Here is a 130,550-nt window from a genome sequence, read left to right on the forward strand (position 1 = left end):
TCAGAGTCATCAGCCTTCTTCACCGGCTTTGCAATTTTGTCGAAATTTCGAATTTCAAATCTATTCACGCAATACATGTACTTTATTCATTAATCGTATTCCATTAGGTATATGTGCGCATTTACTCATTTATTCATCTCATTGATCTTTTAATTTATTTCCTTAGCAATCTGATTATCAACATATTGATGATATAATCTTCACCTGACATTTCCCGCTAAATGGCATCATGTTTGATGCCCAACATCAGGCTTCGGCCAGTTCTCTTCAGGGCTTTTTACACTTGCAAATCTTTGCTTAGTCCGGCCCGTACCAACGGTGGGGCTAGGGGGGGGGGGGGGGGGGGGGGGGCTTAGCCCACTTTTTGTTTACACTTGTTTTTGCCAAAGTGGGCTAGCCCCACCGATAAGCCCTGCAAAATAGCAAGGTTAGCACCGCGATTGCGGTGCCAAGCAAGCGAGTGTAAACAGAACGAAAAAATAATCCGGGGCTAAGCGACTGAGACGAAGTTCGACCCCCACTGACCAATCAGAAACGAGGTAATTAAGTGCTGCCGGTGCGTGCGTGTACTTGTACAGTGCACAGCGTAATCATGAATATTCATGTAGTTTGGAAAGTACGGGGCTAAGAAATATGAGTGTAAAAAGGTCAGTTTTCTCCTTAGCCCAGGACAAGAGCTTAGTACGGGATTTATTGGCAAGTGTAAAAAGCTGAAAAATTGGTACGGGACTAACGATAGTCCTGGGTCAGAGAAAGTACGGGGTTAAGAAACACAAGTGTAAAAAGGGCTTTCGATGCCATTCTCCTAAATGCTATCTGTTGATTATCGACCTATACACTATGCATGGCGGCGGCTCTCTGTCGGCACAGAGTCACACACACTCCCGTGTTATCAGAGGAATAGGACGTGCTAAAACCTGTCATCTGTTTCTGAGAAAGTAATTGAACTTCAGGCGAAGTTCAGAGCATCGTAGCGTGGTGCGTCAAAAGGGCCTAGTTATACCCGCAAGCAAGCGATTATGTATATTGCATGATTATTATCTATCCAAGCTCTGCCCTCTGATCACCCGGAGGTCAATGATGATAACTCGTCCTGAGGTATTTAGTAAGATCGCTCTGCGGATTCAACATGCCCTTCTTCACGACGGTTCGATGTCCACTTATAGTCCTATAGGTTTCAATGATGTCTTGGTGTTCTGAGCAACATATATATCATACTTATCCGACCCTTTTATTCACGTAAATTACAGTTTTGTCAACTGTCTATCACCATGTCATCGGATTTGCAATGTTTATATCATAATCAAACAATACAAAGGGTGAAGATTTGGTCTTTTATTGCTCTCATTTTTGCATTTCTCATCAGGATCTTTTTTTTTCTTCCGAAGCTCAATAGACAGTAATCAATAAAGTATGAACAAAGCGACGAACAGATCGACAATCAACTGTATGAAAACTGTTGAAGACAATAGGCCTATATATCAAATTGAAATCAGCGTTCATTTAAACTTCTGTAATGAAAGGGTGTAATGTAAATGTATGGGCATAACTTCACTCATTGAATACATGACACTATAAAGATTACTTCTAAATTCCCGTAATAATAACAATAATAATGATAATGATTATAATGATAACAATAATAATGATGATGATGATGATGATATATATATATATATATATATATATATATATATATATATATAATCATCTGATGAAGTTGCCTGATGATTGCACCTCACGGAGGTTGCATGAAACTCAGAGTTGCAATAAATACGGATGAACCTGCAGTCAACCGCGTGAACTTGTTCCAATACTTATATATATATATATATATATATATATATATATATATATAATTTTGTTTTTGATACGGCTGCAGATATCGTTAGTTATCATCATCCCTTTGATGATTGTTATAGGTCAACTTTTTGCAGTTTTTAATCTTAATCCCCCGTGAGTCCAGGGTGATGACTCATGAGGAAAGATAATAAACAATTTGCGGTGCCGCTTATTATAGGCCAGACAACATATCGAATGTGATGCGAAGTTATAGATGTGGTATTGATTAGCCTGTTTATGTTATTAGATCCAACATACAGTCGTGTATACACATTGAGAAACGCCATCCCATGACATGAAACGTAACATAGAAACGCTTTCAATCGACTTATATATTTTGTGTATAAAGCAACTCCAGTTATTACACGAAAGTGTGCGCGTGTGTGCATACAATATTGTTGTGTTGAGTGTGTGTATGTGAAAAAGGGGTATACCTGTTGATGTTCAGAGATAGAGAGAATGTTTGTATGCTTTCAGAATAATGTGTGTTTTTTCGGTATTTGCATAATTTATTCATTACCGATATTTCACATGCGCCTGAATATTTTTTTTTCTGAAATGAGGTTACTATTTTTGCTTAGAATATAATATTTTTTTCATTTATTGGAAATCTATATCTTATTCTATTCATTAAACACTTTCACATCTGCATTATAGATGAAGATGACAATGATGATGATGATGAAACATCATTTATTTGGCGTCATTAATCTGCAAAAACAAACAAACAAACAAACAAACAAACAAACAGGACAAACTAAGAAATCAAAAAGCGACCGACTTCCACAACACTATGTCACGATGAACATGAATTCACAAAGTTGTGGAAAAGACATGCAGGTTTTTAGTTCAGATTTGAAGATTGTATACCATATCAACGTTGGTACATACACAAAAAGGATATGACATTATCGGAAATCTTTTAACTTTTCTTTATTACACAAAAAAAAGACAAATAAAAAGAAGAAGAAAATTGATCTCTATAAATTAAAGACATTGGCAATTAAACATGAAAACAATGACTGACATCCAAAGATTATATATATATATATATATATATATATATATATATATACATATATATATATATATACATACATATATATATGTATATATATATATATACATATATATATATATACATACACACATATATATATATATATATATCTTTTTTTCTCTCACACACACACAACACACATACACACACACAATACAGCGACAATGCTGTCCTTACAATACAAACGTATGGCCGGACTGAAACACAGAAAAATCCAACTGATGAAATAAGATTAAAATGAATGTGTGCCGAAAATGGAACACATACACACACACACACACACACACACACACACACACACACACATTTCACTAAACTCATTGCACTTGTACAGCATTTTTGAGGCATATGATACTTGATGCTAAATTTGCTTATAGATTTTCAACCCTCTGACTTCTATAAACACCAAATTTAGGAAGTTTGTTGCTGATGCAGGGAGGTGAGACGTTTTTGTCTCGCCTCCCTGGCTGATGGCACACTGATGTGTAAGAATCAAATATCATCCCCAACGAATCGTTTCTCAGATGTGGACTTGTATGTATAAATTCATTCATTTATCTTCCATCTCAACAAAATATATAAATACGATTTTTGTTTTACCAGAAGATACGTGCATTACATTGTATAGGGGGAGAGGGGGAGAGCACGCTCATCTCCTCAATGGCCCTATCACCTTCCGCTCGAATAGACCCATACTCCGATCCGTACGACTGATCAATTTTGATATGACCACGCCTGATTACCCGACGGATAGACAATTCCGATGTTACCATCCTTTCTTTCCACCTGTCTTACTTTTTGAATTTCTATATAACTTTTTTTCCCTATATGTTTTCTCTTTTCGATTTTGTGTGGTACACCCCACCCATCCTCCTTTTTTCCCCTTCTTTTCTTGTCTACTTTCTCTCTTCTCCTATTTGAATCGAACGTTATCAAAATTCAGTCGAACGGTAATCTAAATCTTCTCCTTCTTACAATATGACAGCGCGTGTTAATGAAGTCGGGCGAAGTGTGAGATGTGAGCTATATAAAATGTATCGCAGTCACGCTGTAGTGAATATATCCACTTTCCTAGCATGTCTATGATACATTCTGACTCCTTTTTCTTTTCTGTTTTTGAAGACGATTCGCCGGTGGAGAAAAAAAAAAACTTACTCTGAGGGAGGATACCCTGTGACAGAACGTTTTAACAAACATGACATTTAGCTATAAAGGTCTCGTACAAATAGAAGTGAAGGTTTAGAGACAGTAAGAGCGATAAGAACAGCGGATATAATGCTCCAAATACATTTCCCCTTTGGAATGATTGTAAAATCAATATCATTATGTAATTTTGAAGAAAAAAGTCGAGCGTATGCAGTGTGACTACCGCTTTAAAAGCTTGGATCTATCGAAAGGAACCATTAATATCCCTTCCTGTGCCAATGACTCAACTGTGCACAAATTTCGCACACAAACAAATGTTGATGTAGTTAATCTGACATGCAGAGGGTTTAAGAAAAGTCGTGACTTGGGCACCTCAACCGACGAAATGTTATAGTACATTACAATTCGGTTGGTGCATAGGCGATGCTTCATATTTTTTATCTTTTTTTAAAACATGGTTTTTAGTCATGCTGTAAAACCATTGCACAACGCCTCATGAAGCGGAAAGAAAAATGGAAAATGACAAGTCATTACATATATGACAAGTAAGACAAAAAAGATGTTCATCTCCTTTCGCCTACGTCTAACTAATGAGTGGTTTACAATGAATGATTTTTATGGCCTTGTTGAAGTAAACCACACTCTATTAATTACCCGTGAAAACCGGTCGTTGTCAGCCACGCTTTTATGACCAAACAGATTCTACCATGGGAAAACACAAACTCGAGCATAAAATACAATGATGAGTCCCACCAATTGGAAGCTCAGATAAGCAGAACAATTTTGGTCTTTTTTTTAAACGTATAGGTAGTTCCTTTCGGATGGCATAATGTCATAAGTATCCTGTTTTGCGGTGTTTCGGGGTGGGGGTTAGAAATGTATATGTCATTCCGAATGAGACGTGGTAATTACTTTTAATTAGTTTCGATTGAAGGTAGTTCTGTCAACTTTGACTCCGTGACAGTTGGAATTAACACATTGTGGTGTGATTTGTGGGAAATTGGGAGCAGGTGTAAAACCTGTGAGCTTATAATGTGATATGATAAAATGAATACCAAGATAATGCCACGTTTTTGAGCAAATATTATGTCTGGTCATCACTTCAATTGTTGGTTGCACATTTTTAAGATTATTTATTTGTCATTTATTTATTTATTTATTTATTTATTTATTTGTTTGTTTATTTATTCATTTATTTATCTTTTATTCAATCATTAATTCATCAATTAATCTATCCATCAATCTATTTATTTATCTTATTTATCCATCTGTCCATGTAACTATCTATCTATTTATTTGTGATTTTGGCTCATTACAGATTCCAGCATATTTTCGTGAAATCTTACGGCAGCCAAAAAATTGGCAACATTTCATTGTGCCATCTTATAAAGGATTTCTTCAACACTGATCTGAATTTGTCTTGAAGAGTATTTTTTCCATTGCAAAGCTATATTTCAGGGACTGCCTTTAATTTGATATGAATAATCGATTTTTCAATACGTATGAATTTCCATATGAGACTAGAATACAAGGGAACCAAAGAAAATACAAAAATAATTTGCTGTTCAAGCTACTAACATGGCTTGAGAATGTCAGACTACGTATATATATATCACGTATATATATATATATATATATATATATATATATATATATAAATCTATAAAATATATACATATGTCTATCTATTGAAAATATATGTGTATATATCATTCAAACCCGACAAGAATTAATTTGGTAATCCACAAATAGTGACCATTGCATAGACTTAGTATTATAAAATCGTAATATTCCAATTTCGTCTATTGTCTGACAGTGAACTTTAATAGACACAACTATTTTGTCGATTTGTCTCCTTTTTTTAAAAGTCGTAATGGCACTGGCATAGAGCCCAATAGAATCGTTGTTTATCCGTAAATTATCACGAGCGAAGCAGCGAGCATGGAAGCACCGCTTTTCAAAAGCTCTTAATTAATTCATTCTCATCCATCATAACCAGTCACCAAAGCCATATTTCTAACGATGAGAGTTAAAAGGCTCGGCGGAGAGTCATTTTCAGGAGAGAAAAAAAAAATAAAGTTTTTCAATACTGCCACGCCAAACCATTTCCTCATTGTCATCAGCTCCATCTATGAAATGCGCTTCTTCGCAACCCACCACCGACCCCCATCCCCACCCCACCCTACACCTCAATCCAGACAACTTAACGTTGAGCATAACAGCACTTAACAAGTTGCACGCACACACCACTTTCACTTAACTCTTATCTCGAACTATATTGATAAATTTTCTCTGAAGAGCTAATTATTTTTCATAATAGCCCCACTCTCATAAGATTCATAATCGAAGAGCCATACCAGTTTTGGCGCACGGTTACTATTAATGCTATTTGTTAAGTTCCAGAAGCCTGATGAGAAATATGCGAGCAGTATTTTTTTTTTCACACACACATAGAAACGGATACAAACTCCGATATGCATTTTTTGCCAAGCTTTTAGTTCAAATTCGGGGCATTTTACCGGGATTCCACTAATTGACCCCCGGGCTCTCGGGGCGCACAAGCCACCGATTGCGCTCGGATCCGCCGCTGCTTCTCTACATTCTTTTTGACGACGGCAATTAAAGTAGAGAGGGTGAAACTGGAGAAAATAACTGGATATGGTATTTGTGTGATCCATTGGGGCCATTATCAGCGCTGCTTCATTGTGCGCGGTTAATATTCATCATAATTGCGCGATTTTTTTTTTCCTTTTTGAGTGATGGTGCGGATAAATGGCCGCGAAAATTGGGATGACAGGTCAGGCTAGGAACATCAAACCTCTTCTCATGGGTAACAAAGAATCGACGAAAGTTGGTCTTATGATGTTCAAATGTTAAGCTCTCTTATGTCTTAAAAGGTTGATACCTACAGTTACACACGTCCGGTATAAAGTGGTGGTGGGGGGTGGGGGGGGGGGTAGGTTAACCTTTGGCAACGGGGATGCAACTGCAGTGAAATAATACCCGGGATCTTTGTTTTACCACATTTGATTTCCTTTTCCAGAATGATCCACGTTCAAGCTCACCAGGGTAATCAATAAATTCACCGATGGATTTTAAAAAGTTATTTTTAAACACACTGGCCAAGTTGCTGAAAGAGTTTATCTTTCACAATGAGGAAAAGACAAGAAAATGATATCATGAGGTTATTCATCATCATTTCGCCCAAATATGTATAATGATATGTCTCCCTTTTCAAGTTACGCTCCTACCTTTAAATGCACACATTGTAAATGCACTGAATAGGAGATTCCCTCGCTGTCAGTATTTTATTTCATAGAATTTTAATTTGTACACAACAATGAGAGGTTGCAATTTTATTCTCAAATCAATGATTGTCCCACAACATAATTCTTTTCGGGGTTTTTTTAAGGTGAGAAAATTAAGATCTTAAATTCTTGTAAAAGACAAGCCCTGAACATCAACCTCCCTTTCAAGAAAATCGTTGGAACTGTAAAGTTTAAGATTACTTGTTTTGTGGGTGCAATATAGAACTAACAGCGACGATGAAGATAAAGATGATGATATTGAAGAAGATATATAAAGATAGAAATGGTGGTCATGATGTGACAGCCCGTATAAAAATAATGATAATAGAAACATTGAGCACAATGCTAATAAAAATAACGACAATGATAAGAATAATAATGATATTTCTTGTTCAGATACAGTAGCGTGTTTTTTTTTATCAGATGATGGTGCTCGAATGACTCAAGGCATATTTTATCATCACACTGAGCATCGCCATTAATATATCTTAAAAGAGGGTTTATCAACATAGAGAGCATATACATCCACACATAACAGACATTGATTTTGATTTTGATTGATTTAGATTGACTAATTCAGAAATGGAGAATGGAAGATGATAAACCAAGCCTTCCTTGCCTCATTCGAACAGTTTTTTTAATAAAGCATTATATATTAATGTATATGATCATTGACCACGACTGGACGTTATGATTTATTTCTTCTCGATCCCTTCAATAGATCTGAAAAAATTTTTTTAATCCATTAAACATGCTAACCTTTTGTGTGCACTGAGTGCCGATTGATACAGAAAACCCCACAGAGCTATACACACTGACCATGCAAAGTCCATGGCGCTCAAAGGGTTAAGCCATGTACAAATCCGATATCTCTAACCGAAACTCCTTCGGAAGCTTCACGAACTCGAAACTTCTACGCGATAGCTTGGGACAGTCTGTACTCTCCGAGCATCACGTGCGATATGTTTATGGATTATCAAAGTTTATAAGTTGATCAATGCTGTATCCGGAAATAGCTGCAATATTATCTATAGCATGTTGCACACAGGATTTATAAGAGAGTAAGAAACGCCAGAGCATTAAAGGTAAAATGGGAAAAGCGAGAAGAAGAAGAAGAAGAAGAAGAAGAAGAAGAAGAAAAGAAGAAGAAGAAGAAAAGAAGAAGAAGAAGAAAAAGAAAAAGAAGAAGAAGGAGGAGGAGGAGGAGGAGAGGAAGAAGAAGAAGGAAAAGAAAAAGGAGAAGGTGATAGCAAGAACGAGGAAAAGAAAAAGGAAAAAGCAGTAGAAAGAGAATAAGATGGAAAAGGGGGAGAAAAGGAATGCCAGAACGAGAGAGAAAAGGAGGGTAAGCGCACACATTGACACTTTTTGGCAGTTGCGTGAGAAATCGGAGAGATAATTCAACCTTCGGTGACGCGGAAGCAAATCGATGAAAATATTGGAAATAGACGAGAAGAAGAAAAACAGATTTGCACTTTTGGTGCTCCCCGCTCGATGAAAATCTTAACACTACACGGCACCCACCCTTTGGCGATAGGGGGTTTGAGGAGATGAGAGGGGAGAAGGGAGAGAGAGATGGGGACACAGAGAGATAAACCAGAAACTTTGCACAGAGCTATTCATGCAATAATCTTATGTCTGTTAATATATTGGACATGGTGGATAGAAAGAGAAGAAAAAAATACAAGGGAAGAGACAAACAGAGAAAGAGAAAAAAAAATAGAAGGGCTAGGATGAAGAAATGTGCCAGAGGGAGAACGAAATGAAGGGGAGACAGTCTCTCATGGTGCACTTGTCTCAGCGTTCTCCTGTCTTGCGCTTATTATGCAAACTAGCTGATAACGTTTGGTTGAGCAAATTTATATGAATATGCCTCATTACCCCGCCGACAGACAGATATTCACGATACTACCATTTTATGCCTTTCTTCTTTCCCCGTTTGTCGTTATCTTTTTTTTTAAACATACGAATACTTTCTTCGATGCTGTCTGAATCCGAAATCAGACGTCACTAATTTCATGTCATTCATATATCTCTTTTCAATGGCGTGTCATCCTTTTTATAGTCATCTTGCCGTGTGCATTTTCGTGGGTTTTTTTGTTTGTTAAGGTTCTGCCCTCTCATTATTTTTTTTTGTCGAAATAAAGTATTTCAAATCATCAGGAAACGCTCTTCCTATCTCACTTATATCTATCTATTTATCTATCTTTCCTTCCATCTATCTGTCTGTCTGTCGATCTAACATGATTGCTTTTAGATAGCAAGCGTTTTTGATACAGAAGTATAGCATTGAATGAAATTGTGATGGTTTTGCAAATTTTGTACTCTATACTGTCAAATGATATCATATAAAAAGAAATGCATTGTGTGTTACCATTTTATAACATTAATTGTGATATGCGGCAAATCTTATTACAGTATCGTTAACAGTATTCGTTCATACTCTTAGAAGGTTTGACGTAGTTAATAAGAATTTATTTGACTCTCTTTGCTGTTTTGTTGCTATTATAGCTACAATCTTGAGATGTTGTTTTAGTCTTAATATCAAACGCAGACGTGACCATTATCGTACCCTCTTACACAGAGCGAAAAAAAAGCAAGTTCAATGTTAATGCGTACTGTGACACATGGGATAAAATCATGAAAGTAATAGACAGGCGGCATAGAGATTAGGGAGGGCTGAAAGGCTTATGAATAAGATTTAGGCAAATCAGCATCTAACAACTTTTAATCATGTTGATTGTTTAACAAAAGTCACACGATCCTTTTTAAAGTAAAGACTATGTTAAGAGCAAGATTGGTATCTCCAAACTTCGATACTTCTGCTGCACCGCCTCCCATCTATCCTAGCACGTGGTATCGGACAAGACAACAGGGAGGGGCGTTGGAAGTGCAGGCGAACCCACGGCACCGATAGTTTGTTGCTTGGAAGCCACTCCGTAGTAATTGGCGCCTGCCAAATCCAGCTTCTCCGCCTTGGGCGCGATTATGCCGTACCACTCGAGCGCTCATCTTGTGATTTTGGCGTGTGCATCTCGTATAAGACGCGCCCTGCTCATTACATCACTGTCGGATGAGCGCATTCTCATACAATGTTTCACAATTTGATCGCGCCTCCCTGGCTTCGAATGCAATACTTTTCTCATTTCTTTTTTCTTTTAGCCTAAAACATTTTTTTTTCTCTCTTTCTCTACTACGAAGAAAAGGAGGAAATGATGGAATGTGCATTAATCTAGTAGTAGTGTTTTAATCTGCACACTCATCAGTGATTAGCCAAGAAAGTTTAGCGGTTGCAATATAATCCTGCAGACGGTTGACTTGTTTCAAGATGGCAACGAGAGGAGGTGCCTCTTTGCGCGCACTTACACATCCGCCCAAGGGTATGACCTTTAGTCAGTCACATCTTTGTATCTCTCTTACTTATTCTTCGAGATGCTATCCTTGTCCTTAGAAAATCAGAAGGTTCATCTGACAGAAAGAGCAAACCAGGGAAATATACAACTCCAACGAGAGGACTGTTGTTAAAACAAAACAAAACAAAACAAAACAAAACAAAACAAAACAAAACAAAACAAAACAAAACAGAAACAGAAACAAAAGACAGGGAGAAAGAAAAGGAGAGAAGTGCGAAAAACTTGTTGAAGCAAAAAGAATCCGAGAAACTGGATGTTGAATTAGATGCTATAAAGCAATAATGTTTGAAAAAGTCTGGATAAAGTGCACCTTCATTAAAAATAGTACATCTGCTACAAGCCTATGAATGTATAGTTAAATTCAAGAAGAAGAAGGAAATGAAAAATACGATGAAGAAGAAGGAGAAGAAGATGAAATGAAGGAAGAAAGGAGAGGAATATGTCATAGAAAGGATGATTGATAAAGAAAGTTTTGGAATGAGAGTGTACAGAAAGTAATGGACGCATGGATTTTCTACTAAATGCATAAAGCTGATGGTTGGAAACAGAATGATACTTATGAAATATAGAACCACTGACAATATAGGCGCTGAGTTTGAAATGATGAATATAACTGAAAAGACAATAAACTATGGGTCTGCTTTATCTCTGCTCGTTGACAGACGCGGTTTAACTCACCTTTTCGGAACTCGTAGTCATGTCATTGGGAACGTTCTCCTTCTACTTTCATTTTGTTTTCCAAGAAGGACGGATACGCTTCATTTGATTGGCTAAAAGTTTTATCGTTGCTAGGCTTCAATGTCACGCAGACGAATCGCGATGCGGACGGAAAGTGCGCACTGACGTCGTGGTTTAAACGTGGACGTTGTGCTTATGCGTGGGCATGTGTATGTTCTCTTGCGCTTAATATATCATGTTGCTTACTTGCATTCATGAACGATATTACCCTCTGTTACATAAAAAAGGACACAAATTGCATGCTTTAGACGGATTTTGTGGAACAACAAATGAATGACTTCGCGATATAGTTTACATTTATGTTTGGCGTTCTCGAGTGTGGTGTAATTCTAGTGTGACCTCCCCATCTAACGGGTGTATTTGTGTTTCAAAAGCTTCATGCTTTGTAAGTTTGCTTTCTTTCACGTTTACATGGTACACAAAATTTTTTTTTTGGAGGAATCTATATTCAAAAATATCTCTCCAAGACCATCATGTATTCAATTAGATTGCCGCCATTTCTTATAGGAATTTTATGAAAAAAAAGAGATTAGCGATGATCAGCGTGATTCCGAAGCCTGCTTTCGTGTTGGTACCTTCCTATGTAAGCAAACATACTTCACTATGCTTTTTCCCTGTCATCTGCATTTTTGTCCACACGATCACACCAAATACCGACAGGTTTTCCTAAAACGATTGCTTGTTTTCACAATGAATATGAGGAAAATCGAGCAGCACGTAAGTCACATATCCCCTTTAATTTGACGACACAAAAGAAAACGATAAACCGATATCAAAAACATCAAAATGTGCCCCATTGATTGTGCTTAACAAATGGAAGTTTTCATCAAAATCTTGTGATTGCATGACAATTGTGTGTTCTTGTGCGCCTGATATACGCCATGTTATTCTTTGCAGTCCTGATTTATATTAACCTCTCAACATGAAATGATAATCGATGATAAGAGTTTGTTAGTTAGGTATCATGATACATGAACCAAAATATTTGATAACCAATATTGCTTTTATATTCGGCCAATAGGCAATTTACAGAAGTTATATTTCATACATAAGATGAAAGGAAGTCTTTTTCACAAACATTTCATATGGATTCATTTTCGTCGTTATGAACGTTACAGTTACAAAACTGATGAACTTTTTTGTTTTTGTTGTTTTTAGATTAAATAAGCAGACGTCTTCAGTAACCGAATATCATGTTCATTGCAACTTATATTGTAACAGTATTAGGTAAAAGGTGAAAACATCTGAACTGAATTAGTTTGTGGCGTATGATAAATCATTGAATAAAGTAGCTCTGTATGAGGATGAAAATCATCTACAACATGTAGAATTACCTTACAATCACACGTAATCTCACCTTTCGAGGATGCTACTGTTATGATTATGACCCCATAAGTATTGATTAAAAATAAGCCAGTTTGGAGTCAGCTCATGGGCACATTGGTTCAAATGACCTTTCTTTTTTTCCCCAGTCGGTTAGGGGCACTTCACTCGTTTTCAGAGCGACATAATACAGAAGCTTTACGTAACAAGTTATGGGATTCATCAATCCTGTTTTAACAAAGAATGAACTTCCTTAGAACAGTTGATCAGAATGATCCGTAGATTAAAACTTGGGAGAGCATCCATTGCATTATTTTGCATTGAATGTATTAACAATCTCTTTCTATTGCTAGTGCCAAATACCACTTTTGCTGTCAAGTGGATGTGCTGGCAAGCAGCATATATAAGGATTACATGAATAATCATTACATCAAAGATGCTTATCCCAGTGAATTTAAAAACCAACATGCCTGTTGGTACGGATGGTTCTTTTTCTGCTCATGCGCAAAGTGGAACTACGAACTGGTTTATTAAAGCTAAGACATTGCAGGGTATAACTATAATAACACAATTTGCTTTCAATCTTGAGCAACTGATATATGAAGGGAGATAGAGAGAGGGAACATAGGTGGCTTAATGAGCGGCCATTGGCAGGAAGAGAAGGAGAAGAGAGAGAAAAATATCGAAAATGGTGGATAGTTGAGATATCTTGATTAGATCTGAAACAAGCAGAGTTGGAAGGCAATGCAGAAAAAAAAATAAAGAAAACAGAAATATCTAGGAAGAAGATGAGAAGAATCAGAATTATCATAATATAACGAATAAAACGAAAAAAAAAGCTGAAGATGTAATAGTGGTAGTAGTAGCAGTAGTAGTAGTAGTAGTATAGTAGTAGTAGTAGTGGTAGTAGTGGTAGTGGTGGTGGAAGTAGTAGTAGTAGTAGCAGTAATACTAATAGAAGTAATAGTAGTAGTAGTAGTTATAGTAGTAGAAGTAATAGTAGTAGTAGTAGTAGTAGTAGTAGTAGTAGTATAGCAGTAATAGCAATAGTAGTATAGTAGTAGTAGTAGTAGTAGTAGTAGTAGTAGTAGTAGTAGTAGTAGTAGAAGTGTAGTAGTATAAAGTAGTGGTATTAGTAGTAAAAGTCGTCGTCGTCCTCCTCCTCGCCGTCGTCGTAGTAGTAGTACCTGTTATGTATATAGTACTCATAGTAGGTGTAGCAGATATTGTAGTACATGTGATATTGATATAATATTGGTAGTATGGTGACGGTGAGCAGTTATAATATGAATAGATGAAGTTGCTTTGGTAGCACTCGTAATCATTTGACTTTCGGGAAACTGAGTTGACTGAGAAAAAAAAAGTTTGGTGACATATAAGAAAGGGGCAATCGATGAGAGAGAGAGAGAGAGAGAGAGAGAGAGAAGACGAGAGGAAGAGAATATGTATAGCTGATCTCAACACACACAGCATCTCACAGTGTTTAGCAATGTCAAGTTTATTGGCACACTCAATTTATCGTACGCGAATGTTTTAATTATACTCTCCGAGGCGAGTCCTTTGCGCGGCTCGGCGAAAAGGGTAAAAAAAAATCATAAATGCATTTTCCTCATGTTTGTTCTTGGCAATAAAATAGACAGACGTTGTCCAACATAAAATGTGTTTGTTCAAATATGATGAAAGAGAATTATTTCCCTGAATTTTACCCCTCCATTTTTAATTGACACAACTCGCTCAAACTCGCTTTCTCTCAACAAGTATGACGGATGGTTCAATTCGGAATGACAGTCGGAAAATCGAGATTTAATTTGCCCGCACAAAATGCAAGCACGCCCAAACCACACGTGTACGTCACACGCACGTCGACAGTAATTAGCGATAGTGCGAGCTGGGTGCGTACTGCCGCTATAATGCAGGGTGTGTGCTTCTATAATAAGAGGCAATAATGCGACCGTGTGCCTTAACACATGTCTTCTTCTTCTTCTTTTCTTTCTTTCTCCTCAGTCTGTAGTGGCTCATGTTGATACATTTACAGTTGGTGGCTGATTTCCGAAGTTACCTTTGCTATTTTCCCCCTAGAACGTCATTCTACTCACTCAGAAAATATATGAAGAAGAAGGAAAAGCCTTCTTTATCTCCGTGGGGGTGACGTGAATTGTACAATTTCAGTTCATTCAACTTAAGTGCAAAGAGTTCCTCAAAAAGTTAAAAAAAAAAGAAAAGAAAAGGAAATCAGACCCTCAAGGGAGTCAGGCCGTTTTATATTGCCTGACAAAAAAAAGAAACGCCAAACAGCAACTCATAGGTGTTCCATCGTTTCAATCCCATCTTAATTATGGATCAGATGAGTCCTCAGTAGCTAAGATCGACTTCACTTGTTTTAAGACACTCGATCTTCAAGATTGTGGAACTCTCCTCGGTTGTGTAATGGTGTTGCATGAAGAAACTCCAGTATACAAGAGATCTTGTATATGCTGTCATTATCGAGATACAATTTTATTCAAAAACATCATCACGCTCATTTCAAATCACCTCTGATAGGCTTCATCTCATACTAGACCTTATACTGTTTATGGGGTAAATTGAGAGTGGTGTATCCGGTCACTCAAAGCCTTGTCCCTTTTTGAAGCGCTTTACGGTTATTTTGACCGCAGTTTGTTTGTTTTTTCAACAATAATTTATACGCTGAATTTTCACACATAGATACGATTTGCTTTTTTAAAATGTTCTGAGTTTTCTTACACTTTTTTACCCTTATCTTTACACACCTTCTTGAATTGAGTGCGTTTGGAGAAGGGACGTCGTGTTTCTCACTTTCCTTTTACAGAAATAAGGGTTTTGTGTAAATTAGCTGTATTAATCAGCAACGAGAAAGGGTTGTATTATTGTACTTAGAAAATAATGTAATGTTTTTCCTTCCCCGACAAGCAAAAGCATCTTCAATCATGACCGCATGATATCCTGTATTTATAACATACTGACGGAATTGTATAGCATGTTTAACCGTAACTCTGCAGGAATTAGACTCATGTCTATCTTACAATATCACTGAGACTGGTGAATGGATTATCCGACAGTGATGGCAATTAGCACCAGAACTATAATCGACTTTGTTTCATTGGAAGGTTGGAGTCTTGTGTTTGAAAGGTTTCATCGTTAATTTGGTTTCGTTTTTCTCACTGCTCATTTTGTTGTCATATTACCGTCACCTCCACCGGTAATGTCATCTCTATCACAACTATCACTTTTACTTGTATCATTGTGTCATTTATGGAAGACACATCTTTTTGGGGATTATTGATTTTATGTAATTTGTAATGTAATATGTCATTCTTTCTATCTCTCTTTTATGACCTCCTTTCTCAACCGCTTAGACGCTTTTGCAATTTGTGTTGTAGAAAATATCATTATTATCGTTGTTATTTGCACTTTACAACCATCGTCCACGACAACAAATTTACTGCCACCACCACCACCACCATCGCCCTTATCTCCACTGTCCTCGCTATAGACTTCATCCTCATCAACAACTTCTCTATCTATCTAACTTCTATATCTAACATGTCTATTCTCATTGCTGTATGTGTCTTGGTTGGCGTAAAATGTGAATCAGTTAGTAAGTAACACTGTCTTCTTCATAATCTATTTATGTATCTGCATCTATCTATCCGTCTATCCATCCATCCATCTATCTATCTATCTATCTATCTATCTATCTATCTATCTATCTATCTATCTATCTATCTATCTTTCTATATCTATCTATCTATCTATCTATCTATCTATCTATCTATCTATCTATCTATCTATCTACCTACCTACCTACCTACCTACCTGTCTGTCTATCTATCTATCTATGGTATCCAACTATCTGCCTGTCTGTCTACCTACCTATGTATCTGCCTGTCAATCTGCCTATATATTTCTATCTATCTACCTATTTTTCCTCTTCAAATCATTGATTGCTCAATTGTGTATATTTTTTATTTTCCATTTGTTATTTTCCCTACCTCCTTAATGTAAGTTTGATATTACTATTTTGTGAAACGCTGTTTAAGTACCTACATTGTATTGTATTGTATTGCATTGTATTGCATTGTATCTATCTATATCTATATCTACATATACATATATCTATGTATATATACATATATATATATATATATATATATATATATATATATATATATATATACATATATATGTATAGATACATACATACACACACACATATGTATGTAATTTTACATCACCATCTGAAATCACCATCACAATCATCGCGTCTTTTGTTGTGTTGTTGTCATTTCTTTTCGTGATGACGCCCTCAAATCGACTCATTCACTCTTTCTACCCAACTCTCACATTCTCCGCCAAGTTAACGTTTTACAGCTTCGTCACATAAGTCCCATTGTATCGAAGAAGTGTGTATGATGTAATGCCTCGTCACGTGTTAGTTTGTCTCGTGTCAATGAGATGAATGATCGTTAAGTTTACAAGAAATCTTGAAAATAAGCTACTTTATTGACTTTATCGCAAAAGCTAGGCTCAAAATATCATATGCTGCCTGCTCTCTACATTTGCAGCCAAACGTTCTCTTTTCAATGCTTTGTAGTTCTTTTAGATCACATAGTGTTCTTCTGCTGTCTTTGTCTTTGTCCTTACGTTCCCGACAATCAGCGACATCAACGCTTCAACTCCACTCATCACCTCGTCTATCATCGTCGTTGTCACTTTCGTCATCGTCACCGTCATCATCCAGATTATAGTCGTCGCCATCGCCATCATAATCAAACACATCCCTATGACAAGCTTGGTGTTTCTGAAAATTTTTTTTTCTCTTTTTTTTCATTCCGTTTCTCTCATCGTAACCTTAATAACCGTGGCTGTTCACATGGGCTTCCTTGCCGATTTCCCCTAAATCTATCCTATGGTGCCTTCGCCCTCCACGAGACTGGAGGATGATGATGATGTTGATAGTAGGAGCAGTGATAACGGAGGATGACGGATGGCCGCTTTTGCCGAGGCGATGGCGAGAAAGCCATGAAACCGAACACACGGAGGTTGTACATTAATTTCCTGCTCGCAGATGATGCATGGGCGAACCGTTAATGTCCTTAGTCCCATACATCATCATCCCTGTCCTGTCCCCTCTCTCCTTCTCTCCGTTACTTCCCCTTCTCTCACGCGCTCTCTTTCGCCCGCTCCTCTTGTTTTACGGCTTCATATCATACAAATAACAACCTGTCATTGCATTATACAAATAGATGCATAAGAAGATGCATGTATGCATTGTTTATGCGTAACTTATTGAACAAACGCGTGTTTGGTATAATGTCACATGTGGGTTTCGAGATGACGAATCGCGCGTTTGGGGAGAATCTCTTCACCATGGTCTCTTCCAGAGGATACGTCGATAGAACGACTGGGAAGGAATCTACGCCTGCACCTTCCAAGACTCTTGGTGATCATTAAACAGGAATACGCGCTATACATAAGAACAATTGTATGCTATGTGCGACTCTTTCAAACTAAGTGTGATGAGCTTAATTAACGAGTTCTTCAGTGTATGTGCCACTATGAAAGATAACAACAACTAATGTTCGTCTTGCGTTCTTTAAGACGGCGTTAAAAAGGAGATATCGTGACATTTTGCGATCTGGTGTGTCGCTGCTGTTCTTTCTACCTTTATGGAGAACTCAGCAAATTATTTTCATAACGTGTCATAACTCGGGAAATTCTTGAGCAGAAATTGGCTGAAACGTGACAATGTGATCCATTTCTCCGACGCTTCGTGAGGAATTGTGAAGCGGCAGACGTTGTAAAATATTGGCACAGACAAGAAAGAAAATGCTGACATAACCATTAAGGGGAAAACATCCAAAGCGCCACAGGAAATGGTTCTTTTAAAGAGTTTTCTGTGAGAATACTGTGAAATGGAGATGTTCCTCTATCCATTAAAAAAAATCATAAACCATGTCGTATTTTCAACTGAAATGGTAACTTAACCCTTTCTGGGCTAGTGAGTCAAATGTGCACAAATTTAACATACACAAACCTATATGGACATGAAGTAAATGTGGCGCGCCGAGGGTTAAAGTAATGCGCAAAGAGTATGAGAGAACACAAAACAACAGACGGGTGGGGGCAGAAAAGAGTGATACAACGATATACTATACTAGGTTACACAGTCAGAATGTAACAGACAACTAGACAGCAAAGACGCGAAGTTATAGACAGTAGGAATAGTTCGGAGACAAGGGAATAGGGAGCATATTAAAGGAAGACAAAAATCTCAACGAAAACAGAGAGAGATAGAGAGGGGGAAAGGTAAGAGTGAGCGTGTATGTATGATACAGTGGTTTATGACAGAAAAACGCACGAGAACGTACGAACTGGGTTGATGGATCGCGCGGTGTATTGCAGACATGGCTGATCGATGCACAAATAAATGGAACATCGCAAGAACGAAAAACCGCGGGGAAAAATGATGGATCGTCCCTTAAATTGGAAGCACAGAAATTACGAGATATAAAACTGAGATACACGGGTTTATTTTTTCAGTCGTTGAGTCTGTACTCTTAAAGGGGGTAGACCTCATTTGTAAATCAACTCTGGAGGGTCTCAAAAGGTGCTTGAGTCATTACAACTTTAACTGACAATCCATACCTCAAAAGTCTTTCAGTATTTACGTCAGTGTCATAATACAAAACGACTTACATTGACACTGATGTGGTAAACTCTTAATTGGGTGTTTGGAGCACTTCTTCATCAGGGAAATAAAACTTAACAAACAGAGAAATAAGATTATCAAACAGAGAATTAAAATGATTTAAAGAAGTACGTGTATCATTTTCTCACTGCTGAATGAGCGTGCAATTCAATAACCTTGGTTATGACGCGTACATTTGTTGTTGTTGTTGAATGCTTGCCAAGTTCAAAAAGAGAAAACAGTTTCCTTCACTCAAGTAGAATTAGGCGACTACGACAAAGTCCCACCTGATGTGCATTAACCCTATACGTGCCACATAGCAGGCAATTTTGGACGATGTGTACAAAACGCCATAATCATGAGCTTTCCTGTGCAAATCGGTACTCAAGGCACACAAAATTGGGTTTATCCAGGGAGGTGAGACAATAATGTCTCACCTCCCTGGTTTATCGTAACGAATTCAACCGTTACCACTGATGTCAGGAAACACTATCTTTATTCCGATTTTAATAAGATTTCCTCTGTTCTGTATATTTGATATTACTTTTATAAGTGCAGCCAGGCGTTTCTAATCAGAGACTCTTTCTAAAGCCCAATTTGAGGCCATGTTCAAATTGGAATGGTGTTCAACTCAACGGCTTTCGTGGCGTGGAATTGTACTTTGACAATGTGCAAGTTTCAAAAATGCTGCCAACCCATTTAAATCACTACTTTAAAACCCTCATTTGCCAACAGCCTGGATATAATGTAGGTGAAACATATGTTTCTGGCAATGATTGAGTTAAATAAGTCAGTGCTTGTCAGTCACATTCAGTGACGAATATCAAAAGACAAACTACTTGATAGTGAAAGATTTGGTATCTTATAGAACTTCATCTTCTATATGCTTATCACAGTGATGATCTATAGAAAAGAAATGTGTGTTGAGTTAAATCTCCGACAAACGTCAATTCTACTTCATACTAAGGAGTTAGCTTCTTCATAATTACGTCGGTAAGTGTATCTCTATAGCAAGGCTCTTTGAATACATTTGCACTGTCAGAAAGGAAAAAAATACAAAAGCGGCGAAGTGATCTCCGAAAGATCAGATGTTTGCAAATATCTCAGGCATTGCGTGCCCAGATTGGGCCATGATTCGGTATGCAAGCCTATACTATTCCGAGCCTAAAGTTTAATACACCGTCTTGACTTGGGTAACGTGGCAGATACCTGATTCTAACCGTGTCTGAAAGTCTTGAAGAGAGCTGGAAATAGAAATCAGACGTGAATTGAAGTTGATAGTTAATTCGACTAAACTATGCACGGTCCACATTAATAAGATATTCTTCGCTTCTTATCTTCCGTATGAAGCAAAATATCATTAGTACAGTCAATAAACAGACAGTCGTAAATTGAATAGTAATGTTTTTTTTTTCTTAAGCTAGTATTGATTGGTTCACTCTTTGTACTTTTTTTTCTATTGTTCCTCGTTATCCAAGCCGTCCAGTTACGTTCCAAAGCAATAGAAGACATATAAAAAGTTTCTATGTATTTAAATCTTTCCTCAATCGTGTTTATCTACAGAAAGAGAATGAGTGCAATTAAAAACAAAATAACGACAGCTTCCCTCGTAAATGGCTTTTTCATATCATATATGGAAAAGGTCTACGACCCTGTTGATCTCATATCGTATTAATCGCTCTAATTGGACCATAGTTCGTAGTTCATGGAACGCAACGGACTATAATCCTGACAGACGTTTGTCTTGCCGGCTGCGAAAAATAGAACGATGCTAAGTATACCTTTGCGGAAAGCACTCTCTATTTTCCTCCGTTTTACCAGAGGTCGTCGAAGATTGGTTGTTCTTGTTCTTGTTTTACCAACGATTCTTTAGCTATTTTATAACCTTTTTTTTTCAGTTTGCGAGTGTGCGTCGTCATCCTAAGTGGTCCGCACTGGTGGGCAGTGGGGTGCAGAGGGGGGTGACCAAGCGCAAAAGTGAGTTACGATGATAATGGTATTAGACCAGTGGACGTGTAAATACGTGGTTTTGAAATACAGATTGTATAAGTCAAGTCATACAGGGTTATACTGTTCAGCACACACCAAACATTAAAATGACCAAGAATGTGCGACACATTACCTATACAAGTTCTGTTAGATGTAGGGATATAATTGTGTCGTCAGTATAACAAACATGCCAAGGTGTAGCCACAACTTATTGTTGAATTATAAATGTATTTGATTGCCCGACAAGGACATGAAATGTGTTATTTTTCTCTCTTTTTTGTCAGCGTTAATGACCTATTTACACATGAAAAGGATGAAAAGCACAAGTGAGTGTGAGATAAAAGATGAGAAAGAAAGAAATGAAGAGAAGTCAAAACGGAGGAAAAAAGTATTAAAGTGCAATTACTTGCTTTCCAAGTCAAAGTGAAATCAGGCACCGTACAGATTGTCATAGAAACCCGAATGTCAAGTTCCCGGGCCGGATTCGAACGTGAATTATTGTGTCTGGACAAATATGGCATAGAAATCCTTGCCATTTAGCACGCAAATTGTTTCCACTGGTCTTGCACCGACGTTATATATTCCAAATATTTGCACGGCTGTCGAGTAAGAACACAAAGTGCTGTTGACACTATTCGAATGACGAGAGGTTGACAGAGTCAATGAGTAGAAAGACGTATAGATTTAAGGAGAGAGAGAAAAAAACACATGATAATCATATTTCTTTCCATCAAACGGGTATATTTGTATTTCAATGATACTTTTTTTTTTCTTTCTGAAGCACGCGCTCAGAGAGTAAATTTGTGCTCAACGCAGCTTAATCGTTTTCCCTCTAAAGTCCTAGAAAGTCTGTGTTATCAAACACTTAAGATGAAACGTGATCCCACGATTGTCAATAATATGATTTTCCTCCTCTTGGTGGTCGTACATGACAGGCACACGAAGGCGGAAACGTATTTGACATGCCAGACAAAAATGGTATTTGCTAGACAGGGGGGACGAAGTGCATGCTGCGATGTACACACAGACATCGGGGCCGTTGGATATGATATCATTGGGAAAGTGTATCGAATGAGATACTTACGAGCGCTGACTCTTGTAATTTGCACATTTTATCGGTTTTCTTTTTGCAACTCAGCTTTCCATATTCCGTTTCGTTATGTAACAGTAACTACTGATCATGTTGAGCTGCAGCTCGAGTTAATAAATTGACGATATCATAATTGCGATTACAGAAACGTATGTCGAGAAGACATGCTTTATATAATGTCCTGAATTATCACCTCTGAAGAAAATAAGATGTCCCTGTTTTTACCTTACTCCTTACGAGATATGTGAAAAAGCAAATCAAGCAAATCTACAGAAAAAGAAAATCCTAAAGACTTTGATCTTTTACAGTTAGGGCCTATGAACGAAATTAATTTTAATTACATTTTTAAAGTCAATAATGAAGCGACTCTTGCCGAACGTTTGAATGAAATTTCACTTCATGTCCAACTTCACTTATAGATGAATAAATTGAAATAAAACTCTCTTGACGAAAACGTTTTATTATTTTTGATTTGGACATTACAGAATAACAACGGTGTAATATTTTGAACGTTGTTATCATTGTGATATCGACAGCAATCACGTGATATAAATCATGTGAGAGGATGATGTAATCTCTTCACCGTTCTCCCACTCCCCCCCCCCCCCAAAAAAAAAGGACGAATCTACACAAATTATGTTTAACATCAATTTGTATCGCAGCTGCTATAGCGGTCATCATTGCTGATATATCACAAGTACGTTGTATGCAATTTTATGCGGAGGACGCAATTAATGCAATGTTGTTGTTGTTTTTTATATCGATGCAATAAAAGAAACAAAGGAATGATATCTTTTTCTAAAAATTCAGTTAAGGGGATAATGTGACGGTGATGAATGTCAATAATATGTTGCGCTAAACATTAAAAACTTTAAACGACCGCGACAATTTTTCATATTCTATCACTGATTTTATTGAAACGTCAACCATTTTGATCGGTTGAACAAAATCCTATCGACCGAAGTCAGCTTGAACAAGGGCGTGACATTTTATTTATGGTATAATAACACTTTGCTGTATAGTTCCCTGCTGTTTCCGGTTGTCCATGCGTTAGGAAGAATAAATGCACATGCGCGATGGATCAAACCACTCATTAATATGCATGAGTTCCTTCGCGGCGCACGTGGTGAGGTTAAATATACCACATATATACGTGGGAGAGAGTTTCAAGAGAAACCCGGATAAAAAAGCAAGCAACAGGTAACATGTGCTCTACTTTTCAAGCATTCTGTGGCTCAGTCTATATGTGTAGCATTCTACGAGATGTCTATAATAATGGGTGTTTTACAGCTGGGTTTATCCCCCCCCCCCCCCCTTCGCAGTACACGTACGATATAAAGCGAAGTATATCTTTGCTCTTGAACAAAATGCCATCCTATAGTTTTGCCAATTATTTTGTAATCTTAAAAGGAAGGTTTTAAATTGTATTGCTAAAGCTGTTTATCGCGACCTCTGATGACGAGAGTATGAAATATGCACCAAAGATATTCTTATTTCTCTTTGTTTATGCATTTTAAAGAGTGTGTTTCAATTGTGTCTGATATTGTTCTACTAAATTCCCACTCTTCCTGACATAACCTGGATTGTTTCTCTCCTCGACGAACAAATCACAGGTCACTCACATTAATCAGAGTCAAACCATTCTGAGCGTATGTAGATCTCAAACAAAACTGTAAAAGATATTCGGACGCCATTAAAGAAAAATCTATCGCGAAGAGACAGTTTTTTTTTTTCGAATACATATAAAGACCGGCATAATTGTAGAATTAGTTAGTAATTATAGAGTGTCACCTCTGGGCGTTCTTGTGGTATGGAAACTTTGCAGCAAGATTAAGTTGGCCTTAATTGATAGATAGATTGACTATGGCGCAAGATTATAAATTGAAAGCAGAAAATCGAAATCGGCAAATGGTTATGGAAAATTAATCAGATTTACTTTTTTTTTGTTTCACGAAATAGTGATATTGGTCACAATTGCACAATTTATTATCAATCAGTTTTACATTATTTTTGTTCCACGAAATAGTGATATCGGTCACGATTGCACAAATTATTATTAGAATCTAGATGAGGTGTATAGTGAAAACTCCTCTCAGAAAGAGGACATTTGGTATCCTTTGCATCAAATAATTCAAGAGAATACTGATCTATGATGTTGACTTTAATGACGATGAGATTAGTGTTTCAAAGTTATTGTTACGCAATAACTTGTCGACCTAATAGCTATTTTCTAATTTGCGTATGCGATTGTGACCATCAATAGAAACGCGAAAATGTAACTTCTCATAACATTCTAACTTTTCTTATTCGATTTAAATGTATTTCCGCCGTTTCGCTAGTTTGACTTTGTTTTAATCAAGAAAGTCGATGAGGGGTCTTCTGCTTTGATGATTCATTTGCTTCTAGTCGAATTTATGAAAATTTCTTAAAGGTGCTTTTTCAACATAACCATAACAGATGAAAGGTTAAAGATCCATCCGACAGATGCCATTCCATTAATGTTTTGAAAAGTTTACTAATCAGTAAGCAAATGGAATTTGAAATTCACATTCCAATTTTATGCATGTGGACCACTAACACTTAAGCTCGAAACTGTAAATGCAGTTACTATTTTATCGTGTGTTTTATGGGTTAGGTTTGAGTCAATTTATATTGGATGATTAAAGTATTTCATTATCAAATACTACATATCTACTCTTAAAATTACTGTAACAGGAAAATAAGAGAAATTTTGTAAATATGTCTTCTACTGCTTTATACGTCCATATTGTGCATCGTATCCACGTAAATGTATTATGTACAGGTGTGATGATCTTGGGAAGATAATTGAAAGAGGTCACAGTGTTCCACCAAAATAATATTCATTATATGATTTACAGGTCAAATCATGTAATTTTATCATTCGGCATTCCAGCTGGACGAAAATATCAAGATTATATCCACTCTCTGTGTGTAAGATGTTAGCAGATTGCGTACCAGAGAGAGACGTGAAAATTATGAACCGCGAACAATTTGTGAATATTATTTTCCTCTATATTCTAAATTCGATGTGAAAGGTAACAAGGAGAAGGGATGACTGAAAAGGAGGAGAAAGAGAAGGAGAGGGAGGGAGATGGAGAATGAGAGAGAGAGAGAGAGAGACGCACAGAGAGAAAGAGAAGGAGAGGGGGAGAGGGAGGGAGAAAGATGGGGAGAGAGATAGACAGACAAAGAGGGAGAATTTAGACAGAGACGGATGCTGATACGGCAGGAGTTTGCCCTCAGATGGTCTTTTGGAGGTGGCGTACTACCGATACGAGCCACACGGACATCGCGATGAAGAGGCAGTCATGCTGGGGGATATTGCGCTGAACCGTAGTAATGGGACAAACGGGCCGAGCCATCGCAAGCACGGGGGTTGCGTGAGAGGGCCAAGCAGACGACCGACCAGCTGAAGACGAGTCTCGGCGATCAAGCGCGCGCGCGGGAAAAATCGCCTGAACTCCGGCGCAGATAGTAGTTGTGGAGGAGCGTCCCTCCACTCCTCCGGTCACTCGAGCCCGCAATTATTTGGCAGGTCGCCATCGCAGTGTCATTCATCCGACATAAGACGAGGAAAAACCGACACAGGATATCGGAAAGAAAAGATTCCACAACTTGGGGAATTTTACCCTGCTCGTGTGTACACGAGGACGTGTTCGAGTCCCTTTGATGTAATTTCGAGGTGTGGGGTTGCGCTTCAAGAGAGCGCCGATGCGGGGCTTCTACTTTCCACTGCCATGATTTCAGAATCATATTCCGTGAAAACCTAAACGCACGGTGTATATCATTTTATGCCGTCTCCAAATTGATTAATATGATCGAGGCTGTAATTTCTGCTATCGGATATAGGGGATGGGCGTGTGGTCCTTTCCCAATTAGAATGCTAATCCCATCACGATTTTGTTGGGGAAAAGTTGAAACAAAATATCAATAAACTAATATCATTCGAATTCGTAAGATCTGTATGGGATATTTTGGTTACACGTAATACATGACCTCAAGTACAGTGCAGGTGAGAAAATGTTCCTCGTGAAAGGTTGTGAAGAGGGCAACATTCTGCCTGCAGGGCAATATCACTCAGTGTGTATCGTATATAGGGGAAATATAAGTTGCCTCTGTTTGCATCATGACAAAAAATAGCAAGAAACTATTGACTGTATCTAAGCAGGTCAAGTGATGCCTGTCTCTCTTCAGTAACCGTGTCATTGTTAACTGTTTTTTTTTTTTCAAGAATTTTAAGATGCGTCTAAGTTATCACATAACACCGGAAGAAAATATCATCTATAATATGGTCTAAACACCTCTCCTATAGTAAACCCCAATCATCTCTGGAGCGAAGGCTGGCATATCAACTAAAATAAGCTTTGTCGATATTTGACTTCAATATATCCTGCATCATGGAGTACTGACAGATAAGGCAGCTCACAAGATGATCATTCACACTAGACTTTATCAGCAGAACATTACCTTCCCTTATCAAGAAGTTCATGTTTTCGCTTGCACGTTGGCACAACACTCCAACAGGGGATGTCGTATGGCGATGCGTTTTCACCTTCAACAACCCAATTTCTATCTTCTACTTGACACAATCTGAACCATTACGTCAAAGGAGGAGTTTCATACATTAGAAGCGAAAGAGGAAAAATTAAGGAAATGAATAATGACTACACTTGACTGCGGGCACCGATTCATGTTGCCCGTTCCCACACTGTCCATACAAACCCGCGCCATGTTCTACAAGTTTTAGATGGTCAAGGAACTGAACGCATTGTCGCCCAGCACAACCCAACGTAGATTGTGTATACACGCTCAATGAAATGTGTGGATCCACGGTATTATATTACCCACACAATATACTCCAATTACTGCGTGGAATGGCGATATGCATGTATACTTTTGTTACGTAACGATGAATATGCCTGTTTGAGCAATCTTATTGGTGATCAGATTATGGTCCATGTCAAAAGAAATCATTAAACGAATTTAAATGTGGCCCCTCCGGTCAATAAAAAAAAGACCTTAATTCTGGCGGACAATGGAACTTGTTTCTTCACTCCGTCTTCCAAGTGGACACGGGCAAACAAACAATGCAACGCGAAATGACAATAAACGCGATGAAAAGAAGGGTTATGTGCACACAGGGCCTATATGTGTGTGATTATACTGCATGGCTTGTGGTATTCTGAAGAATTGTATACAGGGAAGACTCTCGGGCGTCTCCGAATAAGCACAGCTGGTGGCTATCGTAAACAGTGTTGCCATTTCGATATGAGAATGTGGGTTTTGAAATCAACCGATCAGTCCATTATATTTCATTTAAAAAAAAAAAAGATATTGCAATTGGCGATAATTCTTGAACAGTGACTTAACATAATAATGAGCAAGGATGGTCTTTTCATTTAGGCTTTGGTCCCTTTGTTATAACTATGTTCTTTTTTAAGCAATGACTTGTTCGTTGAAATATGCGCAGAAAATCGATCCATACACGATTTTTTTTTCGTTCCAGTGTTTATGTAAGACATGAAGTAACACGTTTAAAGCTTTTATTACATAAACCATGACAAGAGGGCAAAAAAAAAGTACAAACGGGACTGACATCACAGGAAGGATCCATAACATTTTCAATAATGATTTATGATCACGTTGGTTCTTAAATTTCATTGCCAAACAAAATTATATCTAAATCATGATTTTTTAACAGTCTTTGGGTATGTAATATCAGTTCTTTGCAACCTGCAAAGTGATATGTCATTATCTCCTTACTCGTAACCATGTTAAAGGAGAGATAGAGATAGAGATAGAGATAGAGATAGAGATAGAGATAGAGATAGAGATAGAGATAGAGATAGAGATTTACAGATAATTATTGATACGACGAAGGAGCTACTCTAAATCACGAGCCATATGGAAGCAGTCAAATATGATATCATCAATGATTAAAATCAGGAGGAAATAAGACAAGGCTGACAATTCTCACCAAAATGAATGACGTGATGTCAGCTACCTTTCTTATCTTCCGTGGTTTTGTACATGAAATGCAATCTATTTTACAAGTCCTCGACAGAAACAATTTTCTCTTTGGCTGTGCCCAATATCTTATAGTCATATTGTTATACTCTGTGTATATCCTTTATCTAAGTGAAACATATCGCCTTGCCATATCCCCCTCTCCCTCTAGTTAAAAGAAAATCATAAAAAATACAGTACGCAGAAAATATCAAAATTATATTACCAAAGCAACGGACATTTTAAACACTGTGTCAGATGATTAAACTGACAGTGAAAATGTCATAGTTTGTCTTTCAATAATTTATGTTTCATTTCTTGCGGATATTTACTGAGATGATGTGGACCTGTCGGAGAACTTTCGAAAATTAACATGGAAAATGGACTGAGAGACATTGTATATACATATATATATATATATATATATATATATATATATATATATATATATATTATTATTATTATTATTATTATTATTATTATCACTATTACTATTATTCTGATTATTATTATTTTCATTATATCATACAGAAGAAAAAAGACAAGAAGAATACGGACAAGCACAGAAAGAATCAGAAATAGATCGCTAGATGAATAAAAGATTGTAATGACACCGAGAGGCACAGAGATAGACAGTACAAAAAGAGAGACGGATTGAAAGAAAAAAAAATGAATGATAATGACTTATAAAAAAGAAAGACAACATGTTTCCTTGGCGGATGTGTGTTTGTAACAAAATGGCAGCGTTGGCAGCATGCCCTTCTTCGAGCGAATGCGATCATCAGAACGAATGTTGTAATGCTATATACCTTCACTTCAGTAAATTGTCTCTATACGATATATGGGGTCAGAATGCTATTATGGCTTACAACCATTGGGGTGGTGTTATGTATTTTTTTTTTTTGAAAGGGGGGGGGGGGTAGAAAGATTATATTCTGCCAGAAAATCTTGGTGAAAGAAAACACCTGAGTCACGGCGCTATGGTAAATTCCAAATGAATAGAGTGGCAATCATTAGAGATTACGCCGATTATCTGGAGGCGTCTTTTATGGCTGATAGGACAGACTAGCAAGTTCAGCATAAAGCAATGGAAACTGGCCGTCTCATTCGGGTTATGATTCTGCGCTCGCAATGATCACTCATGCGTGTAAGGCAGGAATAATACGTATTACGTAATAGTTTAGAGCAAAGATAGTCCTTACAAGTATTTGAATACAAGAGCTATGGCATTTACTCGCTTTGATAAGATTTATTGACTTCTATGCCACGAATATGGGGTTGGTAGGGTGAATAAAAACCTTCAGATGCAGCCTACTGAAGCGCACCGATCCATTCACCATCACTGCGCACACATAATATTGCGTATACATGGCCCGCCCGTTGCGTATATGTTACGTGGAATAAGTATAACCGAAATCGTGCACATTCCTTGTCAATGACCACTCACACCTCTTGTCGGAACTGTGCACAGATTATCATAATTATATGGTCATTCCCAACTAGATGATTACCTACGCGATCACACACCGAAAGTGGGTTACAGAGTCGAAAATGTATTGCCCCCCCCCCCATCCCGAAAATTGCATGTACAGTGAACGTACAATGTGACACCTTGAACTACTTCCTTCCAAGAACTCAAAAGTCAAACGTTAGGAATACATTACGTGCCAATGAAAATGGAAGCAAAGTCAGAGAGTGAAAAGAGAGGGAGGCAGGCAGGCAGATTGAAAAGACCCCACTACTAAACATACGGGAGATCTACTTACTGACACCAGCATATAATACAGCAGTCAATTATATCTCTACGAAACCAAACTGGTTGATGCAACGCTAACTTGTGTATGATCAACGAACACAAACACAGACATATACACACGAACACACACACATACACACTCACAATTACAAACACAAACGCACCCACATCCATCCACCTCCACACAAAAACAAATAACACAACCGAATAAGAATCTGCTTCACTTGTCGGGAGGAAAGTGATGTGATGACAAAATGCTCTTTAGTACACGATAATCAGAACCCTTCATATTATCAGGGTAGACATGTGGAATAACACCTTGCAGAATTCATTTCCCGACTGCCAAGTTAACCAGGGTACGTTGATTGCCAGCGTGAATTTGCAAAAGAAGAAGAAGAAGAAGAAGAAGAAGGGGAAGATAAGAAATAATGATAATAACCGCCCATCTTATCTGTTTCTCAAAACGACAATTAAATCTTCTTCCTGTTTAGAGCGCACCCTGTCACTGCATTTTGTTATCTGCGAAAAGATAATAAAAATTGCAAATTGAGATTGATGGTCAAAGGTTATACCCGTCTTATCTTTTATGAGCGTGTGGTTACGCAACGCTTCAATATTTTAATATGATCACATGTACGTATGCTTATCGGCGGTACATTATCTGTGGCCAAAGCAAGACAGCCATTTGCAAAAGAAGACCGGTTATCGTCGTTGTGACCGCTGCATTCCTCGCGTAAAGCGGCGTATAATTTTGGCCTTTAATTTGGATGACGGCAGAAGATGAATAGAAAACATTCCCCCAACAGAAAGCTGCACTGGACGTTGACGTGTGAGTGGTCAGCGAAGCATGCTTGGCCCTGAATATGGCAGATAATAGCACATGCACACACAAACCCGCGCGAAAGGAGTTTTGTTAAACTTTTTGACACCTAATTAGTAATCCCACCAATGAGCGTTGACCAATTCATAGCCAGCAACAAGCTCTATTGCATAAATCATAAATTGGTGTACATGCGCACACATGTAGGCGGTTCTTCCAACACCGAGTGTGTGTGTGTGTGTGTGTATACGTTCGCCGCATACACACACCCGCGCTATGTGTATGAATATGCGGCAATACTCGCCGCTATATATGAGATTTTACGTTTAGTATGTGATTGAATGCACCTAAGTAATCGAGCGCATTTAGGATACGAGGAACCCCAGTCAGGACTTTTTTCTCGAAGATCGCGGATTTTGACAGAAAAACCTGGTTTCACCTTGGACGCCGCTTTTTCCCGTCCATGATGTCGCGGCGAAAGCAGGCGAAACCTCAGCACATCGGAAGCGAGAGGAACCCCCTAACTTCCATAGAAAACGGTAGGTAGAATAACTTTATCTGTTGTGTCAGGTAGTTCGTAGTAGCCACTTTGTGGCCCCGTGGTGTCTGTTTGTGTTTCTTACGGATTTCGGAGGGACATCCATGCCGCATCCTCCGGCGGGAAACATCCGCTCGAGCTCGGTAGTTCGGCCACGCTACATCACTCATCCTCTTTCAGTCCGTGTTTGAATTGTTTGTCCGCTCTTTTTCTCCATCTCATGTTTGAGTGAACTCACATATTTCACCTGTTCTGGTTTCTGTTCTGGACATTTAGCGAATGATAAAGATAAATTGTTACTGCCCATCTACATCGACATTTGGGACTTAATGATTCAGCGAAATATTTTCCTTTGGCCAAAACGTCCATCAAGGGAGAATTAAGTGGCTGTGTGTTGCGAGCGGTGGTCGGACTGCAGCCCAGCACACTCGGCAACTCATGAACTCACCCTTCCGCACTCTCACTAGTCACTACAATTGTTATCGTCGAATGCGATTGAGATTCTCTATTTATCACAGCCACTGTCGTGCGAATGATTTCAGAGGCATCAAATCAAAGAAAGTTGTTTTCTCTAATCTCAATAACTACAAAAGTGAATTTAGGGGTTTCGTCACTTTCGTGGAGTTTTGTCTCTCTGGACACGAGCTGTCACAGTTTCACGTTTCAATATGCGATCAGTGAACACGAGTGCATCGCAGATTCGCATGTTGATGTAATGTTGTCTCGCTGTCAAACCGCCTTCCGGATGCCCGCACTTTGCAAGGGCTTTCACCCGGTGCATAGATGTAAGGAAACCGCTTGTAGCTTTATATTTCCCTTACTGCATGTGAACAAACATCAGAGAGTTAAAAAATAAAAAAAAACCGGGGCAAGATATTTCTGCCACAAATGCATTTCACAGATGTTTCAGTTTAACAATTGGCCTGGTGGCAACAGATTATGACAATATTTTGACAAAGGAAGTTCAGTTCATTTTCACATGACCGTTTTGTTTTTCAGTCTTCCTCAAACAGTTGTCTGTTAATCTAGGTAAGAGAAGGAAAGGAGTGGGATAGATAGGAAAACATGGGTAGACTTGAAAGAGATATGATTTTGCTATTGTGTGGTAATGCTTCAGTAGTTAAGACCCAAATGAGACACAATTTGTATGTTGAGTTATTATTCTGCTATGAAAGGGTGAGGCCAGTTGAGAGTGAGTCAAGTCAAGTCAAGTCAAGTCAAGTCAAGTCAAGAGAAGAGTGAGCAGCACTGATATAGAGCATATATCACCTCAAATTTATTGGCTCTAAATACAGTTTTTTAATGTTTGTATGACTTCCCCCCCCCCCCAAGGAAGATTGCTATTACTTTCACTGTAGTTTTACAAGTTCAAATGATGTAGTTAGTACAAACTGTATCAAGAGAAGGAGGCGTGGAATACTGCTTGTGTGACGAAGACTGATGTATGTAGGCATAACAGGAGAAGCAAAGAAATTATATTTCCACTTTCTTATTGTTTGGATTGTTCTCTGCAATGAAAATTGGATGAAATTGTATCATGGACCGTGATTGTTAGGCACTTGAATTCGCTGCTTATTGCTGGTAGTATCCAAAAACTCATGTCCAGTTGTGCAATTACATATAGCTGTACCTGTATGCAAAAATATCAAGTCATTAATGAACTCAAAAAATTGTGTGTCCTACACATTGTAGGTTATCTTGTTCTGATTTTAGAGGTTGGTTAGGTGTTTTCACAATAGATGATGCTAAATATTTTAAGGACAATCAGTGACAAGATGGATAAAGCTATCGGTTAAAATGTCAAACACAGAGAATTGATAAGTGCTCTGTTAAAACACGTGATCAAAAGTTTAATTTTTGTACTGCATTGGATGGTTGCAACTGTGCGAAACATTTGTCAGTGCTGTAAGGTTTTGGCAGCTGGCTAACCTTTATTGCTGAATTACTTCAAATTCACAGATTTTTTAAAATCTTTTTAGACCTTCCATTATATTTGGATTTGCATGTACCTGATTACAGGTGTTGATATGTGTTCACTTCTTACTATTGCTACAGAAAAATTAAATGTAGATCTAAATGTTCAGCAACAAGCTCAACAGAGAGAGGGTTACATGTCTTAATGGGAAATGTCTATCTGATATATGTAATGATTTATTGCAACAGTAGAATTATGTTAGAATGTAGTACTTTAGAAAGGCAAACTTTTAGAACTGGATTGGTTTTCCTTTTTTAAAAGAAAAAAATTACAATAAAATTTGGTTTTCTGCTCATCGGGTGTTTTTCAGATGTAAAATGCTGTAATTCTTTCGATGAACTAGAAATTTGCATTGAACGTATTCTTGTTTGTGTATTACTAAATTCACTTGATAAGAACTTGTATAATCAGTTTTCGTGTAGTGCCATTTAGGTGTGCAGGTTTGTATACAAGTCCAGATAGAGGCAGCAATGGAAATATGATTGGTCAAAGCAAATTGTTCAACACTGAGCATTTCTTAATCATTTTTAAAAGAAGTTTGAGGAAAATGAGAGAAGAAATACAAGATTTCTCTATTTTAGATAAGAAAAGATTGAGATAGCATCTACAGTACATGCATACAGTATGTATCAGTTCCAGTGCAGCAGAATTTGTAAGAACATACACGATAGATCCCATCCTTTTTTTTTTCTTTCCCTCAATCTTATGAGCTCAAAAAACATGCTTCTTCCCCTCTTTCCCCTGTTTTTGCCTGTTTATAGATTTCATTTTTGCTTTGTACTTTGCACAAAATGCTGTGCTGTTGCCAATTTTTTTTTGGTGCATTACAATGAATGGCCTTGTCATTTCTGCCTGTTTCAGTCTACTTAGAGGGAAAGTAGTACCTCCGATGAAGCACTTGCTTTTGATGATAGCCTACCTGTTGTGCTGTAGTTCAAGTTCAGATGTCAGATTGACTCCTATCTGATGTGATACAAAGACAGGTGCATAGACAGTGTGCTAATCTTTCTAAAAGAGAGGCAATGCAGTGATTTGTTTTCTTTGTCTTTGTTATATCTAGTTAATCCTGTGCTGTTATTTTAGTCTGAAAGAATGTTGCATTCTTTGAGGTGAAAAAAAAATTGAGAAAACAAACAAACAAGCAGTTGTATGTGTGAGAGCCAAGATATTGAAGCTGCAAATTGATCACAATAGTCAGAAGTTATAACCATTTGAATTTTGGTGCATTTAACCTAAATTGGTGTTTTGTTGACTTCAAAATAATGGCTTGAAATAAATAATTCTTAGTCATTTAATCATTAACCCCACTGAGATGTTTATACTTTAAAGATTCATAACTCCTTGGTGTTGGTAGTACAGATATTTTCTTTGTACAACATTCTTTGTATAAGGATAACACTCTTTAAATTGCTATATGCTGGAGGAATTATGAATCCTGCTTTTAGAAACAATTATTGTGTCATCATAGCAGGTCTATTGTTGCATTAGGGCAGTACATGCCATTACTGTCATTAGCTAACAGACAGTGAGGTACATGTAATCAGGAAAATTCCCAATATTTTGACTAATCTTTTTCTGTTTTAAAAAATGTTTTAGATCCTTGAAGTTATTCTACTGTTTTCTTTTCAGTTCATCATTTCATGGAATTTTGGGAAGTACAAATCTGTAGAGCCAAAGATTTTAAGAATTTGCCCAATGAGTGAAAATCAATGAAATTATAAATTGTGCAATATATATGAAGCATTAAAAAATTGATGTATTTATCGTACCTTTCTGCTTTTTCTTTCCCCTGAAAAGTGTTAATATGCAATAAATTTTCAAGGTGTGACAAGACATATATTGATCTGTAAAGTGATAACTTTTTTTACAAATGGTTTTTGTGCCAGGTCAATTTTAGATCACTTTAATGTGTGTAATTTTGCAGATGAAAGCATGTTTTTCAATAAGAATATATGTCTTTTCAATAAGAATGCCTTTCCCTAAAAAAAAAATCAACAACATATGCTCTAGTTTTTTATCATTCTAGTTCAGTGTAGAGTGAACTTCACACACTTTAAAAGATACCTCTGTGTAATCATTCTTTATAGTATGGTCATGCAAGATTGGGGCGATGGGTAAATGGCCAATAACAAACAAATTGCCCTGGCATTCTGTACTACCAGTACTTGCCTTTGTGTGAGTTTTTGGTTGCCCCAGACTTGTTCTCAAGTAGATTTGTCATGCTGTAGGCCTTCGTGCAAGATTTATTGGGAAATTAACTCCAGGTTTTAAGAACTGCAGCTTTAAAGGTTAAGTCTAACATAGTCTTGTACATATACTCTACATGTACAATACATGTAAGTGCAAGCCCCATGTTTTTGGTCCATGTTATGGACCTAGACATTGACTTCTTAACTGAACATAGTTCTTATATTCCTGCAGAACTGTTAATTATTGCTCCAAAATGTGCACATATGCATAGGAAATGTGTGAAATAAGGCTGTAATAACATTATTTCAGTCGCGTAAAGACAAAAATGTAAAGTAATCTTGAATAGCCAAAAAGGTTCGCTGGAAGTCCGCAATCCCTGAGCTTACCTTAATCTGGTTGCTATGTAATTGTTCATAATCGATTATCAATAATCCATCCACAAATCGAACTTGGCAATATCCATCGATTTTCCGCGCTAGAGTGAATCGCATGCAGCTCGTTGGAAAATATGATTGCAAGGGCATGATCGATCATCATGCAGAATCCAATCTTCCTACAGTGTTAAATGGGAAGGCTCGTCTGGAATTAAAGTTGTGTACCATAATCAAAATTATTCTACTCTTCCAATCTCAAAATACTCCAAAACAACTCATTATCCTGGCAAATCTTGTCAGCCTGACAAGTTTCCAAATGGTGGAAGATGATTTTGGATGTTATGGACTATGGATGCTCAATTTTTCCCATATTGTTTTGTGTTAAATTTTTTTTTTGTTGTTTTGTTTTGTTTTCATAGGTTAACCCAGCATGTTTTAGTAATATTACCTTGCTTGGCAAGTGTTTTTACTTTTCATTTGCTCAAAGATAATATTTGTAATTTGGAGTCTGCAGATTGAACTATGATATTATCACCCTCAGAAGTTTAAAGAAAAATTCCATGTGCATGTAAATTATTTTCAGTGCCACTGTCTTTACATTTGATCACTCAAGTGAAATACTCTAGGATTTTTTTAATTAAAGCTCTTCGAAACTATTCCCTATAATATATATTTTTTAGATTAATGCCATTGTATTGGGAGTTTCTTCTCTGTCTGCTAAATATGTAATTCTTTGGAGTGGCCATCATGTTCTTTTTTAATTGTAACAGAGTCTCTGAGTTTATGTCCCCGCAACCTTTCATTATGCCATGCACAGAACAAAATTCTAGCTCTTTGATGATAGAGAGTTACGGTAGCTTGATGCGATCTCATTTGAATTAAAGATTGATGAAATAGTTCAACAATACAGCACACAAATTGATACAAATCTGTAGCTTCCACCTGTGCACAATCAAAGTTGAAGCACAGGCACAACTTGGCTGTTATTATCTTTTGTCCACCTATCTCCTACACAGATATCAATTTTCAGTGTTTTCGATGCTAATAAAACAGCATCAAATAGTGCAAAATCTCAGCGGGAGACCTCTTGTGTATTATGGGTGATGCGTCATGTATGAATTTTTAAACAGTAAATATGTGCTCTTCATGTGTGTGAGCAATTCCTCCAATAACTTGAGCTGAGAAGCAAGTCAGTTTTTATCAAGGATGAATTGTATTCAATATTTATTATTATTGCTCATCCCACCTTGCACAATGCATCCTAAACAGGCTGAATAATTAATGCAATACTTAATTTTTCAGGGGATGAATACGTAATTTGACAGGGTTGCTATTTCAGTTTTAAAATTGATGACAATCGTGTGCACGCCAAGGATAGAGATTCATTGCACTCCAGCAATGCATTGAGCTTTGAAAATCATTATGGGAAAGATCCAGAAGATACTCTGCATAATTTATAAATGCCAGAAATTAATATTTCAATTTCAGATGTATGAAACCATTTTGTCTGCTGGAGGAAAGAATGGATGCTTGCACACTTGCACCAAGGCTAAAATTCAATTATCAACAAAATTCATATCGGGAGATGAGTTGGACATTGAGGGATGGCCTCATTTGGGACGGGAGCGCCGATGCTGAATTTGTAAAATCCATTTTCTTTCGGGCTTGCAAATGATAAATCTTTCCGTCTGGGACAGGTGTGGAAACCGAATTCATTGTTGACACCTCCTAATTTCATTTCAATTCATTTCTTTTGATTTTCCGAGGGGGTTGGGGAGGGGGAGGTTAAGGAAGGATGGAGGTTGCCTTGCAGGCCATTTGCCAGAGAAGAGGACTTTGTGCTATTTAACTTGGGTACAGGTGTTAAGCCCACTTTTTCTGTTTTACTTTTTTTTTTTCCATTCAAGTAATCAGCTGAAAGATACTATCTTCTCAGTAAAGAAAGGAAAGAAAAACTTCATCATCGCTGTGTATCTGCGATAAGAATTTCCATGGCTGTCATCCTTTGAAATGTCGTAAGATGAAATGAGCAGGGAGGCAGCCTTTCGGGGCTCTCCTCCGAGGCAGACGGGCAAAATCAGTGTGGCGTGAATCTCGTAGAGTAAACCGTGGAAACGCTATATCGACATTGTTTGTGATACGAGTATCATATTCATAATCAAATATCTACAAGCCATCTCTATGCTTGGGTTGTGGGACGGTATGCACAAATGATTTAGTAACACAATTCACACAATTATACGGCAGGAAAGGGAGAAGGAAAAGAAAGAAGAAAAGTGAGGAAAAAATAGCCTTAAAATATCATTGGTGGTAAGGTATAGATGCTCTTTTTTTGCTCTCCTCCTCTCTCTCGTCTAGTAGTCAAATTACCTAGTAGAGCACAGCTGCTCACTAGCTATTTACATTGGAGGGAGGGCTCACACAGTTGCGCCCGTGTCGCATTCCCGGGCTTGATAAACACAGAGATTGAAGCTTGATACGAATTCATAATCATTGCGCCAACTTTGTATTGTGTGGGTCCTTTGTGTCTGCGAAGTCAAAAGGTCTACCAAGGTGAAATATGAGATAACGGTAATGTAACTTAAGTCTTTCTTCTCCTCAAAACCATTTTGAGAAACTCTTGCATTTTGAATAAACAAGAAATTTTCTCCCTGCGATTTGATGACATATCCAGCTAGGCCATGAGATTTTTGCGCCAAATGTTGTTAGTACTCCACCTCTTGAAAGGTGAAGACAATATACCATGTAGTGTAGACTGCTAGAAATGGTTAAGTGAAAATACATTGGGGCTCATGTGAAGGGTTGACTGTGTTACAGTTTACATCTGGTTCTTCATTTGCAAGATGGTAGGCAGACATACAGTAATAAGAATCGGTGGCATGATCAGATAGAGCTTCAGCAGCTGACGGAATTTGGTTAAAATATTGTGTGCATAAAAATCTGAATTAGTGGCATGAATTCTGCAAACCTGTCAATTGTAACAGTCTGTGGCACTTTCACCGGTAGGTAGGTGCTAATTATGTGTCAGTGTGCATGTATTGAACATGTTGGCCATGGACACGTTCACATTGCGAGAATGGTTTAACCTCACCACACCTTCCAGTGACTCTACTTTTTTTCCCTATCCTGCATATTGCGACACCATTAATTCATCTGACATTAATTGACTACACTTACTGTGGCGGTTGCCTAGGTATGACACAAAATCCTTCATGCCAGTTATCAATGACCCGGCTGTAAAATGACTGGGTTCCCCCCTTCCCTCTCCCCTGGCTCCATCTGCCGCCTTTATATGTCGAGATGGTGCCATAAAACTCATCTTGTGCCTATTCTCAAACAAAGATGATGCATCTATGGCCATTTGTAGCAAGTGAGGAGTAAACAGCTCGGATATTCCCATTAAAGTGAGAAACCGGCCAAGGGAGAGGCGTAGAAGACCGGAGGTAAGCACCGAATGAGGAAGAGTACTCACAAATAAGAAACAGAGCTGAAATTTTCTAGCGTCATAAAAGACTGGACACACTTCTCGTGTGTGCCACAAAATCCATCACTGACAACGTACAAATCAAAATATCAAACAAGTGCATTTCTTTCTGATGAGACCAAGATTTAGGGGAGCATGACTTTCCCCCTTTTTTCCTACTTTTCTCTTTTTTTTGTTGTTGTTTTCTCTCCGTCCATCTCCCTCCCTCTCCATCTCTCTCCCTCTCTCTTGTCTCTTTCCTTCCCAGCTCTCTCAGATTCTGTTGAACTTTTACGAGCCGATCTCCTCGGCTGGCTAGCTGGTGGGCATCACCCTCTGATTGCCACGTGCGTAACGCCGATCATGAACGCCCATTAAAACTGGAGGGAAGAGAGGTATAGAGACAGACACAGGGAGAGAAAAGAGGAGAGAGATACATGGATAGGGGAGAGGGACACGGGGAAGAAGCGGACCAATATTCAGCGGCATACATCATGTCTTATCGTCGCCGGTGCACTCCCCTGTTTGTTCAGATTGAAGGGCTGAATCTGTGCAGCCCCCCTTCACCCCCCCCCCCTCTCTCTTTGCTAAGGGCCCAAAGATTGATAAGATAGATTTTAAAAAAAAAAGAATAAGGGGATGCTCTTAAACCGTCTGGACACTCTGCTGTTTGATCTGCCCATATTTCTCCCTCTTTCTCCTTATGAACTATCTGACCCATTTGGATCATTACTTCAGGAGAGCCCTGGTACATTGCATGATTGATTCCGTTCTCAAGTGTACTTGTAGAACAAGCAATATCTCCAATCTCCTCATCAGCCTCAGTTTCATTTAATCTTGTTAATGTGTCTTCAAATTAAGTCATTATTTAAATGCCAATATTCTGATTCAAAAGAGTGTAATTGGGGTTTTTGCATATTTTTTTTGTCATGAATTTACCTAAAAAGCTCAGAAATACATGTTAAAAAAACAACAACAACTAGTCATTGCACTGAGAAATTATGCACGTTTTTATGTTTAGAGTGCATTTACTAACGTGGAATGATAAAGTGTAAAAAGAACAGGAGATATTTTGGTCTCTCACCTTTATCAGCTCAATAAATTCATAAAAACAATAATAAAAAATGAGAGTCAAGAATGATTTAATCGGTACTTGATGTATCTTTTGCAAATGAGCATAAAGCATCTTTCTCACGATAACTGAAGAGTATTTGATATTAATGAAGAAACTCACTCACTACAATTCAATATATTCTGGTATTCCCTACAAACTACAGTATGATTTGTAGTTTTTAATCATAAGGCATGTCCTGATGAATGTTGAATGCACCAAGAAAAAAAAAACCCTCAGTGTTTTCAGCATCCAAAAAATGAATAGCAGGAGATGCAAATTTGCTATTGCTTCTTTTCCCTTTGCCTTGAAGCAGTCAGCCTAAACAAAAATGAGAATGGAGGGTAGACCAAGATACCTTTTTTTCGGCTGAGAGGTAAAATGTAACCACACCTGTAATGATTGTCATCATGCCTCTGAAGTATTCAAGTTCCTGCTCACAGAGAATTTATCGAGTAAAACCTTTCAGGAGGTCATTTTGGCCGAAGCAACCCTCAAAATTTCCATTTAAAACTTTCATGCGAGGGTGATGATGAGCAAAATACAACGTCATTGTGAGGACCGTAGTGCATCCTAAGTCTATATTTCCATACAAGGCAAGGAACAATTTGCTGGAACTTCAGCTTGTCTGAATATATCTTCAGAATTAGGAAACCTCAAGATGCCATTGTTACAAATATTATTCTTATTTCAAGGTGATTTTACAACAAGGTTTATATAATGAAAATTTATGTCAACATGTTGCAATGTCTGTACATTTGTCGTGATTATTTCAGAGCTTGCCATTCTAGTAGTTAATTTCATGTGGATTAGGTTGCTCTTGTTTTGACAAGTTTCCTCCTGTGTCCTGTGTTGCTACTACCCACAATCCTTTGCAGGCGAGGTCTGTGACCAGGAAGTTGTTAGATTCATGAAGTGTTTTGTGCTTGGGGGACAAAAAATGTTCCTATCACTATCTCTCTATGCCCTTTAGACTCTCCTCCTCCTCCTCCTCCTCCCCTCCCCTCTTTGACATTCTGTGGAACTGAATAACTGTCAAGAAGTAACTGATGAGAAGTGGAAAAAGTGAGAGTGAAGGAGAAAAAGAGAAAGAATTGTTGAAAAGGGAGGGGGTAAGGAGTATTTTGAAGATAAGAGTTGGACAGGGGGGATAGCTAGAAAGCTTTTGTGATCTGGGTGTGGAATATTTTTCGTATCACTCCCCAAGAATCCGGCAAGATTGGCAGGCCTGTTGCCGTGCAAATCTCTCATAACAACCACCGATTACTGCCCTTGCCTATCACCACAAGTCGAGAATTCCGAAGAAAAATAAAATCTACTCTGCGCGGATCAGGGCAGTGTATCTGTCAAATGAAAATTGCCCCGTGGGGGCTTCATATTCGATATTTTGGCAAGAATTTAACTTTAATTTTGGGAGATATTTCAACACAACAAAGGAAAACAAACATGTGTATTGTGAGAGCAAATCTAGAAATTCCATCCATCTCCAGCAAAGTGCAGATCAATGCAGCTGCATTTGTCGAAAAATGGAGGCATTGTCCCGCTTGTTGTCCATAATCAAAATTCCTGATAAATCGGCGTAATGTCCCTCAGCCGTCATTAAGTGGCCAGAGCAAGATTTGTTGTGCCAGTGATGTCGTGTGGACTTTGCAAGATTTCCAGCTTTTGTTATCATTCCCCTGATTAATCTTTCTACGGTTGCTGTGTTTTTTTCCCCCCAGTATACATTGAACCTGCTCAACTAGAATTTCTAACTGCTCTCCTTCTACTACTCATGCAAAACATGGACAGTGAACACTTTTATGTACCAACTACTCCTCCCCTCTTAACCGTGTCAGTCCTATGGACAGTGTATTTATGTACAATGTCAAGAGCGTTTTATGATAATGGACCTTGAAGGGTTAATTAAGTAGGCCTACCTGTATTTTAATTCTACTACTTTGGCAAGAAGTAAAATACCAAGCTCTCTATACACACCCCATGAAAATGATTTTAAGGATTTGTAATAATCTAACAGAATTGCTGCTAATGCAAAGATAACTAAATGCACAATGATTTGTTATCACTAGTTGTTTGGAGGTAGATGTGATCTACCTCCTTTTTACATTTTTGTTAAAAATACCTGTAGCACATTTGATTCATGTGAATATTTGACATCTTGATGTACAAATGTAAGTGCAAATTAATGTGACTTGAAACATGCTTGCTCCGTCTACTTATTGCTTTCATTTTTATGCAACTTTAGTAGCAGTATAAGTGTATGTTTTCTTGTTACACCAACATACTGGCCATTGAATATTCACAGTGTGTGCTGTTCTTGAATAACATTTGTGTAAGGTCCAAATTATAATACAATGTAATTGTAGCATGTTGAAGAACTTTAAAAAAATATGAAGGCACTATCCTTTGTGAACACATTGTACACACTCGAAATGAAGATGTTGATTATTTAGAATTCAGACTGTACATAATGAAACAGAAAAAGAAATACTTAGTGTTGACGAAATCTCTCCCCTTCCCCCACTAATAAATCTTGCTCACAATCTGATTATTATGAACAAATCCATTATCGAATGTCGTTGTATTCTTTGGTGTTTCTCTCAGCCCACCCTAAGATTGGAGAATAACGTAAACCGTGCAATGCTAACATTGCTCAGTCCAAACCTTACACAGAATAGCATGGTTGGGATTAGGGGGCTTAGGGCCCACTTAAATCCCAGATAATTGTATGGATTTTATGACACAGTTTTTGAATTGTAATTGACATGCGCCAGAGCCAGTTGCGGCTGTAGCTTTCACACCTGTTGCTACTGTCAGCGCCTTCCCGCCTCGGCAGAATCCGAATTAAAATCCCATTTGTCATCCCTTGGTTTCTTTGGAGGAGGAAGGGAAAATTTGCTGTTGTCAAAACAGCCATCCCCTCCAGTGTGTATACAGAAATCATGAGTATTTGGCAAGAAATATGCCCAGCAGGATAAAATGCCAGGTAAAATTTTCCTCCCCTGGAATTATTCTTTGTTCCCATCTAGCACTGTGTATTATTTCTACTTTTCTGTTGCACTAGCACCATGCTCTACTTACTGTGAGTATAAACACTAGAAAGATTGTATTGTAAGCTGCACTTGTAGTTAATGCTTAAAAGCATTGCATCACTTTATCTGCACTAATTGGTGCTAAAATCATCACTCGTAATGATGCTGATGCTTGCTTCTGTGCAGCTTGGAAGTGACTCACTGATATTTCACCATTTTACGTGGTTTAGAGGAAATGATGGTTGGCAATTAATGCTTTTTCATTCATTTGCTAGACTGCTCCTCATCTATGCATGTAGGGTCCTATGCTCTGCTAATTAGGTCATCAACAGTTTTTAATGAATTCCATTTTGGTAAAGTTTCTTGGACAAATTTCACTTCAAAATGAAAATAATTTGCTCTTGTGTTAAATTGATTTGGTGGTCACTTGTGCAGTGTTAAAGTACTATGAGATGTCCCTGAATTTATCAGTTGCTGGTTACGGTACTGTAATTCACTAAGTAGAGGTACATGTACAGCAAAGATGCCCGCATTTGATATTACCCGTAAATGAGCTACAGAACTCCTTGGCTTTGATGAACTAAAACTACCAAGAATTTTGACACAGATGTATGTTGATGGTATGTATGCATTATATGTATTTAAACATTGTTTTACAGTATGATGTGTTCATGTTTGCTGTCATTTTGTAAATTGTCTTTTTCTTGGTGATCATGATATGTTCCTTGCACAGAACTACATAGGATGGTGTGATATCCAGTATATTATGTCAAATCTGGTTTTTAAGTTGTTATCACTTCTTACTCTTGACTTTGCTGCAACTATCTAAGAGTCTCATGCAGATAGTGTACAGACAGGATGACAGGTTCTACTTTATTTTGTCCACTTAAACAGCCCCGGTTAGGTTCTCTTTAGAAATGTCATAATGGTTGTTTTGCTCGTGTAAGCACATGTTGGATAGTGCAAAGAAGGATCATACTTAATGACAGTTGAGTCTGTTTCTCATATTCCGTCGGGGCGAAACTGCTACGCCACACTTGCCTAAGCGATCTTAATTGAATCAACATCCCCATTCACTTCATATTTCCCCGTGTTTGCATCATTTTTTCTGTCGTGGGTAATTTGTCACTGCGAGCGCCAACCCTGGCAATAAGAAAGGGGCAAATTACAGTCGGAGCGCCTCGCATTCCTCTGCGATCTTGACCAGGAGTAAAGGACTAGTTGGAGAATTGTAATTAACTTCTAATCAAATGCGATTCAGCTCGGCTACCATAAAATAATTCAAATAACCCTGAATCCAGATGATTACATAATCATCCATCATCAGTATTACTTCATATTTGATGATATTGTCATATTGTGTGTTGAAAACACGAGGGGGGGGGGGCGAGGTGTAGGTTTACGGCGAGGGGAGTAATTGAAATTGCTCCTCACCCCGGTATACAACTGTCAAAATGGAGTTTGATTAATCTGGCTGTCAAAGGTCAAAAGGTCATGGGTAATATTTCCAGCAGTAGAGTACATTCGTTTTGCTCTGCCCAACATCTGCTGCACTTGTTTCATTACAAATTAGAGAAGTGCAGTTTTTTTTTTCTAAAGTAAGTGAACTCACAGATGTGTGTGCAACATCCTCTCTGTTTCATGACGTCATATTTTGTTTGAGGATCATACGTCTTCTGCGTCTCCAGGCCGACATATCTATTGATCAGATATGTATGATATTGTCGTAATGCATGCTGAATTATGATTTGCAATGAAAAGAAATGGTGACTAGGCTGTTAACGCTGTTGTTAACATATTCTCAGCAAAATTATACAGGGCCTCTTGATAGAGCAGTTAGTTAACTATTAAAAAGGGCTACCCTGTTGAAATAAAATGGAAATAAATAGAATTGATGTTACGGAATTGTATGTGATATGATAGTGGAGCCACACTGGACATTTTTATGAATTCTGCATCACCACTCAATAGGACATCAAAAATGTGGAGGATGAGAAATTTTTTTTCTTTCAGACATTGTCACATTTTTGTACAGCAGAGAGGGAATTTTGCTACAAATTGTGAATTCTTGTGTCAAAGTGTACACATCATATCTATAGGGAGAAAATTCACAATGAATTTTGAATTTTAACATCAGTGGAAAACTAAAGTAAATTATTGTTGATTACTTTGTATTTCGTCCAACAGATTTGCGTGAATAGAGTGAAACAAGGTGTACAAAAAGAGAAAGAGTGTGTGTAAAGGAAAGGAAAAGAGTGAATACATATTTTTAAAAAAAAAATCAGAAGATATTTCAGTAAATCTTGTAGGGTCAAGGGGATACGACAGAGAAGACTGGGTTCCCTTCCCTTTTTAATTCTGCACCCATAAAAAGGGAAGTACATCTGTGGAATAGCACAGCATGGATGAGCCAAATAGATCCAGTTGCTTTTAGTTGCTGTAGTTATTCATGTGGAACCCCACTCGGCTCTTTTAACAACCCCAACTGGTACTGCAGGATAGTTTGGCAATTTTTGGGACAGTGCAAACGAGCACCTCAGACTTCAGGAAGAGTGCGTAACTGTATCTGCGACAGCCTGTTCTAGCTGTTAAACGGAGGAAACATATTTAGTGCTCCAGATATTATTGAGTATTTCGACATGCAGATGAAATTGATAAGGCATGATATGCTTCCTAATTAGGTTAAAGATGTAATTGGAGAGGAGAGATCAGTGCATGCACTTCGTGGGGTTTAGCCAGCGCAGGGGAACACTTCTTAATCAGTGGCCGCCCAACTCTCAAGTTTCCACGAGCCCGTTAATTAATCGTTGGAAAATCTGAACCCTGTAATTGAATGCTCTAGCACCACAGCAAGAAATGGGTATGCAGCATAAAGCTTGTTACGTGTTCAGTTCGGGTTTGGAATGTGAGCACGGATGGATGTCAGATTATTTCGTCTATTTCTTTCCATCACACACATGTTGGCTGTCATATTTGCTCACCTGTTGAATCATTTTCCTGAAGATTGCATATGAGATTATTCACCATCAACTGTTGCAACTTATATGTGTCAACTAACTCGTTTAGCTTAATAGTGTGATTTTCTTCCTCAAATTCTTCTAACAATAGAATTGCAGCTTTCATTTATGATATGTAGAAAAAAAAGTATTTTGTTTTCCTGTTGTATTCAAATGAATCTGTAATACACATATTCCTATGCAGTATTTGAACATCATTAAAAGTTTCTGGCAACAAATAAAACATCACCCTATCCCTCAAACTGAAAGCATGCAAACTGGCCATCATCGAATCACTAATAAAGGGCTCCTAGAACAGTTGTTTTAATTAATCTCAGCAATCATTATATAACGAGAACCCCCCTTTGTTTGCGAAAAACTACCCGGTAGTCTCTACTGTATACTACCATACATTGTACATGTGAGCAGTACGTGCAAGTGTATGGCCACATTACTCTTTAAAATAATTTTTTTTTTTCATTTTGAGTGGGCTCAGCGATACCAGCTGTTAGCATCTTGTTTGGGCAATGCTGAAAGATAGAAAATGATATTGCTTAGGCAGATGTCTTTCCTCATAGTGCAGTGTGTAGGCCCGCTTCCTGGGCCCATATGATGCTTGTCCTATCAACTGAGTGAAACTGTCTGTTTTTTTTACGAGGGAGGGAGTGAGGAGCGATTGACGCCGTTCGATCACCAAATTTGTGATGCGACTTGGCAAGATAATGCATTATGAATTTCAATCCTCCGCTCTTTCACTCAGCCCCCCCCCCCCCCCCAACACCCCCGACCCAAACATCGATTGGATCGCTTCCGTTCCCATATCGTCTTCATTTCTGGGATGTTGCTTGTGATCTTGTTGGCCTGATGTTAATAATGCCCCTTGTCGACTTGGTGCACAAGTTTGTGCAGAATGTAGCAAGGGAAAGTGGCAGGATCTGTGGTGTCATTGTGGATGTCACAACACTAGCTGTGAAAAGAGCGCCAGTGCAGTTGCAGATTATCGGAGACTTTTTTTTTTTGTTCCTGTTTAAGTCCATATGTCATGTATGCAGTAACTTGAACTTGCACTACATGTACACGTTCTTGTACATGTAGGTTAACTTGCTACCCTCTACATAACATACATCACTTGGTGTGTATTAGCTCTGCGTGGCCCTATATTGAAGTAAAAACTTGATGGATGTTCAAGTTGTCCGTGACAAGTAGAATCAAACAAATAGACTGGTTACATTTTCATTGAAGTCTGACAAGAAACAGGAAAGTTGTGTATTTCTAAATGTTTTAATGTTTTGCCAGAAAAGTGATATTCATCAGTCACCAGAAATACAAATTTTTAGATGAGGTGATGATGCCAAATCTGTTTCCCTCATAAATTCAAGAAGAGATTGTTGACATATCTGTGATATATAAATTAATCTGAAAGATTGAACAATTTAGTGTAACAATTACTGTGCAGAGGGGAATTTGATTGTGTGTTTTAGGTGAATCATCAGAATAATTCCAAAGAATGATTGTTTGATATCTTAGAATACAAACGATGTGGTTAATCATGTGACATCATTGCCTTTGCGTAAGTTGTATTGTAATTGTGACCAATTCGACTATCATTTATACATGTTCTAAGCTTCCAAATTCCATTTGTTTTGTTGTTGTCTGATTGTATTAAGCAAACTTTCACTATTATGTTTCTTTGGCTTAATTTTTTTAAATAATTAAAGTAAGTTTATACGTAATACAATATTTAAATCAAATTTAGTTTAAACATAAAGCATTTTTAAAAATCCAAGTCAGTTTAAACGAAGCAGAGTTTCCCTTGAAGATGTTTCGTTCAAGGTTGGCAGTCACCTTTAAAAGTGGTCAGGATCTGTGATTTTGTTTTTTTCATGTGTGTCAGCACATGGGACTTAATTTGATGTCTTAGCATTGGAGAGAAAACAATTGACAGGAGACATGCTATGAAGTTTTCTCTGTCTTTAATCTTGGTAAGACTAATGCAGTACAGCTCTCGACTGACACTGAGAAAGATTGGCAAGGTAGAAGCAGCGACTGAAAAGCCATTATGACTAATATGAAACATGCAAGAACAAATCTTGCGAGGTATGCACAATGTTGGCTCTGGACTGAAAAACGTCAAGATTTAGAAATTTACAACTATGTGTCATCTTTTTTTTTTCTCTCAGTTTTTTTTTTTCTAGCTATTGTGTAACAACACAAATGGGGAGGCAGTTGTCATTATGGCATGGAAGAGATGGGTGGGATAGAAGAAAGATGGCTCATAATCCATTCACGGCGGATCAAAGGGTGAAGATGCCGGACCTTCAATTTGACGTCAGACAATGGAGATTCTGCAGAAGACTGTCATTCCTGGCGGCCATCTTTCCTTTCAGACTGTCCAGAGGGTCATTTTGTTCCATTGATCTGCTGCTCTGACCACTGCCGGTTGATCACCCTTGGTCACTTGTTTATGAAGTGTCCATTTCTGTCTTTGACCCTACTCCTTTCTTCCTTCATGTTGTGCATCACTGACCACATGTGGGTGTGAATGCAGGATTTATTTAAAAAAACATCAGTGTTGAGTATTTTTTTTGGTGTGTGTGTTAGAGGGTGTGTGTAATATGAATATTTGTTATGTATGTCATGATTAAAGAGTGACTCTTAACTACAAGGAAATTATATGAGTTGTTCCACAAAGAATGATGTGATATCATTTCCATAAGAATTTGACCACACCAAGGAAGCAAGATTTTTCGTGGTAAAAGTCGGTCATGGTCTTTCTTTCCACTCAGTGATGCCAAGTAAAAGAATCAAGTGCCTTGTCTTTCCAAATGACTGGCTTCAAGTTTTGCTGAACAATCTGAAAAATTTGTTGCCAATTCTCATGACAATATGAATATAGTCTGTTGATAGATGGAGATACATTGTGCAGCCATATATTTGAATGTGAGTAACATATGTCTATACTGCAAATCATATTCATAAGTTGTTTTCATGGACATTTTTGTATCTTGTCGATCACCATTTAGCATACTGCAAATGTATGCACTCAAAAGTACTTGATTTTATTTGAAACTCATGACTAGAGAGTAGAATGGTTAATCAATTTTCTTCATATACATCATGTTCCTTAGCAAACATGAAAATGTACAGGGATCTCCTGTAGGAAAAAGAGAGGGGGAAAAATCATGTTACGTGCCAACGTCACATGATAACTGGCTTCATTTTTTCGCTATCTTTTTCTTCATCTTTTTATTGTTGGGCAGCCAAGATGTTTGTGTGTTATCTTTGAGCCTAGTTGCAAGATGCATGATAACTACTCCCTGAATAGCCTTGATCAAGCCATCCATACTTGGCTAAGATATCAGTATGATAAAATGGCCGGCTGTATTGTTGTGATCTGCCTAGTAACAAGTAGAACCTTGGAGGTACCTCCCTTTTGTCTGCAAAATAATACCCCCCCCCCCCCTTTTCTCTCAGATCGGTGGTGCCTGACAAAGGATATACAGTGAGATTGGTCAATTATATATTGACATTTATAAGCCGCACAAGCACACCCAGAGATATCCTCACCACGGGCCAGAATTTCTCTGCCTTAATGCTTGCTCAGTCAAGGGTGGCCACTATATTGGTCAGTATCATAATGGAAGAACCCAGAGGAAATACTTGAGTAAAACCCTAAAACTTTTGCGCTGACATCCGTTGTCATGCAGGTGCATGAATTAACATTATGTGCTTACATGGATTTCTCTTCTTTTTTTTTTGGGGGGGGGGGGTTGAGGAGGGAGAGGGAAGGGGAGTAAAGGAGGTGCAGGGGGTGGGGGAGAAGGGAAGGAGAGGGAGGGGGAGGGATTTAAGAGTGTGAGTCAGAATTGTCAAGAAATGCACAAGACAGTATGATCCTGCTAAACAGCAATATGCTTGCCAATACACATACCGTAGATGCAGCGATCTTGTGGACAATGAATGACTGGCTGAGACAAAGGTAAATGACTCCATGGGAGTGGCTGGTCAGATCAATTCATATACTCCTTTCTGTATTCACTAATCTCTCATCTTCTCCATCCTCCCCCCCCCCTTCCCCAACTTAACCAGTCTTGACCTTTTGTTACCTTCTATCCTGGCTTTTTTAAGGATAAGAAATGAGGATTACACCATCTGCATTTTGGTGGAAATACCATAAGTTAATAACCACCCTTTCATTGGCTCTCTTTTATTAATGGGGGGGGGGGGGGGACTGGAGAGTAATCACATAGTTGATTTCATTGAATTTACATACAAAAAGATTCCTTTGGAATCTAAGGTTTGCCGGGGGGGGGGGGGGGGGGGGGAGGAGTGATAGTCAATGCCTTGGACTCTACCAAGTTGTGGTCACTTCCTTTGTGTTTTGCCAATGTAAGAATGCCAAGAATTAGAGATTAAGGTTTTAGAACGTTCAAGCCATTTTGATGGGAACTGTGTAAAATGCATCAGAAAAAAAGAAAAAAGCTAAAAAGGCAAACAGGTGCTGGTTAGTTAATGGCAAAATAATTGTGTTATGCAACCAGATTTTGTAATATTGGTGAAAAGCAAAACAGAAAGAAAAAACACTGACGTTTCACCAGTATAGAAACATATCAAAGGGGAGATGGGATCTGATAAAAAGAAGAAGGAAGAATTATAAGATACTTTAACCGATACTTAGTCTTTAGGCTCAAGTGAAGAATGCTATAAGATGTACAAATGACTGTATTTTGTTGGATAAGCTGCCTTTTGCAAACCCTCAAATTCCTTTCAACAACACATTTCTGAAAATGAGATGGAAATTGCATGTGTCATCTATGCAGCTTTTATGGCAGTTGTTTGCAGTTATGAGTGGAGAATGATATTAATCTTCAGCTTTCTTCGCATGCTTGATGCATCGTTCACTCAACAAAGCTGGAAGAACAACAACACTTTGATGTTTCACCAGTATACGCCAATGAATCATGTTGTATGTCAACTGCTTAAGTTGTATTTCTAAGCCATAATTAGCCTCATTGTCAACCTGAGAGGACATTAAATGTCCCCTCTCCCTCCCCCCTCCCCTGCTCCTAAATGGCTTAAAACATTGCATTAGATACCACTGTAATGAAGCATATTTCTGTTGGTTTTGTTTTTGTTATGAGTTCAAGCTGATGCATTATGTTTTCTAAGAACGATAAAATTGATTTACACTTCAAGGAAATCAAATCACGTCTCCTGCTAATGATGAACAAAGTATCCTTATATGTACGACGTTATGCAACTGCTGTAAATATATACATATATTTCCCCCCCCCCCCAAAAAAAAAAAAAAAAAAGAAAAAAAAACTGTTGATACAGCAAGATAGAGGGTTTAGTGGTCATTAGATGACAGAGAAAACAAATAGATGGTCGACAGATGGGCTATACAGTCATATATTGAAAAATTCATGCTGGACATGGGATATTGTGGAGAGGGCAGTTACTGGACATAGAGGGACAAAGAAACTGGATCGGTCATAAACTACTCCTGTGCCTAGCAACCCACACAGTTGGTCAACATTTATTTTGCCAAATGACAATCTTACATAACTTTATGGCAGCTAAAGCATACACACGGCCTTGGGCATATGTTTTATCACTGTTCAAGTCCTTTATTGGCATATGTGCATGGCATCCCTTGAGGGAAGGTTGTGATATTGTTTATTGGTAGTAGAGAATGCCAAATAATATCCTTCCCACCCTCTTTCCTTTTAATCCCATATCTGTGCCAAGCAGACCTGTGACTTTGTGAGGAACTAACTACTGATATTGTGTTACTAGAGAAAAGAACACAGTTGTTTTAAGACTATGAAAATATGAATTGGCAGACTTCTGAACACTGCTGCTGTTCCAATAGTCCCATGCATTCATTTTAGTGCATTGTAAAATGATGTGGGGGGAATTGGTGCAGTGTTCCAGACTTAAGTATATGTGCAGGCCTTTGGTAAACTCTCTCACAACAGTTCCCCGAAATTTCCCATTAGTATTTGATTTAACCCTTTCTGTTCACTCACACAATCATGTTCACACACATTCAGGTTTCAGGAATATCATCTTGACTTTAAGGCTTGTGAGTTAAATGGCTGTCATTTTTTTGCATACTTATTACTCTTTTGCATCCTTGGCTAATTCTTTGAATAGCTTGCAAGCAGAAAGGTAGGCCTATATGATCTACTCATTCTCTACACCATTATTGTTGCACTGTGGTATTAAAAAGTACAAGTATGTGAATGAATCTCCAGTTACACCATTCTTTTTTTTTGTATCGAATACCTTCTCACTCATATTCTCTTCTCTTTATTTGTGTGTTTATGAAGGAAAATGAGTTAAAGTCCAGGTGAATGAGGAGTTTTGTAGATGTGCAGTTACAGAAGAGGAATGTGTCATGGGGAGGCAGCATCAATTGATTACGAACTGAAATATCCTTGTTTATTCCATTGAGCTGCAAATTGCATCAAATGTAGCAGTCAATTTGAAACGTTGCCCCAGGGTGCGAAATGTATGTATAATTTTGCCAGTATGATTCAGAATCCAGGGATAGAGTGGGAGAGATAGGGAGGCATGTGAGGCAAGAGTGGAGCGAGGGGGAAAAAAAAGGAGGATCGGTTATTCCGCCCTGGAGCCAAACATGCTCATTGAGTTAAGAGCTTATTGGGACCAGCCTGTAGAATCAATTTCATACATAATCATCGTTGAAATCTGATTTCAGCCGAATTGGTAGTTACGATTTGTCAAGTGCTAGCATCCTCTCCCCCTCCCCCACCTGCCTTTTTTCCTTCCTAATCTGCATCTTCTTTTTTTTAAAATTTTCTGGCAAGATCTGCTTGCCCTGTCAATTATATCTGCAGGAGAATATAGATAAGACTGCAGTGGAAGATGATGGGCAGTGAGAAAATTGAACATCGGCAGATCCTTTGCATAATCACTTCATCATCTTTCAGGACTGTATGAGCAATCATTACCATTTCTTTATAATATCTAAAGGCAATATATAGCGGCAATGAAGGGCATTGTGGCCAAGAGTGTATATTTTATGCGTACCCCCTCCACAAAGGTTGATGCTGACAATATGGAGAAGTGCATTGTATTTGAAATGCACACCTCATTTTGGCAGGCCCTGTTAGTCCAGTGTTATTTAGATAGATATAATAGCTCTTACGGATCAACGTAAAATTCACATCTTCTTTTTTTTATACCTTCTCCCATACAAATGTGCACAAATTTTAATCTTCTACCAAAGACACAAATGCAACTTGTGTGATGTCTAAATCTGTATGCACTTAGCATCCTTGGTCTGTCGTTATCCATTTTTTTTTTTTTTTGGGGGGGGGGGGGAGGCTAAGATGTGTCCATTGCAAAAGACTGCTGTTGGCATGGAAACAAGTTACAAAGTGATGCAGAAGTGGGAAGGAGGAGGAGCAGTTGACAGCATCTGGCAAGAAGACGAGGTGATTGGGAAGAAGACATTTTTTTGTCAATACTTCTGCCTCCTGGTCATTTACATTGGACAGATCGATGACGTAGAGATGATCAAGCAAGCTTAAAAGAATTGTTAGTATGGCACAGAAGTTCATTGATTCCTCCCTCCCTCCCTCTCTCTGTCCTTTTATGGCTTCCCTCTGCTTCGTGCACTTCCCCCTCGCCTGTCCCCTTCCCTGCGCCCGGCCCGAGTGAACCATTCCGAGCATGAAAATGAGTGCCACTCATCTTAATAGAAGTGCAGCGATATGCTTGTTTTGTTTCCTCTCATTTGCCCAGCACCTTTACCTCATATCGAATCTATACCACCGCCTGGAAATGATAACCAGTAAGGTGTCTTGCCTTAAAAAAAAAAGAGCAAAAGTGCAGGGTAAGTTCACCTCACTTGCGTCTTCTACCTGAGCAATTCTTTGACCCCCCCCCCTCTTCCCCTCTACCAACCCTTGTTGAATCCCCTTCTTCAAGTATACTCCAATTCTTCGTCAATCTGTTACCAACCTCCAATATTTGCCGCACTCTCAGCTTGAATGCAGGTGTGCCAGATATTATCTCTCGCACTTGAGATATGATGCCTCAGTTTCGTTGGTTTTTCTTCCCCCTTCCAAGCTAGATGTAAGGTGGGGTCTTGTCCCTCTTCTTTCCTTCTGTCATTCATTTTTCTGATCTCTCTCTCACTCTCATTCTTTCTTCCATAGCTGTCTCTCGTTTCCTGACTTCAAGACTTCCTAGACTTGTGCGGTCAAGACATTGCTATGTCTGACACAGAAATGGCATTGTGCTTTAAGTAATATCCTGGCCTATTTCTTTAATGTTTTATCTGACTTTTCTTTCTTTTTTTTTTCTGCTATTCTCTTTTTCTCTGGGCTTATTATACTGTCCTCTCAGTTGGGGCTTCCTCTTTCTTCAAAGCTTCATCAGTTATGTACATCTAACTGTTCCATTTCAGCATCAACAAGAATTGAAATTATTTTATTTAATGGTGAAGTTTATTCATAAGGTGTACACCTGTACAATGTATTTCCCTCTGACCTCCAAAAATGATTGACCCTGCAATAATGATATGCCAGTTGCATCAAAAAATCAGAAAATCAAGCCGTGATTGTGTCAATGTTCATCTGAACAAGTGATACTCATCTTTCTATAAAACAAATGTCACTTGTACTTAGGTCTGTATATTTCCTCCAGATGCAAGTGAGGGAACTAAAAATTCCTACTCAAAAGTTGCCTCCCAACTCTTACAAAAATATCCATCTTGTACCCACCCCCTTTTGTCATTCTGTGGATAATGTTGTGATTTCTTCCAAGGTGTGTACACCCATGCTGAAGATGACCTGCCCCCCTTAACTATACTATGCCCCAATTTCTCCCCTTTCCCTCCCCTTTCCCCACTCCCCCCCCACCCCTTCACCCCTCATCAACCTGCTCTTCTCGACTCCCCACCATCGCCATATCACCACAGTTTGTATGCTCAGGGAAATGGCCACGTGTTGGCATATTGGGACAGGGAGGTGCCTCTCTTCCTACAAATGATTTTGTTAAAACTTGTCGCCCTTTCATCCCAAACAGGGGGAAAAAGCCAAGGACTGGAAAGAAAGAGAAAGAAAGAAAGATAAAATACGCCGGAATGAATAAAGCAGAGGATGTAAAGGACTAGATTTGTTTCGAGTAGCAGTCTCAAGATCACATCAAATCCAATCAGCAGAGAAAGTGTTTATTAACACTCGCTAAACAGCCGATGTTGAATAACACCTTGACCTCCAAAATTGTCATGCTAATCGTTTTCCTGTACCACTCAAAATTTTCTCCTCTCTTTTTCTCTTCTCTCTCTCTCTTAAGATTAGTATTCCTTTACCCTAGTATCACGAGAGAAGTCATTAGAAGGGTTGTAAATTGTCAGCAATGCACTCGGAGTGAAGTACTTGAAGCAGATCTCAATTAAAACTCTCCTAGTTCAATGTTCTTTTGACCTCAAATGTGGAAACATTTGGACATGTTAGAGGGATGGTACAGTATTGGTGGAGATGAGAATTGGGCTTTAAACTTTTTGCAAGATACCAAGAAAACACTTAAAATGATATAGTACACAGCATACCATTTTAAGAGGAATTCAAAGTTTATTTAATGAAAATCGGGTTTGGAATGACTGAAATATCCAAAAACAAAGTAAAACAAAGTGATCATAATAAAGGGTGGGTCCCACACTTTATTAGAATCACTCTTTTTTTAATATCTCAGCCATTTCAAAACCAATTTTCATCAAATAAACGTTGAATTCCTCATAGAATTACATGCTCTTTCATGTCTCAGAGGTTTCTCGTTATCTCACCAAAAAATATTAGAAACCTGAAATTAGGTCTCAACCAAAACTGTACGATCCCTTTAATCTCAAAGTTGTTATTCAGTTCAAAGAAGAAAAGCCCAACAGCACAGGAGCAACTCTATGCTTGAAAACCTCAGCCATTTGAATCATGGATTAACATGTTGCTGGGGTTTAAGATTGAGAAAATCATGTGTAGTTTGGACTCCTCGTAGGCCAGACCCGAATTTTATTTGGATACAAATTGTATTAGAAAAACTGGCACTCTTGCAGTTGATTGAAATGTAAGTGTGTGTAGAAAAGGAACACTTTTATTACAGTATAACATTTCCGTCAAATTGAAATAGTTTCTCTTGCCAATTATTTCTCACTAATATTTGAATTGTTTTTTTAATACTCTGAATATAGATTTCACATTATAGCAGACTCTGCATGCTGCCCCTTTCTCTCTTCAAAGTATTCTTATTGTTAGAGCTCAGCTTGCTCTTTTAAGAACATTGTAGGGAGAGGGTTAAGTATTTAAAGAAAGAGATCAGACTGAAATACTGTTCCCCCCCCCCCCTCAATCTGGCTGGCCTTTCTTTTTTTCATTCCTCCTCTGCAGTGATACTGCATCTGCGTCCATACTCTGCCCCTTATTCAGAATGGAGAACCCCTTCCCCCCTTGGGAATTATCCTCAACTCGCAGGAAAAAAAAGAACAGAAATGAAAGAGAGAAAAAATTGTGATGTCGCTAAGTGACAGATGATGCACAAATTGATGTCCGAGATGACACCCCTGTTGTCACCGTTGCGTATCGTCAGAGTGCCCGCTCTGCCCCTTCGCTGCTCTGTCCGCCTCGTAGATCGTCATCGCTGGAATTGTTACATATATGCAGCAGCCAGGGGAAAGAATTGGGTGTATGCAACGTGTATGCAGTAGAACTATGAGTGTGCTGTTAGCTCATGTGAGTAAAAAGGAGAGGTTTTGAGAAAATGTGTGATTTCTCTCTCTTACTTTTAAACGTCATGTGGTGCCTTCTGAATTGTCAGTATTATTTATCCAACATTTGTTTACTGTTTCCATTCTTTGTCTTATGTCTCTTTATGAGAGTGTTTGAAATTCAGGAAAAATTATGTTTTACAAACAAGAATATGGCTTGGAAGTCCATGATTTTATTTTCTGTGCTTTTCTCCCCTTAATTTTGGCAAAGCAGTTCAAGACTTCTTTTTCTCTCAGATGCAAAGCAAGTCTATTGGTATGAAAAAAAAAAGGTTTAGAAAATCTTACAGAATTATCCATTTGTAAATTGAAATAGAAAGCAGTTCGTTATGGATGTACCAGAAGGTTTTTACAAGATTGCCATCATACACACAAACACACACCCGCACATGCACACACACAAATAACAGAATATAGAATATTCAGTCATCTCTCCAGTCAAATGAAATTTTTAATATTTTTCGTTGCAGGCTGTCAGTAAACCAGTGAGCTTTATTCTCAATTATCAATGTTTAGAATGCATCATTAATGAAGAACCTTGTTGTCTCTCTGTTACATATATAAATGCAGGTTATTGATCCTATATGAATTATACATTACAACCATGATTTATATTAATTTCATTATTTGATGAGTGAAAAGGCATTAACACAATGCAATGTCCATGATGGAATCACTGGTCTATTACTGTGCCAAGTGATTTAGTTAATGCTTCTGTCACGTACAGTGATATAATCTGATCTTGCGTGACATAGGAAAGTTGATAGGATGTGAAATAGTAATAGTAGTACAAAACTGTGTGTGTACACCAAAGGTGAATACATGCAAATATTGTGTGTTTCTATCTGGCTTCAAAGTTTAGACTGTCTTGTAAAGCTTAGCACCACACTCCTCTTGTCTTCACCACTACCCCCCCCCCCCCCCCCCCCCCGGAAAAATATAATATCCTTGTCTTCTCTTGTCCTGTATTTAACCTGTAACACAGATCCTTACCTTCTGGACTACTTTGTATAAGGCAGTCAGAATGGTATTGTGCTGTGTAATCAAATGCACTTCCCTTTTCATCATACTTCCTGAAATGGTACAGAGCGAGAGAGGGGAAAAAATGTTATGTAACAACGTGTTGAATAAACAATATGCAAAATTCCATGCAGCATATTGGTGCCAGAAGGTCGGCCTGAGCTTGGCCCTTTGTGTGGGCTGTGATTAGAATGAGGAAATTCTGTGGTGTGCTAAAAGTTGATTTGATACATTTAATCAGGAGGAAATACACAACCCTTGTCTATTCTTTATGGTCATTTCTGGGCTGATCACATGGACACAGGTATTGGCTATCTTGACCATCTTGCCATGGATGCAGTGCATTGAAGCCAAGCATATGGCTTATGATTCTGTCGCTGCCTTTTTATACAGCCTTGTTTTCTGCTACAATGTACAAAAAAAATTGTGTCAATTCTGTATAATAATTCATTACTTCACGGATGTTGCATTATTGAAAAATGTTAATATCACTCTGTTTTCAATGTCTCTAATAGGCTTGTCCTTTCAACAGTGAAATAAAAGAAACAAAACACACACACAAATAAGCATTATAAATTGATTCTCTCTCTAAAAGAAAGTACAGTATTTTTGTGCATTGGAAGGCAACATTTCTGTTGCAAAATGAAACATAATTCATTGCACATGCAAACAAGTATGTATTCACAAATATATAAGAAAGAGAGAGATATTTCAATAGAGACATACATATGTGCGAATGTGGATCCTGGAAACCTGTTGCACTTTTTCTCCCAATAATCACCTCGCAAATTTACAGGATGAGATTCATCATTTTGCTTATTGCATTTTCAGAGCGGGAGATGACTTCTGGAATGGCTCTCCCTCTCTCCTCTCCCTGTCTCCAGTGTTAGTGATAGGAGTGAGATGGGCATGGAGAAGGAGGGGAGGATGAAGAGGATGGCGAGAGAACGACATGAAAAATCACCTCTGATAAATTGGCAAAATATTGGGATGAAAGTGATAAAATCCAGAAAGAAAATCATGATAACTCTGAGAGACATATTCGGTGATCATACGTTTGGGTACCGAGCATCACGAGGAATGAATTTTATTGCGAAAAAATTGACAGGGTCCCCGGGGAGGCTCCGCCGTAATTGGTGCATCATCGTGGTCTAATCTCGCACTGACACGTTGGTGGACGCACGGAGTATTGGATTTGTGTCCTGGCATCGGCCAGTAAATGCCGATAAATATTTGTGGCGCTGTTATAATAGCGATATGACAAAAACGCTGGATCCCAACAATGGCTGAGAACGGAGGGATAAGAAACTTCTCTCTTCTTGATTTGTCCTGTCAGAAAAGTTGGCGTGTTTTGTGGTCTTGTTTGAATGTGTCTCTGCACTTGTATCGCCTCCAGGCTTCTGAAATACTCACTAGTTTCTTCCTCGGGGGTAAAAAACAATTCCAGAGTGGATGCTTTCTCTCATTTCTTTTGAGACTTGCAGTTATCTCTCTCTACTCAAGGTACTGTGCAAATTAGAGATAATCTCCTGAATCAGGTATTATGAAAATGGGTATCAATTTGCTTGTCCTCAAACCCAGTTTTCCGCTTACACTGTTATTGAGTGCTTGGATACGGCACTGCTACCTTTCTTCTGAGAGGCTTTTATGAAGATTGGATGTCATAAGTGGGTAGACAGTCATCAAATAAATTTCAGCCTAATATGTACCTAAACAAACAAACCTTGAAGTCTTGTAACTCGTATTTCGGCAATTTGTAAAATTTCTCCTCTTGTTAATGATTTTCGTTTCTGTGTGATTTAGGGGGAATGGAACAGGATGTTAGAGAAGTTAGATGGTTTTAAATAGATTTAAGATTAGTTCTCGGGATGGTATACTGAAGTAGATATTATGAATCTGTCATGTTAACCAACATGTCTACAAATATATGGACAAGGCCGACTTGTGATGTAGCTGTGTTATTTTTATCATGCAAGGAATGTCATTGACTATTTGAATGCATTATACAAGAACAATTGCCACAAGCAAATACTTTTTGTCAGAAGGTTTCAGATGAAATCATAGCAGTGGTGTATAGAATTCGTATAGTTGCTGTTTTTACAGAGTGCCAGCGCAAACTGAAACATAACTGTATGTTGTTGCATCAGTTGTAAGTCATCATGTGGAAGTTGCATTGCCCAGATTTTCTCACTTCATTAAACCTTGCGCCTCTTGCTTACTGTGGCTAAGTGACTGAGGTGGGGGTAGAATTAGTTTGTATGGGATCTTGTTTGGCATAAACTAACCCATTGCTGTCAATCTGCTCTCCAAAAGTTTGTTTAGATAAAGAAAGAAAGAAAAAGAGGAGGATATTTTAGGAACAACCACAAAAAGAATAGAATTCATTTGACTGAGGGATTTCCTGCTTAGAGAAAATTATCCCCCCCCCCAAAAAAAAAGGGGGGGGGGGACAGGATAGTATGGAGCCATGCAGTATGACAGGGTATTTAGTGAAAGAATAATATGCGGAGAAATTGTGTTTGTTTGTTTGTTCTGTAATGATTGAGAAGAGAAAGATTAAATTCCATGGAGGAGTTTGATTATGGATAAACCGTGAATTTTCAAAGGAATTTCACTTTTTTTGTTACTTGTACTGCAGGTCATGCATGATGGGCCTTACTATGGTGAAAATATTTAGAATGTCCATTCCTAAAGTGGCAGATAAATTCTTTGTACAATTAAAATGAAATTCTTACAGTAGCTTGAAAATGAAAGGACGTGAAACTAACTGGTGAGTTCACTACAGTGGCTTAGGTGCTGTTAAATATCACACAAGAAGGAAATTTCTATATTTTTCTGTGAGTGCTGCAATTGTGTACTGCTTGCCTGAAAACTATCATATTTCCTTTACATTAATTTGGCAAGTGCCCGTTCATTTTTACTTGCCAGACGGTGAGATTTAGCTGCCCTTGCCCAGCGTGCAAGGGTTGGTTTGCAGCACTCTGATGTGACGAGGGTCATGCCATGACAACAAAAGGTGACTTGCTGATTTGCTGTCCCTTCTTAGTGCAGTGATGGGAAATACAGTATCTAGTCTTTAACTCAATTCATTGTCGAATCAGTGATCCAGTCCACTCACTCCTCAGTACTGACTTATCTTAAACCTGCTTGAGTTGAAAATTAGCTAACAGAAAGTCAGAGTGGAGCAGGATATTCCTGGAAGGGGAAAACAGACATGTTCGGATTTGAGTCCTTCGTCAAGTATAGGAAGCCATTGTGGCTATGAAAAATGGTGTAGCCCCCCGTATTTTCCCCTTTCTTCACCCAATATGCTTTATGAGTACAGCGTGTCAAAGGGATTACCAATTGGTGATGTCACTGGTACTGGCAGAATGATACTCAGTAGGAAAAGTAGAAATAAACTGAGAGAAGACTATCAGTATTTGTCATGTACACAGGTGCAGACAGGTGTAATTTGGCTTTGACATTCTTCCAAATTTTCTCTCCAACCAGAAAAAAAAAAGAGAAGAAGATTGGGAGGTCATCGTCTGCTTTCTTAATTGGGAGATGATTCGTGCATTCTTTTCTGCATTCCATTTTTCTGTTTCTGCGTGCTGCTGTAGTTATCTGGCTCTTCCCCCTGCCGATGTCTGCTATATCATAATGAGACTCGTGAGCCCTACAATTTCCTTATCAAGCGTGCATCAACGCCAGGCTTGTGCAAATTAATTTCACAAATTCGAGCTCCCTCCCTGTTTAACCTGCTCATTTCCTGTTGTAAAGGAGCCGATAAACAAGAAAAATAGTCGGGAGAAGAATCTCCACGTAGCATTCTGTGGGTGTGAGGAGAAATGTGTGTGTATTTGTTAGGGGTGGGGGGGGGCAGGTAGATTGCCGTTTTCCAAGTCGAGCCATCTTTCGTCAGGTGCCGCGATGATTATCGGATTGGATCAATCACATGTGATGTCTCCCCCTTCCCATGGTGGGATTGGCCAGATCTCAACCTTTTAATATTTGTTTTTCACACAGTCAACACAAGGAAACAATTTTCCCCTTGTTGCATTTCCTTTGTATCTGTCTGGTTGGAGAAGGGACGGGCAGCGTGCGTGCCCTTGGGTACAGCACGGGAAGCGTTCATCTTCGTTGAAATTGATACATTCTGGTGATGATTTTCAAAATGAATTTCGGCCCTGATGCCCCATCGAGCAGAAAAAAAACCAACATCCGTGATCATTCAGGAAGTGCATTTTAAAATTGTTATCAGGAGGTTGAAATAATTCTGTATTGATTGATGGACATGGAAGCCGCACGAGGGAAACAAAGATGATAGGTGTAATACCACGCAGATACGGCAACGAGGTTGCGAGGTACCTCTTCAAACTATTCCAAGTCCAGAAATGTTTTGTGATGGCCTCCCTCATCATTGTTAACTCAGCTCGTCAGCTGTTGAGGGCGGTGCCCTTTAAACGGTATCACTTGCGCGCGTCAGTACTCTCTATGTAACTGTAAAAGGAGTAGGCAAATGATGTAAAAAAAAAACTCCCCAAATAGGCTGTTGAACTAAGCTATTGCAACTAGATTGAGTAGAGACGATGTCTTACTCATAAGCAAAGACAGGGGACCAAAATTGGAGTCAATCTGATTTTGAAAATTATTTTCCTCCGGGATCATTTGACTTGTCAGGTTGTATCAGCCGCTTTATAGCATTAGACTATCCCGCAAATTAGGGGGGCAAGTGATTCAAACTATTTTCAGGCAATGTGAACGCTGTTTCTTTCTCAGTTTCATCCTTGGCTCTCCCACTTGTGCAGATTGAATTGAACTCTCTGTAATAAGGACTATGGCTCAAAAGGTTTCTCTTCTATTTCGTTCATTTTTTTTTTTTTTTTTGGTCATTGAGTTACTACGAGTCAATCACGGACTTACGAGGGATGATGTTCCAAATTTGGATGGCCCTTGGATGTTGGACAGAATGTGTTTCTTCCAGAGCAAGATTATGATTTATGAAAGATGTCCAAGATTGTCTCATATCTTTTTGCTTTTACAGTCCCAAGAATTGCCTGCAGACTTGTATGGCTAGCGTAAGTGGACAATTTTGGAAATTTGCGGGGGAAACGGCGAAATGCTTCTCGCGGGAAATCAGCAGTCTGATTAGCTGTAAATCGTCACGAGGGCTACAAGATGACAATGTCAATAAAAAATAAAAAGGATGGGGGGGGGGGGGGGAGGGAGGGGGTGAAAGAGATAGGAGGGAAGCTAGACAGGAAATATGGTTTACTAGAAATGGTTGAGATGATGGTAGCGTCTTATTCCATCCATGTTGGCGGGGTTGTGTTTCTGATTTATTGAGTGGGAGTCGTTTTGACAACAAAATGATGCATGCGAGAACCATGTCCTCGTCCATGGGAGATGGGATCGTCACAGTAACCGCACACTCTTCATGTGTCCGTATATCATTACATCACTTACTCTATCGTAGGTGTGGTCCATGGGGACTGAGATTATACACGAGCATTGATTTATTAAAAATCTCAGGAATTGTTCGGGATGGAATTGGAAGGGATTAAGTGTCTACCTGAATGGGTAGGGGAGAGCCACATGGGGGGGGGGGGAGAAGGATGCTCAGAGGAGAATCTTTGTCTATGTTCTGTTTCTATGCAAATTGCTTAAAATTTACACTCTGTTTTAGTCATTTTTAATGGTACAACACTCTTTGCCGATTCAGTTGTAAAGGTAGTATTTATTTACATGAATAACTGAAAGGGGTTTTATTGATCTGTGGTAAAAAGTTTTGTGTCAAGTTTTGCAGAACTACAATATTTTGCAATATATTTCAAAGTTTGTTCATTTTACATCAATTGATTTTGAAGGGAGAGAATGTGTGATGTTGGAGTTTGAAAACACATAGATTATAGAGCACAGTTTAAACAAATGACTTACTCCTTTTTGAATGAAAAATATGTTAGATATCAAAGCCAGATTAGCAGTCTGTCAGGCTCATGGACTTTTGTGTCTTTTTTACACCAATCGATTAGCAGATAGTAAATTAAGCGTCTACATCAACTAGAGGGAAAAAAAAATTGATGTTTCTATAAATTGGATTTTGGTCAACATAATGGCGATAGTGAAACATGCACTAAATTAGATGAACATATCTTTGACAAGTACGAGTGAAGATCTCCATCTGGTGTTTGTGTTGATTTTGGTCAAAAGCAAAGTCATATCAATGCAGCAGGTGAAATAACATAAAGCAGTTTTAGAAGTACATCAAAACATTTCATCGGCTGGTTTCAATTTTGTCTTAACTTTTATTTCTATTACTTGTGTGATTTTTTTCCAGTGGAGGCAAGGGTTTAGGAACAAACAGGATATGTTGGCACAGAATTCTGCAAGATGTGTGCTGATTAAAGGCCTAAAAAACTGCCGGAGAGCTGCTTATGAGAGACTGGTCGTGTATTGAAAACACGGAAACGTAAGACCGAAAATCAAAACCAAGAATGGAGATATCGTGCTCTGCACCGTCCGCGGACCCGTGCATCTCATGTGCAGGGCTTGGCGCGAATCGAGCCCGTGCGTCAAGGAAGGAGAAGAGGTTAGGGAATATTGAATTATATCTGTGCCACTAGATTTTGGAGAGTCGCTGAGGTTGTCATATATTGAGCCGTTCCAGTTTGTTGAACAGACGTCTGTCATGCTGGCTCTTTCTCTTCCCCCCTTTCCCCATTTGTAAGAAGAAGACAAAATCTCCAATTCAACAGGGGTCTGTCTCTTTTTTCTTTCTTTTGATTTATTTTCTCTCCCTCTCCCATTCTGATTGACACGAGATCCAATCTCCTACAAGAGGGCAGTTCATGCTTTCTTCAGTTGACACCGAATACACGTCTCCCCTCTGTGTTCCCCGATTGATGCGGAACACTGCTTTCCAGCTCGGCTGTTTTTCTCTCTCCTCCCGCATCGACAAGAACTCTCTCTCCTCTTACCCCATCTCTCTTTTCTCTCGATGATAAGATACCTATACATGAATTCATGTCAATTCTCGCTACGTACGTCAGGTTTTTTTTTTCCTTTTCATTGGCTCTCACAGCAATTCTCGCAAGCGGGCTTCTCCTTTTCCCCTCTCCAGTCCGACTCTCCGCACAGCACAGATTTCTTTACGTTGCGCCCCGCTCAATTATTCATTCGGAAGCAACTGGAGATGACGGGTTGGACACTGTTACACCGAACCTCTTTTCCCATGCCATTAAATTTTTATCTCGTCTTCGATTCTCATCGGCTCCCCCTTTTTTCATTTTCAAGTCGCCGGTTGCGTTGACACATTTTCTGCTCCACCAAAGTGCCTCGTTCAGTTTCATCCAAGAAAAACAGTTATTCTAGTCACGGATTGTAGCAACACTTGTTGCTCTTTCATTCCAGTCAAGAGGAGCACTCATAAATACGCAAAGACCTCGGTGTCACAATATTTGTCATATCTCTGGCCCTAGTTTGAGGGTGGGAGAGGAATAGGTTTACTCCAGACACTGGCACCCATCCCGCTCTCCGGAGACCCGGTCTCCCAGTTCCAAGGAAAGCGATGCCTTCACTCTCTGTCTCCACCATGTGAGGTGGCGGTGTGCGCCTCCCTTTGCTCTCTCTTGAATTGGACCACACAAATGTCTCACCGACTAGTGCTACTCGGGGACAGTCCCCAAAGAGAAACAGATAATTTTGCTCCGTCTATAACAGAGGGAAATTGAGGATGAGACATTACTTTATCAGATTTGCTGCCTTTCTCAGCCTTCGTCTCCTCCCTTATTCAGTCTCGAAATCCAGTTCATCAGAAGATCCTCTTGTTTTTTCTTTCTTTTTTTAGAACAGCTCTCTTGGTGATTTGGGGAAAGAATCTCTAAGAAAAGAAATAATAAAAAATAGGTGTAGAATTTCTTGTTCAGAAACAGGAAGATTCCCACCCCTGTTTTTTTCTCTTCCTTTAAGTTTATCAATCTTTCTAAAACCCCAGCATGCCTGGAGTCTGAGAGAAAGGCAGATCATATAATTTCCCTCAAAGCACAGCAGAGAACGGGAGCGTCGGAGAAAGACTCCAAATAACGAGAGGAGAAACCCTACACCCAACAAATGAAATAATTGCTGGCATATTGATAAGTTGGCTATTGGATGCGGTGTCATGTGTCTTGCCGCTTTTCTAGCGTAATAAGCGACAAATTCCTTTACTCAATATCCGAGGGTTGGACGGGGATGAAAGTCACGCGGCAATTTTTTGTTTTGCTCCTACTTTGTACGTCGATACATAGCTCCAAACGAAAGCTCGCGTTTTTTGATCGTTCACTGTTCCACTTCTTTGTAAATGCAAGCACTTCCAGGCATCAAACAATTTTCCATCTCTAATTACACCCTCATGACTCCACCCCCCCCCCCCCCCCTCTGCACCCTTCTTTCCTTTTGGTAATGTCTTGCATTTCTCACCCTCATTTTTCACTCTATGCTCATGTTCAAAAGTTTTTCCCAGCATATGTCGCAATGTTGTGCGACCTGCAGTATTTTTGTACATTTACGGATGATTCTCCATTTTCTTCTTTTCTCAACTGGCCAGTATTGGATTTGTGTATCATAGGCACTTACAAACCCATCTTGGAAAGTTTTTAATGCGAGAGGGTGGGGTTTTTTGTGTGTGTGTCTTATTTATTTGCATATATGGGAAAATTTCCTGATTGTGAAGCTCAGTTTTACCCCAGTAGATTCAACAAATTGTGCTTTAAACAGATAAGTAAATTTTCTACAGTATGCTGTAGTTTGTCCTTTTAACTCTTGTCCCCTTTTTTGGCATCTCTGCGGATGGATAGCCCCAATATTTTTGCCTGTATTTCAGAAGGAGATTTACAGAAAAGGCACTCATCTTATGTACTTTTTTACTGCAAATCAACTCCAGGTTCAAGTGGACTGTGATGAAATCAAACACCTGCCAAATACTAGTCATCAAGATTCTCTGAAATCAGACAAATGTAGAAAAACAATCATAAGATTTAAGACTTTCACATTTTCAGTGTGTCAATTTGTGTCGAGTTATTCTGGAGTTTGAAATGACAGAGCAAGGATGATTTTTCATGATAAAGGAGTTTAGTTTGCCAAATCATTAACTATAAAGATGATATTTGATATAAAGTTTGGTAAAAGGCAATAGTAGAGTTGTACAGTAATAATGCTCTCACCTCATTTACTATGCATGTGTGACTGGGGCTAACATCAGAGTTTTGTAATACAGGTTTAACTTCAAAATTCCATAAATTTCACTTTTTGTCTCATTTAAATGAAGCATTTCACATTGTTTCCCTCAATTGAATGAACTATTCTTTCAACTAAGAATGGAATTATGCTTTGATAACTTCAGCGCAAGATGCTCCTCATCTGCCCGTAGCACTTAAATGGTCATTTTCATTTGATGCAATCACTTCTATCTGCGATAAAAATCTCCTGGCCAATGTATCCTTTCCCTTTTTTTTGTTTTGCCCAGATTAAGAATTCTCTTCCTTGCGACCCTGTCGATGGTGCGACATTGATTTCTACTCTTGCCGAATCTGTCACTCATATTCTTGTTTTTGCCCAGAGGGTCAGCCATTGTCCACTCTTGTGCCAACAATACCACTATTTAGATTATAGCTCTGATAGTCGTCGTCCATAAAACACTTGTATTGTTACCACTTCCATTTGTATACTTTATGCTTCCATTTTTCCTCCATCCCCTCTTCTTCTGTATTATTCCCCCCCTTCTTCGGGGTGATGTGTATATTCGTTTGACTCAACCGGACTGAAGGCTGGATTTTTTTATGGCCCCCTCTACGTATCTGTGGCACAATGACGCCCCCTGAAACGTAGATGGAGCATGAAGCTAATCTCCTTTGTGAAGTGCGTAGAGTCTTTTCATTACCTGTGGCAATTAAGCGATAGCCAAGGAAATTGCACCAAAAAAAAGCAATGTATGAAATTTTCTCTTTTTTTTTTCTATTTTGAAAGATGGTGTCTATTTCTGAAGAGTAAGTTTTTACTCTCTCCATTCCAAACACATTGGCTTTGTCTTCTCCTCCGTTCTTATTTTTGTTCGGGTGTGTATTACTGTAGAAGAGAGCATACATGTAGAAGAGGCTTTTTCAGTCATTTTCCCCTCGCCCTCTCGTGGCTGTGCTTTGGCAATGGTTTTGGAGTGAATGCAGCCTAAATGCAGGTTTTGCGCAGGGGGGTAAAAAAAAAAAGTCCCCAACCCACTCAATTGTCAATGGCTGCGAAAATATTTATGATTATGGAAATGCCCTTGGAGCTCTGTAACTTCAAAAGGTTTACATATGCTGAGAGTGAAAGAAAAAGTAACCTTTTCTGTTTTCTTATTCTCTTTCTAAGAGGATGTAGAAAGATGCAGAGAAGGATTACGTCAGTTCCTCATATTTTCTCTTCATTTTCGTTAAAGCTGTGAATCAAGCAGTCAACGTGGCATCCTGTGTTGATGAATGTATTATTGGTCAAACTGATGCTTATCATTTGTTGTTAAAGGTAACAGCTTTTGTTAGTGCTTGTCTAAAACTATCTTGAAGGGTTACAACTCCTTTTATTCAAACCGATTTCGTGTCTTTTTCCAAGACATACCCTCACCTTTACACTCTCTGCAGTTAATCACTGAGACGTGAAACAATGCCTTTGCTGAATTGGAGTAAATCTGCACCATTTATTACTTTTTGATATATATTTGTTAATTTATTAGTCCATTTAGTGATTCTGCAATTAGTGTATATATGTAAAAGCTGTCAGTAAACCAATAGTAGGCCTATAGAATTGAAAACCATGTTCATTTCACCTAAAAACCACTCACATGTGCAATGCTTGGAATTAACACAAGCCATGTGACATCCTCTAATGTATTTTGAAATGAAGGTGGAAAAATATGCTGGATATAGTGTAAAGTCAACAAGAGAAGAGCATTTCCACTTGACAGTGGTCATAAATGATTAATGCTTACCAATATGACAACGCCACAGATGATATCTTATGACCAGTGTGTGTCACTGGCCTTGATACAATGGGCTACCCACCCATCTTTGTTTGAACAGGCGTGCATGCAATCACAAATGTACCAGGAGAATGTGCCGTAATCACAACAGGAAATATAGTCATGAGAAAATGACCCCGGTAAAGTGTAAATTGAAGTTGGTCAGATTCCCATGAAGTGTCCAATTAAAAATCAAAAGAACCGTCCAGCTGACCATTGTGTTTGTCAGCGTAGCTAGCACGCACAAGATCAACAATGGTGATAAGTACATGTTTCCTGGTTTAGCCAAAAAGAAAAACAAAAAGACAAGAAAGGTGGTGGAAAAAAAAAATTGAGTCCTACGATCCGGTCCGAGGATCTGTGGCTACAAAATATTCATGTAAAGGTCACTGAACTGGAGAAGTTGTGTCATGGGAGGGTTATTAGTTTCCGAGAATGATCCTCCCTAGTCAATATTGCCTGTATTGACCACTGACCAATGAATGGTCTTGCAATGGTTATGGAGGGTAAATCTAGCTGGACAATAAAGACCTCTGAAATCTTAATTGTGATTCTTGAGACCACCAAAGTTGGGACTAGACAGTGGGGGAATGTCTTACTTTTTTTTTTCATGGACATCTACTTCATCATGTTTTTGTCCTTCTTTGAAATATGGCCCAAAGTGGTGATATCTTCAGATTTTGTTACTGCTTTGTCGTGTCATCGTGTTTGAAACTTTGTGTGAACCAATATAATCAGCCACATTATAATGATTTTTCTTTTTATCATGGAAAACCATACCAATATTTTTGTACATGCCAGCAGTGTATCTGATAATGTGTGAAAGTGAAGCTGCCAAAAAAAGAGCAATCAAAAGTGGTGTGTGAAGTGAACATGAAGTCCTTCAGAAAAGGGTAAAAACCTTAGTGGTTTAATTTACCATACTCATTTATTCCCATAGACAGTCCTGTTTGAGAGGGGAACAAAAAATATACAATCATTTAATTAGCATGATGATTTTGGTCATAGACATCTTGATAGTGACAACATGATACTTAAAAATTATATTAAAGCAAGCTGTAGTGCATTTTCATTAATTTTGAATGTCAATGTACAACCCGGCCAGCAAAGTTTAAAGTTGTTCTTTATTTTCAGTTGAGCCACTGCAATATATATATATATATATATATATATATATATATAACATTAAAAACCCTCCAAATTTTACCTTAATAGCATATTTAAGTTGGAGTGGAATAAATATCACTGCAGTGAAGATGTTAAGCTTTCTCAGGGGAGCTAATAGCAATCAGAAGGGAACGAGATCGCTTGTTTTACAAGAACTTTATTTTTCCTGCTGCATATTTTTGTTAATGTCGGCAGGAAATAAGATCACAGTGCTCATGGAAAGAATGTTGCTTTGAGACTCTGTCCATTTGGGGGGGGGGGGGGGGGGGGAACCGAAGAAAGAAATCCTGCCCCACCAGGAAGAAAATGTGGAATGAAATTTTGAGCATTAGTTAAGTCATGTAGACTAATTAATGAGAGGGTTATTTGCCATTAGGTACTAAGAGGAGCTCTTGCGTAGATGTTATCTGTGTGGTCATCAGCTGAGTGAAGTGGGATGAGAAAGAAGAAAGAAAACTAACTTCTTATTTGTGACCCTTCTGTCGCAAAGCGAGAAATACATTGCTCATTAGGGAAACAGTAATTGTGTGGGGGGCCTCCCTCTTTTTAATGAGCTTATAATTGCAGTTATCATTGTGCAAATCTGCATCCATTTTGCATTCAGCTTCCAGAAGTTGGTCAGAGGATGGACCATATGTCGCGGGATGCTTTTCTCTACGTATTTAGCTGCAGGCTTGTCACTGACCAATCAAGTCATTGCGAAGATGACAGCAAGACTCACCAATGGCAATCTTTTCACTTTCTTTCTTTTTATATTTAGATGCAGGGTAGATTGGGGCTGAGAGAAGATTTGTTCGATATTTGCTGACATATGTCGCTTGTCTAAGTGTGCCATTGAATGTGATGTGTGGTGTTGCCTAATTAGATCAAGAAAACCAGCTAATAATTAGGTCTGGACTCTCAGCTCCTGTAGAAGCAGAAAGAGAGAGTGTGTGTGTGTGTGTGTACACGTGTGTTTTAAAAGTAAGGAAGCTAAATGATCAAATTTATCTCTTATCTGGAATGTTTTTGTTATCTTTGTGTGTTCATCTTTGTTGGCAGCTGTGTGTCTCTTTTTAGTCACTCTAAACCTGAATAATGCAGCAAAAAAAAGAAAAGAAAAAAAGTTGATCATAGATGACAACCCATATAACTGCTGGGGAAAATCTTGTGATAATACAGCAGAGAATTTTGGTATGTGAGACAAGAAAGAAAATGTTGATATGACCGTGAAAAGACTTTCTTTTCATAGAGCATGATGATTTTCTCAAATGATTTTCTCCCTTTGTGTATGAAGGAATAGATTTTGAGCACAGACATTCCCTCCTATAGAATTGACACTTAGTATTTGTATTCTTCAGTTTTGTTTTGGCTATCTCTTTTTTTTTTTTTTTTTACCAGCAATGAATCACACCTTAGTCACATAAATGCATCTATTATCTATTAGTTTCTGTGAATTTCCACAGTTGATGTATATGAAACAATGAAAGAAGAAGTTTGGATTCAATTCAACTGGATTGGCAAGTCCATTTCATTTCTTGGAAGAGGCCAATTATAGTTGTTGTGATGACTAACCTACAAATTGTAGCTTTCAATTAAACATAGCAATATAGATACCCCTGCCATTAGTCACATTTGATGCTTAGTATGTGGGTACATGTATGTGTTTGTGTGTATGAGTGACTTATTACCTGAAGCCCTTGTTATCTGTGCTAAATTACCATCTTTTATTATAATCCCCTTCCTGCCACAGTGATTAGAAGTCTACATCCCCAAAGCAACATGTACCTGGTATTCATACCAATGGTCATCCCAATACACCCCTGACCTGTGTGTGAGTGTGTGTGTCCATACAAGTTATGCATGCACAGCATACCACAATGTTGATTCAATGGTCAATTTCCTGGTATGGCCAAATAGAGATATGAATAGCCCCTGTGCATAACGCATAGTGATGAAATGGTCAGTCTGAATGGCGGAGGGGTTCTGGGTTTTACTGCCCTTTGTCCATCCACAATGGGTCGCCATGGTTGTGGGGTGTATGATTATGCAATGTACATACTCTGAGCCAGTGGGTTTGGACAATGGGATGTGTTTTTTAAGGGAGGAATATACTGTTTTCAGTTTGGTCACCACGCTGGGGTGTGTTGTTGTTGCCTTTTCTTATAAAACCAGTTATGGTTGGTCTTTTTAGTGAAAAGGAAAGGATTTAATCTCCAAAAGGGAGAGTTATGGGAACGCAGTGAATCTTGTGGCCCAACACTTGAATTTGATGGTTTAATCCCTCCTTAGAATTCAACGGGAATGCGGATTTAGGAGAGCTTTATATCTTGTTTATCAGGAGGAATTTCCATAACAAAAGACTAAAAAATTTGAGTAAGGGGAAAAAGGAAATGGCTTTTAGCATGTAATAAAGAAAGGGATGAGTGGAACAATCTGTCATACACAGATAAGAATTGAGACAAGATGGCAGTTACCAGGAAAACATTGAAGGCACAAAATGAAACATAGTAGTGTATATAGACTTTAGCAAAATCATTCTTTTTTGTTTACTTTTAACATAATATGTAAATTAATAAGCAGTGATCATTTTGGTAGTAGGCCTAAATCAATCCATGCATGCAGAATTTTTTCCCAACCAAGAATTCATACCTTGTTGGTCATTTCTGTCAAGTCATGACTGGTTGAATCACTAGAAGGCTCATTCACACGCGCCCCAAGAAAACTGTCGATTCTTGCAATGCGACATGAAAAACAGTTTTGTGTGTGTGTGTGTGTGTGTGTGTGTGTGTGTGTGTGCAGACATGCACGAAAATCCCCAATTATTGCAATCCACATTGCGATGCAATAATTGATCCATCTTGATATCTTTCCTAAGCCCTCGCAGTAATTTGCTGCCAAGTTTGTGTGAATGGCATGAAGAAGAAGGAAAAAAAAATGATTGTTTTAATTCCGTGACGCAACTTATGAATTGGCCTACACAGTTGTGTAATCACACAGGGAGAATGTGCCACTTTTTCTTACGATGTTCTTGCGTTGATGCCTGAATGTGATGCGCAAATAAGGAAGTCTAGCATTCCAATGTGTGTCTGTAAGACTTGGCTCACAATCTTCCTGAGACCTGTTACTCTGGTGAGGTGAAGGAGTGTCCGAGTTCTATCATTCCTGCAACCTTTACTAGCAAGACTTCTAATCCAAATATTATTTAAAGATGGGGGGGGGGGGAATGATCAATACACAAAAGACTAATTTTGTTTTTCTGTATTGTCAGAGAGTATGATCTTCTAACTGTGACTGTATTTAATACCATTGCCTCACTCATGTAACAAGTGAGTCATACTAAAAGGGACCAAAGGAAATTCATATTATTGAACCGAACACCTTGAATAGTTCTGTCTTGGTTAGCCAACGGGTTGTGATACTGCGGCCTCAATACATAACTTTGTTGGTGGATAACTATACAAAATAAAAGTAGGCATTTCTACAAAGTTAATTTCATTGACAAATTGATGAATAGACAGGCGGACTGACTGACAAGTAAGGAGTGTGATGAATTTGGAGATAGAGCCGTATTGACTCAGCAAGTGAAAATGAAGTACCGGTACTGTAAAAGTGGATATTTTCGCGTGACTAATTTTTCGCGCTTGGCCAGTTAAGAAGAGTTTCGCGTGTTTTTAATTCCGCGTAATCAAGACATCACGCACAGGAACATATGGCAAGCAAAAATATACGCGTGCTTTCATTTTCGCGCTAGTTTCTGGTTGCGCGAAATGCGCGAAAATTTCAACACCGTGAACATTTCCACTTTTACAGTAAGTTTAACTCCGATGATGTTCAGCAGAACATATAAATCCACTGGAAATGAAAAAAAACAACAACAACACCTTGTTTATAAATAAGGATATGGCATATGGTAGGAGAAAATATTGTGGTTAGATTTCTATTATTTATGAAAAAGAACATTTCAAATGTGGATTCACCAGGAGAGGCAGGGAATTGTCTTTTCTTCAGGAACTGTTTGGAAACTTTGGTTCATGCATATGATTTATGATATCCCTATGATATCTCCTGTGAAAACAGAGGACCAGGAATTATAGTTACAGATATCTGAAGAATGCATTTGTGGCCTTGTTCAGCTAAATGTATAGTTTCTCCTAAGTATACAACTGGAAAACATACTGTGGTATTACATGGCTCAGATACTGTACTTGGGCATTGCAATAAATTCTGCCTTACATCACATGCAGCTGTAGTATGACTGTGGACGTTCGTTCTGTATAACCTTTATACCAACTGGAGTGTATAATATCATGTACAGTACCACAGAGAAACATGTCTATGTGTGTGTTTCAGGGTCATAACTGTCACATGATTTCTGTATCACATGACTTATGATAATGGGCACTTTACGTTTTCATGATAGATGAATGTGTGAAATTCAAAAACGCAACCATTATCTTGTCTAATACTTATGTATCTCAAGTTTTCCTGATCTGTTCTTCTTTCTCATGCCTGTCCATGGCACAACGCACACTCGGAATATTTTTCTGGTAAAATTCTGAGCGAGGGAGCGAAAGCCGGAACCTTGAAGTTTGTCCCATACCCCACTCCCTCTGTAATATTTACTGTTGGTCCACGGTTATAATCTTATTCATCTCGTTAAGAGAGGCGGCAGCAGAACCTCCATACATGTGACAAATATTTATGAGGGATGGGTGTTATGCAACGAGGAATTTTGAGTGCCTGGAAGTTTAATGAATATGTGTTATTGGCAGCCTTAATTTATGGGAAAGGTAAATTGGATGGTTATCATTCAAATCATGCACTGGATGGACGGATGGGTCGTCCGGAGGTCTGCATGTCCAAGAAGACCTTTGGTGGACTGTCCTCTTGCCCTCTCTTCATCCAATGTCCGGCCTGGAGGATGGGGGATGACCAAAGAAGGAGTAGAGAGGCGAGGCGGGAGGCATGCATGGAGCTGTCAAAAATGAAGGCACAAAGCAAGGGAAGAAAATTGATTGTGTCTGTGTTTGGTGACAATTTTATCACGTAGCCGATGTACTGGAGGTGGGGGTGGGGGACTTGAGGGGAGGAGAACGAGGAAGAGATGATGAAATAGAAAAGAAAAAAAATGATGTAGTGAAAGGGAAGAATGGTCTTGATCAGACAAAGAGAATATAGACGAAGAAACAAAGAAAAATTGTGATGAGTGTCAAGCAATAGTGAGTTAAAAAGAAGAAAGATGTGAAACTGAATATAGACACAAACACAAACGTGCACATCATGTGTATACGTGTGTGTGTCCATAACTAACTGGATGAGTAGGAAGGCATATGCATGTTCCTTTACATCAGAGCTAGAAAGGTGAAGAACCTCCTCCAGTCACATACGTTGTTGGTGAGGACTGTAACGATAAGTACTCTATGAGGAGTTAACATATAATATGCATTAACAAGTTATTCCAGAGAGCCATGGAGTCGCACAAACAGGTTCACTGCCGTTCAGTCGAATCACACTCGCCTTATGTTTTAACTATATCCACATGAACTAGTTTTGTGAGAAGCCCCTTCTCTCCTTACCTCTCTGTTTGATCAGATCATCAAATTGGCAACACTTTGGTCAGTATTTACACAAGAGGAAGCTGACTAGATAAATAATAGCTCAAACAGAGACAATACGGTTCTTGAGGCAACTCTACACGGTTTAGCTTATTACATTGCACAGATAATGTTTGAATTCTTGTGTAATTCATCGAAAACTGCTCACAAAATGGAGATCCCGATGCAGAGTTGAAATAGCCGTCTTGGGTTGTTTTTGGAACTGCAGTGGAATGGAGTGGAAGAGGGGGTTGTTTTGCAAGTAAATAGTTAGGCAAAGACTAATAAAAAAGCGAAACACTTTTCTGTGTGGTCAATTTGGTAAGATCTTTTTATGCAAGGTGTCTCTATATTTTACTAGAAAGGAAACGCGAACCATTATGACATGAAAAAGAAAAAAAAAAAGAGGGTGATTTGTACTTCGGGAGAGGAAAGGTCATTTTACTTCCACCGAATGGTTTCAGGCGTGGGTACCTGGGGGGCAAAATCGCTAAATGATGGTACCAGAAACTGTTGCTCTCTTTGAAACAACTGGTTGCTCATCAAGAAGATTCATCAACGCTCAGCAAATGTTTCCTTCTCTCTCCCCTTCCCTCTCCCCTCCCCCCCATTTCCTTCTTTTTTGTTGTTCTCTCACCTTTTACTTGTTATCTCTTCATTCGTCCCCCTCCTTTCATATTCCTCATTCTCTTTTTCACTTTTATCTCTCTTTCTCTTTGAGTCTTTATTTCTGGCCCCCGCCTCAACCGATGTGCCCGCTGGGCAAAGCATGTGTTCTGGGGGTGGGAGGTGTGGTGTGTACTCTCTTTCCTCTGTTGTTTCCCCGTTCTGTTCTGTCTTTCTGTCTTTCTTTTCTATCTCTCTCTCTCTCTCTCTCTCTGTCTGCGTCCTGCATGTTTTCGTTGGCAAGTGAACGGAGTAGCAAGCTGTTTGTATATTTCAGGTTGGATGGGCCATGATGCATGTATCATTAGAACACTGACTGGAGATGATGAAAATTGAAGGCTGGCATTATAAAAAAAAAGAAAGAAAAGAAGAAAGGAGGACAAAAACAAGAAGCAAGTGAAATTACAAGAGTTACCAGCAGAGTATAAGAAGAAACAAAAGAGAAAGCAACACATATAGAAAGAGGAAGAGGTCGCACTTTGGAAGTAACAAGGATGCTACATGTTTGAGATATGAGAAGAAATAAAGAGAAAAAAGTTGAGATTCCAAGAATATCAGTCACAAAAGTTACTCCCACTGTTCATGTTTGTTTTTTTTATTGTAGGCCATTATTGAGTGTTTTCTCATCCACTCCTGTGTTCCCTTTCTTCCTTACTTTATTTCCATCCTCGTTTGTTGTCCCGTACCCCCCCCCCTTCTTCCGAGTCTCTCACTGTGAAAACGAATTATTCAGGCGACAGTCTTGGCCTGTCATTTTGAGAGTGGGAGAAAAAGGCATTTTCGCCTCTTTGCTTAGACAGGGGGATGTGAAGGGTTCATGCTTGGCGAAGCTAATTGCAATTATATTTATGACTTATTACTATGACTTCACATGGTCTAAGTGTCCGCTGCAGCTCAAGCATACCCATTCCCTGGAATTTTGGTGGCAAGGGTTTAGAAAGCCGAGGAATTAAAAGAGCAAGAATTAGATTGAAACGGCCTCCAACTGAAAGGGTTATTTAAAGGCTTAATGCATCACATTGTCAGATGAGAAGACGAAGAGATTTATCAATGTGCAAAGTCTGTGGCGATCAGCTACACAGGGTCTTGATTAATGGCGATAACAGTTTGAATATTTGGAATATGAGATGTAATGAGTATTGTATCAAAAATATCACTCCTAATATGCAGAAAGATGGTAATCTGACCGATGTGAAACTGTAATACCCACAATCTGATCAGTAGCGGTCATTGATTTTCAGTTTTGTTGTTTTTAAAGGAAAAAAAAATAATGCTAATTTCCAAAAAGAAGCGTAAATGTGCTATTGATTATAATGAATGTAGAAATAGAAAACAATGAACATTTCAGTGAGTTGTTAATTGCCTTAAGTGTTGTGATCTATCTGCTAATGTTTCTATCTATATATCTATCTATCTATCTCTATCTAGTTTTTTTATCATGATATCTGTTTCTATCTATCTATATGTTTCTATCTATCCATCTGTTTCTATCTATCCATCTGTTTCTATCTATCTATATGTTTCTATCTATCTATATGTTTCTATCTATCTATCTGTTTCTATCTATCTATATGTTTCTATCTATCCATCTGTTTCTATCTATCTACGTTTCTATCTATCTATCTTTCTATCTATCTATATGTTTCTATCTATCTATCTGTTTCTATCTATCTATCTATCTATCTATCTATGTTTCTATCTATCTGTCCATCTATTGATCTATCTATCTATCTATCTATCTATCTATCTATCTATCTATCTATTGACAAACTTACTCTGTATCCTTGTTAATCCATCATGTAGATGTAGTGATTAGCATAGCATGACACTCATCTCTCTGAGATTGATTCTTTTGTGTGTGTGTGTTTTGTTTGTTTTCTTATGAATCAGTATGAAGCATCCATTATTTTGTCAGTGCATCATAGCCCCACTTCGTAATAAAGAATAGATAGGATTTATCCTTAAGCTTCAAGGTAATTGCGAGCAAGAGAGAGTGAGTCAAAAAAAAATTGTGACAAAGTGCTGGCAATTATGTGATGTGAGCATAAAAACCTTGGAGACAGGGAAAGTGGAAAGGGGTGAAAAATGAGGAAACTGTGTGTGAATTAATTCTGTTAATTATGGATGTCTGAGAGGTATGTGGCCGCAAGGTCCCGGTGATGATTATGGAAATATTGATGAAATTATTATGGCCACTTTGTGAGTGCATTTGGACACGGATGAGCGATGATGTTCGGTTGGGGCTAATCGAGCGAGCGCGCCAAATCGCAAGGTTTTAACACCGTTTCCTGTGATTACGTAGCTTCCATATACCTGATTAGTCCATCCAATCTCTAAGTGGCCCAGACTCACCATAATTTTCTGAATATTACCTAGAGATCTTTTCTTCTTTCTTTTTTTTTTCTCAAAATGGTAAGCAAAACAGAGGAAAAATTTCTTCCAGTTGAATGAGTAGGCTCTCGTGTGTGACACTCTAAGATTAATCTGTAGTGCTGGTAATTACTTGACTTTGCTGCTGCGGCTTAATCAAATAAGCGCTGACTAATTACTGTCATTAATCCAATTGTTCGTTTTAATTCTATCGTTGCATTGTGCGCGCTGGACGCATTTGGCTCCATAACTGAGGGACACTGGGCAGAAATGAAATAATGAATGCATTTTGGTGCAATTGATTTACATTAAGTATTGTATCTCTGCAACTAGCACATGTAATCTTACCATTATAACCAATCTTGTTGCAACTCACACATACACATACACACCTATGTAAGGAATTATGTTCAGTGATAATACTTCTATACCATCACTACTCACATGACGGGCCTCTTCCTTTTAAATCGTTTTAAGCATGGTATATATTCAGATTCTCAATTTATATCAATATGTGCAACTGTACCACCATTTTTTTTTTTTTTTTTTGGGGGGGGGGGAAGATGCATTTTAACTTTTGATTCAGGTAAATTGATTCATTTTTTCCCCCCATCAACTACAATATATACTGTTTTAGATTTTGTAGTATTACCTGATTCATATTCACTGCTGCAAGCAAAAAAAGGAAAAACAGATAACTCAAAGAAGATCATAATATTCATTAAAAGATAGCAAATGTTTATTCTGTTGTTATTATTGGCACTTGCCATGATCAGATTAAAAAGCCTTATGGTGGGAGTGGTGTTTATGCCAAGTTGTACTATGTAAGAGAACAGAAAATATTCAAATAAAACGATACAACTTACAAATTTCAGCTGTTTCATCCGTTTTCCAAACCCGACCCCAAGTAGTATGCTATATAACTATATGCTATATAACTATATAACTATATGCTATATAACTATATAACTATATGCTATATAACTATATGCAGGTCAGAGCAAATCCTGGAAATTTTGCCAAAACCTAATATGAGCAGTTCATGGTATTATAAGGTTTTTTTTTTCACCCAACACCTCAGAAAGAGGAAATGTCTGAACTCGCGAGACATTCATATCCCAAAGCTTGTTTGACAGATGGTATTCTGAACTGTCAATCAATCAATTATCTGTGATGCAACTTGACCCTGTCCGGTTTTGCTCATAAAAAGAACAAAGGTAAGGGGAAAGAGTGGGAGATATGTGTAATCATCACCTGTGCCTTCCTGCCAGCCAGACTCCAGGAATTTGGCCAGTTTCAATATTTGTGGAAATCATCAGGCACCGGGCCTTATCTCCTCATGCAATATGGTTCTGACATCAAACGAGAAATGCCAACGGGAGAACAGGAAGAATAAAAGGTCCAACTATTATGTAACTTTCTGCCTCTACCACCACTATCGCTTGCCTCAATTCCATAACATAACACTGGTTTCGCTTTTGTTCTTCCCAATCCCATCGTTTTGGAGCCCAAATTGAAGTAAATATGTACACTGCGCCAGAGGTACCAGTACCCACTATTGTATGAATGCAAATATTATCTTGTTTGCTTTACTCCTGGAAGTTCTTTTGTTTTCTCTTTCCCCCGTACTTCGTAGTTGTTCTTTTTTTTCATTGATGAAGGCAATTTGATTTCTTTGCCTTCTTTAGCTTATGCATATGCAGTAGTTAAGGACTGCAAGGACTCTTCTGTCTAAAAGGCTTTTTTTTTCTATTTCTGTGAAGAAAGCTTGGAGCTGGAGTGGTTTTGCACGAGACTCCTAGTCTGAGAAACGTATTTGAATGTTCGAGGGTCATTCTGTTGACACATGTACATGTAGCCATCTTTGTTCTGCATGAAACAAACACTTATAGCAAAGAGGGAGTAGAAGATAAAACAAGCAAGCAGTGTCATGGGTGTGGTCACGAGCAGACGTATCTCCTGTGTGTTCTTTGATGGGAGGTGGATCATCGCTATCAGTCTGTACTTTTCAGTCACTTTTTTGTGCTACATATTAGGTCATGCTAGAACCGAAAATCGAAGAAAAGAACATGAAAAGTGAAAATGTAAGTCACAAATGCCACATTCTGACTGATTGACAATCAAAGTGTTTCATTTTGATGTGATATTTCAAACAAGATGTTCTATGATAAATTGGGATATACATATCTGTTGCAGTTTGACAAAGTATTCTGCTCAGTCAATATAATTTTATATTGTGTGTGTTTGTGTCTAAGTTTTGGGAGAAAATAAAAAGTGAAAGAGAGAATGAAATGGAGAGAGACAGAGGAACAATCATACTCCTCATCCTTCTCCTCCCCTCCCTTCTCTCTTCTCCCCCCCCCCCTCCCCCATCTTCCGTAAAGTACATCAATGAAAATTTTGTTGAATATTGAGAAGATTTTGCAAAGGAACGACAACAATGGCGCAAACAAATTTTGATGGGCATACCTTAGCAGGTGCCTCAATTAGGGGAGGAAATATCATCAGTACGAGAAATGAAAATTATAGGCCAACACCTGGTGATGTCGCTAATTCTTTTTGCTGCTTCACCTGTTTCACCATGTCAGCCTTACAAGGAGATATGCAGCGTTGGAGTGGGAGCAGCCAACAAAACGCAGGAGGATGATGATTCACTCATAATTTCATTCTCTCCCGTATCCCTGCCATCATTTCTTTTTGTGTCTGAAAACACACTTGTGCCATGCAGAGTCATCCACAAAACACATGATATTCTTGAGAATATAGGAACAGGATGTGAAGCTATACTTCATTATGTAAATTGTACATCTACGGCTATCTCTGGTTTCCTATATGCCTACCAACATTACCTATCATTCTTTCAATTTCTTTTTTCTTCTAAACTGCCAAAAAAAGAACAAACTCAATATCTGTAACTTTCACAAGAATACCATGTTTGTATTTCACCAACAGTTATGTAGTAGTCCTCCTCCTAAACCTTCATAGGATTTTAAGACATGTATTTGCGTGTTCGTTGTTTTATATTTGCACTTATTCTTTTTCATCCACAACAACAAGATTACAATTGCAATATCTTCTGGGGACCTTCAGGTATCTAATGCTATATACCCTGCTGTCTGTATGTTGAGGATTGGTGGGAAAGGGGTAAGGGAATGATGTAAAGGGGGTAGAGGAAGGGGGCAAATGATGGGGAGGGGGCAAGTGAGGGGGGAAGGGCAAGGGGGAGATGTGGTGGAGATGAGCCATTTGAGGCGATAACGTCTACATCTGTGTCCTTACACACCCATCACCTGCCCAGGGAGTGTGGACGTTGGGGTCGGCAACTCGCACTGGCACGCATCATCCCTGTTCAAAATATGGACAGACAAGCAAGGAGTTTTTTTTTTGTTGTTGTTGATTTCTTGGGGGACAAACCTGTTGTCTGACATTAGGCAGAACTACAGCTGAAGCAAAGCAAAGAAGAGAGAAAGAGGAGAGATAGAAAGAGACACACCACTCATATCACTTGTGAAATATGGCAGTTAGGAGAGTGTTCTTGGGAAGACGAACCTGTTTTTTCGTGTCAAGCAGACTGGAGAATGAGTCATAGGAGTGTTGTCAACAAGCAGGACATGGGACACATGAATTGCTCGTTAGAAGGAGCATCAAGTTTTGGGTTTTTTTTTCGGAATCAGGGATGGACTTTAAAATGATTTTTGCTTCAAGACATTCATGGTAGGATATTGGATGGCAAGATGTAACGAAGTTGTAGTATGGCTAGTATCTATATGTGTTAACTGAGCATTCTGATGATTTTGGGTTATGGGCATTTGTCCAGGTGTGGTCTCATGTAATATGTGCTTATTGTGTGTGTGACTCACTCACTGATAAAAGTTTGTACTAACAGAATTGGGGGAATATAGAGATGTGTACTATGTAGGCTAAAATTGTTGCTGCTGTAGAAGCTACACAATTGCTTTTCCTATTGTTTGACATGCTTTGACATGTGAGAACATGTAATTATCAGTTCATCAACATTGCACAAGCTGTGAAAATCATCTTCATATCACAAATAAACGTTCCTCACCATTGTTTAGAGCACTATTATGGCCAGCTGTAAGAATACATGTACAAAGTGGGTCAGCAGACCAAACTTTACGAGATGATATTGAATTTGTTGCTATGGAAAATGTCTCAAATCAAATCAGCCACATCAATTTTCCTTTTTTTTATTATGATGATGATGATGATGGAGGAAAAAAATAGCATCTGCTTGCTGCTGAGGAATTCTATCTCACACTCCCAAGGAGGAGCGGTGGAGAGGAGCAGGGGGAAAGGGACAGAGGCCGCTGAAAACTTTTGATGGCATGCACAGACCCGGCTCATTAGCTGGCATTTGGCATTACACGTCGCCAGGGGCAACTGGTGATGACAGCCTCTTTAAAATCACTCTCAATCACTCCTGGCAGGGTGCAAATATGACCCTGTGCAACACACCCCTTATTCTGGCTTTCTCTTTCTTTCTCCTTCCCTCCCCATCTCTTTCTCTGTTTTTTCCTTAATCTCTCCCCCCCCCCCTTTTCCCTCTCCATCTCTTTTTGATCCCAAAATGGGGGGGGGGGGGGGAGGGGGTAGGTGAGAGAACCAAATAGAGTAGTCTACCTTAAACAACATTTGCTCATATGATGATCAATACTTAAAACCAGAAGAAAAAATATATATGTACATATCATTTGTGGTTCTCATTAGAGGTAAAAGGAACAGCATGTACTCTCCGTAAAGCTGCAAATGTAGCTTTGATATCATTAACTATACTTTGAGAATTTTGGCTCAAGATTTCAACTGCATGTGGATTTTTTTAACCCTTTAAAGCAACATAAGTGTATGTATGAGATTTATCAAGTTATAGTTTAATAGATTAGATTCAAATCCTGCAAATAATAGCCTCTTGCTGATGTAAAAGAAAAGGAGAAAAAATTAGAGTAGTAAATTGGTCTGTTGTCAAAATGACATTCTGGCAAAGAATCTTATAAATAGGCAATCATATGATGACTCATCTAAATCTACAGCAAAAGTGAGACATATTTGTGCAGAGAGCAGTTACCATTTTTCAGACTTGAATAGGGAATAGTTGCACACACTTCTTCACTGTTGTCATGGCTATTGCCATACAGGACTAGGGCACCAATTAAAGGATGGAATCTTGTGTGCAAGAAGCAATTTTAATGCTACACTGCATTATGCATGTTTTTCAGGGGGTCCTACTGTGCTTGCCTCACACACCTTTCAAAAGTCAAAATCAGAATTTCCTTCCAGTTCATTTCTTCCTGACTACCCTAATAGGGTGAAATTGGCAGAAATACCCCCTTAAAAGATGAGAAAATACCCCCAGAAGACAAAAAGGGGGAGGGGTACGTTGCTCTTCCAACCATGAAATGCTATGAAGCTGAATGCATTTGTATGTCTCCTGTCCGTCTGGCCAGTTGCACAATATCATCCTTATTCATTTTGCCTTGCAATCATTATTGATTTTTCTCACCTGATTTGACTAATATTTCCTCACTGATTCTTTTTTTCTCCTCTTCCTAGTCATACCGATGCCAGCACTTTTTGTGGAATTTCTTCTCCCTGCATAAAGAGTTCAAGGCCACGTACATGGGCTAATGCATTCCTTTTACCGGCAGACATCCATTATATATCCTCATGGTTTTTCCCCCACTTTGTTTTTTCATGGAGAGTTATACCCATCCATGCGACGTCATATTAAAGACAGAAAAAATCAATAGATATTTCTTTTTTGTGAAGCAATTAGAATCCATTATGCACATATTATTTGGTAATGTTCCAAGGGGAAAGACGTGTTCAGCAGTATGTGTTGATTTTATGGAGTTCCTGTTATGGGAATAAGCTGCACATAACCTGTACTTAATAAAAATGCTGAGTTCAAATAGCTTGTTGAAGGACACTACAGCACTTTTCATATAGATAGGGGTAATGTGCTCTATCTGAAGTTGTCACCCCTTCCCCCCTCCCCCTTTTTTTCTCGTGATGTGATCTGAATTTCAACTCCCACTGTGGAATCCACTCGAACAGATGGGCAGTTATGAAGAAAGGAGTAGGAAAAGTGATAATGATGGTGGTGAGGGTGGTGGAGGGGTGGTGGAGGGGTGGGGGGGGGGGGAGAGGGATTCAAAAGAAGGAGCAGGGATGGTACTCAAAATAGATAAAATGATACCTTCAGATGGCAGCCGGGGGAGGCAAGTGGACAGAAAATTTCCATCCATCAGCAGAAAAATTTCATGCCAAATAAGGTGGCATTTGCGAAAAGCATTTAGCCACTTTGCTATCGATAATTCAATAATCACATCAAAACTATCAGTCCTCTCTCGCACAACTGGAGGACCCTGTTTCTGGTCTGCTGCCATGAGCAAGTCAACTTGTGAGAGGTCGCTAAGTTCATGGTTCTGGGCCATAAATTGAAAATTGGTAAATTGTTATGGGTTTTTGGACCCTCTCCCTCTCTCACTCACTCTCCCTACCACTTTTTCGGTACTCTTTTTTTTTTTCTCGTTTTCCTTTTGCACTTCCTGTTCACAGATGCCATGTAGTTTTTATGTCAACACTAGATTCGTATTTGTCATGTATGTGTGGTCCCATCTAGTAGACGACAAATTCTCCAACAACATCCATCTCAACTCCTGAAGATGCCAAAGTGAATATGGAAGAGAAACAGGGGGAGATGGGCAGAGAGAGAGAGAGTTAAAGAATGAGAGAGGGAGAGATAAAGGTGAGAGAAGAAATAGAGGGGATTGGTTGGGGGTAAGGGCGGAAATTTGAATCATCCATCAGAGAGCATTGCCGATTGTTCTCTTCGCCTCTCACCCGCTCAGCAATTGCCAATCCAAGGATTCAAACTCGTGGATGTTGTCGTACCTTCGACACGGAAGTAAGGGGGATGTAGTCGATCGGAGGAATATGGAATATTCCTGGCATGGTGTGGCTGGCTGTGGTATTACACAAAATAATATTGATGTGTCAAGGCTTGGAGGATATTTGTCATACCACCATTTTGGATGGAAACAGATTTCCAACACACATAACAGCATTAAAAAAAATCCTTTTACTTATCACTAATTAAAGTACCTAACTGAGATTTTTAACTATGGATTTCTAAGTGAACAGTTGTTAAAAAAAATGTTAGGGCATGATAGTTAGTTTCACATTGATTGTGGATGTAATTTGGAAAAAAGTCCTTCAGATTTTACATTTATGTGGGAATTAAAGAAAATAGGGGAAAAAAAACATATATACGATTTTTGATATGAATGTAAAAATATATAAATATATAATATATACACTAATGCTCCCTAGAGTTTAATTTCAAGTGGACTTTGCTTTTCTGCTATGGTCAGTCTGAGACTTTCTCTGCTGAATGATCAAATTTTCTGTTCTCCAGTGGCCTATGATCCACCCCTTTCAGATATGGCTGCCTGCCTGGCGTGGGCAACTGTCCAGGACTTTGATATCATAAAAATCATCTTTGCCGGTTGCCACCCCCCTGACAGTTCACCCAAACATCTGTAATCCAACCGATATGGATTTTACAGATTGTGGAAAATGGTGGTAAACATCCCCCGAGCGCTTTGTCATGACCATTGTTACCGGAGCATCTGTCAACGGCGCGGTAAAAAGCACCACTGAAGAAGCAAGGCATCCTACCGCACATCGCTGCATCATTGTTTAAAGAGCCTCTCGAATTCTCAGTTATGACACTCCCAATCTGAGATTTGACAGCTAATTTTTCCTCCCTAGTTAACGACCTGGACATTTTTTTTCCCTTTTTCTTCCACTCGTCATTGTAGATGTAAACATCCGGAGCATGGCTGAATGTTTGTGGAGATTGTAGCTCTGCTTGTCATAACTAATACGCTGGATTTAGATGTGTTATTGTAATGCTGCAAATCCCGCTTGGATGCAGGGAATGGAATATAGGGTCATCGGCTTGTTGTGGAATATTTGTCTCTGACTGGTCTTCGCCCCAGTCAGAGTTCAGTCAACGATGTATTTCTCACATTCGTGCAACAGTTTGTGAGCTGCTGTCTCGGTATATTCCGCCCCCTGTCGCCCTCTTGAGCTTGACATTGTGTGCCCCACATTTCTCCTTGTCCCTGTTTCATCAACATAATGCTCAAAAACTCGACCACGTCCATCAAATTATGGAATTTTCTCCAACAGCCCGTGTTTACTCAGCACAGGTGTTGAAGTGCGGATGGGGGGAATCGAAGCCGTGCACTTTTCTCCGCCAGCGCCCGCCGCTGCTGTCCCCCCCCGCATTTGCGTGCGTGTGTGTCCGTCTGTCCGCTCCTTTCCCTCAAAATGATTTGAGGTTGAGAAAACTTGTAGCATTTTCCATGTACAGGTCCCTCAGGCTAAAGTCATGTCATGGGACACACACATACATTCTATTTTTTCTCTCAATTCTCTTTTTTCCCCCTCCTCTTCTCCTGTGCTTTCCATTTATCATGTCAGAATCCTTTTTCTCTGTTAAGGTAATCACAATTTATGAGAGTGTTTATATAAATGACACGCCCCTGGGCCATTTTTGTGGGGGGCATGCTAAAAGAAAGAAAGAAAAAAAAAAGATGGGTTTGCCCTCATTTCATCTTGCCTTTGCAAGCATTTTGTGCCTTGCTTTGATGACTGGTATGCCAATACAGAGAGATTTACCTCACTGAAGTCATTCAACTGAAAATGCTGTCTTGTCTGTCTGTCTTTATGTATGTCTGTCTCTTGCTTCACATGATGAGATACAACATTTCAATCCTAGGCCTGACAGTGACATATTTCCACTCAGCCTCTTGTCCTTGTACCATCCAGTCCTCTTTGTATTCATTATCTTTTTTGTCTATTCCAGGTGTGAGAAAATGCATAGAAATTATATAGTTTTTTTTTCTAGTTTGCAATGGCTTCATACACTGAACAGTCAAGTACCCATTCATTTCACCTGCCTGACAATCAAATATCCTCTCCACTTTTTCTGGCCTTGAAGCAAGCTATACTGTAAAACATGATATATTCGCGGCATGAATTTTTCGTGAATTGGAGCAGACAGCCTTTTTTCATGGCATGAAATTTTCGTGAAGTGCCACTGGCGTTCGATGCATATAGTGTAATCAAGGACTTTCGCGTGCATTTTAATTGTGCGAATCTTGGCGCTCGCGAAATTCGCGAAATTAAAGTGTAAGCGAAAATTCCTTGTTTTACAGTATTTTAGGTTTTTTATATGGTACAGTTTCTATTTTATCAATTTCAATCCATTTCATCTCTGGAGATATCTACCTAATTATGTGGAATGTTCCTTTAAGTCAAAATTGTCAAACTTTTGATCCCTAGTGGCTATCAATGACATCTTCCCCTTGACCTTGGCTATCGGTCCCTTGCATTCCTCATCTTCTTCATCACCTTTAAACTGATTTTTGACACTCAATTGACCCTTAACCTTTTTAATTTCCAAGTGCCTGTGTAGGTGACTGGTGCCATTCTGGATGACTGCTTAGCTCTTATGTAGGAACTCCAGGAAGGGGGTTTTCATTTTCTTTTCTTTTTTTCTTTCTATCCCTCACGTGCCATCCCATGTTTGAGTGCACACTTCACTCTTTCTGTCAAGCCTCAAATTTCCACCAGGAATGAGAGCTCCTCTCTTCCATACATCGCTGCTGTCATCTTTCTTGACATCGCTAATTAAAGGGCGACGCAATTTTATCGGCCAGTTTATGGAAATGCATCTTTTTCTTAACAATCTGACCGTGTCGTCGGCCCGTTGTGACCTGTCTAGCCGCCTCTCCCCTTGAGTTGAGTGAAAAGTTTCAACCACGGATTGCAATTAACATTGAAATATTCCTCTCCCTGCCACGTTGGTTACTAGAAGCTGAGAAATATTTCCTGAATTCTATTTCAGACATCAAGAAAAAGCCTAATCCTCTGGAAAATGCTTCATTTATCTCCAAATTGGAGTATTGAGGGTATGACATGTGTTGCCGTAAGATAATGGCTCGAATGTGGAAGTGTAATGCAAGCACCATTTCCTTTTAGAGAAGAGTTCTATAGCAGCATTTTGATACTCTTCACACAATGGCTTATGCAGTAATCATTGTATCTGATCACATGAGAATGACAAGTTGAATTGCTTTGTGTCTGACTGCAAGCAATTTGTGTCTTGTTAGCTGGATCTAAAATAAAATGGTCAGAAATAAGAAGTTGAATTCTTGTAATTCACTTGGACATCATAAATTCACACTTCCTCGCATGTAGAGAAATCAATAGATCTGAACTTGGCCGCATGCATTGTCTAGCTGATAACTAGTGTCTTTGCCATAATGCACAAAGCATACTGCCTTATTTGGATTGTGGGATGGGACATAAGACATATCCACCTAGGGAAGCCATTCTTTTATTTCATTGGGGGGGGGGGGGAGGGTATCCTTGCTACTGGGAGAAAAACCATTGCAGCCATCATGTTCTTAATTTGATTGGTTAATACATCGGTAATAATTTCATCTAATGCCAGTTTTGCAATACTTTTTTTTTTTTTCAGTCGGGGAGATGTGACTTATCCCTACCTTGTGGATATCATCTAAACTTTGTGTTGAACTTTTTTAAAGCTAGCCTATCACATGTGAGTGTTGCAGTTATCATTTCACAATGCCTCTTCACCTTTTCTCTTTTTTTTCCCTGTGTTTCTTCACCTTGTATGCCTGTTGCATAAAAGGAAAGTTGAAGAGTGCTAGGATGACGTCGTTATAGGGGACGGTCTTTGCCAGTCCCACCTTGTACATCTCGCGTAGGACGCCTGCTCAAAATAGCCCTCTGCTCATACAATAAAAGCAATATTTGGACTGCCCCGCTATGAGCCAGCCATTTTTAATTTCGGCATACGCCTCCGTTCACAGCATGAAAGATGTAACCATTTCCCTCTTCCATTTCCTATTTAATATCCTGTTAGTCTCTGGTTCCCAGTGTAGGTAAATATTGCCGATCAGAAAATGGGCTAGGCCGAAAAGGGTAAGATAGCGAAAAAAAAGGAGACAAATTATTAATGAGAATGTAGTGTGATGAGAGGGGGATGTGGGCCTTTCTTTTTTTTTGAAGAATATTTCTGAGCAGTGTCGAAATCTGTAGTACTCCTTCCTACTGTCTTCTCTTGCATTTGTGTAAGTAGTGGCTCGTATGGATTTCATCTCGTAAAAAAAAAAAAAGGCCGAGGGAATTTATTAAGCAACGCTCATTGGAATTGACCGATTAATTGCCGAGTGTCATCAATCATGTACTGAGCATTGTGTATTCAAATAAGAATGTGGGCTGCTGCAATGTGTAATGAGCATGGAACGGACAAATTTTGACAGAGAGAGAGTAAGAGAGAAGGAAAGACAGGGGGAGAAAGAGAGAGAGAGAACAACAAGGGGTTGCCGAGAAGGAAATGAACTTTTCATAAAGTGGTAAGACCTCTGATGATGTTTGCTACTTGTCGGTATTATGAATGCTGAGCGCTTATCAAGGCAAGGGTTTATTAGAAAACTGGCAATTAAATCATATTACTGTTAATTCAATTACACGGCGAAGTAATGACTCGCAGATGAATAGGAAGGCTTTGTGGAAACAAAGTGGAAATGGCTATCGGGCTGAGATGAACCCAGTGCCCACATGTGCGAATTTAGTTAAACTCCAAGAAAAAGAAATAAAGAGACAGAGAGAAGAGAATTTTAAAGAAGGCAAGACGAAAGACAAGAAAGTAAATTGTCACTCGCTGTCGCAGCAGGTTGATGAGGCCGGAAAATTTTAAGTAAGTCGCACCAGGGTAAGGGTGAAAATTATTTTCAGGGATCCATAGATTTCTGATTTGCTGAATGACTTGGGGCTAGTTGTGTCTCATGCACTTTGTGGAAATGGACTTTCATTTCTTGTTGGTTTGTCTTGTACTTATGGAGAGACAAAAATGTGTGTCACTCTCTGTTTTTTTCCTCTTCTGACCTCAGATCCACCTGTGAAATACTGTCAGTTTGTCTGTTTTTTTGTTTGTTTCTGATCTCCATCTCTTATATCTTAGACATCAATCATGAACATCTTGATATTCAACATTGATGCCTATGTATATCTCTGTCATTTGTTCAATATTTCTTTGCCTTAATCCACTCAAACCTGTTTTAACACTCCTGTTTGGTGACTACAGTGTGAGTTATTTCAACGAGTCTCGTTAATTAAGCCAGGACAGTGATCCTCTTGGACCCTGCCCCCAACGTATGTACTTCCCATGCCATTAATAGGTACTGTGTCTGAATATGACAAGATTACCTCCCCATCACTTTATTTGCATAAAATTTGTCCATTGCCCACGTTTACCTATCAAATGTGCTTTTAATGAATGTGAAGCTTTTCCCATATCTTTGCGTATGCCGCGTAGTTGTTGTTTTTTTGAATAGAAACAATAGAAGAACAACTTCGTTATGAATTTGGTAAAGGAAAAGGGACTCTTAGCAAAGATAGAAATAGAGAAAAAAGAGAGAGAGGAGGGAATAGAAGAGATGAGGGAGAAACCAAAAAAAAAAAAAAGAGAGATAGGAAGAGATAGGAAGAGATAGACAGACAGACAGACAGGTAGAGAAAGGCAGACTGAAAGTGTAAGTGTTTCTTGTAGAGTATGAAAAATGGAGCCCTGTTAAATTGACTTGAAGGTGTCCTGTGTATTTTTTTCCTCTCTCTCTTTCTTTCTTTTTAGGCATGAGTCCGGGCGTGACGCCAAGGATCAATAGAAATTATGCTTCAGGTTCCACTGCGATGTTTGCTCCTACATTCCTTTCCACTTGTTTGGTCACATGTATAAAATATGCATGGGAGGGGGAAAAAAGGGCTGGGTGGGTAGCTGGTCAAAGGACGTCTATCAGAGAGGATGGCCATTCAGGTGGACGAAGACAAAAGATGTACTCCTCATTTTTCTTGCATCAGATAGGAAGAAGAGATATGAGAGAAGAATAGGCTGACACGAAAGAGGAGGTTTGTTTATGGAAAACAGCACAAAGCAAATTACGGGCATCCTAAAGGTACTGACCCAGCTGTAGCATTAATGAGTGATCATATCGAGAGAATCATAAGCGAAGGAAAAGAGGGGAAGAAAGAGGGAGATGGAGGGAGAGAAGAAGGAGGAAATGTGAGGTATAAACAATTTGGAAGGAGACAGATATTAAAATTAAGCTGGATGTCACATGTTTTAGTGTCCTATTTTACAACAAGTTTGAGTTTCACTGTCATGATGTGCTTGTCATTGTCTGGTCTTTATTCATTAACTTTTGATCCATGGAGGGGGGTGGAAGCAGCATGGTTTATTGGAGGCTGTACCTCCCTGAAGGGGAACTTGGGAGTGACAGATGAAGAAGAAGAAGAAGAGAGAAAGAGAGAAAATGATATATAAGCCATCTTAGCCAAAAGTAACTTACATCAGCAGCATAATGGCCTAGGGCTTGGCATTAATAAGAGGCCATGAGAAGGTCCCAGCAAAACTCTTTTGTTCCCCTTTTCAATTGATTTATTTCCTTCACGTCTCATACACAAAAGATGTCACATCTTTGCATCAGTTGAGCGCCCAGGACAAGAACTGACTTGAGAAAAGATGACATGAGGGAGAAAGAAAAATAGAAAGAGAGAAAGATAGACCACTAAAAAAAAGGACTGAAAATAGAGAAGAAATGAAATCAAGACAGAAACCTGTGATAAGGAACAAAATGGATAGAAACTGCTGACAAGGATTATCTTTTGAAAGCTATGCTCTGAAAAGCTGAAAGGAAAAAAAAAAACCTGACACAATACGATATAATTCTTGGCCGAGGTATCTGATAAGCCATTCTGTCTGCAGTGGTCAGCCACTGTCCCACACTGCTTCCTCTATCTGCTCTGACCGACAGATGACTGACTTTGGACAAAAGAGAAATGAAAGTGAGGAATAACCGAGTGAATCCTTGTCATTGCAAGATGTCTTTAGCTCAGTAAATCTTGTTCCATATGGGGGAAAAAAACTTTCTTTTTGAACTGACATCAACATAATCAAGTCTTGGCATTTCTTCCTTTTTCATGAGTTTTCATACAATTTCATCCCCCTGCGTGGCCCCTGCCTTTGCTATGTTCTCTGACAAAGACCCGAAGAGAAGTAGTGTATTCATAAAAATGGGGCTTATCTTCAGATTACCACCACAAATTTCTCTATTTCGGCATGCCTGTTATTTTGAATGCAGTGACAAACAAGTTGATGTCTTGGTACAATTTTGGGCTCCATGAGCACAACACATGCGGTTTTCTCGGTTTTCACTAGTGTGAAATGGGAGAAGAGCAGTTGTTGTTTTCAAGTTTGGCAATACTTGGGATGTATTTACCGGAGTCCAGCACATTGTTTTAGTTGTTGTTCTGTTAATACATTGTTTTGATACTTCTGGTAGAATTGATAAAGTGATGAGACAAATATGAGGGCAGGTTGTAGTGGAGAATGATGGAGGAGAAGGAGGAGGAGGGGGGAGTGGTGGTGGTCAAAGTTGGTCAGGCGAGATGTAGAAGCGGATGCAGACCAGATAGATGACAGATGCCTAATTAGCATCCGAGCAGGATTAACTGCAGAGATTACCTGTCCAAAGCATTCCTTCAAGCTTGGCAAGCTCCTCTGTCATTGGCAACACTTGAAATATAAGGTATGCCCAGGTGGGCCTCCTCCCGGAAAAAGAAAAAGTGGAAAGGTGAAAACAAGAAGAAATGATGAGAATGGGACCAAAATTGATGGGGAAGAAGAATTGATCAAGATCGTCGTGAATGAGAGTGGTGTTCAATGTCATGCTGCATAAAGCCTGACTGATGCCGGAAAGGGTCTGCTGTTGAGAAATGACATGACCTTGGTCGTTGGCAATGTAATTAACAATGCTCTTCCTTGATCTTGCTAAAGCTTGGTGTTCTATGAAGAATGAGAGCAGTTGGTACTAGTCTGGAAGATGTGTGCATTGATTCCTATGTATTTTTTAAGTTGAACTAGGTTTGATGTGCGTTCACAGTCCAATAGATTCTGCTCTGTTTCATCAGGATAATAAGTCAAGGGTTCCTGCAGTGAAACCACCTTTCCTTGTTCCCATTCTGACTGTCGTCTCTCAGGAAAGAAGAGAAAGAGACGAAGTGATGACACTTGCATCAATATTTTATATCAAAGTTGAGCTGACTTTCTCCGTGCCTTCCACCTTTTCGGAGATCTGTTAGAAACGATTATCATCTTCCTGGCAGAAAGGGTGCCCATGGGTGCTTCTGTTACATATTTCTTGAACCTCGAGGCTCTGCTGCAGTTAAACATGCAGGATGTGTGCGATTCCCATGATGATATTGCTAAGGCCATAAAGACTGCCCTCTAGCAATCTGTTTTATACAGTGAGGGGCCCAGCCAGCTTCTCAAGAAGACGCTGTCCACTTTGCCTTTGTCCATAGAGATTCAGACACAGTTACCTACTCCCCTCCCCCTCTGTTAAGAGCGGGGGCCCCTCCCGAACCAAGAATCCGAGAGTAAGAAATATAAATTTGCATAGTTATTGATTGGTAGGAGTGGGTAGATTGCTATTGTGGAAAGTCTTTTATCATCCAAGAATTCCTATTGATTAGGTTTCACTGGAACAGAGCTAAGCTACAAATCAATAGGCCCATGATCTTTTTTTTTCTGCTTCTTCTCCTCGTTCTTCACCGCCCCCCCCCCCCATCTCATGTCAATTATATCCTTCTTTTTTATTTCTTTGCTGCCACATATCTTTCCCTGTTATATTTACCAATATATAGCTCTCCTCAAAAGACTCCCATTTTCCCTGTCCATAGTTCTTCTAGCCATGTAGAGTGAATTACTCTGAATGTATTACATAATTCCAAGCTTTTCTATCGACAATACATTATTATCTCATATGACTCTCTCTATAGAGTTTCACTAGCATTTGCTATTGTACTAGTTTTCTCAAAAGAGAGAGAGAGAAAAAAAAAGATGCACAAACATTGTTGATAAAAGAATGTTCTGCAGAATAATCTGTATTTCTCCAAAATGTATAACATTTTGTGTCTGCCCTTGTAGTTTTATGCAGCTTTCCTTGTGTTACCTTGCTTTCTTGTATTATAGTGATTTAATGTATTTCTTTCTTTGTGTGTGTGTGTGGGGGGGGGGGGGGTAACACAAGGGATAGTCCTTATAGTTACTTTATGTATTGCCTTGTTACTTATTGTTTTTGTGTTATCTCTATTTTTGTCTGCAAAAAAAAAAAGAGAAATGCTGATTTAAGAATGAATAGGCCTAGGTATAGAATAGAATATGAAATAATTACCACAGGGTATGCGGTATAAGGGTATTTTGATTTGTTCATTTTTTTTTGTGGGGGTGGGGGTTAAGGGCAGCAAGCATATTTAAGTGATACAAAAGGCTAAGGCAGGTGTAGAATTTATGGGTTATCTTTCCCCTTTGATTTGATTCTCAATGTAACATGCTCTGACATTCAGTGAAAACAAGATAAATTACCTTGGTGAGAATTTTTGATACTAAAATAGCAGCATTTTTGCTCACTGAGGCATCTTTATAAATGCTCATTGGTCTTAACTGGATTGCAGACCTGACGACAATTGGGCTCTAAAATCACTCCTCTCGGCTTCTTGTTTGCTAATGATATCAGCGAGATGAAGGATTTATGAAAGAATTGATGCAAACGTAGTTTCCATCAAAGAGAACAATTTTGATGAGCAGCTGAAGTGAAGTGACACCATTGTCAGAAGTGTCATCATTAAGGGACAAGATATATTCATCCACCTTTCTTTGCCGGCGTATAGAAAATTGATATTGTTGGAAGTGCTATGCGAGCAAGATATTGAATGAACATGCCATGCAGTGTAGCATGAATTTTTACTCCTATGATGGATATGCCTCCATTTCTCAGCTGACGCAAGTAAATTTGCAACAGGGCATGAAAAGCACATTAATTTCCCACTCATGAACACGATGTCATTAAGGTATGCACACACCGCGCTTACCTGACCTTGTTAAAGGAATGGTCTTTGTTTGCATTTTAGAAGCCAAGAACTTTAAAAAGGAGAACTCCAAATGATTTTCAGACTTTTGCATATGAACATCTTTAAACTGGTTATACTGGGTACAGAGTTACAGAGTTTATAGTGATTGGGATAAGGAATAAGAATAATTTCAAAATTCGTAACAAATCACAGTGAACAAGAATGATGACGTAGCAGCTTCACCATGGGAATGCAGGATTGGGTGCTTATAGAAGCAGAACAAAAGAAGAAATCATGCATGAATTCTACAAAGGTGATCTGTTGTTAAGCATGTGGTATTGTAATGGAATTACATTGCTACATTACTGGAATTTGTGAGTCCCGTAAGTAATTTGTTTTGGGTCTTTCAGATATTGGTTTCTCTGCTCAAGGACCACAATGAATTTCACAAATCTCTATGTGGCAACGTCGATGTACTACTTGATACAAAATTATGAAAATCATATGGAATTCACCTTTTAACTACGTCTGCTGAGATGACTGTGAAATCAATCACATTTCTAATAAAAACTTGACTGCCATAGATATAGCATTAATGCAAGGTTAAACTGAATAAACCTGTTTTTCTGTAGGCTTTGCAAGGAAGAGCTACAAAAGTACCTACGGAAAAAAAAGATGCCGCAGAAAAGCATTTCACTGCAAAGTAATTGAAGCGATTAGATGCATTTGACATTACCACTTTAATATTTGATGAATGATGTGATCATATCTATGGCATCACGACCGCACTTGTATTAATTTGTGCCTCCGGGGCTTAACGGTGTCATGCTGGCAAACGCAGGGCTCAGCTATCCATTCATCCGTTCAGCACCATCGCAGTGTTGTATTTACTACGGGCGATATGAGGATCAGAGAAGGAAAAAAAAGAAAGATGTATATTTATGTTTTGTGAGTTGATGATGGAGCAACAAAGCGTGAGCTAGCTTAGCATATATCATAATGTAATGCAGGGCCTGCCCTCCGATGTTTGATTATTATTGTAATCATAATAATCCGGGGGCAGGAGGTACAGTGCATGTGTCGCCCATAAATGACGATGATGCGTTTCTCCTAAACAATGTGCGCTGCGGCCTCACTGGAACAGGCTGCTAACAAGGTAGACGTTGAGTGATGCAGTTCATCTCAAAAAGTTCTGAGTGTAACTGATCTCACAGTTGTCTCTCTGCCTTTTTGAAGGGAAACAAAACCATTTGAGGTAAGACCTGTGCATTAAGTTTGGTTCATTTCTACTCCATGGATGGGGGGTAGTCTTCATGTTACCATCTGAATGTGGTCTACAGGTGCATGTGTGCTTTGTTGATCAGCTCTGTGGTTAGGTCAGAATGTACTCTCATTTCTCCTGCTGCCTCCTTTGTAGGATAGTTGCAGATGACACAGGTATGTTGTCACCCCACTTCTTGTCATAATCGGCGTGCGCGACTGCCATCACCCGCAAACCTTCATCATGGTTTTGGGATCTGCCTGGTGTGTCTGGACACATCTCGGGCAAAGCTTGCTAGGGAGAGGAAGGAAAAAAGTGTTGCACACACTGCTTTCTCATTAGACCCTGGCAGGGGAACTATTGCTATCTATGTTTTGACTGTCAGAGAAGGAATAGAAGTAGAATAGGGAAATTTTGTTAGTGGCATAAAACTGTAAAGCTGCAGGAATGCAAATGAAGGGAGAATTTGAACTACTGTTTCAGAAAGCAAATGGACAGTTTTTCTTGGCGACTGGGGGCATGTGTCTGCCTTGTTTGTGTTTACCAGTCACATGCTTATGATTTTTCACAAGCCAGTGTTCAGGGATACCTGTGAGTGAATGGCTGTCAGTGTATCATTGCATGTTGTTTTTTCCTTTACTTGTTGAATTACGTGGTTAAAACTATAAGGACATGTTGATTTTGGACTGCATTACAGATGTCTTCATTAATACACAGCAAGTTTATAAAAAAAGTTAACAAACTCTGAATTTGTGTGGTCATTTAGGGATTTGATACAATCTCTGGAGGTTCATAAATGGTTATTATGGGATGCAATATCTTTGCAGTCATAGGCCTGGTTATATTTTTATTTGTATTTCATAAAACCTGATAATGAGCTTCTGTGAAACAGAAAGTTAATACATGTACCTGTCTTTGTGGTTCAAGGGCCACCTGTTTCAATGCTGAATTAGGTGGCATTGCACAAGTGTATAAATTAAAGATTTTTTTGTCATATTTATTCAGCTGCTGAAAGAGTACAAGTGCTTAAAGTTGAGATGAATTGTCCTTTCGATCATTCAAGATTGGGCGCCTCTGATCGTAAATGTTTGCCATAATTTATCATGTCACATTTTTCTGAAAGTGGTCATTTGCACCTTGAGTCAGCTACGGATATGGAAGTTGAGCTGCAGCTTGTATGCTTGTATTGTACCATGAAAGGAGTAAAATCCTGTTTCACAAATGTGACTAATAAATGCATCCCAGTGACAGCAACACATTATATGTTCAACATGCAGTTTCTCAGATATGAATGTAGACACAATTGATATAATGGACACCTAATAGTGTTATGTACTCATGGTTGCCGCTGACAAAATGTGGTCTCTCTCTGTTTCTCCAAAGGGACCGCAGTATGCGTTGGTTTGAAATGTAATTTGTTGTTGTAGGTATGACATGCACAACAGCAGGTAAAATTGCCTGTTTATGAATATGATATTAATGTGCCAGTATTGCAGCATTTTTACAGGAGTATTTAACGATATGCTGCTGTTGACCTTGTATGATACTGATCTGCAACTTTCTCTGATAAAGATTTTTGACGATCGTGTGATTCACATTTGTTTGTAAGTTTGCATGTTAAGGAAAAACTCTGGACACACCCTAAGACAGTATAATACTGGAGAATTTTCTGTGTTGCTAGTGTGTTCTTTGTGAGCAAAAATTAGCCCGACCAATACCAATGATTTTTCTTTTCTCTCTATGTTCAAACACAGGGTCATCTGAGGGTCTCCACCATCCTCTGGATGCTATGAACTCAGACGACCATGATGAGGTCATCGGAGATGTCCATGTGTGTGGCAACTGCCGAGGAGAGTTTATCGTCTTTGCAGACTTTGTGAAGCACAAGCAGAGCTGCATCAAGAAGCCGGTGGTCATGATTTTCAATGATGGCCAGGAGGAGCGCATGGAGGAGTCCAGCAAAATGTCTGAAAAGGATGTGGACACTGCATCGGACCGTTCCAGCCCTGAGGGCCGGAGGTCCCTGGAACCAAACTATGTGTCAGAGGGGAAAGTCCAGCAGCAAAATGGCCAACCGGGGAGGTCTGCAGATGACAGCCCCAATCCCAGTTTACCACCGTCCAACGTTTCTCTTGACAATCTGGAGAACACACCGTATGCTGTTGCACAGTTCCCTCGTGAGTCAGCTGCTGTTCCAGGTCATCCTGATATGATGGTGATCCAGGAGCAGATATATGCACTTCGGCAGCAACATCTTCATCAACTCCATATGATTCAGAGTATACAGCAGCAAATCAATAACCTTGCTGCCCAGCAACAGAGACAGCAAATCCAACATCATCATCTTCAGCTGCAACAAAAGCAGCAACAGCAGCAGCAACAACAGCAGCAACAGCAGCAACAGCAACAGCAACAGCAACGTAAAGAGGACTCATCTGATTTACCATCTGTCCCTGAGAAGTCGCCCCCACCAAAAGAAACAAGTACTGAAGCTACAGCTGATGCTCCCACCACCAGCAGCTCATCGACCCCTAGCATTCCGTCGGCACCCTTGATACCGATGCCACACATGCCAGGGATGATCCAGCCAAATCACCTACTGTCCCCAGCAGGAGCAGCGGCAGCCTCCGCAGTCCAGCAGTCTGCTATGGAGGCAATGCAGGCCCATGGGAGACCTATGCCACCAATACCACCTCCATTCCACCTCTCTGGTCAGAAATCCCCATTTGAGATGTTACAACAGCATGCCAGCATGCAAATGCCCCACAATCCCCTTGGAATCCCCCCTCAGATACCATACCATGAAGGGCTTCTTTCTGCACAGCGAAAGGGCAAGCCTCCAAATGTATCCGTCTTTGACCCCAAGTTCAGTGCTGATGATCCTTTCTTTCGCCACAAGTGCAGGTTCTGTCACAAAGTTTTTGGCAGTGACAGTGCACTCCAGATTCACATCAGGTCTCACACTGGTGAGAGACCCTTCAAGTGTAACATCTGTGGTAATCGCTTTTCAACAAAGGGCAACCTGAAGGTCCACTTCCAGCGTCACCAGAGCAGATACCCGCATATTCACATGGATACTAGACAGCACCCTCCAACCCCACCTCCCATGGATACACCTCTTCAACCACCATCAATCCACCAGATCCCAATGCCTACTATCCCAAATGAGCATCACAGATTTCCGCTGGAAGATTTCTTTCCACGTCCGTCCTCAAAGAGCAGCAATCCTGCAGACTCTGAAGGCAGCATGGGTGAGGGTCAGAAACGCTTTCCGGATGAAGATCAGCAGGAGGTGAAGCATTTCAGCAGTTTAGAGAGGAGTCAGGGTGAAGATCAAGAGAGCCCAGCCACAAGCAGGGCAGATAGTATGTCTCCTAATGACAGCAAGAGTGACTCACCTGCATCTTCTTCCATTGCCCTGTCATCCAATGTCTTCCCAGTGGTTTCAGCTGGTGGTGTCCCAATTTCTGGTAGCTTTCCATTTCTGTATGCAGGATTTCCACGGATGCCCACCCACAATGAACACATGAGCATGATGCCCTTTGAGTCTTCCAATGCTGCATCAAGCTATGAGCCAGGCAAACCTGTAACCCCGCCATCTCTCGCAAATTTAGCAGAAGCTGGCCTGAGAACATCGGAGACCTCCAAGCTCCAACAACTGGTTGAAAATATTGAGCAGAAGATCACAGATCCCAACCAGTGTGTGATCTGTCATCGTGTCCTCAGTTGCAAGAGCTCTCTCCAACTTCACTACAGGACACACACAGGAGAGAGGCCCTTCAGATGCAAGATCTGTGGACGTTCCTTCACTACCAAGGGAAACTTGAAGACACACTATGCTGTCCACAGAAGCAAGGGTCCTGTCCGTGAACTCCACTACTGCTCCATATGTGATAAGCGCTTCAGTAATCCCCTTGTGCTCCAACAACACTTGCGTATTCATGCTGCTGAGGGGATGAGTGTCCCACCAAGAGTTGAAGTCCCACGACAACCACATATTGAACATGAAGCCGACGATAGTGAGAAGGCAGAGAAATCTGGTGATGGACAAGAATCTGCTGATAACCACATGGATGTAGATGAGAGAAATGATCTGCCAACTCCTGAGGAGGGTGAAGTTCCTGAAGAATCCCTTCATGATAGTGACAAACCAGAAGTTGGTACTTTGCCAGTAGATAATGAAAACTCCCCATCCTCTACAACTCAACCAATGGAAGAGAAAACAAGTGATGATGATAAGGAATCCACAAAGGTACGCAATGAATCATTCATGCCCAGCATTCTTGGATTGCAACCTGTTAATCCTTTGACAAATGGACAGTCGCCTACAGTTCCAAGCCCAGGGCAGGCAGATGCCAAATCTGTACTTTCTGAAGATGAAAACAGAAATGTAGAAATGTCCATGCACCCTGATAATGAGCAAGCTTCAGCCTCTTCTAGCATGGTCGATGAGGAAATGGATCGGGAACTTGAGATTGAGGATAGTGGTATCGACTACAATGGGGCTCTAGATCTGAGACCGAGAGGCACACCTCAAGAGAATATACCTCCAAATGGTGAGGAGAGGAGTCTGCCAGCCTATTTTTACAGAGATGGCATGTATTCTGAGGATGTCAAGCCCACTATGACTTCTGCCGGTCTCATAATGAGTGAGCCAACTAGTATGGGACTCGGTGGCAGACGATTGATGAGACCAAACACAACTTGTCACTTCTGTGGAAAGGTATTTGCCTGTGCTAGTGCTCTGAACATCCACTACAGGAGTCACACCAAGGAACGTCCATTCAGATGTGATGTCTGCAGCAAGGGCTTTTCTACCAAGGGGAATTTGAAGCAGCACATGCTGACACATAAGATACGAGACATGCCGATGCCACGGTATGATTCCCCAATTAATTCTGGTCTGTCAAAATCACCTGTGCAGCTACCAGTGGTCAGCCAAGAGCTTCCTTTGCAGCAGACCACCAGCAACACACAGACCCCACCTCTGAAGCGAGGCCCCATTGGATCCCCAGAAGAGAGCACCAAGCGTCCCCAGTTCAAGCATTCTTGCTCTGTTTGCGGGAAGCAGTTTCAGACAAACAGCGCCCTCGAAATTCACATGCGCACACACACTGGCGAGAAACCGTTTCGTTGCAATATATGCAGCAGAGCCTTCACCACAAAGGGCAACCTTAAGGTCCACCTTGGAACCCACATGTGGAATGGAGGAGGGCGCCGTGGCCGGCGCATTGCTGTCGAGCCCCCATTCATCATCAGCCCAAAGGAGGGGGAGATCTTTCGCAGTGACCTCTTTGGTATACACCCAGGCTTTGCTGAAGGGGCCTACTACCAGTACCCACCGCCCCATCTCCTCAATGGGTTTGCTGCTGCAGCTGCTGCTACCAAAGCCAATGAAATCTCAGTCATCCAGCCACCGTCCAGCATGCACCTACCGGAGCAGGGGTCGGTGATCATGAGGAACAGCATGGCGCCCTCTACCGATGGCAGGGAAGCAGGCATCAGCAGAGAAGCCCAACACCGGGAGATGACGCTGAGTAGAGATGAGGCTCTCAACCATGAGATTGCCCTCAGTCGCGAAGAAGCACTCTCCAGGGATATGCTGAACAGAGATATGCAGAAGAGCAAGGAGGTGATTGTAGAGAGAGCCAACGAAAGAACCCCACCTATTGCATCACAAATGAGCACTTAGTGTAGTAGACGACACAGCTTGAACTTTACCCAACCATTGACACCAACCTCTTTTTTTTTTTGTATATACAGAGCTCAACCAAGTTCTCTATGACCTTAGACAGCAGAGCTTCCAGTTTACGTTTTCTTCCTGAACCTTGGTTGCAATGTATTTTGTATGTTTTATATTTGTTTCTCCTGACGGAGCACTACATGTTATTGCAAAAAAAAAGGCAACAATGAAAGCTTAATATTTCTTTTGTTATTGCTTCCATCAGGGTATTTTTTTTTCATTTGCAAGCATTTCATAACGCTTACTGGTGCTGCCTATGTTCAAGCAACACGAGAAAGGAGGAAAAACCCCTAAAGCTGTAAATCTGCATTCTTTGAAAGGGCATTCCACAAGCTAGAGATGAAACTCAACAGGGTACAATTCATTTTCACCCCCGTTTGGAGGGATTCTGTGATATGTAGATTCATTCATGTGTCATGTTCTCCAGTAATTATATACCAATTCATTTGCTGAGGACATTTCCCCAGAGTCAGGTGTGTCTAATGATGGCAGAGAAAGGGTTATATGCCGAGACATGATATCAGTGTACTGTGGTCATTCTGGGATTTTCTATTTGTGTAAGAGGTTCAGACTGGACAGCAGTCATATTGATGATTTGAAGAATTGCTTGAGATATTTAAAAGTTTGGACAAAAGAATGTGATGTGGCACAAATTTCCTGAAGACTTTAAATCGAACCTGGTGGAGTGATCACATTTTGGCTTTCATCCGGAGAGCTCCATATTGTTGATGTTCTAACGATTGACCACAGCCAGATGTAAACTAATGCACTGCTGAAGTCATGATTGTTAAGTACTGACAAAATCATTATGGCTGCGTCCTCTCTTTTGTTGGGATGTAAACGTTGGAAGAGTCTGTGAAGTAGAAAGAGCTTATCCTTCTTATGACATACTTGCCTGTAAATTCCCCTTGATCTGCTTAAACTGTGATTTGATACGACTTGTGTATTTAGGGCGATACATTTCTTTTCCGTTCCCCTACTACAGTGTGGTTTTTATGACAATGAATTTTGAGTGCATCTTAGTAGACTGCTAGGACATTATCCAAAAAAAAAAAGCATTTACCTGATCTCTATATGTCTGCTAATCCACAACACTTGTTTGTTTGAGTGGATGATGATATCAGAGACTCTTTGTGTGAAATCTCAGAGATATACTGATGTTATAGCATATTTTTAGTCAAAAGAGAAGCTTAGCTCCATAGACTCTCTCAGTCTCCACCAATGGCATTATGGAAAGCAAGATAGCTTTTCCCATTTCATTTATGTAAAAGCTGATCATCGTGGGTCGTGTGCAGTGGAGAATACATTGTCCAGACAGGAGCAGATCAGCTTCATTTTTCAAGAACAGGGGGAAAAAAGAAGAAAAAGGAAGATAATGCTGAGCAGTCTTCATGCAAAAATATGATGTGGAATCGAGTGTTTAATTTTCAGTGTTAGAAGTGACTGAAGGGTGACCTAATGTTTGTAGAGAGGGCTGATCAGTACTTTATGTAGAATGACCTGTAGGTGTTTGACTACAAAATATGGCACCCTTTCCTAAATTTGTGTGATAGTGTCCACTCCAGCACCAGACTGTTCTTCTTTCTCCAGCGGCAATATCCTTCCTTGTGTTTTTCATTCCTGGTTTTCAATTTGATAAGAATAACACACGAGAGTACAGTCGCCCCGCCATTGTACGCGTATGTTTTCCCGTCTATATGTTGGTTTCATTTAACAAACAACTATTATAGATGAACAGGGGCAGCCCTTCCATCAAAGCCATTATTATGGCTTCTTAATGTGTGAAACCAAAGATTTAGATGTAATGGTATTGTACATTGTAACCAAAATAGCATGATGTCAGAATGAGATGTTTTGGTGTTTTTTCTTGTGTGTACATAGATGGTAAATGGATAACAAGTGATCTAATTGTTGTATTAAATGTATTTGAGATAAAACATTAATATGACTTAACTGCAATCAGATTAATCTTACACAGACATTTTTAAGAAGAAAAAAAAAACTATTGCCACCCAGGCACAGTCCAGTAATTTAGTGACTTCTAATCAGTGTGTTGACAATAATGATAGCATGTAGACTTGCTAATGCAGTAATCTTTTTTTTTTTGTACAGATTTTTAAGATGTATTTATTCACTCATATTGTAGGAAAATTAGTGTATTAAAACATATTTACCCAACTATTCTTCTCAATTGATTGTACAGATTTTCAGTAAGTCGACCAAGTGAAAGATCATACTTTGATGTGTGAAATTCCTTGTAAAGTCAAAATTAAGAGTTAATGATTAATGAATGAGCTCTTTGTGTGCTATGCAGCAAGCATGTTCCCAGTTTTGATTTGTATGCTGGAAAAACTAACTATGGCATTTTATTTAATGTATGTATATTGCACCTTGAAATTTGCCCACACTTCACATAGTTTATTAGATGTCATTGTTAGATTGTTATATGCGTGAAATTAATATATGAAATGAATCTGTAATAATGTTTGATGACCATGTCCACGGGAGCCACAACTTCTGATTCTTATAGAAACTACAAATAAAGGGTGAATTTTGGCTTAGCTGAAAGTACTATATTGGGTGGTGTCATTAGCGGGGAACTTCACAATGTCGGCCTAGACATTCATGAGTGTAGATGTGCGTCAAAACGCCTGATACATCATTACTGTACATACAAAGAAGAGGAAAGGTGAGCGTTCCAACGAGCAGGCACGTGTGCCTCAAGTGCCACATCATGATTAAAGAAGTGGCAAATGATTTAGTCAAAAGTGGAGAGGATACTGGAATCAGAGCTCCTAAGATTTTGAGATGATGCATTTCATCGGTTGGCCCGTTTTCCAATCAGGTCCTGGCGTGGATTGTAAGAGTGACCTCCGAAGCAAGATGACAACTCCTAACAGGGTGCATCTAAGGTCAAGTTTAGGTCAGCATAAGTTCAAGCAGTTAATAATGGGGATCGGCTTCACACACACTAAAGAGGTGTGTTTTAGTAATAAAAAAAAAAAAAATAACCCTGGACTGTTGTATGTGACTGCAATTTCATGTGCGCAAGTAGAATGAAATGTCACCCTGCTATGGTGTTTGTACTTGTATATATATCACTCTATCTTTCTATCACTGTCATGAAATGTATTGCAGTCTCTATATTCAAATGTATGGTACGCTTTAGGCCTATGACACAACTTGAATGTATGTATGTATTGAGAGTTACCATGTTTATAGTATAGGGGAAAACAAAAGTATTGTAGCTATTTGGAAGATAGAAATATATTAATATATTACTGTGAGATGTGTGAATAACATTATGAACTTTGATGTTCACTCTGTACAAGAGAGAGGAGATGATATGCCCATCCTTTCTCCATTTTCCTTTTATTTTTTTTGTAACATATGTTTAAGTTTTGAGTATGACTTGTTTTGTCCTAGATGACTCAGGGACTGTTATGTACGTGGGGCCAAGATTTATTCCGAAGAAGTAATGTAATTGCCTGGAGTGATGGTCATGCAATGTGTGAGGGTTTTCCTTATTAGGATTTAGCATTAGCACCTTTTCTTCTTCTTTTTTTTTCTAGTACCAGTAGTAACAGGAGGTCAGAGTTTTTGTTCCAGGACTTGTAGACTGGACAATAATGAATTCATTAAAAGTTGGTTCTCAACCCTTGTAAATGGAAAGGTTCACAAAAAAAAAAAAAACACCAACCAACAACACTCAGTACAAAAAAAAAGAAGAAATATATAGGTGACTTTTCTTGAAATGTTTGTACTTAAGATGTGTCACATGACAGTTACCTGTCAAAGAGATGGAGGGAGGGGGAGTTTGATGAATATTTCATAAATTTTGACACTGTGATCTTGGCCCTTAATTGATTGTGGCCTGTCATAATGATTTATCATGGCAAGGCTGTGTTTAGGAAGCACACTGTCAGATGAACTCTTTGATGTCCCAACTATCGTGAGAAAATGCGGGAAGTTCTGTCGACCGCAAAATTAATGCATACAATAAATGATAGCAAACAAAAGTAACTGGCGCAGGAATCCTTTCCAACTCGGCCCCTGCTCTTGGTTGTTGTTTTTTAAACTGTCTTTCCTTTAACAAGCATGGAATATCGAAATCACTTCACCACTTGCGCAGACTTCCTGCAAATTTCATTATGAAAATAAAATTTCGGAAAAGCAAGGCAGGACAGATATGGCAGATAATAGATAGATGGCAAACAATGGGATTGAAGCTTGTTGAAGAACGTCTACCTGAGTGGACTTTTTGTGAACCCCTCTAAAGAGTGTACATGGTGTTCTCGCACCCCCAACATTTTTTTTTCCTTTCCTTTTTGGGGGGGGGGGGGGGGGGGGGGAGTGGGGTAGAGGAGAATTTAGTGAGAGAATGGAGGTGTTGTAAGGCAACTGCCCGAGTGTGAAAATTGACTTTGTTATGCTCTCTTATGTGATTATCAGTGGGTAAACTGTAACATTTTTCCCCCTCTCTGTACGTGAAGATTTGTTCCAGACAATAGGAGTCCTTTCAAACTCTGGGATTCTGCTCAGTGCCATGGTGCAAGGAATTTATTTTGAAGGTAACAAGAAAAAGATCAGAATGACATACAATTAGACAAGTCCTTCGTGCAAAGCACAAAGAGGATAAGAAAACATTAAATTCCCAAACTTTGCAACTGACAATCCCTTCTATTTCATTGTTCATTTGTTTTTACATTTGAATCCTGTCTATTGTAGCCATTTTTGCTAGCATTGTACTTACACATGGAAATCATATTTGTGGTTAGGATTTAGTGGTCCAACATGGTCTCAATAATTGGAGGGTACCTATTCCCCCCCCCCCTTTTTTTTTTTCGGTGAGGAGAGTTTGTTGTTAAGGAGGTGGTGGTGGAGGTGAAAGGGGTGGGTTGGAGGATGGGGTGAAAATGTCGAAAGATGAGACGGGAATTGAAAAGACCATCACATGCCGATAATAAATTGAAGGACGAGAGACGGGGGTTAGCTCTCGCGATATGACGATTTCTTTTCCTTCTCTCCCGTCCCTCTGACTGAAAACTTTTTTCAGGCGGTCTAACTTTTCAACTCTACGCGATGGCTCCTCACCTCTTGATTAGATCAACATTTTGATGACTTTAGCTGGTGTGCTCAATTTTGGTCACATTATTTCATTATGATGGATCTATATACCCTGTTTGGATTTTTTCTCTCTTGTCTGTTGAAGAGAAGAAACTTATGAAACTGGCACGATTTCAAGCGATGAAAATGAAATGCAAATGGCGAATATAGGAGATACCCAGACAATTGGAAGCTTGTTGCTTTTGGCGCCCTTGGGATTTTTTCCCCTTTTTTTAAAAACTGGTAATGGGAATTCATGATATCTTATCTTCAGGGTGGGGTGCTGTTGCATTTCACATCTGGCTGGAGACGCATCTATCTGGCAAAAGTTGCTTGCTCTCTGCTGACTTTGCACTGATTACATTTCTGATGATATGGCAGTTGGATGCAAGAGAGATAGCTGTCCATTTTTTTAATGTGCCTACATTTCTCATGTGCACATAACCTGTCCCTTTTTTGTCTGATTATCATGTGTAATCCACGGTGTGTATTTACAATGTTGGTAAGCTGCAAGTTGTTCTGTTGCATCTCGATTTTGGTTCTATGCATATTTCGACATCAGCACTTTCAGTATTACAAGCATTATTATCATTATTGTAGCCGAGTCTTGTGTGTTATTTGTTGTATGTAGCTCCACTTTCAGAATTTTTTTTTTCAAGCAGTTTATAATGAAGGTCATGTTTTGTTTTTCACTCCCCAGCATGTACAAACAAATCATTCTTTTTTACACTTATGTTCATTTGCACTCTTTGTGTTGATTTAGCTCTTATTTGATTCCAATGTAATCATGCACAATAGATTATTTGTCACTGAGTTTGTAAATAGAAAATTATTTTTTAAGTTTGCAGCTGTTAGTCATTACAATCTTGAATTTATATGTTTGTGTTCAAAGGCACTTTTATTTTAGTACTAGGACGAGTTCTGGGCATGTGTATTGTGTGTCTTGCAATATCCCTCCACAAATGCTTCTGGTTGTTGTTTTTTTATATGTATACATTCCACATGAAAGAGTTTATTTTCTCATTGACTCACACAGGACCATGGTTTGTCAGTATTGGAAGTTAAGCTACAGTGTGGAATACCAAGTTGACTGGAAAAATTGAACTTGGAAAAGGGGAAATTGTTATATCAGGGTCTTGTTACGTTTGAAGTAACATTTCATTTTCCCCCCTTTCCCATGTTTTTCTGTGTGGTTTTGTGTAAGTTTTGCCAAGTAAACGTGGACATAGTTCAACACTCATAGATGAAATTATGCACAGTCTCTCATAGATGTTTGGAAGGAAGTTCTATAGACCAGATTCGTTTGAAAAAGGGAGCAGCAACAAGATGATTTGTGGCACATTTTGTGCTCTCTGTTTATGCTAGGCAAAGGTGTTCCAGATTTTTTCTTTCTTTTTTTGGTCATTATTATTCTATTTGAATCACTTTGAAGTGAAAACTGGGAGAAGAGGGCAGCAGTTGTTAATCCTCATCATTGTATTCAATGGAAACAGTATTGGATGGATCATCATGTGTAAGACTTTACCTGCTGTCCTACATTAAGTTCATTCTACCCCAGTAACCCATAGACCAATCCTAAGAGAAAACGGGAGGTGCCACAACACACTCACTCAAAAAACCTCCACAAAAACACCAATAAAACAAGAAAGACAATCAACCTGATATGAAGAGTGATTAATATCTTCTGTTACTGCATCTTTTTTTTTTAGATAAAAAAAACACCTTTTTTTATTAATTATTTCAGGGAAACTTCACATCAACAAATATACTGCCAAGTTTTCCCCATTTTATGAGATGTGAAGTAAGATGTATGAAGCTAGGATGTATGACAAGCTGCAAATTGAATATATGTTGAACTGACGAGAAAAGAAAAATTGTAAACATGGCAAGAGAAATTTTGCATCATATCATGAAATCAATGTTTGTCAATGAGTGTGTAAGTATAATCTGGATCTTTTTTTTTTCTGTGTGTGATCAAAAGTTGTATTGGTGTACTTCATATTATGTATTTGGCCACAAGCTTCTGTGATAGTACATTGCTAGAGATGATGAGTTCAGGAGGACGTCATTACGAGTGGACCAGTCCAATCTGAAGAATTACGCATGAAATTTTACCATCCAAATAGTTTGTAGCACTCGGCTGTGAAGGATGATTTGTCACATTCAGTAGCCCATCAGGCTCTGGGTGCCGTCACAGGCTGTCACCCAGCACCATCATGCGCTGTACTGTCATCTTATTTTACTTTCTTTCACAAGTGAAATTAGAAAAAAAAAATAAGAAAACGAAAACGATGAAAAATAAATATGAGTGTACCAATTCACAAATGTATGTATGTACGCACCGGAGTAGCATATAGTGAAGCTTGTATATTTTATTATACTGAAGTCTAACAAAATAAAATAAAAATTGGATGCAAATGATACACATAGTCTTTGAGATGTATTTGGTTATTGCCATTAGTGTGAGGCTGGGATTAGAAATTGTGATGTGAAAATGGACAGAATTCTGACAAAAATGGTAGGATATATGTGCATCTGTCAGTGTGTGTGTGTGTGTGTGTGTGTGTGTGTGTTTTCTCATGTCCTGTCTGTACACAGAATTGTATCGCTCGATGACAGGAAGTATCGAAACCACAATATTCGTGTCTATAACGTGGAAGAGTCCTGAACTTGTTTGAAAAAGGTCAGGTAGTCATATGTAAAAGCCATCTTAGTCGTAATGTCATTGTGAACTTTCATTCATTCGTATTGTTAGTGTATGAATATTTTTTTTGGGGGAGGGGGGCGGATGGGGAGGGGAGGTGGTTAATAGGGGAGGTGTAGGGAGTACACATTGGAACCGTTTTGATTTTCTACACAAATGAAACCCAACTATACATGTGGATTAAATTCATGTAACAATATTACAAGAACACATCTGTGAAACAAGAAATCAGAGAATCTATTAAAAAGTTTAAGAATTTCAAAAGTTTTGGTGCTGCCATCACTGGATGAAAAGACTACAACATTTTGTGACATCATGTATGGGAAACGATATCAAGAATATTCAGCATATTTAGACTTTTCCAGCATAATAAAAGAATACTTGACTTGCCTCTTTCTGAAGGCAGGAGGAACAGTACTACCTTGAACAAATGTAACAAGTTGAGGAAATGTGTGCTTTTCATTTTTTTTTTAAATGATAAAATTTTGCAGAATTCTCAACATTTTCTTATATCGTTTTCCAAGTGACCACACGAAATGTTGCTGTCTTCTCATCTGGTGATGACTGCACCTGAATTTTTTTAAAATTCACAACTTTTGAATGGATTCTCTGCTTTTCCTCAAACTTTCACTGATGTGATATCTTCCATTGTGTGTGTGTGTGTGTGTGTGTGTTTTGCACACCAGTGGCTCTGAGTTGTAATGTTGACTCCATAGGATTTCAAGAAACAAGTCAGTCAGGCAATAATTGTATACTTGTCAGGGTCTAATCTTGGCTCAAATGGTGGTCTCTGACGATCCTGATCATGGAAGATATTTCATCCTATCCCAACGGAACAAATTGGATAGTGATGGTTGCATTGGCTGGCACCCAAACGTATCGTATGTACCAGATAGTCCCAAAGTAGGGACTGCGATCATAGTGATTGTGTCATATCGGGACCCAATCATGGACTCAATTGTGACAATCCTATTGGATCGTATCTGAACCAGGCTGTGACGGATTGTTCCATCTAAAATTGACTAAATCATCACCATATAGCATCCAAACCAACCAAATCCTATAGGCACGCATCGACTCGCTTCACCCTACATCCAAACCTGAAATTTCAAAGAATGAAACAAAATTTTCATGATCATCTACAAATGGCCAATGGAGTGGCATTCCTAAAGGATCACGGGACAGTGGGAATGTAGCATTACAAATTTCCATGTCAGAGACTTCCCAATGCACCAATTTACACAAGCGTGGTGAATGTGGCTACATGCGTATACAATTTTTGATGACAGAGATTCTTGTCTTGTGAATCTGTCGCAACAAATTGATTGGCGATTCACTGGTTCATGACTGGTGCACCTGCTTTCTTTAAAAGCACCCACTGGAAAAGATTCATACAGGATGCTGTGCATGATTTCCTTCGGAGGAGAGACCATACACCTAGCTAAAAAAGAATGCTGAATATTCAACATACATGCCAGCCAGCCAAGAATGCTATGTAGGCACACATGATGAATACACAATAAGATACAAATACCAAAAGACATACAAACCTCTCTCTTTCTTTGAGCAAGCCATTCTAATTCTTCCACTTTCATGAACCCTGGTGATAACTACAGCACAAAAGACAGAACAAACACAAAAACATCATGGTAACATGGATGCATGTAGCAATAGGGTTGATGGTTCTTCTGTTGTGCGTTATGTTCTGATGCACCATTGCTCGGGTGTGACGGACTCCCGGCACCACTCACGCTCCTCTCCTTCCATGCTTGTTTTTTTCCCTGCTACACAAACATGGCCATCATGAAGCTTTGTTGGTCCTGACTGCACTTTGCGTGTTTCAGACAACAGCCAGTTGAGAAATGACACAGCACAGGCAAAAAATAGGGTAGATATTTATTGCTTCTCTTCTTTCTCCTGTATAAGCAAAAAAAAAAAAAAAAAAAACGTTTTGAAAGAGGTGAAATACAGTTCAGAGTAAAGAAAGAAATGATATCGTATTATGGCATCATTAAACCAAAAAAAAAAAAAAGAGGTCTTTTTTGGGGAAATATTGCATATGAAATATCTCAGTACGAGTAACTGTACCGCCGGTACAATGAATGAATAAATGGATGAATAAATTGATAACGGAGATCATTTGGTAAATAGATTTAGACTGTAACTCAATATGGACACGGCTGAGGGGGCATATATGTAAAATACATGGACAAGGACATAGAGACATCTAAAAATACATTTCCAAAGAGATTGTCATATTGACATGAATGCAGAACAGAAAATTTGAAGGTTTTACTTGCAGATATATAATCTATATCTTTTTTTTTTTATTCAGCATGCATCAAATCAAAACACTTTAACAGAAAAAAAAAGTCTGGGGAAAAAAAAGGCTGGATGTGCTTCAGAAAATGTCTTTGTGGAACCTGGAATTAAGTGCAATCATGTTGACAAATGTTACTATCAGTGTGCATGTTATAGTAAAGTAAGGAGTGTTCCCAACATTCTTTGAACTGGCAGTGCTGGAGATTTACAAAAAGAAAAAAAATCCCCCCCCCCCCAGCTGCACACACCTTAGTAATCACAAGACTTTCTTGGATGTGGAATCCCTGTGCCAAATTTTTCTGAGCTAATCATTTCAATTTCAAAATGAAGATTTTTTTTTTTTTGTAAAATCTTCATCGACCACAAAGCTCACAGTTCCTAGAGAAACTCCTCACCATTATGTAGCATACTTGTTTGGTAACTGGCTCCTGAGATAAATTGAGTGTTTTCCTTTCAATCTTGTCAGAATTTTACCCTTCTCTGTATATTCTAAGAACACCAGAATGACTTTTCTGCCTCCTTTCTCTACACCTACTACAGTGATCAGAGTTTCCCCTAAACTTTTGGCTGTCTCATATCAAAATTTGAGCCATTCAGAAAGTCTTTTGCCGGGGCCCAACAGACGAACGAAAGGAAGGGACTGCAAACAAACAGGCATGACGCCCATTTGTGTCACACATTAAATTAAAATGTATCTCAACATATGCAGAAGACAGAGTGCAAAATATCTGATTTCCGAAACCAGTGGCAAAAATCAATTAATGGAAAAACAGATATCGCTCTCTCCAAATGAGAGCTCGGATTGCGCGGCAAATTGCGGCGCAGCTACCGCGTCCGCTCAGCAAACCATGGCCGTGTCCTGCCCCTCGCGACAAAGTCGACACACAAGCTTGGCCCGCCTCTCCTGATCGCGGCAAGGATGTAGTCTCGCAAGACGCAGCCACGACAGATGAGATGGGGCTCGGATTTCGCGAACGGCCCGAAACACCGGCGCAGAGTTTCACCCCGCACCTTTATTGCTTATGCGAGAGGCGTTCCCGGTCTTAAACGAAGGAAATGCGAGAGGGGGGATTGAAAGTGAGCACCCTAACATTGCTGGAAGGGCATCCATGGAGTGAAAGGAAGAGCTAAAAAACAAATAACATTTAATAGAGGTATCATTTCAAAAATTGGCGGTGGTTTCACGTCCACCGGCTACACAGCTTCTACCTAACTGTGTCTATCCTTCATAACAATAAAAGGCTTGCAAAAAGAGAATATGCCCCCAAACAATTGTTGACTGCTATCAGTCATCTCGAAAACATCCTCTCCCTCGATCTGATCATTTTTATCCATCGTTCTTTCTTTTCATTTAGCCCAGCCGATACTTCTCAGATTCTTCATCGTGTTAGGCAATTATTGACTGTGGATTGCATTTCACACTTCCAACTCTTAACTCTTCCCCACCCCCACCATCAACCCCACCCCAAACCCATTTCATTACTTATCACGAATTGGTATCGGTCCCTTTCCTCACCCCCTCCTCCTCTCCCCCTTAACTATTCAATTTTAAGTTCTTCCTTCCCAAGTCATTGATTGTCTGAACTTTTTACAATTTCGTGGAAGTTTGGGATCATCAGTGTCTCATCCAGGGTGTAAAGAGAAACTGCGAAACAACACTGGGGCATATGATCACTTTGTTTACACCATGTGTGGCAAACTCCAGACCGAGGCATTTATCTGGGTCAATCTGTCTCAACTTGCCCTTGAAGTTTTTTAACATCATGCCTTTGGGGAAAAGAGGATGGGTGCCGTCAATGATCCATGTGTGTGTGTGTGTGTGTGTGTGTGTGTGTGTGTGTGTAGCCCATTACATACTACCTTTAAAAGACGTCCCCCCCCCCCCCCCCCCCCCCGAGAATGCACTCTTTTTTTATGTATTCTGTGCTAGCTGGTCGCACCTGATTTCAGCTACCTTTGGTTGAAATTATCAATTGCCACAATGCTTCCAAAATTGAGCAAACAAATAAAGAAAAAACAATTTCAAAAGATGATTGCATACTTTCAATCCTTCATAATTCAGTATACAATCTTGTTCTTTATGCAACACATAAACACAAAGTAAACACGCACACACACTCACACACATACATGCACATTCTTCTTGGTGCATATTACTTAGTACATAAAAATAATGCACACATATACACACTTACATTCATACAAAGTGTAACCATGACCGTACAGTGTACTGTATGAGCTGTTATTTTCACGAGGGTTTAATTTTCATGAATTTCACGAATCACAGTTGGATCATGACTTTAACAACATGAAACGTCTCCATGCGCTTGGGTGATAGCAAGTCTATGTTAAGCGTCGGCGTCAATTCGCGAAAACAACATCTCGCGAAAACATCTATGGCCTCCTCATTCGCGAAAGTATCTGTACGCGAAAATAACAGCGCATACAGTACACAAAGTATAACCATGTCTTACTGTAAAACTAGAAATGTTTGTGTGCATTTTAATTTTGTGAAATTTGCAAGAGCCAAGATTCCCAAAATTTGAATACATGTAAATGCAAAAGTTCCTGTCTACTCTATATGCATTGAATGTCAGTGGCATTTCACAAAAATTCCATGCCACGAAAAAGGCCATTGGCTCCAATTCACAAAAATTTTTTGCTGCAAACATTTTTCGCTTAACGGTATACACTTTTCAGCCCCTCACAGTCACGCTTCCTCTTTCCTTAATCATGCCCACAGCTCTGGGCTAGACTATCTCTTCTGTGCTCTACCTTGCATGCAATCAACGCCACTACAAGAGAGAAAAAGAAAAAGAAATCCACCATATATACAGCAACTAATTTCCTAAGTCTGAGATGCATTTTGAAAAAGAAATTTTTGGTGATACGAGTTTCCCCAGCAGTAGGTCCCTACTCTCTACAAAATGTGCTGTCCACCATACATTCTGCACAGTCACTGGATAAACCAATATGACTTTTGAGTGAGGCATGCAAGCAGCTCGCATGGAAACTCAAATACTAAAGTGTCTAGGCCAAAAGCTTAATCAACTTGGCAAGCTTTTTCATTAGCATTCAGTAATACTTCCAAACCTGACCTAGTTGTAAAGTTAGCAAACCCACTGAGGCACAGCAATGTACCTCAGTCCAACAGGGAAGGACATGGTAACATATAATAGGGATTAGGGGGATTAGATAATCTCCATTCTTTGACAATTAGCTTCCAGACATCTGTGCTAATCCGTGAAGAAAGTACTAATACTCCATGCCCATTGGTGAACAAGGCACATGAAGGGTTAAAAAGCTGACTTTTACCAAGTTAGTTATAAAGAAGAATCAAATTTATCAATACCATGGTAGCTACCTGATTGGAGACCATGCTGTTGGTATTTTCAGATGGTAGCCAAGTAAGGTCACCATCAGAGGCTGGAAAAAGTAGACTACAAGTTTTACAGCATCACATACACTTGGGGGTGGGGGACAACAGATATTGAAAAACGAAACAAACAAACAAACAAACAAACAAACAAACACACAATTAAGATTGGGGGACTCAAGTGCTACACTTACAACACATTACCGAAGACCAATTCTTTCAGAATGCAATTCTTAAGTAACAGGTATATAATATATCAATTCATAAAGAATATATCAATTCATAAAGCAGACAAGCTATGTACACATATACTTTTGTGCTGCAAGGGCTCCTGATATGCTTGAATAAGAAGTAAACAGCTGTAGGGTCAAATTGTTTCTCCTTTTTGTTTTTTGTATGATCAGGTGATTTTTGTTTCAGACTATCCTTGAATGAATTAACCTATTATCCCTCATCAAATGTTGATAGATGCTTATCTATCATATACTGTGTATTCATTGTCAGCACTGTAATGTTGATTCTATATGGGCTGATGTGTTTTTTGTTGTTGCGGTGTTGGGTTTTTTATTTTGTTTTGTTTTGCTTTTTTAAAGGGTGTGTACAGTTCTGGTCGAGGTGAGGATTTAGCTTTTAACGTTTTGTGAGATATTCAGAAACCACTCTATGAGATGTCAAAGAGCATGCAATTCTAAGGGGTATCAAAAGTTTATTTGATGAAAATCGCACTTTTTTTTTTGATATCTCAGCCATTTGAAAACCAATTTTCATCAAATAAATGTTGAATCATTCTTAGAATTACATGCTTTTTCATATTTCATAAGAGGTTTGTCATTATCTCACTTAAGAATGTTCTAAACATGAATCCCTACCTCAACTAGTACTGTACAGTCTCTTTAAAGCCTTCTTCATTTCTATTGAATGTTACTCGGGTTTCAAATTGCAAATAGACTCTGTATGTGTTGGTGATGCACATCGTGTGTAATCACATTGATGTATCATAGACGGTTATAAAATTGCTTTTTTCTCAGTGTGTAGTTGAATGTGATTAACCCCAAAAAGAGAATTTTCTGAGTCAAAGCAATGAAACATAGATATATGTATCCTCAGCTAAACAAAGAGTCAAGTTGTATACATGAAGTATGAAGTACTACCGCAAAGTGTGTTACATAGTCAAGTGACCAAAACATTTACTACTTTATTCAGAGCAACCTTGTCTTCATAGCGATGTCCATGATTTGTAATATCTTTTTATTTTCATTTCATGATATGAGAATAAGATTGCATAAGACTGTGAATTCAGTGTTATCACTTTTAGAATTAAAACAATTAAGAATGCAAAATGCCCTTGGTAATGCTTGTGGAATCAAGTACTGTAAAAGTGGTTTCTTTCGTATACAGATACTTTCGCGGTCTCCATCGGTGCCGACTTTTTCGCGTGTGTTTAAATTTGCGGTCGGTAAAATCTGTGAATTCAGTCGGCAAAAACTGTTTTATTTTGCACATGAAAACCCAAACTATAATCAAATTATTCTTCTATTCATTAAATAGAAATCAAAATTGAATGCAGGCTTACCTGAAATCCTGTCTCTCGAGTATACTTTATAACATGCTTGTACCTACATTGCGCAGTATCACTGTGTGTGTTGACCATCAATACACTCAATGCGCAGAATCTTCGTGTGTGCATGTGCGCAATAGCGTTGTAACAAGTGGCAAGTTCAAAACATTTCCTTGCGTGGTTAATTTCGCACGACTTTTCGAAACATTTTCGTGTGATGTTAAATTCGCGGTTCAACCTCAAAGTGCGAAAATAAAACCACTGCGAAAAAAAACACTTTTACAGTACCCCAAACTTTCTGCAACTAGCAATCTCTCATCACCTTCAAAAAACATCTACGAACTCACTCGTTTCGTTAATGTTAATAATCCCAAGGTAAAGCGCATTTGAACATGTATGTTTATGGAAAATGCACTATACAAATGTATCATTATCATCATCATCATCATTATTATTATTATCATTATTATCATTATCATCATCAATATCAGCCCATGTCAAAGTGCTAGCTCATGCAATTGAGAATGAATTTGCACTGCCCTTTCATTTCTTGTATCCACCTTGGTACACTGTGCACTCACTACTCTCTGTTAATACACTTTTTCCCATTCCATAATCAAGTTATTTGTTCTATGGACTTTTTCCTTCATATTTTCATCAGGACATGAAGAAATTACAAAGGGAAGAATACTCCATTCTCATAAATGTTATATCCATCATTGTCATGTAATATTTTCTTACACTTTTTTTCATATTTACAAACTTAACCAATACCTGCACATATTTCTCCCTATGTCTTGTCTCAATCGTAAACCCTGAATCCACTGAACTGCCGAGTCTGGACCACACAGGCACACCCCTCCTCCCCCCCCCCCCCCCCCCACCTTCAAGAAAGAAAGAATAGAAGAAGCTACAATTACACTTTCCATCACAAATTTGACAAACAGACATGGACAATTCAGAAAGCATGCTAACAACAACAGTGGGTGCATAAATAGCAAAACCAAAAATAAGTAAATACAAGATAGGGGGTGGCACAAGCACACACACAAACAAAAAAATTCATCCTATTTCAATCTATCGACTAACGATAAAATAAAGTGCCAGGTAGAGCATTCATATGGCTGCAGAAAAACACATTTGATAGCCATTTAGTTGACAACTTTCTTCATTGCCCGAAGCAACTGAAGTTTTCAGTTACTCCTGTGGCTCTCTGTCCGTCAGCCGGCTTTTAAAAAATGCTTCTCTGGCCCTCTGCCTTTTTTTCCCTAACTACCACGATAAAGTTTCAGTAATTAAATTGTGTGACAACAATCTGCTTTCATTGAATTTTTCTCCAGACATATTAGAAATGAGATGCAATACTAGTTTCAGAGGAGGTGGGGAAAAAAAAATTGCCACAGAAACTTCCTCACTCTCCCAAGTAACATGGCAGAGGTTTTGGTTTTCAGATATGTAGAAAAAGGTTTGAGATGTATCCACTTTCACGAATATGTTACGTATTATTGATCAATTTCTCTCTCTATCTTTCTTGTCTTCTTATTTCCCCCCTTTTTTTTTAACGAGGGGGGGGGGGTAGTTTTCTTGATTCAATTACTGGTACTGTCACTTTTGAGAATATCCGCTGATGTTAGCTGGCAATGAATTAATCATGAACTCTGTCCTTTATATTACCCTTGCACCACATTGATTGGTCATGTCTAAATCCGAAGCAAACTCGGGCGCTGACAGAGGAGAAGCGAAAAACTGATTTACTCACAAGTATTTACCACTTTGAGAGGAGGGGGAGGTAGGGCAAGAGCGACTGTTAAAAAAGCAGCGTTGATTTTTATCTAGTTTTCCCTCCGTGCAACTGAGCAAACACCTTGAGAAGAAATAAACGAAATGTCATTCAATGAAAGGTATATGGCAGGTGATGAAAATACTCTCTATTTTCATTCCATGTTCAAGGTGACTTCACTAAATGGAGTTTAAACTGGACAGACGAAGCAGTTAAAGTTTTGGTACCAGTCAAAGAAAAATTAGGAAATTATGACCACTGTTCATAACATGTTCCTATACCATGGTGATTTGCTGGTCACAATTGCATACGCAAAGTGGATGACGATGACCTTGTTGCCTCATGTGTCTATGACTTGATAGTGATGATGATTAGAATTAAAACAATAACAATTAATGACAATGATAATGATGATGATGACATTGATGAAAGTGGGCATGATCAGTATTAATGACAACGGCAGCAAAAGCAAATATTGACAAAGATGAGGTCAGGCGGTGCTAAAAAGTTTATGTTTGGGAATGTCGTTAATAACAGGTCCCAGGATCATTACGATGATGGGAATTTGGATTGTTGTCTGGCACTACCAAGTGCGGACTGGCCGCACGTGATGTCGACGGTATTTCAAGCTGCTGGTACTGGGAAGGTTAATGACTGTAGTGGATGCTGGTATTGCCATGGCAACAGAAGTCATCATCTTCCCCCAATGGCAGTATATTTTGACTGAGACAGAAAGGGCCTGTATTCCCAACAACATCAATGGCACAGACTTTGTGGCGCCAGCAACTGCACTTCGGAAGATGAAACTAGACAAATCACACATTATAGATGTTCAGGAAGTCAGCTAAAAAAAAAAAAAAAAACAGAGAGAGAAATAATGATATGAAAAAAGGGCAATTGTCGTGCATGAAGTTTGTGAAGAAATGACACAACACAATGAAAGTTGGAAACGACGGCACCGAACAACCCTCCTACACATGGTTTGGATTAAGCAAGATATGTGAGGAGGCACCTGGATATACATTCCAACTGACTATTATCTAAAACATGCACACACAACAGGAAAAAAAAAAGCCAAACTCATTTTTCCTATTTTTTTTCCAAGGACACTTGCTTCAGTTGTGTGCATATTGTTGTTTTCCTTTTAATGACAGGAAGCATTGACCCCGTTAAACTCACACCTCTGGCAGCACAATAATTATCTCATTTCACAATGCATAACTGAAGCATTCATTCTTTACAACAGATCACTCTGATCATGGCTTCAACTCATTCAATGCCGCCAGCCGGTATGTCTTCCAAAATGGACGTCTTAAAGTGCCATTCTACACAATCTTCATGTTGACTCAGACGAAACAGAGTGGTACAGATTTCATTAGAATCCGACTAAAAATAAGAAAGTCATGGAATTTTAAAGTTTCACAGATTTTCACCAAACAGCGCTACTATCAGTCAAAACTATGATGATGCCATCATGCCACAGCTTTTCCACTGGTTTGTACCCAAAAGTACCATCAAAATCACATCTTGATTGACAATGTGACAAACACAATTTGCTTTCACCTAACAAAATCATTGTTGCTACAGACTACAATAGTTTGATGTAAAGGAAACAACTTTTTCTCCTATAATTTCATGTCAAACAACAACAAAAAAAAATCAATCAAGATTAATTTACAGGTCAACAGGATAGATGGAATGTGATTGTATTCCTAATTTGTACATGTACAATTTTCCAAATCGCACATAACTGTAAAAACTCAAATTGTGGTGGCACTATCTAATTTCCATAAGAATGTGCTGACAACGCTGTGCCGGTGTATAGCGTGAGCTCTATTTGATCATGCATGTAAAACATGGAGCACATATCTTTATCTGCAAACTACCACAGTTTTGTAGATTTTCTCAGCAATTGTTACATGTTGGGGAAAAAAATATCAAGTTGTAGCTACAACTCTCTGAAAATGCATTTCTATCGAGAATTGACAATGTTTTAGTCACAATAAAAGGGGAAAATTAGATGTGATTACTGCATACATGAATGTACAGTACCTACGCATCACCGGAAGTGTACACGTGAAAACCAAAAGTGTGACCCCGCATGACCTCTGCGCGCTGCCCGAGGGTGCGCGAGATCACCTCATTCTTTGGCACATAGCTTATGGCCAGCGTATGGACCCGACTGCATGTTTAGATTTCTATACACTAGGGAGAATTCGTGTGTGTGGTTGGGATTAAAATCCCCTTTCAAATTAATGTATTCGTGCATTGAGTTGTTCATTAATTTGAATAAATATGCATATCCTGCTTCTATATGGATTAGAACCAGCACTGGCTGTCAGACAGAAGCTCAATAGTGAAGTGCATACGATGCCTGCCTAGTAATCAGAATATCGCTGTTTACAGTCCAACCTAAATAGGTATGCTCATATATATATATTTTTTTAATTATGGTTACTACTAAAACACTGAATAATCATTGCTTATTTATGTTGATGAAGGACAATTTGTCAATCACTTGAACTATAATATCCAAGTTTGTAAAAATATGTGAAATCCTAAAAAAAGAAAAAGAAGTCCATTAGGCATACAGACAACATGTGTGGATATGCACATGAGGAGGTCAATAGTCTTTTCAGATTGTGGCAATCAGTGGCAAAAGGCGACAGGAAACAGACTGCCAACCCTGTCGTCTGATGTTGTGACTCCACTAGGACCACAATCCTAAAATACTAAAGCCTGATATATTTCTGATGAAGTAACATCTTAAAAAGAAGGGCGGGGGGCGTGTGGGATTCATACACTGCCTTAATGCAATAATAGTGCAGTAGCTACACAGCAGTTTTTTGCTGATATTCAATGTCCCCTGAATGGATCCGAAGGACTAAAGGAATCTCAGAACCACTACTTTGACATACAACTCAACACTTATCCAGCTTTCTTGGCTGTAGTTGTGACGAAGGAAAGGTAAGTATATCCTGCAGGAATACAGGCAAATACATATAAATATATACATATGACATACTGGTATTGGTATGTCACAATGATCCAGGCAGCACCAATCACAAAGTTGCTGTCCCCCTCTTTATTCTCTAACAATGTTTGTCTTTTTACATTCTCTTTAGCTCTATCCATACATCTATGCATCCATCCATCCATCTATATCAACCTCTTTATTAGTTTACCTATCAATCAAGCTATCTCTCTACCTACCTACAACTTTTTCTACTATCTATCCATCCATCCATCCAGCTATTCATCCATCTCTCTTCACTTATCTCCCTTATTCTGGTCAGACATGGTGAGCTCATTCACTCTTTGTCAAAAGGTGAAAAGGTAAGCATAACAATATGTTTTATGATGATACAACCTTGGTATAGCCTTAGCACGGTACATGCAGTTTCACTCTTGATAAGTCATTGATACCACAATCGCATGTGATTATCTCTCTATTATATATCTGTCCACCTGCACTCTTCTCTCACCTTCTCTCTCTATATATCTCTTTCTCTCTTTCTCTCTCTACACATGAGAATTAGACAAGGGAAACACATTGAAGAAATGATGACAGCATGTACTTTCACATTTCAGAGTTCTCATAGGTACATTGAAATGCATTCACAATTTATTTACAATTCCCTACCATTTTATGCATTGGGGCTCATGGCCGTTTACACAATCTGCTCTCACTCCCCCCCCCCTTTTTTTTTTGACAAGTTAGCTGATAGTATCACAAAAAGACAAATCTATGGTTTTCAATTCCATCACTCAATACCATAGGAGGTGGAGGGGGGGGGGGGGGGCATTGGTACATGAATATAAACTGCATGATTTACAACAATATGCCAACTAAAGACATTGGTGTGCAAGACATATGACTCTCCTGCCACAAGGCGAAGTCAGAGATTAAATGCATTTCATTCTCACAGAATTTAACACGTTTGGAAGTACAGCTACAGACTAGACCTTTGGTTGATTCTTTGTCTCTCTTTGATTTGTTTTTCTTTCTTTTTGTGTGTGTGTGTGCACATTACACCTCTGGAACAAAGCAATAAGTTGATATCATAATCACATTCTGTGCAGAATGTCCATGTCTGAGCCACAATCAACCAAAATGGGGTAAATTTCACAACAAGCTCATGAAACAACTTCTAACTTACAAAGCATCAAGATCTAATTTGTACCCTCATGTAGTAATATGCTTGTACACAACATCCATTCTGTTCTTATACCACTGATTTCTACTTAATATATGCTTAAACGTGGCAGCAATGCAAGGCTTTGTTGTTTGTTTTTTTCTTTTTACAAGGAGAACATGAAACAATGAGAGGAATAAAGTTGTGGGGAGAAAAGTTTGCAGATATTTTAAAATTCCAGTAGACATCGCACTCCTAAAACATCTAAGAGGGATGTTCGCATGACTTTCAAGTTGAATGTGTCAGTTATTACATTGTGGAGTATCACTTGGTGCATGAAGTCTCCACTAATAGAATGTTGATAAAATGTTACATTTGGTAAAATGTGCAGTTTCATACAGAGTAAAATGGCAGAGCACTAACTGCTAATAAGAAAAGAAGGAAAAAAAAAAAAAACAGAGAATGAGAGGAAAAAATTATCTTTGTACTGCGCTCTAAGAACATAACTTGTTTACATTGATTCAGTGATTCAAAGGCCAAAACAGAACACAAGCCAATGAGGCAGGCAAACAAGAATTCATTGAAAACTATCTAAAAAAAAAAAAAAAAAAAAAAGTTTGTGTTAGTGTACATTTTATAATACACTGTATTATGTAAGACTAATCCCAAAGTCTAAAGTACAGAAGTTCCAAGTGTGAATTTACTTAGTAAAGCCAAACACACAAATCACAGTATAGCTTACAAGTATTGCCCTCTAAAATGCGGTTTGATTTTTGCCTTCTCTTTTGTTTTTGTTTTTTGTTTTTTTCTATCTTCTGTGTTCTGGAATTTGGGGGTACAGCTCTCTTGCATTAATCAGCTTTCTGCCAAAGATGCCAGTCATACTATGCACTGGCACTTACCAGCATCAGACATATCAACAAATAGAAGGGAAAAAAATGACTGCAATTGGTTTCTCCATGTTATACAGTGGGTTCCACAAGAATGTTTATAAGGATCTGCCTGCAAAAGAATCATGTCATTGAATTGAAGCCAACATGCACGCAAATCATCACTTCCCAGTACATGAATAATCAGAGCATTAAATACACTTTTGTTTCTAGCAGCAGGTGGAATGGAGCTGGACACAGAATATATGTGAATATTTAAAGCTCGTCATAGCAACAATACCAGTTTGTGTGAATGTTTGTAGACACCAAAGGCCTCTACATGAAAGATAAAAGATACTGTGTGACAGTTTTTTCCCTTGTCGCATTTCATTTACAAAAAGCAGACAACCATACAGGTGTACGAAACTGTAGGCCAACTACAAAGTTAACAGCCTAGGCTTGCATCAGTGTGGCTCAAAACATCACTAAAATCATACACGGCCTGGATAGCGCTGTTAGTGATTGACTACAAAAAGAATCAAAAGCCAAATAAAATGTTTCCCACTGTCTCTGTAAAAAATCATGTTACAAAAAATGGTTAATAAAAGGCAGCCATTAAACTTTGGGGAACCAAGTTTGATGGGGATGTTCAAACCATAGTAAGAAGCTATGTAGGCGTAAAATTATTGGGAGACACGGGTTATTCCGGAAAATGCATTCCAGGTTGCACTGATAAGAGATGTTTCAAAAACGTAACTCATGCTCCCAGTCCCCTGGCTCTACATGTGCTGTGAAAAAAAAAAAAAAAATATCATAACCATAATACACTGGGATGCACGCATGAAAGAGAATATAGCTCCAACTCAGCATTTATCTTTCTCTCTGTTTTTTGTCTTCTTTTTTTTTTTTCAATTTTTCCAAATGAATCAAAGCGACATATTTTGGGCTAATATTGTTTGCGTTTATGAGATAAAAAGAGTAAAAGGCATGCTAAATCTCTAAACAAAACATTTGAATTCCTTTGCAGAGCCACATTAGAAAAAAACAAAAAACAAAACATTGTGGTGCAAATATGAATACTTTGCCGAGACAAAAAGCTTTTCTCAAGGATGACGATGCAGACTCCACATATTCTTTTGATGGCGCTCACTCATGCATTTGCAGTTTTTACTGGCAAACCCAACGATTTGTCTACATATTGCTTCGGTTCCGGCAGAATAGTCGACAGTAGCATAATTATCTTTCAAACTCTACTGCCCGACACAAAAGCACAATATTTGGTTCTTTCTCGCCAATGCTTTCCCCTTGTACCGACAGAGCAGGGATAAAGCCTGAGTGATTGCAATGAATACTATGGAATGTTGGGGGAATGCATACATGTACAGAGTGATGAGCGGGCTATTGTAATCTATTTGAACTAATGATAACGCAACAAGAATCCACAATGTTACAAAAGATATCATCTTGATTCTCTGTTTTGTTCTGTTCTGGGGTGGTTTTTTTTTTTTTTTTTTTTTTTTTGGGGGGGGGGGTTTCCATGCAAAGGTCACACAAATGTGCACTGAAGGTTTGAAGCAGAGATTCAATTCAAAGCTGGACTATTTTGAACGTTTCATGCACATCTCCTAAGGGGGCCATAAATTTCAAATTGTTCTTCCATTAGCAGGCTCAAACAGAGTGAATATAAAACACCCCTCAATAAACCCCTAAACATCCCTTTTGCTGAATATCATTCTGTGATGTTATTAGTGAAAAAAATGTAGAGAACCAGGCTGAACAAAGCTCATACCACTTCTTGTTTTTTCAAATGAGTTTGCCCCTTATGTAGAGTAATAAGAGCAATCAAACAGGAAAGAAGAACACATAGCTCACTAAACCTTGAAAGAAACAAAGCACAAAAAGGGCCAAAACGAGCCAATGCTAAATCTACTCATGCGATGCCAAACATACTGAAGATTACACCAAAAAAACAAACAAACAAACAAACAAACAAACAAACAAACAAACAAACAAACAACAAACAAACCCAAAGAAAGCAATAGCAGTATGATGACAAGCATAGTTTAAGTTTTACACTGATAGCTCGGGATTATGTTCTCAGTGGGCTGGGGAGGAAACACTTTGTTTAACAAGGCTTGGTCTGAGGATCACAAACACAGTTTGAATCTTGAAATCAGAGAAGAAGCAAAAGGAAGGTGCTACGTTTAACGTTGCACCATGATGAGCTGATCTTTATGATGTTTCCTCGGCAGGTGAACCACATGTATAACAGGAGGATATTGGTGCCACACAATCTACACAGACTAGACACAGTGGCGGATCCAGGATGGGGCGCAGCGGGCACCCGCCCCCCTTTATGTTTTTGTTGAAACAAAAGAAATTACAAAAAAATGGGGGTGGGATGCGTGCACCCCCCTTTAATTTCGTAAAAGGCGCCCCCTCTTTATGGAATTCCTTGATTCGCCCCTGAGAAAGTCTGTTGTTTGACATCACAGCTTTCTTTCACACAAGTATGGTTTCAAGAGATGAACCGACGATACTGCCATACACTCACACACACACACACCTATACACACAAAGAGAAAAAGCCAAGGTTAGAAGAAGCATAAAATCCACAGCAATTTGCACATTCTGCCACACCTTGCACACTACCACTGAGATCATGCACAAAGAGCAATTGGTAAGGAGGCGGTGGTAGTGAATGGAACAATGGTTCTGCACTTTCGTGATTGTTTTTCCTGGCAAACATCAAATGCATGTATCACAACTGTACCAAAAAAAACAAACAATGGGCTGTTTGTATTCTTCTTGCTGCGTCACAACAGACAGCATCATAAAATAACATCATAAAATAACATCATAAAATAACCGAAATTTTGCAAATTGCATTTCACACAGATGACTTTCGTGCACATAACCAGTCCTTATCCATAGCTAAGGTACACCCATGCTATTAGGATTGACAAATATGAAGAAGTAAAAAAATGTGAGCATTGGTGTGCTGCCTATTTGAGTTCCAATCAGCTGCAATCAGAACTTGAATGTGGTCTAAGAAGGACATACTCCTTTATCAGTAGCAAACTGATGACCAGCAATAGCTAGGTATGGGTAGCCATTGACCAGAATCTCACACAACGTGATCAAGTTTTAGCGGGCATCCTCAAGGGCATGACTCTCCAGCAGGCGTCCTGTGCAGATTTATCAAATCGCTGGACGAGCTCCCTCTACTGACCCATACCTTTCCACGAGTTTGCTTTGCTGTTTTGAGGGGATGGGGGCGATATAACATACTGCTGAATGATCTCAGGGTGTCACATGGATTACATCATGCGCCATGGTTGGCTACACGGGGAAGCACCCAAGATGGTGCAAGGATGAGAAGAAAACCAGTAAAGCAAACATCTTTCATCCGGCAGCCACATATTTCACACTGATTCCAAAAGAGTGTCAGGGCCTGCAGCCATGTTTGTTACACTCAAATATGAAACAGAACACATAAAAACATTTACCATGAATGCAACTGTAAAGCAGAGGACCATAACAACAAATTTTCTTCTGTAACTGAGGGAAAATTCCAGAACCCTTCCAAAAACCTCTAAACATGTATAATTAATTTACACTTCCAAGTTAATACTGTGTAATACCTTGACTTACAAATTGAGTGTATAAAAGAACACCTTTTCATTGCAAATGAGCAATGCACTACACATGATGGCTGCCAGCATACATCCCTTTAAAAATGACAGGAATACACAATACAATTCACATGTGGTCAGAAAAAGAAAAGATAGACAGCCAGCACAGACGAAATGTCTGCTAATCTGTTAGGTTTGACATTGGGGAAAACTTTAACCGAGGAGGATCACGTGATCAATATATGCATTCATAAAGTACACAACGTGGTGCAGCACAAGAAATGCATGGACTCAATGAAGTTTCCTGGTTTTCTTCTGAAATATATATATATATAGATAGATAGATATATGTGAGTGTATGTATAGTCATATAAGTGAATGCATAATTACATTGTAACAATCAAATCTCCACCACAACTATAAAAAAGCGACTTGTACATTTCCAAAAGCTATGCGTAAGTCATTCATACCATTTTAAAATCTTGTTGGCTCTAAAAAAAGGGGACACAAAAAAAGAGAGAAAAAAAATGCATAATTAAAAAATGAGGGCAATGTCGCTCTGTTGCAGCTCCTGATGTATGAAACTCGCATGATATTTGCACTAGCTTCTCCTTCTTTTCTTCTAAGCGATGTCTTCTGATGGTCTCACATGTGATGACATATCTGTCATTGTGTACCATGATGTCCTCAGGCTGATACTATCCGCACATCCTGAGGGTAGAGCAAGCCTCGCTGGGGATCGCGTCCACTGCGATAGCGAAATCCTACCAGCAAATTCCTCCTTTGCCTATCTTTCCTTTTTCAAAGCGATCCGAGAGCTGTACCGAACTCCGCACATTTTCACCCATTTACAGCAAGTCCTGCTTCACATGAGTAATAACAATCCATGGTCAATCCAGGTTTTTGTCCATGACACTCCTCGTACTTGAATATATGTATATATGTAAAAATCAGTCTTAAGAATGTGATCCCCTTCTCCAGAGAAAAAGCAATGATCAATACTGTACAGCTGGATGATACAGATTGTACTGAATTCCATGGATTGTTCCTCCTTATGAAATTAATGCATGCTGATATCATATTCCTAATATAAAACAAAACAAAACAAAAAAATCTACACAGTTTTAAAAAGGTAAGAAGCATGGCAGGCCACATGCAGTGTGGCATTCATTCACTGTGGAACATCAAGAGAATAAAAATTGGCCTGGATGCCCCACAAACATCTTATTCCTTTCCAGCAGACGCTCTTCACATTTTCAGTTCCTCTGACTGATGCGACATGGACAAAGAACAACAACAAAATGTAATAAAACTGTAGGCTCTTGATCTCTAAAGGCCAGTGTGGCTCTTGGTTATTCATATTCATTGATGCATATATGTATGCATACCACACTGGTCCCATGCAACTCTAAATGCTACGGCAGATATGTGGTTTAGAACAATCCGACAATGAGGTAAGCACATGCCTCTTTACTCACTCCTTATCATGGTAGGAACCCTTGATTCTGTTATTACCTCCTCATATTTTGC

At 39.0% G+C, this 130,550-nt stretch overlaps 1 protein-coding gene across 1 annotated transcript; it reads left to right on the forward strand.

The window, feature by feature from the left end:
- Positions 1-31,588: 31,588 nt before the first annotated feature.
- LOC139717212 (sal-like protein 1) lies at positions 31,589-103,731 on the forward strand. Its single transcript, XM_071628713.1, has 2 exons — positions 31,589-31,760; positions 99,546-103,731. Exons 1-2 carry the CDS (start codon positions 31,685-31,687, stop codon positions 103,481-103,483), a joined length of 4,014 nt encoding a protein of 1,337 aa, XP_071484814.1. The 5' UTR covers positions 31,589-31,684; the 3' UTR covers positions 103,484-103,731.
- Positions 103,732-130,550: the final 26,819 nt, after the last annotated feature.

The sequence above is a fragment of the Diadema antillarum genome, unplaced genomic scaffold (genome assembly GCF_040938485.1).
Source record: "Diadema antillarum isolate AM-2024a unplaced genomic scaffold, OU_Dant_1.0 scf00000072, whole genome shotgun sequence".
Lineage (NCBI taxonomy): Eukaryota > Metazoa > Echinodermata > Echinoidea > Diadematoida > Diadematidae > Diadema > Diadema antillarum.

Excerpts from the sequence above, each read along its gene's own strand:
- LOC139717212 (XM_071628713.1), top strand. The coding sequence starts at position 31,685 with ATGATGTCGCGGCGAAAGCAGGCGAAACCTCAGCACATCGGAAGCGAG. Across the intron at positions 31,761-99,545 it reads CCTAACTTCCATAGAAAACG|GGTCATCTGAGGGTCTCCAC; the intron begins GTAGGTAGAATA and ends GTTCAAACACAG.